General features: G+C 44.5%; 1 protein-coding gene across 3 annotated transcripts; it reads left to right on the top strand.

Annotated features, from left to right (window-relative positions):
* The first annotated feature begins 29,509 nt into the window (after nucleotides 1–29,509).
* TRAPPC8 (trafficking protein particle complex subunit 8) lies at nucleotides 29,510–118,555 on the top strand. Of its 3 annotated transcripts, none has more exons than XM_077270402.1 (30): nucleotides 29,567–29,873; nucleotides 32,795–32,989; nucleotides 51,588–51,671; nucleotides 54,144–54,233; nucleotides 55,388–55,562; nucleotides 57,626–57,779; nucleotides 58,089–58,179; nucleotides 59,411–59,655; nucleotides 59,893–60,008; nucleotides 64,187–64,337; nucleotides 65,144–65,244; nucleotides 66,193–66,298; nucleotides 67,707–67,838; nucleotides 69,924–70,145; nucleotides 76,834–76,942; nucleotides 77,280–77,474; nucleotides 81,872–82,032; nucleotides 93,459–93,533; nucleotides 93,716–93,842; nucleotides 94,589–94,746; nucleotides 96,427–96,869; nucleotides 97,023–97,170; nucleotides 98,895–98,991; nucleotides 106,838–106,909; nucleotides 107,366–107,424; nucleotides 107,572–107,745; nucleotides 111,315–111,416; nucleotides 111,897–112,042; nucleotides 116,066–116,155; nucleotides 117,703–118,555. In XM_077270402.1, the coding sequence occupies exons 1-30, from the start codon at nucleotides 29,717–29,719 to the stop codon at nucleotides 117,935–117,937; spliced, it is 4,410 nt and encodes a 1,469-aa protein (XP_077126517.1). In that variant the 5' UTR covers nucleotides 29,567–29,716; the 3' UTR covers nucleotides 117,938–118,555. The 3 variants fall into 3 exon arrangements, with proteins under 3 accessions (XP_077126518.1, XP_077126517.1, XP_077126516.1); XM_077270401.1 differs by having other exon boundaries at nucleotides 69,921–70,145; XM_077270403.1 differs by lacking the exon at nucleotides 51,588–51,671 and having other exon boundaries at nucleotides 29,510–29,873; nucleotides 69,921–70,145.
* The last annotated feature ends 25,624 nt before the right edge of the window (nucleotides 118,556–144,179 follow it).

Raw genomic sequence — 144,179 nt, 5'->3', positions numbered from 1 at the left:
TAACAGCCGCGGGTGGAATCGCAATACACCGGCTGCTGTCAACCTGTTAAATGCAGCTCTCAAACTCCAACAGCGGAATTTAACATGGCCGCACTGGAAGTGGGTCTTAGCGCCACCCATTGGCGCTCGTGTTACATGACCGCAGGTGGCCAATGGGTTGGCATAACAACCCGGGGTCTGCTATGCGCCTCCACCTCATGGCCGGCGTTCATAGTACAGTATATGAGCATTTTTGTTGCACAGAGCAAGAGTGCAGTCCTGCTCTGTGTAACACAAGCAATCAGGAGATCGCAGCTTCTAGTTTGCTAAAGAGACTATTGAAGCAAGAAATAAGTGGAAAAATAAAGTTTTTTTTTTAAATATAGCAAAAATGTAAAAAAAATATATAAAAGTTGAAATCACTCCCCTTTAGCCCCATTGAAAATAAAAGAAAAAACATACACATATTTGGTATCGCCGCATTCTAAATCGCCCAATCTATCAAAACATAAAAAAGAATTATGCAAACGGCATAAGGAGAAAAAAATCAAAACGCCAGAATTACGTTTTTTTGGTCGCTGCAACATTGCAATAACGAGTGGTCAGAACATTGTATCTATGTATGTATCTAATGGTGTCAATAAAAACGTCAGCTTAGCGTGCAAAAATTAAGTCCTCACCCAGCCCCCGAAAAATGAAGACTCTACTGGTCTCGGAAAATGACTCAATTTTTTTTTTATTTGGATTTTTTTTCACTACGTAAATAAAAAAGAACCTAGACATGTTTGGTATCTGTGAACTTGTAGTGACCTGGAGAATCATAATGGCAGGTCAGTTTTAGCATTTAGTGAACATGGTAAAAAAAAAATAATTGTGGAATTGCACATTTTTTGCAATTTCACCGCACTTAGAATTTTTTTCCCATTTTCCAGTAAACTATATGGTAAGAGCAATGATCTGGTTCAAAAGTACAACTCGTCCCACAAAAAACAAGTCCTCACATGGCCATATTGACAGGAAAATAACTAAGTTATGGTCCAAAGAAAAATAGGGAAATACCCCTGATCCTTAAGGGGTTAAAGAACAAAATATTTGACATGGAATAATCTATACAAAATTGGGACCTACAGAGGGTAAGAGAGCTGTACAATCTAAATGCTGAGGATGTGGATAGAGTTTCGCAAAGAGTGGTAGGAAATGGATGGTGGGTGAGTATTGTGTAAAGTTGTGGTCAGCAGCTTACAAAACAAGACATTTTTAGAGAAATGGATAAGGAATTGTTTGGGGTTACTTCAAACAATTACCGTATGTGGTAAAGTCAGACCAATGAAGCAAGAGGGTCTTTAGGAACGGTCGGATTAGCTACTGTGATGGAGTATATCTGGTAATCAAGGATTTGAACCTGCTGGGTTGTGTCACAGTAATGTTGTTGGAAGTTTTGAAAGGTGATATCAAAAATAGAAATTTGTCTGTATCGCTGACCCAACACATATAAATGATATTGAGAGACCATCATTTGTGGAAAAGAAAGAACAGGAAAGAGGAGTATTGCAATAGATGCAGCTAAAGTATTATGCCGGCGTCACACTAGGCGTATGAAAATACGGTCCGTTTTTTACGGCCGTAATACGCAGTAATTGTCCCAAAACACTGTTCCGTATTCAATGCGAGGATGCGATTTTTACGCACAAATTTATCCATGTGTCTTCCGTATGGCATCCGTATGGCTTCCGTACGGCGATTTTTTTTTGCGCAGGCTTGCAAAATGGACATATCATGGATCCATCGGCTCAAATATTCTTAAAAACATATATACAGTATATATATATATATATATGTCAGTGAGACACATATATATATATACATATATTTATGTTTAATACAGCGCTAGATAGCAGAAAAGCCGGTAATTCAATTGCCGGCTTTTCATTTCTACTTCACAAACCCGACAGGATATGAGACATGGTTTACATACAGTAAACCATCTCATATCCCCTTTTTTTTTTTGCATATTCCACACTACTAATGTTAGTAGTGTGTATGTGCAAAATTTGGGCGCTGTAGCTGCTAAAATAAAGGGTTAAATGGCGGAAAAAATTGGCGTGGGCTCCCGCGCAATTTTCTCCGCCAGAGTGGTAAAGCCAGTGACTGAGGGCAGATATTAATAGCCTAGAGAGGGTCCATGGTTATTGGCCCCCCCTGGCTACAAACATCTGCCCCCAGCCACCCCAGAAAAGGCACATCTGGAAGATGCGCCTATTCTGGCACTTGGCCACTCTCTTCCCACTCCCGTGTAGCGGTGGGATATGGGGTAATGAAGGGTTAATGTCGCCTTGCTATTGTAAGGTGACATTAAGCCAGATTAATAATGGAGAGGCGTCAATTATGACACCTATCCATTATTAATCCAATTGTATGAAAGGGTTAAAAAACACACACACATTATTAAAAAGTATTTTAATGAAATAAACACACAGGTTGTTTTAATATTTTAATGCTCTCTCAATCCACCTGAACCTTCAGAAAAAATGACACGTCACTTCTCATTAAATTTTGGTGCCTGAAACAGGGGTTACCAATCCCTTAACATATAATGTGAGAAAAATGTTCTGGCACTCTGCATATTTATGCTTAATCAGAAGAATTGTTTATTGAAGATACATATTCCAGAAATTCGTTGTAACGTTTCGGTCATAACATTGACCTTCGTCAGACAAGGATATGTCAAACATGCATAATCATGTGTGCAGTCTTATAGACCTCTATAGGTAGGGAAGGACCGTCCGTGTTACCATTCAGAGATGTGCATATTTCCTGGGCGAAACGCTAGGCGTGTTAGGTGAAGACCGGTGAATGGGCGCATATGAACTCGAGCGTTGGAACTTTTCCAAGGCTCCAGTTCATGAGGACATCCAGCAGAGGGCGCATCACCGCAACTCAAGGTAAGTACAGATCATCCTGCTTTCCTTTCAGTACCCGGGGTTTACAGGCATGAGCGAGTGCTTTAGCACAGCTCCTGCCTGTAAAATGATTTAACCCCTTCAGATGGATTTACTTCGTGGGACGTGACAGATCATCTGAAGGTATGTATGTTGTTGGTTTATTATTTTTCTGAGCGAGGGTCTTCAGGTGGATTGAGAGAGCAATAAAATATTAAAACAACCTGTGTGTTTATTTCATTAAAATACTTTTTAATAATGTGTGTGTGTTTTTTTAACCCTTTCATACAATTGGATTAATAATGGATAGGTGTCATAATTGACGCCTCTCCATTATTAATCTGGCTTAATGTCACCTTACAATAGCAAGGTGACATTAACCCTTCATTACCCCATATCCCACCACTACACGGGAATGGGAAGAGAGTGGCCAAGTGCCAGAATAGGCGCATCTTCCAGATGTGCCTTTTCTGGGGTGGCTGGGGGCAGATGTTTGTAGCCAGGGGGGGCCAATAACCATGGACCCTCTCTAGGCTATTAATATCTGCCCTCAGTCACTGGCTTTACCACTCTGGCGGAGAAAATTGCGCAGGAGCCCACGCCAATTCTTTCCGCCATTTAACCCTTTATTTTAGCAGCTACAGCGCCCAAATTTTGCACATACACACTACTAACATTAGTAGTGTGGAATATGCAAAAAAAAAGGGGATATGAGATGGTTTACTGTATGTAAACCATGTCTCATGTCAAGTCGGGTTTGTGAAGGAGAAATGAAAAGCCGGCAATTGAATTACCGGCTTTTCACTAACACCGCTGCGTATTTCTCACAAGTCACACTGCTGGTCCGTGTGGAATCCGTATTTTTCTCGCCCCCATAGACTTTCATTGGCAATTTTTTTTGCGCAATACGGTGACAAACGCAGCATGCTGCGATTTTCTACGGCCGTACAAGACCGTATATTACGGATGCGTAATATACAGCAGATAGGAGCTGGGCCATAGAGAATCATTGGGCCGTGTGTAATGCGTATTTTACGGACGTAGTTTATGCGCTCATACGTCCGTAAAACTCGCTAGTGTGAGGCCGGCCTTAGGGTGCATTATACTATATGTACTATATGGGAGCTGCATTATCTTCTATCAAGGACTATGTGGAGTGCATTATGCTATGTGTACTATATGGGGGATGCATTATACTCTATCGATGTTATTGGGTGTAATTTACTCTTTGGAGGACTATAGGGAGGGCATTATGCTGTATGGAGGACTATGGAGAATGCATTATACTACATGGAGGACTATGGGTTGCATCGATCTGATGATCGCTGCTATGTAGCAGAGGTGATCGAGTTGTGCCAGCTTCTAGCCTCCCATGGAGGCTATTGAAGCATGGCAAAAGTAAAAAAAAAGTTAAAAAAAGCGAAAAAAATAAAAAAATGTAAAAGTTTAAATCACCCCCCCTTTCGCCCCATTCAAAATAAATCAATAAAATAAAATCAAACCTACACATATTTGGTATCTCCGAGTTCAGAATCGCCCGATCTATCAATAAAAAAAGGATTAACCTGATCGCTAAACGGCGTAGCGAGAAAAAAAAATTGAATCGCCAGAATTACGTTTTTTTGGTCTCCACGACATTGCATTAAAATGCAATAACGGGCGATCAAAAGAACGTATCTGCACCAAAATGGTATAATTAAAAACGCCAGCTTGGCACGCAAAAAATAGGCCCTCATCTGACCCCAGATCATGAAAAATGGAGACGCTACGGGTATCGGAAAATGGCGCAATTTTTATTTTTTTTTTTTAAGCAAAGTTTGGAATTTTTTGTCACCACTTAGATAAAAGAGTGTTATGATCCTAGTGGCAAGGATCGCAAGTAGGACTAGCTAAGTAACTAAACCGACTACAAACTCTGGGGAAGTGGTAACTGAATTGACCGCAACCTGATCCTATCCGCAAACAACTATAGGCAGCCGTGGAACGTTACCTGAAAATCCTAGACGTCTCTTCACAGCCTGAGAAACTGACTATTCCTAGAGGGAACGAAAGTCCTCACTTGCCTCAGTGAAATGACCCCAAAGATATAGAATAGCCCCCCACAAATATTAACGGTGAGTTAAGGGGAAAGCACAAACGCAGAGATGAAATTAGATTTAGCAAATGAGGCCCGCGAACACTAGAAAGCAGAAAATAGAAAGGGAACTGTGCGGTCAATTAAAAACCCTATTCAAAATATCCACGCAGAGATCGCTCGAGCCCCCGCACCAACTAACGGTGCGGGGGAAGCAACTCTGTACCCCAGAGCAAACCAGCAGAAGAAATCACATATTAGCAAGCTGGACTAAACTCATCATACACAGAAATCATATTGCAGACTGATGAGCAAAAAATAATTAAACAGAACTTAGCTTCTCCTGAAGAGACTGAAACCGAAGATAATCAGGAGTAATCAGAATAGCACTGAGTACATTGACAGCCGGCAACAAGTGGAAGTGAAACAGAGCTAAATAGGAAACTCCCAAATGAATAATGAGGCAGCTGATCAGCTACAGACCCGCAGGATAACAAACAAAGCCACCAGGGGGAGCCCAAAACAAAAGTCACACAATACCACCTGTGACCACAAGAGGGAGCCTGAAAACAGAGTTCACAACAGTACCCCCCCCCCCCCCCTTGAGGAGGGGTCACCGAACCCTCATCAAAACCCCCAGGGCGAACAGGGTGAGCCACATGGAAGGCACAAACCAAATCGGCCGCATGAACATCAGAGGCGACAACCCAGGAATTATCCTCCTGACCATAGCCCTTCCATTTAACCAAATACTGAAGCCTCCGTCTAGAAATACGAGAATCCAAGATCTTCTCCACCACGTATTCCAATTCTCCCTCAACCAGCACAGGGGCAGGAGGCTCAACCAGAGGACCCACAGGCACCACATACCTCCGCAACAACGACCGATGAAACACATTATGAATAGCAAACGATGCTGGGAGGTCCAAACGAAATGACACAGGGTTAAGGACTTCCAAAATCTTATAAGGACCGATAAACCGAGGCTTGAATTTAGGAGAGGAGACCTTCATAGGAACAAAGCGAGAAGACAACCACACCAAGTCCCCAACGCGAAGTCGGGGACCCACACAGTAACGGCGGTTGGCAAAGCGCTGAGCCTTCTCTTGTGACAGCTTCAAATTGTCCACAACATGATTCCAAATCTGATGCAACCTATCCACCACAACATCCACTCCAGGACAGTCAGAAGGCTCCACCTGACCCGAGGAAAAACGAGGATGAAACCCCGAATTACAAAAAAAAGGAGAAACCAAAGTAGCAGAACTAGCCCGATTATTAAGGGCAAACTCGGCCAACGGCAAAAAAGTCACCCAGTCGTCCTGATCAGCAGAAACAAAACATCTCAAATAGGTCTCCAAGGTCTGATTAGTTCGTTCGGTTTGGCCATTCGTCTGAGGATGGAAGGCCGACGAAAAAGACAAATCAATGCCCATCTTAGCGCAAAAGGTCCGCCAAAATCTAGACACAAACTGGGATCCTCTGTCGGAAACAATATTTTCAGGGATCCCATGCAAACGAACCACATTTTGAAAAAACAGCGGAACCAACTCGGAGGAGGAAGGCAACTTAGGCAAGGGCACCAAATGGACCATCTTAGAAAAACGATCACACACCACCCAGATGACAGACATTCTCTGAGAGACAGGGAGATCTGAAATAAAATCCATGGAAATGTGCGTCCAAGGCCTCTCCGGGACAGGCAAAGGTAACAGCAAACCACTGGCACGAGAACAGCAAGGCTTAGCCCGAGCACAAATTCCACAAGACTGCACAAAGGAACGCACATCCCGCGACAAGGAAGGCCACCAAAAGGACCTGGCCACCAAATCTCTGGTACCAAATATTCCAGGATGGCCCGCCAACACCGAAGAATGAACCTCGGAAATAACTCTGCTGGTCCATCTATCCGGGACAAACAGTCTCTCCGGTGGACAACGGTCAGGTCTATCCGCCTGAAACTCCTGCAGCACTCGTCGCAAATCTGGGGAGATGGCAGACAAAATCACCCCTTCTCTGAGAATACCAGCCGGCTCTGAATCTCCAGGAGAGTCAGGCACAAAACTCCTAGAAAGAGCATCAGCCTTTACATTCTTCGAACCAGGCAGGTACGAGACCACGAAATCAAAGCGAGAGAAAAACAACGACCAACGAGCCTGTCTAGGATTCAGCCGCTTGGCCGACTCAAGATAAATCAGATTCTTGTGATCAGTCAAGACCACCACACGATGCTTAGCTCCCTCGAGCCAATGTCGCCACTCCTCAAATGCCCACTTCATAGCCAACAACTCCCGATTACCGACATCATAATTCCGCTCGGCAGGCGAAAACTTTCTTGAAAATAAAGCACATGGCTTCATCACAGAGCCATCGGCGCTTCTCTGCGACAAAACAGCCCCCGCTCCAATCTCGGAAGCATCAACCTCGACCTGGAAAGGAAGAGAGACATCTGGCTGACATAAGACCGGAGCCGAAGAAAACCGGCGCTTCAGCTCCCGAAAGGCCTCCACAGCCGCAGGAGACCAGTTAGTAACATCAGAACCTTTCTTGGTCAAATCCGTCAAAGGCTTAACAACACCAGAAAAATTAGCGATGAAGCGACGGTAAAAATTAGCAAAACCCAAGAACTTCTGAAGACTCTTAACAGATGTAGGCTGCGTCCAGTCATGAATAGCCTGAACCTTGACTGGGTCCATCTCAATAGTAGAAGGAGAAAAAATGAAACCCAAAAAAGAAACCTTCTGGACTCCAAAAAGACATTTTGAGCCCTTCACAAATAAAGCATTGGCACGCAGGACCTGAAACACCATCCTGACCTGCTTAACATGGGACTCCCAATCATCAGAAAAAAACAGAATATCATCCAGATACACAATCATAAACTTATCCAGATATTCACAGAAGATGTCATGCATAAAGGACTGAAAGACTGAAGGAGCGTTAGAAAGTCCAAAAGGCATCACCAAGTACTCAAAATGGCCTTCGGGCGTATTAAATGCAGTTTTCCATTCATCACCCTGCTTAATACGCACAAGGTTATACGCACCACGAAGATCTATCTTGGTGAACCAACTAGACCCCTTAATGCGAGCAAACAGATCAGATAACAATGGCAAAGGATACTGAAATTTGACCGTGATTTTATTTAGAAGGCGATAATCAATACAAGGTCTCAGAGAACCATCCTTCTTAGCCACAAAAAAGAACCCCGCACCAAGAGGGGAGGAGGAGGGGCGAATAAGTCCTTTCTCCAAAGACTCCTTTATATAACTCCGCATGGCAGCATGCTCCGGCACTGACAAATTGAAAAGTCGTCCCTTAGGAAACTTACTACCAGGAATCAAATTTATAGCACAATCACAATCCCTATGAGGAGGTAGAGAACTGAGTTTGGGCTCATCAAATACATCCTGGTAGTCTGACAAAAACGCAGGGACTTCAGAAGGAGTGGATGAAGCAATTGACACCACAGGAGCGTCGCCATGAATTCCCTGACAACCCCAACTTGACACAGACATTGCTTTCCAATCCAGGACTGGATTATGAGTCTGCAACCATGGCAGACCCAACACGACAACATCATGCAAATTATGCAGCACAAGAAAGCGAATCACCTCCTGATGAACAGGAGTCATGCACATGGTCACTTGTGTCCAGTACTGAGGTTTATTCGTAGCCAATGGTGTAGCATCAATTCCCCTTAGTGGAATAGGGAATTTTAAAGGCTCCAAAACAAAACCACAGCGCCTGGCAAATGACAAGTCCATCAGACTCAGGGCAGCACCTGAATCTACAAAAGCCATAACCGGGTAAGATGACAAGGAACAAATCAGGGTAACAGACAAAATGAACTTAGGCTGTAAAGTACCAATGGTGACAGATTTATCAACCTTTTTTTTGCGCTTAGAGCATGCTGAGATAACATGAGCTGAGTCACCACAGTAAAAGCACAACCCATTTTGCTGTCTATAATTTTGCCGTTCACTTCTGGTCAGAATTCTATCACATTGCATTGACTCAGGTGTCTGTTCAGAAGACACCGCCAAATAGTGCGCAGGTTTGTGCTCCCGCAAACGCCGATTAATCTGAATGGCCAGAGTCATTGACTCATTCAGACCTGCAGGCGTAGGGAACCCCAGCATGACATTCTTAATGGCCTCAGAAAGACCTTTTCTGAAATTTGCAGCCAGGGCACACTCATTCCACTGAGTAAGCACCGACCATTTCCGAAATTTCTGGCAGTACACCTCTGCTTCATCTTGCCCCTGAGAGAGGGCCAACAACGCTTTTTCAGCCTGGTTCTCAAGATTAGGTTCCTCATAGAGCAATCCAAGGGCCAGAAAAAACGCATCAACACTGAGCAATGCCGGATCCCCTGGCGCCAATGCGAAGGCCCAATCTTGAGGGTCACCACGCAAGAAAGAAATTATAATTTTAACTTGCTGAACGGAATCACCAGAGGAACGCGGTTTCAAAGAAAGAAACAATTTACAATTGTTCTTAAAATTCAGGAACCTAGATCTATCTCCAGAAAACAACTCCGGAATAGGTATTCTAGGCTCTGACATAGGACTGTGAACAACAAAATCCTGAATACTTTGTACCCTTGCAGCAAGATGATCTACACTGGAGGCCAAACTCTGAATATCCATATCAGCAGCTGAGTTCAGAGCCACACCAAGATTAAGAGGAGGAGAGAAGCTAGACACACAGCAGCTAGACACACGGCAAAAAAAAAAAAAAAAAAAATTCTCAAGGCTTCTTTTCTCCTGCTTCTGCCATGCAATTAACACTTTACCGGCCGGCTGTACTGTTATGATCCTAGTGGCAAGTATCGCAAGTAGGACTAGCTAAGTAACTAAACCGACTACAAACTCTGGGGAAGTGGTAACTGAATTGACCGCAACCTGATCCTATCCACAAACAACTATAGGCAGCCGTGGAACGTTACCTGAAAATCCTAGACGTCTCTTCACGGCCTGAGAAACTGACTATTCCTAGAGGGAACGAAAGTCCTCACTTGCCTCAGTGAAATGACCCCAAAGATATAGAATAGCCCCCCACAAATATTAACGGTGAGTTAAGGGGAAAGCACAAACGCAGAGATGAAATTAGATTTAGCAAATGAGGCCCGCTAACACTAGAAAGCAGAAAATAGAAAGGGAACTGTGCGGTCAATTAAAAACCCTATTCAAAATATCCACGCAGAGATCGCTCGAGCCCCCGCACCAACTAACGGTGCGGGGGAAGCAACTCTGTACCCCAGAGCAAACCAGCAGAAGAAATCACATATTAGCAAGCTGGACTAAACTCATCATACACAGAAATCATATTGCAGACTGATGAGCAAAAAATAATTAAACAGAACTTAGCTTCTCCTGAAGAGACTGAAACCGAAGATAATCAGGAGTAATCAGAATAGCACTGAGTACATTGACAGCCGGCAACAAGTGGAAGTGAAACAGAGCTAAATAGGAAACTCCCAAGTGAATAACGAGGCAGCTGATCAGCCACAGACCCGCAGGATAACAAACAAAGCCACCAGGGGGAGCCCAAAACAAAAGTCACACAATACCACCTGTGACCACAAGAGGGAGCCTGAAAACAGAGTTCACAACAAAAGAGAACCTAGACATGTTTGGTCTCTTTGAACTCGTAATGACTTGGAGAATCATAATGGCAGGTCCGTTTTAGCATTTAGTGAACCTATTAAAAAAGCCAACCAAAAAACAAGTGTGGGATTGCACTTTTTTTGCAATTTCACCGCACTTGGATTTTTTTTTCCCATTTTCTAGTACATGAAATGCTAAAACCAATGATGTCGTTCAAAATACAACTTGTTTAAAAAAAAATAAGCCCTCACATGGCCATATTGACGGAAAAATAAAAAAGTTATGGCTCTGGGAAGGAGGGGAGCGAAAAACTAACACGGAAAAACGGAAAATCCCAAGGTCATGAAGGGGTTAAGATCCCCGTAAAGAGAACCTGTCACCAAATTATATTTGATCAGTTTTGCTCTTACCTTATTGCTGCTGCTCCCCTGAGTATTACGATTTTGTTTTTAACCCCTTCCCGACATTTGACGTACTATCCCGTCGAGGTGGGGTGGGCCCGTATGACCGCCGACGGGATAGTACGTCATAGCCGATCGGCCGCGCTCACGGGGGGAGCGCGGCCGATCGCGGCCGGGTGTCGGCTGCATATCGCAGCTGACATCCGGCACTATGTGCCAGGAGCGGTCACGGACCGCCCCCGGCACATTAACCCCCGGCACACCGCGATCAAACATGATCGCGATGTGCCGGCGATGCAGGAAAGCATCGCGCAGGGAGGGGGCTCCCTGCGGGCTTCCCTGAGCCCCCCGCAGCAACGCGATGTGATCGCGTTGCTGCGAGGGTCTTACCTCCCTCCCTGCCTGCTCCAGACCCGGATCCAAGATGGGCGCGGATCCGGGTCCTGCAGGGAGGGAGGTGGCTTCACAGACGCCTGCTCAGAGCAGGCACTGTGAAGCAGCCTGTACTTCTCGCAGATCGGTGATCTGTCAGAGTGCTATGCAAACTGACAGATCATCGATCTGTGATGTCCCCCCCTGGGGCAAAGTAAAAAAGTAAAAAAAAAAATTTCCAAATGTGTAAAAAAAAATAAAAAAAAATATTCCAAAATAATGAAAAAAAAAAAAAAATATTATTCCCATAAATACATTTCTTTATCTAAATTAAAAAAAAAAAACAATAAAAGTACACATATTTAGTATCGCCACGTCCGTAACGACCCCACCTATAAAACTGCCCCACTAGTTAACCCCTTCAGTAAACACCGTAAGAAAAAAAAAAAAAAAAAACGAGGCAAAAAACAACGCTTTATTACCATACCGCCGAACAAAAAGTGGAATAACACGCGATCAAAAAGACTGATATAAATATCCATGGTACCGCTGAAAACGTCATCTTGTCCCGCAAAAAACAAGCCGCCATACAGCATCATCAGCAAAAAAATAAAAAAGTTATAGTCCTGAGAATAAAGCGATACCAAAATAATTATTTTTTCTATAAAATAGTTTTTATCGTATAAAAGCGCCAAAACATAAAAAAAATGATATAAATGAGATATCGCTGTAATCGTACTGACCCGAAGAATAAAACTGCTTTATCAATTTTACCAAACCCGGAACGGTATAAACGCCTCTCCCAAAAGAAATTCATGAATAGCAGGTTTTTGGTCATTCTGCCTCACAAAAATCGGAATAAAAAGCGATCAAAAACGGTCACGTGTCCGAAAATGTTACCAATAAAAACGTCAACTCGTCCCGCAAAAAACAAGACCTCACATGACTCTGTGGAGCAAATGTGGAAAAATTATAGGTCTCAAAATGTGGAGACGCAAAAACTTTTTTGCTATAAAAAGCGTCGCTGGTTTCACACTTGCGTTTTTGTCTGCAGCGTTTTTTGCACAAAAAAACGCATGCGTTTTTTCCCTATATTTAACATTGAAAACGCATGCGGTTTTTTTGTACGCGTTTGGTCGCGTTTTCAAACGCATGCGGTTTTTTTCTGCATGCGTTCATTTTCAGAAATACAACCTGCAGTATTTTCTTGCATTTTTAAGCACATGCGTTTGTTTGCGTTAAAAACGCATGCATTTTTATCGAAAAAAACAGAAAACACACTGAAAAGCCACCCACCACCATCAAGGTGATAAAGGGATCCAAACCCTAACCCTAACTCTACCCCTAACCTCACCCCTAACCGTTTAATGAACATTTTCTGACAGTCATAGTGCCACGTATTTCAGTGCCACGTATTTCAGTGCCACGTATTTCAGTGCCACGTATTTCAGTGCCATGTATTTCAGTGCCACGTATCACGTATTTCAGTGCCACGTGTTTCAGTGCCACGTATTTCAGTGCCACGTATCACGTATTTCAGTGCCACATATTTTAGTACCACGTATTTCAGTTGCACGTATTTCAGTGCCACGTATTTCAGTGCCACGTATTTCAGTGCCACGTATTTCAGTGCCACGTATTTCAGTGCCACGTATCACGTATTTCAGTGCCACGTGTTTCAGTGCCACGTATTTAAGTGCCACGTATCACATATTTCAGTGCCACGTATTTCAGTGCCACGTATTTCAGTGCCACGTATTTCAGTGCCACATATCACATATTTCAGTGCCACTTATTTCAGTGCCACTTATTTAAGTGCCACGTATTTCAGTGCCACGTATTTCAGTGCCACGTATTTCAGTGCCACGTGTTTCAGTGCCACGTATTTCAGTGCCACGTATCACGTATTTCAGTGCCACATATTTTAGTACCACGTATTTCAGTTGCACGTATTTCAGTGCCACGTATTTCAGTGCCACGTATTTCAGTGCCACGTATTTCAGTGCCACGTATCACGTATTTCAGTGCCACGTGTTTCAGTGCCACGTATTTAAGTGCCACGTATCACATATTTCAGTGCCACGTATTTCAGTGCCACGTATTTCAGTGCCACGTATTTCAGTGCCACGTATTTCAGTGCCACATATCACATATTTCAGTGCCACTTATTTCAGTGCCACTTATTTAAGTGCCACGTATTTCAGTGCCACGTATTTCAGTGCCACGTATTTCAGTGCCACGTGTTTCAGTGCCACGTATTTAAGTGCCACGTATCACGTATTTCAGTGCCACGTATTTCAGTGCCACGTATTTCAGTGCCACGTATTTCAGTGCCACGTATTTCAGTGCCACGTATTTCAGTGCCACGTATTTCAGTGCCACGTATTTATGTGAATATCACTTATTTCAGTGCCACTTATTTAAGTGCCACGTATTTCAGTGCCACGTATTTCAGTGCCACGTATTTCAGTGCCACGTGTTTCAGTGCCACGTATTTAAGTGCCACGTATCACGTATTTCAGTGCCACGTATTTCAGTGCCACGTATTTCAGTGCCACGTATTTCAGTGCCACGTATTTCAGTCACGTTTAGGGTTAGGGTTAGGGGTAGGGTTAGGGTTAGGGCTAGGGTTGGAGGTAAAGTTAGGGTTGGGGCTAAAGTTAGGGTTGGGGCTAAAGTTAGGGTTAGGGTTTGGATTACATTTACGTTTGGATTAGGGTTGGGATTAGAATTATGGGTGTGTCAGGGCTAGGGGTGTGGTTAGGGTTACCGTTGGGATTAGGGTTAGGGGTGTGTTTGGGTTAGGGTTTCAGGTAGAATTGGGGGGTTTCCACTGTCCAGGCACATCAGGGGCTCTCCAAGCGCGACATGGCGTCCAATCTCAATTCCAGCCAATTCTGCGTTGAAAAAGTAAAACAGTGCTCCTTCCCTTCCGAGCTCTCCCGTGCGCCCAAAAAGGGGTTTACCCCAACATATGTGTTATCAGCGTACTCGGGACAAATTGAACAACAACTTCTGGGGTCCAAGTTCTCTTGTTATCCTTAGGAAAATAAAAATTTGGGGGGCTAAAAATCATTTTTGTGGGAAAAAAAAGATGTTTTATTTTCACGGCTCTGCATTATAAACTGTAGTGAAACACTTGGGGGTTCAAAGTTCTCACAACACATCTAGATAAGTTCCTTGGGAGGTCTAGTTTCCAATATGGGGTCACTTGTGGGGGGTTTGTACTGTTTGGGTACATCAGGGGCTCTGCAAATGCAACGTGACGCCTGCAGACCAATCCATTTAAGGCTGCATTCCAAATGGCGCTCCTTCCCTTCCGAGCTCTGTCATACGCCCAAACAGTGGTTCCCCCCGACATATGGGGTATCAGCGTACTCAGGACAAATTGGACAACAACTTTTGGGGTCTAATTTATCCTGTTACCCTTGTGAAAATACAAAACTGGGGGCTAAAAAATCATTTTTGAGAAAAAAAAAAAAAATTATTTTCACGGCTCTGCGTTATAATCTGTAGTGAAACACTTGGGGGTTCAAAGCTCTCAAAACACATCTAGATAAGTTCCTTAGGGGGTCTACTTTCCAAAATGGTGTCATTTGTAGGGAGTTTCAATGTTTAGGCACATCAGGGGCTCTCCAAACGCAACATGGCGTCCCATCTCAATTCCAGTCAATTTTGCATTGAAAAGTCAAATGGCGCTCCTTCCCTTCCAAGCTCTGCCATGCGCCCAAACAATGGTTTACACCCACATATGGGGTATCAGCGTACTCAGGACAAATTGCACAATATTTTTTGGGGTCCAATTTCTTCTCTTACCCTTGGGAAAATAAAAAATTGGGGGCGAAAAGATCATTTTTGTGAAAAAATATGATTTTTTATTTTTACGGCTCTGCATTATAAACTTCTGTGAAGCACTTGGTGGGTCAAAGTGCTCACCACACATCTAGATAAGTTCCTTAGGGGGTCTACTTTCCAAAATGGTGTCACTTGTAGGGAGTTTCAATGTTTAGACACATCAGGGGCTCTCCAAACGCAACATGGCGTCCCATCTCAATTCCAGTCAATTTTGCATTGAAAAGTCAAATGGCGCTCCTTCCCTTCCAAGCTCTGCCATGCGCCCAAACAATGGTTTACACCCACATATGGGGTATCAGCGTACTCAGGACAAATTGCACAACATTTTTTGGGGTCCAATTTCTTCTCTTACCCTTGGGAAAATAAAAAATTGGGGGCGAAAAGATCATTTTTGTGAAAAAATATGATTTTTTATTTTTACGGCTCTGCATTATAAACTTCTGTGAAGCACTTGGTGGGTCAAAGTGCTCACCACACATCTAGATAAGTTCCTTAGGGGGTCTACTTTCCAAAATGGTGTCACTTGTAGGGAGTTTCAATGTTTAGGCACATCAGGGGCTCTCCAAACGCAACATGGCGTCCCATCTCAATTCCAGTCAATTTTGCATTGAAAAGTCAAATGGCGCTCCTTCCCTTCCAAGCTCTGCCATGCGCCCAAACAATGGTTTACACCCACATATGGGGTATCAGCGTACTCAGGACAAATTGCACAACATTTTTTGGGGTCCAATTTCTTCTCTTACCCTTGGGAAAATAAAAAATTGGGGGCGAAAAGATCATTTTTGTGAAAAAATATGATTTTTTATTTTTACGGCTCTGCATTATAAACTTCTGTGAAGCACTTGGTGGGTCAAAGTGCTCACCACACATCTAGATAAGTTCCTTAGGGGGTCTACTTTCCAAAATGGTGTCACTTGTAGGGAGTTTCAATGTTTAGGCACATCAGGGGCTCTCCAAACGCAACATGGCGTCCCATCTCAATTCCAGTCAATTTTGCATTGAAAAGTCAAATGGCGCTCCTTCCCTTCCAAGCTCTGCCATGCGCCTAAACAATGGTTTACACCCACATATGGGGTATCATCGTACTCAGGACAAATTGTACAACAACTTTGGGGGTCCATTTTCTCCTGTTACCCTTGGTAAAATAAAACAAATTGGAGCTGAAATAAATTTTGTGTGAAAAAAAGTTAAATGTTCATTTTTATTTAAACATTCCAAAAATTCCTGTGAAACACCTGAAGGGTTAATAAACTTCTTGAATGTGGTTTTGAGCACCTTGAGGGGTGCAGTTTTTAGAATGGTGTCACACTTGAGTATTTTCTATCATATAGACCCCTCAAAATGACTTCAAATGAGATGTGGTCCCTAAAAAAAAATGGTGTTGTAAAAATGAGAAATTGCTGGTCAACTTTTAACCCTTATAACTCCGTCACAAAAAAAAATTTTGGTTCCAAAATTGTACTGATGTAAAGTAGACATGTGGGAAATGTTACTTATTAAGTATTTTGCGTGACATATGTCTGTGATTTAAGGGCACAAAAATTCAAAGTTGGAAAATTGCAAAATTTTCAAAATTTTCGCCAAATTTCCATTTTTTTCACAAATAAACGCAAGTTATATCGAATAAATTTTACATTTAACATGAAGTACAATATGTCACGAGAAAACAATGTCAGAATCGCCAAGATCCGTCAAAGCGTTCCAGAGTTATAGCCTCATAAAGGGACAGTGGTCAGAATTGTAAAAATTGGCCCGGTCATTAACGTGCAAACCACCCTTGGGGGTGAAGGGGTTAAAGGGAATATCAGCAGGATTTCACACCCAAAACTATTTATTTGCTCATGTAGCTCTTTCAAATATAAGTCCAGCCATAGCATTACAGGATCAGTCCGTCCCTCCATTACTGTGAAATAAGCGTTTGAAACTATATGCAAATGAGGCTGAAGGACTATGGTGGATCTGAAGCCTTATTCACTCCAGCTCTATCACCCCGCTCAGCGCTGCCTCCTCCTGTTTGAAAGGCATGTCCCCAGAGAATCGTGTGAACAACACCCACTTGGTAAAAATTAGCACTAAACAAAAAGCAACCCATCTCTGGTATCATAAAGCGAATTTAAAAAGAGAAAGAAAACAGTATACTCGGGAGCAGCAGGAATAATATAAGAGTATGTGCACATGACGCCTGTGAGATGCTTGCGAACCCACGTAGGCTTGCAAGAGGAAAACACTTCAAGAAAATGTTGGCAGTGGCTTTCTTGGAACATCTTTTTTCATATCTTCTTTGTTGCTTTTTGCGGGAGCTTTGCCAAGTAGAAGCCGTCTCAAGAATGTTTAGGTCATTTCTTTTAACTGCTTTGCAGCTTTTGAAGCCTGAAAAGGCAGTGCATATGCTCATTCTTTTTAGCATTTTTAAGCGCTTTTTCCAGCGGGTCTTATCCACTGGAAAAAGATGTCGTGTGTATATAACCTTAGATTAAGAACTGGCCATAAAAGTGATGACAGGTGCTCGCTCTTTAATGCTGCATTATGGGGTACGCAGGTAAAAGTCTGTTAGGAAGTAGGCCAGCAGTCAGTTTCAGCAAGCACGTAGTTTGTGCCAAAAGAAAATCAAAATGACTGGTGTCTCTGAACGTTCCATTATGTGCATGGCGAGCAGTAGAGGTGTGAAATCATTTGTGGGGATCAGGACAAGATTGGTGGTAATATTTGTGTTGAACAGTGTCATGGGGTAGAGCTTGCAAACATGAAACTCTGGAAAATGTGTGCAAATAACAGTACGAGTCATGTGTGGTATGATTCCATGGAGGTGGTAACAGCCTGTCCATGAGGTTTTCGGACGTTGGGCCCCCCGATGGGAAAGCTTGATAAGGGAGTTTGATTATGTAATTCCAGATCATAAATAGGACAGTGGATGAATAGTATGATATTGGTAACGGGAAATGATCCACCACCTCAAAAACAGCGCCGTGGGGGAGAAGCTGGAAAGCCGGTTCTTGAAGTGATAGGACAATTAGAGCGGCATGGGACAATAATCTGTTTGTAATTTTCTTGCCTGGAAAAATCGAACCAGATGAGTCTTTCAAATAAAGTATAGAGTGTTTTGAATAAATATGAAAACATTATGGCACCCATTGTTGCAGCATACCCTGAAATTATTGCAAATTATCACCAGATATGAAGGTCTTCACTATCATCGATATAAGTAACAGCGTTTGGAATTTGTCTTTTGACCCAAAATGTTAGTATAGAACTGCTTTCACTGGGGATGGTACTTAATATTTTGGGGATGGTGGTCAGTATTGCCACCAGGGTACAAAGACAGAGCAATTATATTCAAATCATCATCTTTCCCCATCCCACTTAATTCTACTTCATCTATCTATCCATCACAATAAATGACATCCCACTTTCCCCTGCATTGGAAGTCCACTGCCTCGAAGTAACCTTTGACTCTGCCCTGTCCTTCAAACCACACATCCAAGCTCTTGCTACTTCCAGCTCAAAAATATTTCCAGAATCCGTCCTTTCCTCAACCCTGAACCAACTAAAATGTAAGTGTACACCCTCATCATCTCCCACCTCGACTACTGCAATATCCTCCTCTGTGGCCTTCCTGCTAAATGTCTCTTACCCCTCTAGTCCATCCTTAACTTGACTTTGCTGCCCAACTAATCCACCTCTCTCTTCGCTACTCCTCCACTTCTTTCCTATACAAATCCCTTAATTGGCTCCCAATTCCCCTGCATATCCAGTTCAAACTATTAGCATTGGACCCACAAAGCCATCCATAATCTGTCTCCTGTAGATATCTCCAAACTAATCTCCCTATATCTTCCCACATGTAATCTCTAGTCTTGACAAGACTTCCTTCCTCACCCAATTGCCTCCAAAACTCCTCTTGAGTATCCCCATTCTCTGGAATTCTGTGACCCAACATGTCAGATTATCGGCCACACTGAGATCTTCCAGAATGAACTTGAAAACCCATTTCGTCAAGAAAGCTTACAGCCTGCAATGATCCAGCTGCCACCTCACCACCACCGGAGCGGCAATCCCCAGGCCTACCGTCTTCTACCCCATCACCCTGTAGAGTGTAAGCCCACAAGGTCAGGGTCCTCTTCCTTCTCATGTACAGCAGCATGGAATCAATGGTTTTCTAAAAAATAATTAAGTTGCATTTCAAAGATGTAATCAATACGTTTTCAAACTCTGGAAGAGTCATTTCATATGTCGATGATATTCTAATTGGATCTCCATACATGAAACTTTATTTGGAATATGACGTTGTTGCAACGGGTGGTAGAAGCAGGAGTGTAAAATAATCCAATGTAGATACAGCCATCATTATCATCACTGTCCCCACTTGGACTCACAATCTAAATTCCCTATCAGTATGTCTTTGGAATGTGGGTGGAAACCGGAGAACCCAGTGGAAACCCACCCAAACATGAGGAGAACATACAAACTCCTTGCAGATGTTGTCTTGGTGGGATTTGACTCAGGACCCCAGTGCTATAAAGCACCAGTGCTAACCACTGAGTCACTGTAACCACTGAGCCACCTTGCTAAACCACTTCCCATTGAGTCCTCATGTGTGAAGCAGGCTCGGCAGCTTACCCAGTAGATGCCTGTAACAGCAGTGACCTGAGCGCTGTTCATTGATTAATGGAGGTGTGGAATCTGGACATTCAAAACCCAGCACAAAATCTGTCATACTTGCTGTTTCTGGGTCTGAAATCTGAACAAAAGCTTCATCTCTGGAAAAAAGCAGATGTTGTTAGCCCAGGACTGCCGGGGGTGGGGGTGTACATATTCTATAGTTTGTATCTATAGGTCACTCATGTTACATAACACCATGAAGTTGTAAAAAATATTTGAATTCTCCTAGATGTGATCAATATAACCTCCTGCTAAGAACAGAAGCATACTGACACGGATTTCATCTCTTCGGGGTTATGACTAATGTATTAGACATCACATAGTTATATAAAAAGACATCCACGTTCAGCCTCTCTCCATCAGTTAGGCTGCCATCACACTAGCAGGATTTGGTCAGTATTTTACCTCAGTATCTGTAAGCCAAAACCAGGAGTGGAACAATTAGAGGAAAAGTATAATAGAAACATATGCACCACTTCTGTATTTATCACCCACTCCTGGTTTTGGCTTACAAATACTGATGTAAAATACTGACCAAATACTGATAGTGTGACCGCAGCCTTATACATTCTGCTCTACCTTGTATATTTGTCGGGGTTTTGTCCTTACTGCTTTATTGTTTCTGAATATTTCGGTATCCTATGTATGTCATTTCACTTTGTATGGAAGCAGCGATTACATGTTTTTTACAACATTGATGAGTGTCACAGAATTAAATCTACAGTGTTTCGCCATGATGAAAAGTGATTTAATATGTCTTTAGTGGGACTGACAGCACGCAAATGTAACAGCTCGGAGAAGAGGCCTGCACATAGCTCCGCGTACTGCCGTCCTCCATGGCCAGACTCTCCTAGCCAATAGTGGCTTACTCAGCCGCCTGTTCAGCCCTCCGCACTGCATGTTTCTAGAGTTTCACCCAAACCCAGCAGCAGGTAAACCTCCGCCAGGCAGCTTCTTCTTCACGTCTCACATTCCAGCCTGTAGCCTCTTGCTAACCTCTCTAAGGCCTCATTCAGATGTCCATGTTGTATCACTTTTTCTTTCAAGGATACCACACGTACCCATTATAACCTATGGTGATGTTCACATGTCCGTGTTTTTCATGGATCGCGTGTCCATGCAAAACTCATGGAGACATGTCTGTTCCTTTCCAACAGCAAATATGAAGAGGGCCAATACAAGCCTATGGGTCTGTGAAAAGCACGTACAGCACACGGATGTCATCAGTGTGCAGTCCATGTGTCATCCATGTCTAACACTGCAAAGTATTGGAGAAGCATCGTCATTTATTTGTTTCTTTATAGATCCATGAAAAACACTGATGACTGATGGTAAAATCAGACACATGGATCAAACACTGTTGGTAAAATCGAACACACTGATAAACTGACGACACCGGTACCACGTATGTGTGAATTAGGCCTACAGCTAAGTCCCCACGATGAGTTTTTAATGCTGCATATTTTCACAGCTCAAACAATGCGGCGTCTTAGGCTCTCGTGTACACGTTGCAGATTTGCCTGTGGCATTTTCTGTGCGGATTCTTCCTCTCTTGGCAGTAAACGCAGTTGAAAATCCTCGCAAATTTGATGTATCTTTTGATGAGGATTTGGTGCAAATTTTCAAGCGGATTGTATGCATTTTTGAAAGCTAAATAAAGATCTACTATTTACCAAAAAACAAAATTGTGATGTCATTTCTTTGTCCAACCTCTTCTTTTACATACTACATTGAAGACCATAATATCATTACATACCATGTTCACATATAATGTTTACGCACACAAAACAAATATAAGTGAATATCTATAGATATATTGATAGATATATTTATAGATAGATATAGATCAATCTATCTATCTATAGATCTATCTATCGATATATCTATCTACCCATCTATAGCTACAGTATATCTATCATCTATCTATAGATATATATATCTATAGATAAATAGATATATAATACCAAGCCCAATGTTTAGTAATGAACATAATAAAATGGTACATAAAGAGTTAAATAAAGACACACACGCACACACAATCTGTGTTAGGCCGGGGTCAGACTTGCGAGAAACTCGCACGAGTCTTGCACCTCAGTACCCGGCACTGCCACCGGCACTCGGACCAGAGCGTTCAGCTGCATAGAAATACATGAAGCCGCACACTCCGGTCCCGAGTGCAGGCGGCAGTGCCAGGTACTGAGGAGCCAGACTCGTGCGAGTTTCTTGCAAGTTTGGCCCCGGCCTTAAATGCAATATGTTTAATTTTTTAAAATAAGGGAAAAAAATTGCGTGGGCTCCCTTGCAATTTTCAAAACCAGACAGGGAAAGCCAGCAATTGGGGGCAGATGTTTATAGCCTGGGAAGGGGGTAATACCCATGGATCTTCCCAGGCTATTAATATCAGCTCACAGCTGTATCTTTAGCCTTTACTGGCTATTGAAATAGGGGAGCCCCCCCAAAATGACGTTGGGTCCCCCTATAATTAATAACCAGAAAAGGCTATGCAGACAACTGCGGGCTGACATTAACAGCCTAGGAAGGGACCATAGAAAATGCCCCCCGGCTACAAACACCAGCTCTCAGCCGCCCCAGAAATGGTGCATCTCTAATATGCTCCAATTCTGGCACTTAGCCTCTCTCTTCCCACTTGCCCTGTAGCGGTGGAAAGTGGGGTAATACTTGTGGGGTTAATGTCACCTTTGTATTGTAAGGTGACATCAAGCCCGGCTTAGTAATGGAGAGGCGTCAATAAGACACCTATCCATTACGAATCCTATAGATGTTATAGGTTAAATAAAGACACAGCCAGAATAAAGTATTTTAATTAAATAAAACACAACACAGTTTTCCATCTTCATTATCCAAATAAGTCCTGCAACGCCCTCGATCTCCTGTAATAAAAATAAAATAATAAACCACACCACATACTCCCTGTTGCTATTAAATGAAATACATTGTGAATGTTCCATGACGATCTCCTGTGTAGAGCTGTCACATTGGAAAATGTGACCGTTCTACAGGGGCATCCGATCACACGCTGACCGGAGATAATACTCCCACAGTACAGGTCACCAGAGTTCGTGCTCACTTTACGGCACTACCGCTGCCTGAGAAGTTTCTCATGCAGCGGTGCTGTCACGCTCACGCCCTGACTGGTAGGCGTGAGCTCAGGGGGTTTGTGGCCCCACTGCGCCACAAACCAGACTACCCTGGAAGGGGCGTGACTATGACAGCTGCCTGGGTTTTCACTGGAGCCTCTGATAGTGAGGTCAGGCTTGTGCAGCAGGCAGATGCCAGGTGCTACTCCAGGGTGGTGTCTGGCTGTGGCTGCTGATCCCACTTGGAGAACAGGAACACTAGGACAGGTGCGGGCATCAGGCAGGACTGGCAGAAGAGCACGGCTGAAACTCAGACGAGTAGGCTGGCACGGCTGAGACACAGGGCTGGCAAAAATACGGCAGAGAACACAGGGCTGGTTGTTGTGGTGTATGAAGAAACAGGTAGGGACCTGTTCACACTGGAGGTGCAGGTAAAGAAACAAGCAGAAAGGAAAAAAGTATGAAGGAGCAGGTTGGGACCTGTTCACACAGGAGATGCAGGTACGGAAACAAGCCAGAAGGAAAGGAGAATGAAGGAGCGAAAAGACGCATGCACCTGCAATGTTAAAGATAGGAAATCAAGACGCATGCGGACACAACTGCAAATGTGAAGCCAGCCTAAGGCCTCTTTCACACTAGCGTCGTGCACTGCACGTCTCTAGGCGTCGTTTTGCAGAAAAAACGCATCCTGCAAAAGTGCTTGCAGGATGCGTTCTTTCTCCATAGACTTTTATTAGCGACGCAGTGCCACATGTCGCAACCGTCGTGCGTCGGACCGTCGCTACCAAAAAACGTTGCTTGTAATGTTTTTTGGTGCGTCGTCTGCAGCATTTCCGACCGCGCATGCGCGGCCGGAACTCCACCCCCACCTCCCCGCACCTCACAATCGGGCAGCGGATGCGTTGGAAAACTGCATCCGCTGCCCCCGTTGTGCGGCGCATTCACTGCTAGCGTCGGTGTGCCGCATAGCGACGTGCAGTGCACGACGCTAGTGTGAAAGTAGCCTTAGTGATGCACACAGACGATTAGTATCAGACTGCTCAGTGCACGTAGGCCACCATTGTTTACACAGGATGATGTGCTGCCGAGGACGATGATCTTTTATGACGATCTTTCCCCCAGAACGAGCGTTTTTCTTGTTCCTCCACATTTTTCTTACACTGAAATATTATTGTGAAGTGAGTTCTCCTAGTAGTCCATGAGCCGGGCCAGATATCGGTACCACCCGGAGTGACTAATTTTCTTTGGTATTTTTAGGTAGATGCATGTCTGTAGTTTATTTTTTGATATGATAGCCCTTACATATACGTAGCTTATTAACCCCTTCAGCCCTAGGCCTATTTGTACCCAAGTGCCTAAGCCAATCTGACCTGTGCCACTTCATGGGCTAATAACTTTGGAACGCTTTCACCTATCCAAGCCATTCTGAGATTGTTTTCTCGTGACATATTGTACTTCACGTCAGTGCTAAATGGGAGTCAATATATTTTACCTTTCTATATAAAAAAATGCTAAATATTCGGAAATTTTGGAAAAATCGGCAATTTTTTAACTTTGAAATTCTCTGCTTTTTACAAAAATACTGATACCCCCCATAATAGTTATTAATTTACACTCCCCACATGTTTACTTCATATTGGCATCATTTTGAAAATGAAACCTTATTGTTTTACGACGTAATAGGGCTTATAGTTTTATGCGCAATTTTTCACATTTACAGCAAAACCCACTTTTCAAAGGACCAAGTCACTTCTGAAGTCACTTTAAGGGGCTTACATAACAGAAACCACCCATAAATTACCCCATTTTGCAAACTACACCCCTCAAGCTGTTCAAAACTCATTTTTAAAAACTGTTAACCCTTTAGGTGTTCCACAGGAATTTTAGCAGAATGAAGGCGAAATTTCAAAATTTCATTTTTTTTCCAGATATTACATTGTAATCCAATTTTACCTGCAACCTAGCAAGGGTTAACGGCAAACCCAAACTTGGTTACCCTAATTCTGCAGTTTATAGAAACACCCCACATGTACTCGTAAACTAAAGTATGGGCACACAGCACAGCTCAACACGGAAGGAGCGCTATGTGGTTTTTGGGTGGCGGATTCACTGGAAGAAATCTAGGGGGCCATGTCACATTTGAAGGCTGCCTGAGGTACCCCCACAGTGGAAACCCCAAAAAGTGACCCTATTTTGGAAACTACACCCCCAAGGAATCTTTTAGGGGGTATAGTGACCACTTTGACCCAACCAGTGTTTCACAGTAGTTGGAAACACTTGGTTGAGAAAATGGAAAAAGTGCATTTTTTACATGAAGGTGTCATTTTAGGCTTCCACACAATCTGTAATCTCCTCTCTATCATAGGGAACAGATTTCAGGATGCAGGCCTTAGAGATCTGTGTGTTGAATCCGGTGTAATCGCTGAAGGATCAGTGTCTGGAGTGATGGACGGCCGGAGGTACAACAGAGCAGTGAGACTACACAAGCTGGTCTATGAAGCACTTATGAGGCTTGCATGGAAAAACTTCCTTCCATGGCTAGAAGAAAACCATGCAAGGGACCTTCACCATCTGGATGAAACACTGAAGAACATCACAAACTTTCGCATCAGTGTGTCGCAGGGATCCTTCGAAAAGCTCTTGGATAATGAATCTTGCACACTTACCCTGAAGCTCTTTCAAGTTTATCTTGAGACCCTCAGAAATGAACAACTCTCAGCATTCTGGATGTCATACTTGGACATGGTCGAGACCATGCTGGCCCTGGTTCGAGCTTCAAGAGAAGGCAACTGGATGCTTCACCTAGGAGCAATCCGACAGATGATACCATGGTGTTTTGCCTATGACAAGGTCAACTATGCCCGATACCTAACCTATTACTATGCCACAATGTCTCGGCTGCCCATAGAACACCCAGAGGTCCATGAATACTTCATGCAAGGTGGCTTTTCGGTCCAGATCGGTAGCAAGAATCCTTTTGGACGAATTCCTGTGGACCAGACCATTGAAGAGACAATCAACAAAGACACCCAGACACCAGGGGGCACAAAAGGCTTCAGCCTCAAAGTTGGAGCTGTTTCCAGGTTCTACCTGACATCAGAGTACCGCAGTATGTACTTGAGGCAGCTGAGGGCCCTGGTAGGCCAACAATATACTGACTTCAGCCATTCAGACCTACAGGTGTCTAGGATTAGAAGAGATGAAGCCGATGTCCAATCTTTCGTTCAACTGCTGGAGACAGGTTGGGTGAACCCCTTCAACAAAGAGCATAATGGTGAACTTATCAGTTTGTCAACAGCGACTGTAGCACCACCAGATGTAGCCAAAGACCTTCAAGGGGCATACAGTATAGGAGAGGATGCATATCAAACATTCAAGGATGAGCGTTTGGGTACCGATAAGCCAACTACATTGTTTCATGACAAGATGACGAAGAACAAACTTAAAACGTTCTCTAACATCCAAATGAAGACACGCAGACAAGGTCTTGGCAAGGAGGTAATTTTGAAGGCTGACAGAAACCTATTTGGCCAGATGATACTTGTAGCTGAGAACAGAAAGCTACAAATGAGTGATGTCTTGACTCATCCCCTGGGTCCATTGCCATGGGCACTTGCCAATGGTGATGGGTCTATCCGCAAGACCAACAAGGCTGCCCTCGCAAGGGAGTTGGAGAGGAATGCTCGTCCTGCAGAAGTGATCCCCGAGCCCTCTGCAACCATCATTGATGGGATGAGCCTGGTTCAGAAACTGAAGGGAAACAATGCAACATTTGGCCAGCTAGCAGGCACAGCAATGAGTCGCGCTATCCATGAGGGTGCTAAGAGCAAGCGCATTGATATTGTCTTTGACGTCTACAAGGAGACATCCATCAAAGATACAGAAAGAGTCAACAGATATGAAGGCACAGGGATCCATTTCAAGAACATTCAACATGGGCACAACATCCAGCAGTGGAAAAAGCTTCTAAGTAGTTCCTCCAACAAGGCAAGTCTCATAAAGTTTCTGGTAGAAGAATGGAAGGCGAAACACCACAGGGAGAAGCTTGAGGAGAAGGAGCTGTATGTCACATGTGAGCAGCTCTGCTTTAAGATCACCAAAGAACAGTGGGAAGAGGCTGCTGACCTTAAGTCAAATCAAGAAGAAGCAGACACACGCCTCCTTCTCCATGCTCTTCATGCAGCAGAATCTGGTTACAAGTCGGTCATCATCACTTCGGAGGATACTGATGTCATGGTCCTGTGTCTGGGCATGTGCCACAAAATCCCATCCCACCTGTTCCAGAAATGCGGTACACAGAACCGGACAAGATTCCTGGATATCACCACTCTGAGCCGAACATTGGGAGGCAGCGTATGTGATTCATTGATTGGTATGCATGCATTTACAGGCTGTGACACCGTCAGTGCATTCGCTGGCCGTGGGAAGATGACGACACTCAAGCAGTTGAAGATGAACAAGACATACCAGGATGCCTTTCAGGAAGTTGGTCGTTCATGGGAAGTGTCTACCGAACTTTTTGAGAAGTTACAGGAAATCACCTGCCACATGTACCTGCCAACTACCCAAACAACTGAGGTAAACAGGCTCCGTTATCAGCTGTTCTGTGCCAGACGTGGAGTGGTAGAGTCAAGTCAACTCCCTCCTTGCCAGGACTGCCTTTTCATGCATGCACTGCGTGCAAACTACCAGGCTGCGATCTGGAGGAGAAGTCTGCAGAGCCAGCCATGGGTTGCAAACCCAACAGACTGCGGTTGGATGATAGATAACGACGGAAAGCTTGTTGTCAAGTGGATGCAAGGGGCACCAGCACCAGAAGCTATTATACAGCTACTGTCCTGCAAGTGTGTGCGGTCATGTGAACTTCCTCAGTGTACTTGCCTCAGCAATGGCCTGAAGTGCACAGACATGTGCAGATTACAGACATGCCAGAACAAGGGTACTGAAGACGAGCCAGTAGAACAACAGTCAGATTCAGAGTCCGATGTTGAAGATATTATGGAGTAACATATATATATATATATATATATATATATATATATATATATATATATATATATATATATATGCACATGACATGTTCAGTGTGTATTTACATAACTTGGATTAAATTTTGTTACAAATACTACATCTAGTCACTCCGGGTGGTACCGATATCGTCATATTTGGTTCTTGGCTCATGCTAAAATTCCTGTGGAACACCTAAAGGGTTAACAGTTTTTAAAAATGAGTTTTGAACAGCTTGAGGGGTGTAGTTTGCAAAATGGGGTAATTTATGGGTGGTTTCTGTTATGTAAGCCCCTTAAAGTGACTTCAGAAGTGACTTGGTCCTTTGAAAAGTGGGTTTTGCTGTAAATGTGAAAAATTGCGCATAAAACTATAAGCCCTATTACGTCGTAAAACAATAAGGTTTCATTTTCAAAATGATGCCAATATGAAGTAAACATGTGGGGAGTGTAAATTAATAACTATTATGGGGGGTATCAGTATTTTTGTAAAAAGCAGAGAATTTCAAAGTTAAAAAATTGCCGATTTTTCCAAAATTTCCGAATATTTAGCATTTTTTTATATAGAAAGGTAAAATATATTGACTCCCATTTAGCACTGACGTGAAGTACAATATGTCACGAGAAAACAATCTCAGAATGGCTTGGATAGGTGAAAGCGTTCCAAAGTTATTAGCCCATGAAGTGGCACAGGTCAGATTGGCTTAGGCACTTGGGTACAAATAGGCCTAGGGCTGAAGGGGTTAATAAGCTACGTATATGTAAGGGCTATCATATCAAAAAATAAACTACAGACATGCATCTACCTAAAAATACCAAAGAGAATTAGTCACTCCGCTTGGTACCGATATCGTCAAATTTGGTTCTTGGCTCATGGACTATAGGAACAAGGGTCCAGTGTAAATGCGGCTTCACCCTCCCCTCCATTTACACACCACCAACAGAAGAATGACGAGACTTATCTCAGGTTTTATTATTTTAGAAAACATTAGAAAATAAACAATTACGTAAACGAACCAGTAAACCAATGTCCGCCATCCCCACGTGACTTCCCTGGGCACCGTGAGGGGGATCTATAATGGCCTGTACCGGCAGATCGCTGGGGTCCGTCGCCAGCCTGAGATACTCTGCAGTACCGAGCAGCGGCCACCAGGCGGTGTACAGAGCGGCGCTGCTCAGCTCCGTGCAGTGTTTATCCGGCCACTGCTGGAGTCACCGCTGATCGGTGGCAGTGCCGGTGCTGGACCCCACCGATCTCACACACTATCGCTATCACTGTGGCAGTACACACCTAAAACGAAAAGTACAACATCCGGAGTGGTCTGTGCCACGCTGGGGACATTCTGTGCGAGCACTGCAGCGGATAGTGAGGCCGTGGTGCCGGCGGAAAGGCCAGCAGCACCGGCTCCTCCTGCCCATAGGCTGCACACCGCGCAGCTCTACCGTGGGAGACACGATGACGCCATCACTGTGCGCCGCATTACAGTGACGTCACGTTCAGGACGGCCCCGCCCATCGCGGTGGCGAGACTGCGCCGCTGGATATCCCGGGAGCGCGCTCTCAACTGCCCTGGTGACAGGCGCGGAAGTCACGTGACTAGCAGGGACCGGCTGACGAGGGAGGGCGGAGAAGGTTGCGCTGTACCGGAGGCGAACGACAGCGCGTCCCAGCGCCCGGAGCAGCCGGCGCCGCGGTCCCAGTGAGAGAGTGTGGAGGCCGGGATGGCGCAGTGCCTGCTCTCCGTGCAGGAGTTCCTCCAGGACGCGTTCATCCCGCAGGTGGCGGCCCTCTGCAGCGATGAGGCCGAGAAGCTCGCCCGGAAGAACCAGTTGTCCTTCTGCGAGTTGGTCCGGCCCTTCTGCCGCCTCAGCACGGAGGGTGAGTGCGGGGTGTCCGGCAGCGTCCATCACTGACAGCCCCGGTGCGGGGTCATAGTCCGACGGCAGAGGCGCCCAGTGCTGCAGCTGTGTGCCGGGGTGTGCTGCTGGGGTGCGGGCTCTGCCCCTGAGGGGGTGCGCCTGATCACTGAGCTCTCTAGGCGCTGTGCCCCTTCTACCCCTCAGCAAGGTGGTGCGCCTGATCACTGAGCTCAGCTAGGCGCTGTGCTCCCTTCCACCCACAGCGAGGTGGTGCGCCTGATCACTGAGCTCAGCTAGGCGCTGTGCCCCTTCTACCCCACAGCGAGGTGGTGCACCTGATCACTGAGCCCAGCTAGGCGCTGTGCCCCTTCTACCCCACAGCGAGGTGGTGCACCTGATCACTGAGCTCAGCCAGGCGCTGTGCCCCTTCCACCCACAGCGTGGTGGTGCTCCTGATCACTGACCTCAGCAAGGCGCTGTGCTCCCTTCCACCCACAGCGAGGTGGTGCTCCTGATCACTGACCTCAGCAAGGCGCTGTGCTCCCTTCCACCCACAGCGAGGTGGTGCGCCTGATCACTGAGCTCAGCTAGGCGCTGTGCTCCCTTCCACCCACAGCGAGGTGGTGCGCCTGATCACTGAGCTCAGCTAGGCGCTGTGCCCCTTCTACCCCACAGCGAGGTGGTGCGCCTGATCACTGAGCTCAGCCAGGCGCTGTGCCCCTTCCACCCACAGCGTGGTGGTGCTCCTGATCACTGACCTCAGCAAGGCGCTGTGCTCCCTTCCACCCACAGCGAGGTGGTGCTCCTGATCACTGACCTCAGCAAGGCGCTGTGCTCCCTTCCACCCACAGCGAGGTGGTGCGCCTGATCACTGAGCTCAGCTAGGCGCTGTGCTCCCTTCCACCCACAGCGAGGTGGTGCGCCTGATCACTGAGCTCAGCTAGGCGCTGTGCCCCTTCTACCCCACAGCGAGGTGGTGCACCTGATCACTGAGCTCAGACTACTAGGCGCTGTGCCCCTTCTACCCCACAGCGAGGTGGTGCGCCTGATCACTGAGCTCAGACTACCAGGCACTGTGCTCCCTCTACCCCACAGCGAGGTGGTGCGCCTGATCACTGAGCTCAGACTACCAGGCACTGTGCCCCCTCTACCCCACAGCGAGGTGGTGCGCCTGATCACTGAGCTCAGCTAGGCGCTGTGCACCCTTCCACCCACAGCGAGGTGGTGCGCCTGATCACTGAGCTCAGCCAGGCGCTGTGCCCCTTCTACCCCTCAGCGAGGTGGTGCGCCTGATCACTGAGCTCAGCTAGGCGCTGTGCACCCTTCCACCCACAGCGAGGTGGTGCGCCTGATCACTGAGCTCAGCTAGGCGCTGTGCACCCTTCTACCCCACAGCGAGGTGGTGCTCCTGATCACTGACCTCAGCAAGGCGCTGTGCTCCCTTCCACCCACAGCGAGGTGGTGCGCCTGATCACTGAGCTCAGCTAGGCGCTGTGCCCCTTCCACCCACAGCGAGGTGGTGCGCCTGATCACTGAGCTTCCCCTTGGCGTCACACTGCGCCTGGTCGCCAAGCTCTTCCCCCCTCCCCCCCGCTTCCTGGCACAGCAGGACGACTGGGTGCCGTGATCCCTTCCACCCCACAGTGTGGTGCTGTGCCTGGACAATGGGCTCCCCCACCAGGTACAACTGAGTGGCGGGCTCCCTCCCACCCCTTGGCATGGCGCAGCGCCTTGGTACTGAGCTCCCCACCTTTGGCGTTGCAGGCTTCTCCCCCTCGGCGTGGCATTGTGCCTGGTTGTGGGCTCCCCCCCCCTCGGCATGGCGGTGTGCCTGGTTGCGGGCTCCCCCCCTCAGCGTGGCAGTGTGCCTGGTTGTGGGCTCCCCCCCCCTCGGCATGGCGGTGTGCCTGGTTGCGGGCTCCCCCCCTCAGCGTGGCAGTGTGCCTGGTTGCAGGCTCCTCCCTGTGGCGTGTGTTATGTATTTACCTTAGGACCTCCTCTCTCCCCCCCATTGAGCCCGTGCAGGTATGTTGGTGGTCCCCTCCTGTCTGTGTACCCCCTGCTACTGCTGATGTGCCGCTGCGCCAGTCACTGGCCTTAGTGTTAACTGCAGACTTACTTGTAGATTGTCACGTTTCATCACTGGCAATTTAACAGATAAAGCATTTCCCATCGCACAATGGCATATAAGGGGTCATCTCCTAAACAGCATTTATGACCTTGGACCCGTTTCAAAAATGCAGATCCCAAAGTTCCCTGTGCTCATTTTCTTCTGTCAAAAAAATTAGACCCAACGCACCGCTCCAAAATTAATTGAATAAGAAAAAACTAGCGCTGTTGACGTGTCTCTCATACGCTTTATTCAGGGATAGAACATGTACTAAAGGCAATGTCACAGGACTGTTTTGTTTTTGTGGACAATGTCATACGTTTTTAACATTGTAATGGATCCAGTTTCACCGTATTTATTTTTTCATATGAGAAAATCACTGATGGTAAAGACCCAAGCACTGATGAATCTCGGACCGCTTTTGCTTCCCTGAAAACTGATGTCTGAATGAAGCTTTAATTTTCCACATAGGAAAAAAACACCTGAAAATGTACCAGGTGTTGAATTGGTTAAGAATGGACGAGAAGACGATCTGTGAGCGCAGTGTGCGTGCAGCAGTAACAAGCTGCCTCTGAGAGTAAACCCAGGTTTCCATTCAATAACTGCAAGCAGAGATCTTAGAAAGTGTGCAAAATTGATACAGATAGTTCGAGAAAATAGTATAAATTTCTGACTGAATATTTGCAAATGGAAATCCTTGTTAAACAGGAAATATCTTATTGTACTTTCTTTAAATCTAGGCTATAATTCTTTTTTTCTTTCTTAAATGTTGTTGTGCTCGCCATAAAACCAATAATATTTATTATATTTGTTATGAATTCCTTCCCAAGTTCACATGCGGGACCCCAACAATCAGCTCCACGTGATAAAGAACCTGAAGATCGTTGTTAACAGCATTGTTCCACAGCCTCCACTGCAAGCAGCAGTTCGTAAACTCCTGAATGACGTGGTCGCCACCAATCAACCTGCAGAAGGATTAGTCCCAAATGTGATCACTGCCGGAGATTATGACCTGAATATCAGTGGTAAGAACACAACTCTTTTCTTCTTTTCCAGGAGAATAATCTCTGGAAGCTATTGGCCGTGTAATTGTCAAGTATTTCTTTTGTATTTTTCTATTTTAATGTGTACTAGCTGAAGAGCTCAGCGTTTCTTGGAAATAGTAAATATCTGTCGTTAGTAATAGCACCTCACTTCTCTCATTTTCCCCCTCACGCCTCTCATTTTCCCCCTCACGCCTCTCATTTTCCCCCTCACGCCTCTCATTTTCCCCCTCACGCCTCTCATTTCCCCCCCCCCACGCCTCTCATTTCCCCCCCCCACGCCTCTCATTTTCCCCCCCCACGCCTCTCATTTCCCCCCCCCACGCCTCTCATTTTCCCCCCCCCACGCCTCTCATTTCCCCCCCCCCACGCCTCTCATTTCCCCCCCCACGCCTCTCATTTTCCCCCCCTCACGCCTCTCATTTTCCCCCCCTCACGCCTCTCATTTTCCCCCCCTCACGCCTGTATATAGTACCGTATTTTTCGGACTATAAGATGCACCGGAGCATAAGACGCACCCCAAATTTGGGGTGAAAATTGCAGAAAAAAAGATTTTTTTTATAAGATGGGGGTCCGTCTTATTGTCCGAATTTACAGTATCTTACCTGAGGGCCGCGAGTGTGCAGATGGAATGCTCTGCTTCCCGGGTCTTCAGGAAAATGGCCGCGGGAGGCCGCACGTGCGCAGATGGAGATCGCGGGGGCCGTTTTCCTGAAGCCGAGATCTAAATCTGCAAACTCCGCTTCAGGAAAATGGCCACCGCGATCTCCATCTGCGCACGCGCGGCCTCCCTCGGCCATTTTCCTGAAGCCCCGGGAAGCAGAGCACTCCATCTGCGCACGCGCGGCCTCAGGAAGATGGCCGCCACCACCGATAACAACATGATTCACCCGGCTCTGCTGCTTACCGGGCTGCTGCATCCCCTCACCTGTGAAAGGGACCCCGCTCACGCCATACCGCTCACTGCCCCGCCTCCATCCCCGCACCTCGGCCGCCGCCGCACCTCTGCCGGTAAGCCTGTATTCCAACTATAAGACTCGCCCCCCATTTTCCCCCCTTTTTTTGGGGGGAAAAAGTGCGTATTATAGTTGGAAAAATACGGTATATACCTGTATGTCATCTCCTGTATATAGTATATACGTGTGTCATCTGCTCCTGTATATAGTATACACCTGTATGTCATCTCATATATAGTATATACCTGTGTCATCTCCTGTATATACCTGTATGTCATCTCCTGTATATAGTATATACCTGTGTCATCTCCTGTATATAGTATATACCTGTGTCATCTCCTGTATATAGTATATACGTGTGTCATCTGCTCCTGTATATAGTATATACCTGTATGTCATCTCCTATATATAGTATATACCTGTCATCTCCTGTATATACCTGTATGTCATCTCCTGTATATAGTATATACCTGTATGTCATCTCCTCCTGTATATAGTATATACCTGTCATCTCCTCTGTATATCGTATGTACCTGTATGTCATCTCCTGTATATAGTATATACCTGTATGTCATCTCCTCCTGTATATAGTATATATCTGTGTGTCATCTCCCCTGTATATCGTATGTACCTGTGTGTCATCTCCTCTGTATATCGTATGTACGTGTGTCATCTCCTCCTGTATATAGTATATACCTGTATGTCATCTCCTGTATATAGTGTATACCTGTATGTCATCTCCTCCTGTATATAGTATATACCTGTATGTCATCTCCTCCTGTATATAGTATATACCTGTGTGTCATCTCCTCCTGTATATAGTATATATCTGTGTCATCTCCTCCTGTATTAGACCTCGTTCACACGTTATTTGGTCAGTATTTTTACCTCAGTATTTGTAAGCTAAATTGGCAGCCTGATAAATCCCCAGCCAACAGGCAGTATATATTAGCTCACACATACACATAATAGACAGGTCATGTGACTGACAGCTGCCGTATTTCCTATATGGTACATTTGTTGCTCTTGTAGTTTGCTTATTAATCAGATTTTTGTAGCAACTTTTGTGAGACGAGTTTTGTGTGGCGACAGTGCATGCGTGTAGCAACTTTTTGTGTGTCGAGTTGCATGTGGCAGGTGTAGCAAGTTGTGTGCAGCAAGTTTTGCGCGTGGCGAGTTTTATGTGTGGTGCGTTTTGAGTACGTGCAACTTTTGTGTGAGGCAACTTTTGCATGTGGCAATTGGCAATTTTACCGCGTGTGCAAGTTTTGCGTGTGGCGAGTTTTCCATGAGGTGAGTTTTGCACGTGTGGCGAGTTTTGAGCGGTGACTTTTGTTTTTCGACCTTTATGTGGCGAGGTTGGTGTATGTGTGGTGAAATGTGCGCTGAGGGTGATATGTGTTCGAGCACGTGGTAGTGTGAGGCGCATTTTGTGTGTGTGTTCATATCCCCGTGTGTGGTGAGTAACCCATGTCGGGGCCCCACCTTAGCAACTGTACGGTATATACTCTTTGGCGCCATCGCTCTCATTCTTTAAGTCCCCCTTGTTCACATCTGGCAGCTGTCAATTTGTCTCCAACACTTTTCCTTTCACTTTTTCCCCAATATGTAGATGGGGGCTACATTGTTTGCTGAATTGGAACGCGCGGGGTTAAAATTTTGGCTTACAACAGCCTATGACGCTCTTGGTGTCCAGATATGTGACTGTGCAAAATTTTGTGGCTGTAAAATTGTTTGTAATGAAATAAGTCATGTCGGAGGCAGCTTTCCATTACCCAGTGATATGGACATGTGATCAGAGCTCTTAAAGACCTTCCTGCAATCCCATCTGGGACTGGTATCCAAAGACATAGAGAAATGTGTGACGAGAACCTGCACAGGTCTAAATTCCACATACACAAGCGGGAGCTTTGTAGTGCCCAGTGGTGAATCTGGACATGTGGGCTCATAGTGGATGTAGTGCAGGCGTGGAATGGATTCTTCCTCTAATCTTGTGATGTGGAACTGTTAAGAACCCGCTGCTCATACTACGCCTATCCATAGGGCACCAATCACCTACAGGAGGCCAACAGGGGAACTCCGTGGGGCCTCTACCGGTTAGTATACTGTAAATAATAGTATGGGATAGTGTAGCAGATTATCTGTTTGCAAACAAAATTATTATTTGTAATTGTTTTTAAATTGAAGCCTATACCCCCCTGTGTGGGATATGCCCTGAGCCTTTTCCAGCATATACATCAAATGAATAGTGAAAAATGTGTGGTGATTGAAGTCTTAGGGTATTTTATCAGTTTATTTCTGGTTTCCTTGACTATTGTGGGGTGTTTTATTGTGTCAATATTAGTGTTAGTCTCGACACGTATTAATAATTGGCTTTTTATTTTATAGATTTTTTTTAAAATCATTTATAACCCATTCCTGATATGACTTATTAATTACTTCATATGTCAGGTTCCCATCTTTGATGCAGGCTCAGGAGCTGAGCCTGCATTGTTCCTGGCATATGATGGCTGTATTAGGCTATGTGCACATGTTGCTGATTCGTGTGCATTTTTGTGCGGGTTTTGTGCGGATTTCACCTTCGGTTTTACACCTGTGGATTCCTATTGAGCAGATGTAATTCACTGCGGAATCAGCACAAAGAATTGACATGCTGCGGAATAAATAACGCAGCGTTTCCGGACGTTATTTTCCGCACCATGGGCACAGCGGATTTGGTTTTCCATAGGTTTACATGGTAGTGTAAACTCATGGAAAACTGCTGCGAATTCGCATCGGCCAATCCGCAACGTGTGCACATTCCCATACACAGACATCATTTGACTCTTGCCAATAGCGAGTAGCATTGAACTTCACTGGCTGCTGTTAACCCCTTAAATGCTGTTGTCAATCACTGATGTATTCATGGGCTGATGATGAGTTTGCGGTCGGCCTTCCTGCCTGCCCTAATGTTCCTCATGTGAAAACCAACCTATGTATTGCAATACTTAAGTGGGTATAGTATAAGCCATTGGACAATCAGTTTCAATTTAAAAAAAAGTTTTACAAATATACCAATAAATGAAAATGTAAATAATCGCCCATTTTTTCCCCGTAAAAATACATAAATTAGCATGGTATTTCTGTGTCCTTAAATGTCATATCAAGATGTAAAATTAACCCGATTATCCCACGATGAGCTTTTGGTGAGGTTTTATCGGTGCATATTTTTGCTGCATCAAAAACGCAGTGTAGTACAGTTCCAGCAAAGTGGATGGGATTTATAGAAATCTCATAGCCACCATGCGTTTATTCAGTGTAAACTGACCTGCGGTGCGATTTTCATATCCGCAATGTGTTGATTTCTCTTGTGGATACGCTGAGTTTTCTGTTTGGATTTTTCACATAGACTTGCATTAGATGTGGAAAATGTGCTGGTAAAAAAAAAAAATAGACATGAGTCTTTAGTGTTTTCTGCAGCGGAAACGCATCAAAAATGCATGTAATACGCACCCAAGTATTTCAGTGTTTTTAAAGCAAAAAAACAGGAGTATTAAAAGAAATAAGCTTTAATTAAAGCAAGACACGCCAACAAGAGACGAAACAATGCAGCAATAAAAACGCACACTTAAAGGCAAGTAAACAAATTTAAATAATAAGTGCAAAAAATCTGCAGTGTCACAAGCTTGTCGTGGGAACATGGCCCAACACAGCAAAAAATGTAACTGGAAGCAATAAAAATGCTGTATCTTAAAAATAACAATTTCTTAATCATTAATTTAACAGATACTACTTCTAGCTTACTGCATAGTCTGCATGTCAGGTGCACTAGGGGTGTGTCGTGGTTTATACCCCCCCCCAAAAAAAAAAAAAAAAAAAAACAACAAAACACTCAGGAAAACAGTGTGCTGCAGATGTTTAAGGGGAACCTGTCACTAGTTTCATGCTGCCCGAACTACGGACAGCATGACCATTCACCGGCAGCATGACCATTCACCGGCAGCATGATTGCAGCCAGGTATTTCTCTGCAACCTTGCGGCATTTCGGAGAACACATGGTATTCAGAGCCACTCTGGGACTATGGGAAGACAGCGGACTAGTCCGGCCGGCCAGCTTTTTCCTGCCTCACCCCAGATGATTGCAATGTCTCTTCCTATGTACTCACATGGCAAAGACCTGATAATCATCTAAAGCCGAGCAGGGACAGGCCAGCCGATGGTACAGTCGGGTCTCTCACTGGAATCCGATTATTCAAACTATGTTCTCTCTAAAATGCCGCCATGCTTCAGAGAGAAATACTTGGCTGCAGTTCTGCCCATGGTTTGGTCCGTGTGAATCATGTGACAAGTTCCCTTTATATCTCTAATTTGCCTATTCCACATGTAGCAAATTTTTTTTATTTTGTTATGCTAACACTGCAAAACAGCAGCGATAAAAGATCCATCCTTTCTATGTTTTTGCTGATTTGTACCCTACACCTGTGACACTAGGCATTTGTGAATCACTACTGTACCGGTGTTATCTGGCATCCAGATTTGTGCACTTAGGTCGTTTTCCCCTGCTTTTGATTATTTGACCTGACTGACGGTCCGTTTTGGTGATGCTTTATGCACCTTCATAGCTGACAGTTGCATTTGTTTCTATTTCCTTTGTGACTGTTTAATGTTTTATGATGGTGAGACCAAACTTTAACAATATGGACAGCGTTAAGTTTTTGCACCTATATTTACAGCTTTTTATTCCCTTTTCCTTTGTCGGAGGTATACATCAGTGGCCTTACCTATAGAGTTCTGTGACTTCTGCCACATATGATTCACACTGACACCCCCACACCAATACAGTATAGTGTGCAAAACTAGTGTTTTAGATTATATGGATGTATTACTACTGTATCCACCTGTATAAGCCAAGCACAGCTATTCCTGGACAGTAAGAAAATGAGTAACCTAAGAGGACATTCCCAATGAGCTTTTCACTGGGAATCTCGGGCGGCAAAACCACAGCCGTATCAGTATGTATCATATATTGTATTCAAAATTGTACATGGCAAAAGGTGAAATCTGCAGCATAAAGTGATCTCAAATCTACTATGCTGGTCACTTTACACAGGGCTGTCTCCACAGCAGGAGCTTACTGTCCTGCACAATGCTGGTACTGAAAAATGCAGGGAATATTCCTTCTGGAAATGTGCTACATTTCTGTGCTGTAAGAATACAGACAACTACCGGCCCTGCACTCCTTTGTCCTATACTGGTTGCAATGGGGACCCATTCGGCATATGTATTTTACAGACTCCTACTTTAAATGCAACATATCTAAGTAGAAGCCTTCATAACGTCTCCGGCTTCCTGCTGCACATACGTGATTGAACAGAGGACTGAACAATTTGCTTTCAGCTGCCCAGTATAGCAGAATTGTACACTAGGTCAATGTACACTAAAGTCTGTACACATACATAGCCCTCCCAAACTAGATGAAAACTACTGACTGACGTTTTGCCGGTGATCCCCTTTATAAAATAACCGTAATTCTCTTCTTGAATCATCAGCTGCTCCTAAAGTGCTGCACGTGGTGCACACTACAGCACTGTCCTCAGCCTTCACATGATCTGTGTGCATGACCGCATCGCTGCGGCTCTGGTGGGGGATTGGCAAAGTGCATTATGTTAATGTCTTCAAAGTTTTTTGAGGGCTTAGGTCACATTCACACATCTGTGTTCTATCAGGTTATATATATCTACTATATAATTGTCTAAGGTCCACTTCCGTCTTTCTGTCTGTCTGTCTTTCTTTCTGTCACGGAAATCCCAAGTCGCTGATTGGTCAAAAAGGCCACAACCAATCGGCGACGGGCACAGTCCGGCGGCAAAATGGCCGCTCCTTACTCCCCGCAGTCAGTGCCCACAGTCCATACTCCCCCCAGTCCGCACTCGCACAGGGTTAATGGCAGCGTTAACGGACCGCGTTATGCTGCGGTGTAACGCAGTCCGCTAACGCTGCTATTAACCCTGTGTGACCAACTTTTTTACTATTGATGCTGCCTATGCAGCATCAATAGTAAAAAGATCTAATGTTAAAAATAATAAAAAATATAAAAAATCATTATATACTCCCCTTCCGTGGGCCCCTGGATCCAGCCAAGGGCTTTCCCGCTCCTCGCGACGTTCCGGTGACCGGTCCATGCATTGCGGTCTCGCGAGACCGCTACGTCATCATCTCGCGAGACCGCAATGCACTCTTGGGACCAGAGCGTCGCGAGGAGCATCGGTAAACGCCTCGGCTGGATCCGGGGGCTCCGGAAGGTGAGTATATAACTATTTTTTATTTTAATTTTTTTTTTTTAACAGGGATATGGTGCCCACATTGCTATATACTACGTGGGCTGTGTTACATACTGCGTGGGCTGTGTTATATACTACATCTCTGTGCTATATACTATGTGGGCTGTGCTATATACTTCGTGGGTGGGCAATATACTACATCCCTGTGCTCTATACTATGTGGCCTGGGTTATATACTGCATGGGCAGTGTTATATACTACGTGGCTGTGCTATATACTACGTGGCTGTGCTATGTACTACGTGGCTGTAAACTACATACATATTCTAGAATACCCAATGCGTGTGTGTGTATCTCTCTATCTATCTGTTTTGTGTAATTTTTTTTTTTTTTGGTGGACAAAAAGCATCCATTATAGCCCATGGCCCTATACACAGTGGAGATACAGTATGTCTGGGTTTGTTCCATGTCACAGACCAAACTTGCACATGTTAGTAAGTGGATATCTGATGTAACTGGCAGCACACGGGTGCCATCTGCATTAATCATGATGGCTGAATACAGCCTTTGGCTGCACCCCGGCTAATATCCATTTTTGTTTGTTTTTACATGTAGTCTTTATCACCAGTACCCATACTGCGCTTAACACTTTTGTATTTTCTTTCTGCACCATTTGGATTTGGTAAGTCTTTATGTTTACAATAGTGCTTTTTCCTGAGAATTTAAGGCTAAAGCATATTAAAGGATTGTTCACTGTAGACGCTTTCGCATAACACAGCAGCCTGTGTCTCGTTAGCCACTTTTTAATGTTGCATCAATGCAAACTTAGTTTTCTGAAGAAAAGTGGTCAGTTCACTTCTTCAGGGCTTCTCAGACCTTTTCTACTGGAGTCTCGTAAGACAAACCAAGCTGATGTCTTGGCCTCACCATCTATAGTGGAGGTCAATGCCTGAATTTAAAAATGTTTTTTTTTTTTTTGTCTCCTGTTACCAGTATAAGATTAAAATTAAGTGCAGTATTGGTCAGTTATGTAAGTCTAGAGATTGCCTCAGCTAAAGAAAGTGCTGTGCAGAATATAATCCCGTCTATAAAACTGCCTCAGTGCAACACTGCATGGTAAATGCCAACCTCTGTGTATATACAGCATGTAGGGCATAATGTAGGGTGAAAGGATGCAAGAGACACAATCTTTATAAAAGGAAGAAAGAATTACTTGCCACCCTGAATTCCTTTTGTGGTCTCTGCTGGGATTAGCAGTGATCTCCTTAGTTAAATGACTGATGAATTGGCTCGGAGTCCTAGCAAACCCTTATTTCTAAAGATCCTTCAATCTAGCAAATTTTGAAAAGGTCCTGGAAAATCCCTTTTAAGATTTTTATGGATTGGTGCCCTGGAAGCAGTCGTGTGAAAGGAGTGCTTGAAACTGTTTTATGGCATCCCAACGCCTCTTACTGTTGTAAGGAGCAAGTAGAGAGCAGCCACAAATAATGTAGGTTAGGCTACTTTCACACTAGCGTCGGTACGGGGCCGTCGCCATGCGTTGGCCCGACGTACCGATGCACGTTGTGAAAATAATGAACGGGGGCAGTGGATGCAGTTTTTCAACACTTCCGCTGCCCCATTGTAATGTCCGGTGAGGAGGAGGCGGAGTTCCGGCCGCGCATGCGCGGTCGGAAATGGCGGACACGACGCACAAAAAAAGTTACATTGAACGTTTTTTTGTGCTGACGGTCTGCCAAAACACGATGCATCCGTCGCACAACGGATGCGACGTGTGGCCATACGTCGCAATGCGTTGCTAATGCAAGTCTATGGAGAAAAAAAGCATCCTGCGGGCAACTTTGCAGGATGCGGTTTTTTCTCCAAAATGACACATTGCGACGTCCGCCAGGAGACGCCAGTGTGAGAGAAGCCTTATGCAGTTAGGGGAACACTGGTGTGGTGCGGGGTATGAGAGCGTGGTGTATTACCCGGAGAACTTCCATGAGTGCTCCCATGAAAGGGACGAAAGGCTCCTCAGCGTTCTCCACTCTTCCATAGCCTTCAATGAAAAGAGCTGCATGCGTGTATTGCCAAAGTATATCGAGACTGCTAGGATACACAGCTGATAGCCAGCCCCTAATTACCTAAATGTTAAAGGTCCCGGAGCCTTTACTACACAACTTGTGTACGGTGGCATGTAAAGGTTTGGGCAACTCTGGCCAGCACATTTCCTTTGTATTTTAGGATATATATAATTTTATATTATATGTATGTATGTATGCTATTGAACCCGCTCTATGCCCGGATGGCGGGCATTTATATTGGTATATGGTCTCAATCCTGGTATGTGCTGCTTCCATCCTGCGCCCTAATCTTGTCATGTGCCGCTACCATCTTGCGCCTCCATCCTGTCATATGCTGCTCCCATCCTGCGCCCTCATCCTGTTTTGTGCACCTCCATCTTGTCATGTGCTACTCTTCCTGTGCCCTCATCATGTGTTCCCATCCTGGGCCACAATCCTGTCATGTGCCCCCATCCTGTCATGTGCTCCCATCTTGCGCCCTCATCCTGTCATGTGCTGCTCCCATCTTGCGCCCTCATCCTGTCATGTGCTGCTCCCATCTTGCGCCCTCATCCTGTCATGTGCTGCTCCCATCCTGCGCCCCATTCTGTCATGTGCTGCTCCCATCCTGCGCCCCATTCTGTCATGTGCTGCTCCCATCCTGCGCCCCCATTCTGTCATGTGCTGCTCCCATCCTGCGCCCCCATTCTGTCATGTGCTGCTCCCATCCTGCGCCCCCATTCTGTCATGTGCTGCTCCCATCCTGCGCCCCCATTCTGTCATGTGTTGCTCCCATCCTGCGCCCCCATTCTGTCATGTGCTGCTCCCATCCTGCGCCCCCATTCTGTCATGTGCTGCTCCCATCCTGCGCCCCCATTCTGTCATGTGCTGCTCCCATCCTGCGCCCCATTCTGTCATGTGCTGCTCCCATCCTGCGCCCCCATTCTGTCGTGTGCTGCTCCCATCCTGCGCCCCCATTCTGTCGTGTGCTGCTCCCATCCTGCGCCCCCATTCTGTCGTGTGCTGCTCCCATCCTGCGCCCCCATTCTGTCGTGTGCTGCTCCCATCCTGCGCCCCCATCCTGTCATGTGCTGCGTCCATCCTGTCATGTGCTGCTCCCATCCTGCGCCCCGTATGCTGCTCCATAAAGGTTGATGGCCCCCATAAGATGCTTCATAGCATAACATGCCTTGTATGCTGCTGCGATAAAAAAACCCAAAAAAACATACTCCCCTCTCGTCGCTGGGTGCCGAGTGTCGAGGACCTGAGCAGGAGTGGACACCGGCGCACTATGGGGTTCAGGTGCTGGAGTCGCCACTGGCTCAGTCCCCCCGGCACTTGCGATGTTCACCTGTCCCTGTTCCACCGCCGCGTGCCGCTGTGTCTTCAGGGTCCTCTGGCTGTGACTGTTCAGTCAGAGGGCGCGTACTAAACACGTCATCGTGCCCTCTGACCTGAACGTCACAGCCAGAGGATGCAGAAGACAGAGCCCGACGGTGGAACGAGGACAGGTGAAAATCGCATACTCCCCTCCTGGCACGTCCCTGCTTCACCTTTGGAGAATGCGGTATGCGTTCAGTGCTTACGCACACCGCAATGTCCTGGGCCACAATTCTCATCCCCCGGATGTGTCACTCTGTGGAACTTTTCAACCTTTTCCCACATATCATGCTTCAAACATAAAGATACGAAATGTAAATTTTTCTTGAAGAATCAACAAGAAGTGGAACACAATTGTGAACTTGAACGAAATTTTTGATTATTTTAAATTTTTGTGGAAATTCAAAAACTGAAAAGTGGGGTGTGCAATATTATTCGGCCCCTTTACTTTCAGTGCAGCAAACTCGCTCCAGAAGTTCATTGTGGATCTCTGAATGATCCAATGTTGTCCTAAATGCCTAATGATGATAAATATAATCCACCTGTGTGTAGTCAAGTCTCCGTATAAATGCACCCGACTGTGATAGTCTCAGGGTTCTGTTTGAAGCACACGGAGCATCATGAAGACCAAGGAACACAACAGGCAGGTCCGTGATACTGTTGTGGAGAAGTTTAAAGCCGGATTTGGATACAAAATGATTTCCAAAACTTTAAACATCCCAAGGAGCACTGTGCAAGCGATCATATTGAAATGGAAGGAGTATCATACCACTGCAAATCTACCAAGACCCAGCCGTCCCTCTAAACTTTCATCTCAAGCAAGGAGAAGACTGATCAGAGATGAAGCCAAGAGGTCCATGATCACTCTGGATGAACTGCAGAGATCTACAGCTGAGGTGGGACAGTCTGTCCATAGGACAACAATCAGTCGTACACTGCACAAATCTGGCCTTTATGGAAGAGTGGCAAGAAGAAAGCCATTTCTCAAAGATATCCATAAAAAGTGTCGAGTAAAGTTTGCAACACGCCACCTGGGAGACACACCAAACATGTGCAAGAAGGTGCACTGGTCAGATGAAACCAAAATCAAACTTTTTGGCAACAATGCCAAACGATATGTTTGGTGTAAAGGCAACAAAGGTCATCACCCTGAACACACCATCCCCACTGTCTTACATGGTGGTGTCAGCATCATGGTTTGGACCTGCTTTTCTTCAGCAGGGACAGGGAAGATGGTTAAAATTGATGGGAAGATGGATGGAGCCAAATACAGGACCATTCTTGAAGAAAACCTGTTGGAGTCTGCAAAAGACCTGAGACTGGGAAGGAGATTTGTCGTCCAACAAGACAATGATCCCAAACATAAAGCAAAATCTGCAATGGAATGGTTCACAAATAAATGTATCCAGGTGTTAGAATAGCCCAGTCAAAGTCCAGACCTCAATCCAATCGAGAATCTGTGGAAAGAGCTGAAAACTGCTGTTCACAAATGATCTCCATCAAACCTCACTGTGCTCGAGCTGTTTGCCAAGGAAGAATGGGCAAGAATTTGTCTCTCAATGTACAAGACTGATAGAGACATACCCCAAGCGACTTGCAGCTGTAATCGCAGCAAAAGGTGGAGCAACAAGTAAGTTAAAGGGGCTGAATAATATTGCACGCCCCACTTTACAGTTTTTGATTTTCCACAAAAATTTAAAATACCCACAAAATTTTAAATAACCAAAACATTTCGTTCAACTTCATAATTGTGTTCCACTTGCCGTTGATTCTTCACCAAAAATTTACATTTGGTACCTTTATGTTTGAAGCATGATATGTGGGAAAAGGTTGAAAAGTTCAAGGGAGCTGAATACTGTGTGTGTATGTGTGTATGTGTGTATGTGTGTATGTATGTATGTATGTATGTATGTATGTATATATCTCCATATTTTACATATTAAAAATTTAGAGAAGGAAAATGGGCCTATGTAAAGGAAGCCTTTTTTGACCACTGAGTTCTATTGATGGATTATTCACTAAAAGACTAGGTGTTAACATCTTTTGGCCACACATCTACATCCATTCTAAATGATGTTTTTTAGAATGGGATGCTGATCTAACACAAGTGTATGTGTGTGTGTGTATAGATAATATATATATATATGTGTGTGTGTGTGTAATAAATGTAAAACTTTAACTTGCACACTAGTATGTACTGTAAGTTGACATATCATGACGGTTGTGTTTTTTGTTTTGCTAAGTGATTTCCCAGGATTTAAAGCTTATTTTGGCATAATCTTTATTAAATTAACTTCTGGTTTATTGCCTTATAATCTGTGTCTGATAACCTTGCACATTCTCCGTAGCAAAAATGCCATCCTCAGAGCAGATACACTTAGACCGTAGTAGTATTGCATATATTATTCAGATAAAATATGTAGTCTTGTACAGTGGCCACATCACCAGAAAACCATGCTGAGTACATTTTTTTTTAGCATAGCGACCGCACCTGACAATATTCAAGTTGAACGGGTTATAGCCACTAAAAATTGTTCCTTCCATCATGCAAGGAAATTAACATCTAAAGAAGGTTACAATTTGACCTCCATATGAGCACCTTCTAACTATAAGAAGAAAAACTCTGCATGAAGTAATACTGTAATGGGTAATGAACAGCCACGAGAATACGCTGTTTCAAATCTTTAGATTATGATGAACTGTATTAGTTATGATGATGCTGTATGACCCCTGGCTCTGTGGTCAGTTCTCCTGTCTGCTGTGCTATTGCGCTTTTCTTTCCTGTCTTTATGCTGATGGTTTTTATTGGCTTTCCTCTCTGGGTGTACTCCTCTTCACGTGTTTCCCATTGTTCCATTTTGATTGCCCTATCACACATTGGGTTGGGCTATACATATTCTACCTTCACTGCACTTCCTTGCTGGCTATACTTAGTGTGGATTAGTGCTAAGGAGTTCTAGCCCTTCAGCGTAGGGATTTTTTTCTGCTGGTCAAACACAATTTGTAGTTCTGCTGTCTGCCTTCCCAGCACCTTCCCTTTCTCCTCAGTTAGGTATGTGGGAGATTATTTGCTTCATTTATTCTCCCTAGTTCTCCTTATTTCCCCTTTGTGCACATTCTTTAACCCCTTTGCGACATATGAAATAAGGAGTTTAATAAATGAAACAAGAATAATGACTATATTTGTCATATATTGTCTCCCCCTTTTGATGCGGGCTCCGGCGCTGAGCCCACATGTTTTCCTCAGGTGACCGCTGATTTGATTAGTTGTCATGTGCCATTAACAGCCACTGATGAAATCACAATCCTCTCGTGGCTATTAACATGTTAAATGCCACTGTCAGTCTTTGATAGCGGCATTTAACATGACTATGATGGACATGCGTCACTAACTGCCCATCGGCGCCCCTGTCACATGATTGCTAGGCGCAGATGGGTTGGCATGACAATCTTAGGTCTGCAGGAGACCCCTTTGTTTGTCATTGCCGAACTGCTATGAGCGCCGCCCCATGGCCGGCGTTCATAGCAGATGAGCATTTCTGCTACACATAGCAGGGCTTCAGCCATGCTATGTGTAGCACAAGCGATCAGAAGATCACAGTTTCAAGTCTGCTGAGGAGACTATTGAAACAAGTAAAAAGTGTTTTGTTTCTAAAAAATATTAAAATTAGAAAAATAGTTCACTGCCCTTTTGCCCCATTAAAATAAAACAGTAAAACAATATCTATCAAAATATAAAAAGAATTGATCTAATCGGTAGACGGCGTAATGAGTAAAAGATTAAAACCGCCAGGATTGCTTTTTTTTATTTTTTACATAACTGGTTCCCTTTAAATACGGTAAGTAAAACCATGGATTTAAAAAAAACAGGTTTTCTGTGTGCTAATAGTTGAAGGTATCAATCCGTTCATACTCGGGTCCTAGTTGAGGGAATCAATGGCCAAAATGATGGGACATGATGTTGGGGAAAACAAATCTTTAGGCTATGTGCACACCTTGCGGATTTGACGCTGCGGATCTGCAGCAGTTTTCCATGCGTTGTACAGTGCCATGTAAACGTATGGAAAACAAAATCCACAGTGCACATGCTGCGGAAAAAAAATGCACGGAAACGCAGCAGTGTTTTTTCCGCAGCATGTCAATTCTTTGTGCGGATTCCACAGCAGGTTTACACCTGCTGCTCAATAGAAATACGCAGGTGTAAAATCGCAGGTGGAATCCACACAAGAACTGCGGTAAATCCGCGGGTAATACGCAGTGCGGTTTACCTGCGGATTTTGCAAAAACAGTGCGGAAAAATCCCCACACCAATCCGCAACGTGTGAACGTAGCCTTATGGATTTTAGGTAACCCATGAAAGGCTGGAATGACGGGATGTTCTTTGAACAAACATATTTTTATTTATTTTATGGTCAGTTACCCATAGCATAGACAAACCTACCAATAGTTGCATAAGAACTCCCTTACAAGTTACAGTTGGATCCCCTGATAATGTCAGTACGTGATGTTATGATCTCAAATAAAGGACCATCCATGACTATGTACCGTGTTTTATCAAATTGACAAATTTATAAATATTTTTTTTACTGATTAACAACTTTAAAATGGGCTTAAATATCTAATCTCAATTGAGTGGATATTTTTCCTCTTGTAAATTTTTTTTTTTCTTTTAATGTTCCTATTAGAGGAGGCAAAGGAACCATTTGTGAAGAAAGGCTTTATGGATTTTAATTTGGGATATAAAATACGCTAATGGCATGACATTCAAAAATGATCATTTATTTCATAAAAATAAGTAATTTTATTATATTTTTCATGTATTTTCTATAGAGAGATTTTTTTTTTCCTGATCCAGAGTTCATTGGGGCTCTGGTTGAAGTTCGGGTATAGTTGTGGTACCCAAACTGAAGTTTGGACTAAAGCTCTGGTCATGTACCAGAATCCGAACTTCCACGGGTCCGCTCATCCCTACTACGGGCACGAACACACCAGAAACGCTTCAGCTTTTTTTTTCTACCCTATATAATTTTGTCTTTTTTAATGAATAGAAAATTAAGGAACATCATATTTTTAATCAGGTGGATTTGCCGTGCACTCTTGGTTTCCCCTAGATATTGCTTGATACAGTGGGAAGAAAATAAGTATTTGATACACTGCCGATTTTTCAACTTTTCCCACCTACGAAGATTGGAGAGGTCTGTAATTTTTATCGTAGGTACACTTCAACTGTGAGACAGAATCTAAAAATGAAAAGCAGAAAATCACATTGTATGATTTTTACATAATTCATTTGCATTTTGTTGCATTATATAAGTTTTAGATACAATAGAAGAACAGAACTTAATATTTGGTACAGAAACCTTTGTAATTACGGAGGTCAGATTTTTCCTGTAGTTCTTGACCAAGTTTGCACACACTGCAGCAGGGATTTTGTTCCACTCCGCCGTACAGATCATCTCCAGATCTTTCAGGTTTCGGGGCTTTCACTGGGCAACATTAAGTTTCAGCTCCCTCCAAAGATTTTCTATTGGGTTCAGGTCTGGAGACTGGCTAGGCCACTCCAGGACCTTAAAATGCTTCTTACAGCGCCACTCCTTAGTTGCCCTGGCTGAGTGTTTTGGTCATTGTCATGCTGGAAGACCCAGCCACGACCCATCTTCAATGCTCTTACTGCATTTTATTAAGGAACAACTTTTTTGTGTGCATGTCTGGAATGCTCCCGTGTGTTCGCATTGTGTACCTTTCATGGTTTAGTATTGCTGCCTGCTTGTTCTTTTTTAATATAAATATAATTTTTTTTTATATGGATTTGAATTATTTGTGATATGAAATCGTTGTAAGTAATTTTTTTGTACTAATAAGACATTTTGGAACTTTACAAAAATTGTCTGTGATGACTTACCCACAACCTGGACCCATTTTGTACTACATTTATTGATACGGATCGAAAAAGCTCTCTGTGGTCTTTATGTATTTCTCATTGGATTTTTGAGAGGATCCCCCTTCTTTTGTTTTGGGAATATGTATTATGCATTTCATTGGTTCTGATATGTTCTTATTGAGGGAGGTAGGTTGCTGGCCAAAACATCGTGATACATGACCCCCATCCATCCTCCCTTCAATATGGTGCAGTCATCCTGTCCCTTTTGCAGAAAAGCACCCCTAAAGTATGATGTTTCCCCCACCATGCCTCACGGTTGGGATGGTGTTCTTGGGGCTGTACTCATTCTTCTTCCTCCAAACACAGTGAGTGGAATTGATATCAAAAAGTTCTATTTTGGTCTCATCTGACCACATGACCTTCTCTCATGCCTCCTCTGGAACATCCAGTTGGTCATTGACTAACTTCAAACGGGCCTGGACATGGGATGGTTGCGAGCAGGGGGACCTTGTGTGACCTGCAGTATTTTAATCCATGACAGTATAGTGTGTTACTAACTGTAATGTTTCAGACTGTGGTCCCAGCTCTCTTCAGGTCATTGACCAGGTACTCCTGTGTAGTTCTGGGCTGATTCCTGACCTTTCTCGGAATCCTCCTTACCCAACGAGGCGAGATCTTGCATGCAGCCACAGACCGAGGAAGATTTACAGTCATCTTGTGTTTCTTCCATTTTCTAATAACTGTGCCGACAGTTGTTGCCTACTCACCAAGCTGCTTGCCTATTGTCCTGTATCCCACCCCAGCCTTGTGCAGGTCTAGAATTTTGTCCCTGGTGCCCTTTAGACAGGTTTTTGATCTTGACCATGGTGGAGAGGTTGGAGTGTGACTGTGTGCAGACTAATAAGTGCAGAGTAGGAGGGCTGCTTAAAGAAAAACTAACAAGTCTGCGAGAGGCAGAATTCTTGCTGTCTGACAGTTGGAAGTATACCTATGATAAAATTACAGACCTCTCCATTCATTGTAGGTGGGAAAACTTGCAAAATCGTCAGTGTATCAAATACTTATTTTCCTCCACTGTATGTCCAGCCATATGTAAAAACAAAATAATAAAAATCTGTTGGTACCAATTTCTGCTGCTTTTTTCTACAGAGGTCATATGCCATGTATCCACTTGACCACTGCACCCAATCTTTAGCTTCATTGATGCTTGTGCAATACCCCTGAGTCCAGGCTGCATTGGTCATGTGGCTGTACAGTATGTCGTCACAGGTGCAGGAAAATAGATTGGCAGCGACCTCTAGGACGTCGGTGCAGAAGTGCTGGTGGATTTATCTAATGAGTAGTTTTTATTTTGGATAACCCCCTCAATTATTGATGTAAAATGTGTGTTTTATCACTTCATTGCTTGCTTTTTTCACATGTGTATACTTTGCTTTTGTTTGCTTTTCCCTGTATTTATTTAAAGGAAATGTGTTATTAGGAAATGTCCTCTTTTTGTTTAAATCCGGTTCTTGCATCATTTTTTTTTTTTGCTTATATTTAATTTCAGTTTTCCATAATATTTTGTTAAAACCGAACTCTTCACACTCGCCATTGGGTCTTACACTAGTCACACTTGCAGTCCTGTGTAGAAAACGTTTCAGAAGTCTCATTATCAATTAGACAGGATTACTATGAAAGGTAGCATTTCTATACACAGAAGATAACACAGGATCCACTGCTTACAATGGGTGGTCACAGCTCACCTCCTCCCCCTCTCTGCACATGCCCCATAAATGCTTCAGTATGATTCCCTAGGGGCTGGGAATATTGGGCCCAGTGGACGGTGTAAAGATTTTATTTTTGTGACTGTGCATAGTGATATGGAAATAAAATGATAACAATACATTTAAGATTTAAAACCTGATTTAGATAATGGGACACTTTGTAATGACACATAGAGAGATATTTTTGTTTTGCCCTGTGTGCTCGTCCTTTCCTGTAAGCACTGGTCTTTCCATTGTAGATTAGATCCTGATGTATACAGTTGAGCTGAATAACACCATGTTCTTTCTATCAGATCGCTCTATTAAAGCTAGTGTCCCTTGGTACAATAATTGGAAAGAAACATTGACGGATCTCAACGAGTCCAAGTTCTATTCAGGTAGTATTGTCACCGGGACTGAAAAAAAAATTGCCCTCTACTTAATCCATGTCAAATTTTTTTCAGTCACTTTTTTCCTTTTGTCGTTGTGCTGGGACTATCTAGCAACCTCTAAGGGTACGTTCACATGTACAGATTTTCCACTGTGGAGTTTGTCATAAATCCACCACATATCCACATGTTACATGTGAATTGTTGCAGATTTTTTTTCTGCTGTTAACGACAGAGATGACATTTTATCATCTTTTCTGCTACTGTAACGTGCTGCAGATTTTAATTCTTTCAGATCTGCAGCCTGTCTGCCATGTGTGAACATACTTTTAATCCAAAATTTACCCAATGTCCAAAACGAGAATTGGTGGTGGTTAACTGCAATCTGACTTTTTATCTTAATTTACTAACAAAACCTGTGAAGAAATAAAGGAAAAAAAAATGTTTTGGCTTAAGTTATGTCTGAATGTTCTGCTTTTGGTGTGTAAAAATGTCTTTTTTTCAACATCATGACTTCAAGCATTTAAAGAGGTTTTCCAAACATTGCAGGTTATTCAACATTGATGGTAAAAAGGCTAACTTACTGATTGCTGGGAGGGGACAAAGGTAAGACCCCCTCCCCCCCAGCAATCCTGAGATTGGGGTACAAAGGTAAGACCCCCCAGCAATCCTGAGATTGGAGTACAAAGGAAAGATCCCCAATCTGATTCATAGGACATTACTTGCAATGTTGGTAAAATAATCTGGTTTAGTTGGATTGTGTCTCCATATTCCCCTCCATAACTGTGTTTCCTGGGTCTAGCATTGAATGTGACCAGTTCTGATGAGCAGCAAGAAGTATACGCTGAGCCTAAAACCAGAAACTCTGCAATCATAGTAACCAGTTCTGAGCCTCTGTATGAGTAACGACTGATGACATCCTCCAGAACAGCCATTCGTGTCACTTTATCCCATTACTGTGGATAAAATGAAGGATGGATCGTGATTGGTTGCTATGAGTCTCAATTTTTTTATTTTTATTTCATTTTTATACTAGAAGACCATTATGTGTGAAGATATTTGAAGATTTTTTTTTATTAAATGTGTCATTCTTTTTGATTGATCAAATAACATCGTGTCCGTGCAAATAGAAAAATAAGAATGGCACTCACCGTCCCATAAAATTCACTTTATTGAGGCAATTTAAAAGATCCAAGACAGGAGAGTCCCATGTGGAGTGTGAAGGACGACGGCCGTTTTAGGCAAATGCGCTTCTATGGGTCACGCAGAGGCGCATTTGCCCGAAACGGCTGTCGTACTTCACACTCCACATGGGACTCTCCTGTCTTGGATGTTTTAAATTGCCTCAATAAAGATGATTTTATGGGACGGTGAGTGCCACCCTCATTTTTCTATTTGCACGGACACATGTTTTGTTTTTCTGCTTGGGTTGGCACCTGAGAGCCCGGGCACGGATGCTTACAGCGTTTCTGACACCATAGCCGGTGTGTGAACATAGGTGCTGCAGCAGTGCGGATCATTTTTATGCTTTTTTTGTGGACTCAACATTATGGCCTGGGCCTCCCTGCGAGTGGTTGTGCCCTGGATATTTCTCTGCTCTGTATGTATAACCTCTCTATCCGGACACTGTTAGACCACATGTGCAGTGGTTACTATAAAGCTCGGTCATTTTCACAGTCTGTAGTTCTTTGCCAGGGTCCATGCATTCCAAAACTACTTTATCTGCCCTTGTAACTGTTTGCACTATGCAGAGGGGAACAAAAGGGGGTCGCTGACGAATCACCAACCAGTCATCTGATCAGCAGGGGAATGAAATGAAAATGAATGATTGGACCCTGCCATGCTGTTATTTTTTAAGTCAGTGCCTTGTGTCTTCCATATCACGGCGGAAATGCTCAGTCCCAAGATGCATGGACCTGTCAGTCAGCCTCCAAGCCCTCAACAACCTGATGTGAAGATAGTGTAGGGGGAGACCATTGTGTATAATTGTACTCCAGCACAAATTAGCTCTTGTCCAAGAAGGTCGGTTCTCTTGTGTCACCTACTTGAGGGAACCATACTATATAAGTCAATGTCAACCCTTTTTAAGGAGCCTTGCCGCATAACTTGGGATGTTGATCAAAAACAATTTTCTCCATAAAGAAAAAGCTTCCATTCCTTTTGAGTAAGAACTAGTCATATTTCGAAGCTCGTTAAAGAGTCCGCATTAGCTCATAGGGAGCCTACCTCCAATAGGTGCCACCAGGGAGACTATTCCCTACAGGCTGCTCTATTTTTGTAACCTAAGCAAGTGGGCAGATGTGAACATAGCTTTACAATTTTTCAATATGAAGTGGGTAGAAAAGGTATTTTAATTCTCTTATTCCTCACCCCACTCATATATCCATATCTTTCCTTAGTCTGTGTATTCACTGGTGTACAGCTTAGATACCGCTATATATGTGCACACTGACTTATTGATGCCTTCTGTTTATTTTACAGCTACTACACCTTGGTTTGAGTCCTACCGGGAGAGCTTTTTTCAGTCAATGCCAGCCTCAGATCATGAATTTTTAAACCACTACTTGGCTTGTATCCTATTTAATGCATCTTTATTGGTGTGGATAACTACTGTGGTATCGGATGAATATTGGGGGGAGGAAGGCACAGGCTGACCATCTGTCACGGATGTTAGGGAAAGAAGATTTGGCTTGTTGGATTTCAACATTCCCAGTCTTTTGTTCTCATGGTAGATAAGTCTCCGACAGGTGACGGGCAGTTGCTCATTTTTTTTTCCCCCCTTATTGAGAACTGCTTGTGTGAGTTGGTTGGAAGAGCTGCCAGGTATTGACAAATGAGTAAATAATTTATCCCATCAAGATCTTTGCATAAAGATATTTAGGTTTTCTGCTGAAACAACATTTCAGAGAAAACCAGAAGTGTCCCCTTGGCATCTTGTCTCCAATGTCTGTGCGCTGCAGCATCCAAATGTGAGGTCTCTCCAGATGGAGAGAAATGAAAAAGTGCCACTCTTGTCACTGTGTGACCATGACGTTCTGTAAATGTAAACTTTTTTTTTTTATTTAATTGGGTAAACTTTTATTAATTTTAAATCATTTTACAGAAAGAAAAAAAACAGGATGTCTAAATCAGAACATTTGAATGCCACCTTCCCCCAAAACAATTGACTCACCCTTTTAAGCACCAGTCGTACTTGACTGGTACCCAAATTACAGTACTCATGGAAATATAAAGTCCAAAACATCTACAGCATGTCTTTTCACACTTTGTCAGGACCAGCTAAGGCTACGTTCACATTTGCGTTGTGCGCCGCAGCGTCGGCGACGCAACGCACAACCCAAATGTGAACGCATGCACAACGCAGCGTTTTTTGACACATGCGTCCACTTTTGCATGGTTTTGGGCGCAGAAAAAACTGCAACTTGCTGCGTTCTCTGCGCCCTGACGCATACACCACAGCGACGCATGCGTCACAAAACGCAAATGCAACGCATGTCCATGCGCCCCCATGTTAAATATAGGGGTGCATGACGCATGCGGCGACGCTGCGGCGCCCGATGCTGCGGCGCCGAACGCAAATGTGAACGTAGCCTAACCAGCTGTAAATGTAATTTGAGCGTTCACTGATTATAGGTGTAAAGTGCAGTTTTCTTGACCACTTCTTGTTTTCTTGTGTCCTGCAATTCCCCCTTGTACTTTAATCATTGACTTAACAAGCTCTTTAGGCATGCTGGTTGTTTCTTCACATGAGCCTGAACCTGTGGACCAATTTTTAAAGTTATCACAAGAGCAGCATCGGATTCAGCACAGTAATGACTATTCCTATCCCAAATGGTTTACACCCAACACATTGAAGTATTATGTGCTGCTACATGATGTCAGCGGTGGAGATGAGAAAAGGTGAGTTATGAAACTGGACAAAGTGTTTTGTTGTGCAATGTGTACAAAATAAGTGTGGTGAGTGCAGAATGTGCCCTAATACTGCTCCGTCCATCCACAGCCGTGTATGCGGAGTGTAGTGGGTTTAGCACAGGGATCTGCTCCTCATTGCGTCATTCATATGAATTTTCCCATAGGACGTATTACAGGGGCATATACGGGCAGGGCGCTGGCAGGCAGACGTAGCTATCCCTGTCCGCAGTGAAGGAGCTACTGGTATTTGATATAATGACAACAACCTTATCTCAAATCCGTGATTCGTTATTTTAACAGGTTGACTATTTTGTGACCCTGATTGTTTCTTCCCCCTTTATCAAAATTCAGTGTGTGCCCTTTGCTTCCCCGCTGCAAGCGGTGTATAGTCAGTAGTATATACTATTGTCTGCGTAGTGTTCTAGGACACATCACTTCATCATTAAATTTGGGTGTTTTGTTCAGTCCCATTGCCCAAATATATAAAATCAGCCCCTTAGAAATACTCTGCTTTTACTAACATCTGTGAAGGAGGGGGTCGTTCTAAAACTCTCACGGGTTGTGTAGTAGGGTGACACTGTTGTAACAAGTCAGCTCATGTCATTTCTTCCTGCCTAAAATATTCCACAAACTGAGTGGAGCTATTGGAAAGTGGAAGCTTCTGGGGACCCCCCGCAACTCTGCCACAAAGTAGAGACCACTCAGTTTGCTGTCGCCGTGTACTGAAGTACAAAGTAGATAGAAGTCACCAGTGTTCTGCTGACTCGTGACTGCAGAGTCCAATTCTCCTCTGACTTTTCTGTCAGTGCAAAAATTATTCTTCTAGAGCTTCATGGCATGGTTTTCCATGGCCAAAAGCCTGCATGTATGTCTTACAATGAGTAAGCACAATGTCAAGCGTAGGATGGAGTAATGTAAAGCAAGTACCAAATCGCGCTCCTATATCGGGCAGTTTGATGGGTGCATGTGGGTATAATATATGCCAGGAGAACATTACCTGCCTGACTGCACTGTGCCAACTGTAAAAATTAGTGGAAGGGGCCTTAATGCTATGGGGTTGTCTTTCAGGAGTTGGCCTTCATCCGTTAGTTCCAGTAAAAGCGAAATCTAGAACCTGTGTATGCTTCCAATGTTGTGGGAACAGTTTGGGGGAAGGCCCTATCCTATTCCAGCTTGACCATGCCCTATTGCACAAAGCAAGGTCCATAAAGGCATGGCCGGGGTAGTTGACTGGCAAACTAGCGAACGTGTTCTGACTTGCATCAGTTTCGGGTGTCTGCGCCTACTGGAGATAGACACTTACATGTAGCAGACTGCTCCTGGGTGTCCGTCTCCAGTAGGCGTAGATGTCTGAAAATGATGCACGTCTGAGCACATGTCTGCTCTGTCAGCACCATTATAGTCTGTGGCCCCATTATCACATGCGCTCTAGTCTCAAACCCAGATGGGGCCAACGAACGGTTGCCTGAACGCAGTGTGAAAGCACCTAAAGCATATACTGAATTGTATATCATTGCAGCTATGTGACCAGTCACACTCCCTCCTGCATCAGGGGAATCTGATTAATGTGGTTTATGTTGAAGTATGGCCACTGGAAGTAATAGGGAAGTTCTCTGGTATCCGTAATTGTCAGTGTAAAATACTGACCGTACGTTGTACCTTAGTAAAGCAAAGTCTGGTGAGATCTGTAATTGTCATAGCTGTAAGACCCCCAGCACATGGAAATGTATGTAACTGATCGGACCATGCTAGATTCTGTATGTCAGCGTGTCACTGCCTCACAAGCTGGCACTTTCAAGGAAATTCCAATTTAGAGACCACCTACAGTACTGGTACGAGCCTTACCTGTTCATGCCGTCATGGATGATGGGTTTATGAGTGGTTCAGTATTTTGCACCTATGCTGCCTCCGTCATCGTCCATTGGGACCTGTCTGCATCCTGCAGTGATTTAGTATTTTAACATTTATCTTTCATGTCTTTATTTGGTCTTTTATTATGGGCTACAAGTATTTAATCATTAATTTTTGATATGGCATCTCTGTCTGTCAAGGGCTGATTCAGTCTATGAAGAAATGATACAACGCTACGGGACTCAGGGATGCTACTTACTCAAAATTAATTCTAGAGCATCCAGTAAAGGAGCAGATGAGCAGATACCGGACCCCTGGAGTCAGTACATCCAGAAGAACAGCATTCACAGTCAGGTGTGTACAGAAAGAATGTAAGGGGCAAAAGGTGCCCTATCAGGCCTCTATTCACCAATATTGTACAGATGTAGTAGTTCATGCTGTGCAGCACGCCGCTTGTGGTTCACATGCTGCACTGCGGCCCTAAATGAAACCAAACCCTCCCCTTTGTGCTCCTGGGCGACCATTTGCCCCCTTCCTTGGTGTTGAAGTTGCTAGTACATATAATATTCCTCAGCCATATTTGCATTACTAAAGTAGCCTAGATTATGCCAGTCAATATCAATAATGTACCTTAATGTGTGTTTTTATTTTTTTCCCTCCCAGGATTCCTATGAAGATGGTTCTAATACTGCGGTCCTAAATAAAATTACAGACCATGTTGTTCCTGTTGATGGGCTGGAAAACTATGAGAGAGGTTGGAATACGTCTAAAATGTTTGTTTTAGTGAATGATAATTCTGTAGTGCTTTATTAATGCATTGGTTAATTATTATGGCACATAAGTGAAACGAACTCAGCGTGAAAATGAAAGGTACAAAGGAGCCTCTGTCCCCGGCAGTAGTCCTCTTCCTCCACGCAGTGGTGGTGTTTTCCGTGATGTTATGTTCTGACACCTCCTTAGATTCGGACATATTTTATACTTGGGCATTAGGTGCCCGTGACATTACGTGCCGTCGCCCCATCCCTACTTGGACGCATGTTGTCAGGTATTGGGCACCTGTCCTAGTCATTAGAATAGGATATGTGCTGATACCTGCATCCCACAGGACTGTAAGGATTGTGCACTCATCCTTAAGCTGAAGTAATCCATGCCAAAAATCCTTTTGGGGACCAAGTTTCTTTCTTCATTTTTTTGGGGTTTGTTTTTTAAATCACATTGAGAAGCCCTAAAATGGAGTATACGCTGAACATGCGATTACATATGGATGAAAAATTGTTTTATTTTCTGGATGCAAAACAGGCGATTTTGCATACGTTCCAGTGAACCCTGCCTTAACGTGAGGTAGACTTTCTCGGAAGCAGATCTCAATGCAAATCTGCAACAATTCAACAGCAGAATCTACAACATAAATAACCGGCTGTATAGTTGCACCATGCTCCATATTTCTGATTTTTGCTACATCTAGAAGATATTTTCCTAACCCTGAGCACATGTATTGTTCCATAATTCGTTGATGATGTGAAGTGCATAATCTGCACCATATATGAGGATTTTGCTGCAGATTCTCTCCACAATTTTAGTGCAAATTCCATTTTGCATTTCATCATCTAAACTTTGTTTTGCTTTATTTTTAATTCTTTTTCTGTGTTCTTAGCTTGCCTATAATTGCTTATGGGTGACTTCTATTAATTGTTATAGTAGCTGAGGGAAAACCGCCCTGTGACTGTTCCTACAATCGGCTGTGCTGTATCCTTTGAGATCTGATGGCTATATTTTGACATCTTTCCTGGTGACAACGTGATCGCTGAGATCAGTGGAAGCAATAGCGGTGCTGCTTCTAATGTATAGACAATATTCATTGTCCCCTTCGAAACAAGCAACTGACTTGGCTGCAAGATAAAGCCAATGATTTTTTTTATATTCTTTTTTAAACTAATGGTTTTCTGTTATATATCACTGGATGTTTCTTCTGGCTTTTTCCTTAGAGGCTTTGTCAAATAATTTAAAAACTCACCCACTTGACCAGCTCAGTGATGCCGGTGGTAGTTTTGATGGGCTCGATAATGGAAGGCCGCCAGGTACTGAGGCAAAGAAGGCAATGAGTGGAACGCCCCATGGCAGCTGCTTGACCCTTACTGACCATGATCGCATTCGGCAGTTCATACAAGAATTCACCTTCCGAGGACTTATACCCCACGTAGAAAAGACAGTAAGACAGCTGAACGATCAGGTGAGACCTGACCTCACCTCATTCCTAAGTGTTTGCCACTTTACGTCTGCGCAGTTTTTTCTTTTTTAAGCTGTAAATTTTCGATTGAGATTTAATGAAAATGGTTATAAATGTATTAGTCATCAGCATATAACAAGACTGTACTATCTTAGTATCTGGTCGCGGTGCATAGCTTTCTGTTTTTTTTGTTTTTTATAGCATAAATCTCTCTTGGTTCTCAATACTTTTTCATTTCAGTTAATATCCAGGAAAGGACTGAGTCGGTCATTACTTTCTGCTACGAAGAAGTGGTTCACTGGTGGTAAAGTGCCAGAGAAGAGCGTTAACGAGCTGAAGAATACCTCAGGATTATTGTAAGTTTAATTGTAATTTGGTAATGATCTAGGTACTGTAGAGGACCTTTCACGGATTTAAGTAATATAATCTGTACATTTCTGCATAAAGTAGCAGGAATGGAGATTAATTTATTTTTCCCCTCCTCCGTTGTGGAGGTACAGGATGCTAAACTTTCTGGAACTAATTTTCTTATTGTTCAACTGGGAGCTTCATTTTTTTTCACACCTTCCCGTCATTTGATGTAAATTTACATCATGGCGATCATGCGTGCACAGGAGCATAGCCCGTACAATCACCGCCTGGAACTCTGCTTAAGTTACAGCCGAGACCTGTGTGTCATTGCCAGGAGTGGTGCCCGTACTGCCCTGGACCATTTATCCCCTAAATGCACATGATCAGTCGCAGCATTTAGAAGGCTTGGTGCTCCCGCTACATAATCATGAGGGCCCCATTGTTGCCATGGCAACCTGAGTTCATCACAACAACCTCCAGGTCAACCAGCTGTGGCAAGCCTTGTTGGACCTTGCCAGCAGCATGGTCTAAGAGGCTTCTGTCAGTGCAGCACTGACAGGTATAATGCATTGCAATGCATTGTACCAGCGATTGGACTAGTCTAGTAAAAATTAGAATCCCATAGAGGGATAAAAATAAAAAACACATTTGGTATCGCCGCGTCTTGAACAAGCCGCCCCATAAAACTGTCACACTATTTCACACTACCTTCAGTGAACTCCATAAAATATTAATCAAGTGGCAAAAAAACTATGCTTTCACATTGTACCGCCAAAAAAGTGGAATAAAACGCGATCAAAAAGTCAAATGTAAATAAAATGGTATCGCTGAACACATCATCTTGTCCCGCAAAAAAACAAGCAGCCATACAACTTCCGTCAGCAGAGAAATTAAAGTTATACAGTGCCTTGCGAAAGTATTCGGCCCCTGGAACTTTTCAACCTTTTCCCACATATCATGCTTCAAACATAAAGCTACCAAATGTACATTTTTGGTGAAGAATCAGCAACAAGTGGAACCCAATTGTGAAGTTTAACGAAATTTATTGCTGCTTTTAAATTTTAGGGGAAATTCAAAAACTGAAAGTGGGGCATGCAATGTTATTTGGTCCCTTTAACTTAATACTTTGTTGCGCCACCTTTTGCTGCGATTACAGCTGCAGGTTGCTTGGGGTATGTCTCTATCAGTTTTGTGCATCGAGATATTGAAATTCGTGCCCATCTTCCTTGGCAAACAGATCGAGCTCAGTGAGGTTTGATGGAGATTGTTTGTGAACAGCAGTTTTCAGCTCTTTCCACAGATTCTCGATTGGATTGAGATCTGGACTTTGACTTGGCCATTCTAACACCTGGATACGTTAATTTGTGAACCATTCCACTGTAGATTTTGCTTTGTTTGGGATCAGTGTCTTGTTGGAAGACAAATCTCCGTTGGAAGAACAAATTCTGAAGAATCACATATTTATGCACAACATAGTATGGGGGAAAAAACCATGGATAAGCCAGGTGACATGAAGCAGAATTACCATGGGTGATAAACAGTTACGTCCATAAATATTGGGCCAATATTTATGGACGTAACTGTTTATTACCCATGGTAATTCTGCTTCATGTCACCTGGCTTATCCATGGTTTTTTTCCCCTTTTTTTTTTTTTCTCTATACTATGTTGTGCATAAATATGTGATTCTTCAGAATTTGTTTTAGTCTTTGCCTGATGAAGAGACGTATGTAGTCTCGAAAGCTTGCAATTTGTTACCATCTTTTCAGTTAGCCATTAAAAGGTATCAACCACTGAGGACTCTCAATTCTAAATATTTTTCTATCAATCTGGTATCACTGTAATCGTATTGACCCAAAAAATAAAGCTGACTTATCAATTTTACCACACGTGATATTGCATAAAAACAAAAGCAAATTCCTAAATTGTTGGTTTTTGTTCATTCTGCCTCCCAAAAATTGGAATAGAATCGATCAAAAAATGTCATGCCCGAAAATGGTACCAATAAAAAAAACTCATCCTGCAAAAAAATAAGGCCTCACATGACTGTCAGCCAAAATATTGAAAAATTATCTACTATATAATTGTCTAAGGGGTACTTCCATCTGTCTGTCTGCAACGGAAATAACGCCAGGCCGCGACCAATCAGCGACGGGCACAGTCTGGCTGAGAATTAGTCCCTCCCTACTTCCATCCAGTCAGTGCCCGGCGCCCGCTCCATTCTCCCCTCCAGTCAGCGCTGACACAGGGTTAATGGCAGAGTGCCGCGGGTAACGCACTCCGTTAACGCTGCTATTAACCCTGTGTGACCAACTTTTTACTATTGATGCTGCCTATGCAGCATCAATAGTAAATAGATCTAATGTTAAAAATAAAAAAAAACAAAAAAAAAAACCTGCTATTCTCACCTTCCGTCGTCCGCCGATGCGCGACTGCCGCCAGCTTCGCTGGACACCGGCGGGTAGTATATAACGATTTTTTATTTTAATTATTTTCAGGGATATGGTGCCCGCACTGCTATATACTACGTGGGCTGTGTTATATACTGCGTGGCTGCTATATACTACGTGGCCAGTGTTATATACTATGTGGCCTGTGTTATATACTGCGGGGGCTGTGCTATATATTACGTGGGCTGTGTTTATATACTGCGTGGCTGCTATATACTACGTGGGCAGTGTTATATACTACGTGGGCAGTGTTATATACTGCGTGGGCTGTGTTATATATTACGTGGGCTGTTATATACTACGTGGCTGTGTTATAGACTGCTTGTCTGCTCTATACTACATGGCTCCTATATACTACGTGGCCTGTGCTATATACTATGTGGCTGCTATACATACATACATACATACATACATACATACATACATACATACATACATACATACATGCATACATGCATACATGCATACATACATACGCTAGAATACCCAATTCGTTAGAATCGGGCCACCATCTAGTAACTATCATAACGATCAAAATATAGGGATGCAAAAGCTTTGTTTTGCGAAAAAAGCATCTGTTTTGTGTGACAGCAGCCAAACATGTCTTCTTCCTGGAACAATATGGCAGGCGCCTGCGCAGTGCGCCCACAGAGATCTGCTGGCACCCGGCAACAATAGGAACATTTTCCTATTGGTTCATTTTGATTACTGTGATAGACCCTATCACAGTGATGAAAATAAAAAAAAAACAGTAAAGAAACCCTCCCCTTCATCACTCCCTTAGTTAGGGAAAAATAATAAAATTAAAAAAATGTATCTATTTCCATTTTTTTGGCTAGGGTTAGGGCTGGGCTAGGGCTAGGGTTAGCGCTGGGCTAGGGTTAGCGCTGGGCTAGGGTTAGGGCTGGGCTAGGGTTAGGGCTGGGCTAGGGTTAGGGCTGGGCTAGGGTTAGGGCTGGGCTAGGGTTAGGGCTGGACTAGGGTTAGGGCTGGACTAGGGTTAGGGCTGGGTTAGGGCTGGGCTAGGGTTAGGCTAGGGTTGGGGCTGGGTTGGGGCTAGGGCTAGAGCTGGGCTAGGGTTAGGGTTTTTTGGGGTGGGGTTAGGGGTGTGTTGGGGTTATGGTTATGGTTGGGGTTAGGGTTACGGTTGGGATTAGGGTTAGGGGTGTGTTGGGGTTGGAGCTAAAATTGGGGGGGGGGGGGGGTTCCACTGTTTAGGTACATCAGGGGATCTCCGAACACGGCATGGCGCCCACCATTGATTCCTGCAAATTTTGCTTTCAAAACCTCAAACGGTGCTCCCTCCCTTCTGAGCCCTGCCATGCATCCAAATGGTGGCATTTCCCCACATACGGAGTATTGGTGTACTTAGGAGAAATGTATATGATGTGTGTTTTTATTTTTTTCCTTTCTTTACTTTTATGATGTTATGTTTTTGTTAATAAACTTTCAATATTTTAATATATTTGGATTCTCATGGTTAATAAGCCAGAGAAGACTGGAGAGCATCTACAGGACATAAAACCCATTCTATTCACATAACCCATCTTGCTGGGTGTTTAATGTGACTGTAGATATTTTGAAAAACTTTCTACAATGCCATCTAGATAAAACATTTATAATGTGTTTTTTTTTATTTGACACAATGGGCCGATCGTAAATGCACCTTAGGTTTACTGACATTGTCCTTAACATCGATGTAATAATCTTTTTGAGTTTCGTCTTCTGTTTTAGGTATCCACCGGAGGCTCCTGAGCTTCAGATTAGGAAAATGGCTGACTTGTGTTTTTTGGTGCAGCATTATGACTTGGCATACAGCTGCTATCATACTGCAAAAAAGGACTTCCTGAATGACCAAGCCATGCTCTATGCTGCAGGGTCGCTGGTAGGCGTTGGATCACATGTTATAGCTAATGGTGCTGTAGTTTTATGTCTTCTATAACATTATAATCTCATTACTTCCTGTTCTTTCCCTCTTTAGTATGGATGTCCTGCATATTGTCCATAGTCTATTATGTCTGTCATGCTCGTTTTCCTGTACAAGACTTGATCTAGATGTTACTCTCTTTTTTAGGGTTCATTCAGGTGTGACCCGTTTGTTACATACATTTTTATTACTTTCCCATTTATCTGACTAAAACCTGCAGAAATACAATTATAACCACCAAAACATCCTGATTCACATGAATGGAACAGATTTTCAGCCACAGACGTTGTGCCACATGGGCATATTCTGCACTTGACTGCCACGGAATTATCCTTCGGCCTTATTGACTGGCACTGCATTTTTGGCCACTGACAAATGCCTTAAACAGAGGCCGTATGGTTGCCTATCTGCCACGGTCACCCATCGGCTACGTTATGCTGTATTTTATTCGGTATCCTTTACCAGATGCCATGATAGCCTATGGATGAGACGCCACTGTTAAACATGTGGTGAACGCATTAGTCACCCACAGACTTTTTAAGCAATAGAGCCTTAGCGACATGTTTTTTTTTGTGGATGTGGGGGTACACGCTAAATATAGGGTAAAAACCTAATATGAACTATTACTAAAATATTTATCTGGAGATTTTTCTGATGTGCGCTGGCACTAGACAAAGATGGTGCATTCTTACAGTCGTCCAGCTCTTGCATGAAGTGTCAACATCCGATTCGTCCTTTTAATTATGTATTACTTTCCTTTCAAGGAAATGGCTGCAGTAGCTGCTTTTCTGCAACCGGGTGCTCCCAGGCCGTACCCAGCTCATTACATGGACACTGCAATACAGACGTACAGGGACATATGCAAGTAAGAAACTGGTTTGCTGGTCGTATTTTGTTTGAACCAGGGCTGTGGCTTCAGTAAGCCAAACCTCCGACTCCTCAATTTCCCTGGCTCCAACTCCTCAGCCCTGCCTCACTGCTGAGCATGTGCATAAAGTGCCGCACAGATTCATCTCAACTAAAAGAGCCGAGATCCTTTAGTCAAAGATTTTAATTAATAAATGAATTTTTTTCTCAAAATGGTCACAAAGCAGGGAACTAAATAATAATACTCAGTACATGAATCATTTCTTGTGAGTCCACTGTATCTTCGGAGCTTCTCCCTTGTGTAGTTTCCGTCAGCCAGTCGCTGGCCTCCGCAGTGACATTTTCAGGATGTTGATTGTATTCGGCCTTGATATTACTGCCGGACTGTTCACAAAGACCCCCACAGCGTTGGAGAATCCACTGAGGCTGTATAAGTTGTTGTTGCACGTTTCTTGCTTTGTGACTATTTTTTGCCAAAATCTTGGAAAGGTCTCTTAATATGCTCTTGAATGCCCCGTGTTTTTCAGCGATTAGAATATTCAGTGCTATGGACACATGGAGGTAAAGGGGTTTTATGGACTCGAGAAGAGTTTCTGCTGTCACTTTATTGCCTTCCAGATTGCATTATGATGGTGTGCAGAGTGCACACTGTCACGATTCCCCTATATTCTCAGCAGCATGTGTGGGCGGTCACATCAACAAAACTATGCCATTAGCATAGTCGCCGCCACTTGCCGACTAGATTCTCATTCACTTTCTCAATAACCTTGTGTTAGGAGAATCCTGACAGTGTGTAAGGTGTAGTCACGTAAGGTGACTGCAGACACTTGTTTACAGCCAAGAAAGCCCCTTTTATTTATGTAGTGCTGTTGTGAAACAAATCCGTCTGAAAGCGCTAATTTTTCAAGCAGTGGTTTCTTCAATTTCATACTTCCTTTTACTCTAGGAATATGGTTCTGGCGGAAAGGTGTGTCTTACTGAGTGCTGAAATATTGAAAAGTCAGGGTAAATATTCAGAATCTGCCGGCCTTCTGATCCGTCTTACAAGTGAGGTGAGTACATAGAGTCGCCTGTAGTTTTGCTGAATATTATTCCTTGCTCGTATTACACAGAAGGCTGGGGTGTCTAGCTAAAAGAGGTAGCAAGAACTGTAAAAAGTACCAGGCTTTCTTCTAGATAATATCCGCACTGGCTATCCAGGATTTATTGTATCTGTGTGTATAGCAAAGCACATGAGCTACTTTCCCATGAATGGTACTTACAGTGCATTGATATTGCCAGTCCTCTCCTCTCTATTCCCAGTATTGGTGGTCTTGTAATGTCACTGTATGGAAGCGCGGGGCTGTTTCTGTATCTCCATTTATTATGGAGCATTGTAACTTAATCTTGTAAGAGGTATACTTGCTTTCAAGCCAATAAAAAGACCTCTAGAAGGTCAAATGATTTTCATTCAAATGTATCACTAAGCAGCAGATCCATGAGGCACGCAAGTAAATTGGAAGCATTTAGATTTGCAATTTGCATCCGTCTTTCAAGGAGCCGCATTCATTTGAATGGCTGGACGTGATCCAGAAACAAGAGTCAGAATGGGACCTACTCCGAGTCTCACGGACCTCACACTCCGACCCATGATTTTCACCAATGTGTGAATAGATCCATTAAACTCTATGGGTCCTTGTGCTATCCAGAAAAAAATTAATAAATCGCATTAGTGCATAGACATTTAACACAAGAATCTGATTGTAACTGAACTTGATGGACTTCTGATTGACATGTCCTTTATTTTCCCCCACACATCAGCTGCATTCAGAAGTAAAATGGAGTACAAACATTAGAGGGGATTTCCAAGCTTAGCATGAATTTCTAGAGTCACTCTGTGACTGCTGATTGCTAAATTGTCAGTGTGCAATGTGCACACTGTCAGGATTCCCCTGTATTTCCAGTTTGGACAGCCGGTCATGTGATCACAATTATGTGATTTGCATTCTGGCAGTCGCATGCCGACTAACAACCTTTTTACTGCTTCTCAATGTTCTATTGAGGGAAGCAGTTGAGCAGCTCCTCAGCATATTGAGCTTGGAAAATTCCTTTAATTGTAGTCGTCAAACTCTGGCTAACGAAGCTGAGGTGACCCCGCACTCAGCAGAGCACCACCGACCTCTGCCATGTCAGCCGTTAGTGGGTGGGTTACAGCTGTGATCTAATAGCTGGCCGTAGCAAATGCTGAGACTTGTGGGGCTGGCCTCATCTGTGGAGGAAGTCCACTTATTACGAAGATCTTCAGAAGAGTTTTTAGTTCTGCATACTGTGCCGGGTTGTTCTCACATTTTATGATGTTTTTTGTTCTAGTAGTAACATTGTTGAGTGTGATTTTTACTTAGGAAATATGGGTCTTCAGACCAAAAGCCCCGTGCTGTTCAATTATGGTAAATAATACCTTTGACTATTTCCTTACCACAGGACTCGGATCTCCGGAGTGCACTGCTTCTTGAGCAGGCAGCTCATTGCTTTATCAACATGAAGAGCCCTATGGTGCGGAAGTTTGCTTTCCATATGATTCTGGCCGGCCATCGTTTTAGTAAAGCAGGCCAGGTGGGTACATGAATGATACAACAAAACGTGTGTTAAAGAAGCACTCCCATCATAGTTTTTATATTCATATATTGCAATCATCATATTATACAGCACAGTGTACTTGCAATTGCTCATTTTGCTTTTCTACCCAGTTAATTCTTCTCTTCTCTGCTCTATGTAGAAACAGGAAGTCTTTTGTCCCTGCATTTATCATCCCCTTCTTCACATCCTTACCCAGCTGCTCCTTTTACAGTAATGATTAGAGATGGGCGGACATCATGATGTCTGGGTACCAGAATGGTACGTGAACCCGGGGCCCCAAACGTCTAGTATTTGCCCTGCTGTCATGTGCATGACAGAGCGGCAAACACCACTTCTGATCAGCGGTAAAATAATCACCGCCGGTCAGAGAACCGCGATTCCCATGCTGTTTTTTAATTATTTACAGCGCAGGCGGCTGCTGGTGAATGCTCCCATAAGCCGCTCCTGCTCCCACTGTTAGTCCCATCAGCTGGCGCCAATGACTGGAGGTAAACTTTATACCTCCGATCACAGCTGCGGGCTCATGCTGTAAATTGACAGCTTGGGAACCGCGGCTCTGAACGGCGGTGATGATTTTACCGCCGATAAGAAGCAGTGTTTGCCGCACTGTCATGCACATGACAGCATGACAAACACCTGGTATTCGGGGGGAGCCGAACCCAAACAGTAACACTGACTTCCTGTTGAAGTCTGTGTTTGATGTCCGTGCCCGAACAGTAGATGTTCGGTACGGACGCCAAACTTTACTGTTCAGCTTCGCCCATCTCTTGTAATGACTCCTGCAGGGAAAGAGACTTCCTGTTTCTACATGGAGCTTAGTAGGATTCAGTTTTTAATCACCTAATGGAAAAAGGCAAAATTATTTGGGCAGAAAGACAGAATGAGCAATTGCAAGTACTCAATTCTATATAGTATGATGATTGCAATATATTAAAAGGATAAAAATGTTGATAGGTGTGCTTCTCTACACCTGTATCAACTGGGTGATTCATAAAGACCCAATGACTTGTTTATATTGCATCTTTGATGAAGTGGTCATTCCAGTATATTCCTCAAGGGGAAAATTCCTGGCTTTAAAGTGGATAGATGTTCTCTATTACCACCTGGAGGAGACGCATACGTGCTGTCGTATTTTGTGTGAATTTTTTTTTCATGCACAGAAAATGCCCCATGAGGTTCCTAAAAGTGTGGAACCTTTAGTGTCAATCGGGCCTTCTTTCTTGTTGGGGTACCTTTTTTATTTTTTCTCTGAGATTCTGCCCTTCACATTATTATAATCCATTACTGGTGAATTCTTCATCCCTATAGACACTGTCCAGTGAAAACGGGTTACTGCCTATGCACAGAATAGATGATGTCTTATTTACCGGTGGAAGTTTCACTGCTCAGACCTTCACTGCTCTCGACTTTCCCAGCAGCTCCATAGAGAATGAATGGCATTGCGTTCAGGCATACACCCGGCTGCTCCACTATAACTGGGATTAAAGTGCCCGGGCAATGATAAAAATTCTACGTTTTGCAGATCGGTGTAGGACCCAACAGTTGGACTCCCACAAACAATAAGTTATCACTTGTGAATAAATCTTAACTTATTTTTGCCAGATCGCCTCTTTAACTTCCTGCAAATGCTTCCGATACATCCACACCTGCCCACACATCTTAACCTCCTATCCTTCTTGGCCCCCTAGTCCATGCTGGGCCCTGCATCATGGCTCTCCTCACTAGTGTCTTCTCCAGGTGCTTCTGTATTTTCTGGTGGATCATCTTGTCCCTGCTCACAGTGGCTGAAGGGAAATGCCTGCTAGTGGTCAGTCTACTGCCCACCAATCAACAGTAGATTGTGCAAATATCAAGTGGGTGCTCTAGGAGTGGCTCTTCTAGGAAACTAGATCTTATTGCGCCCTTACTGCTTTTTTTTTTCTATACATTGCAGAAACATTAGACATAGCCAAAGTTTTTCCAAATTTCTAAAATTAGGAAAAACATTACAGTTTGAATTGTTTTATTGATACCCAGTTTTCTAAAATTTCCACTTTTTTTTTTTCTTTTTGTGCCCAGAAGAAACATGCCCTTAGGTGTTATTGCCAGGCAATGCAAGTGTACAAAGGAAAAGGCTGGTCCTTAGCGGAGGACCACATAAACTTTACAATTGGCCGACAGTCGGTGACATTGCGTCAGCTGGACAATGCAGTATCTGCATTCAGGCATATTTTAATCAATGACAGCAAACAACCAGCATTGCAACAAGGAACTTTTCTCCGGGAGTATCTCTACGTCTATAAGGTAAGTCTTCATTTTGCCATGCATTCATGGTCCTGTTGGTAATAATGCATCCCATGTCCCTAGTATCTTTTTTGCAGTTATTGTGATACAACAGACTATTACGCTCAATATATGTTACAAGTATTCAAAGTATTGAGACAGCAGGAAAAGGAAATGAAAACTACATGAAACTTATCATTTTCTGTGAAAGAAACCAACTTTGCAATCTACCAAGACGGTCACTTTTTTTTTTGCTGAACCTAATATCATGTTCTCATGCTTACATTAGGTTCTTCCCAAACTAGAGAAAAAGTACGGATGGATCAATTGTAAAAACGTTTTGAAATTCTCTTGTGTATGTAATTAGATAGCGACTGTGTACAGCGCTGTGGAATATGTTGGTGCTATACAAACAGTAGGAAATACATTTGTGTAAAGTGGGATATGAAGGTGAAAATGCCATAGAAGGGATTTGTAGAACTGGACAAATCCCTTCGATCTCTTATAATTAGGATAGGCGAAGGCCAGCCATGTCAGATTGAGGGGTCTGACTCTGCTCATGGCAGGTGATGGGGCTGTGCTGCAGTATCCCGCTCAGCTTCTACTACAGATACTAAAGGCTGTCCTGCCATACTATGAAGGCAGCATGGTGTTCTCCGGACCGACATGGCCCATTCAATCACCTGATTTATAATGGTGCCACAACGTACATCCTCCCCAATCTGATATTGCTGACATAGCTTAACCCCTTTACCCCCAAGGGTGGTTTGCACGTTATGGACCGGGCGAAGTTTTACAATTCTGACCACTGTCCCTTTATGAGGTTATAACTCTGGAACGCTTCAACGGATCCCAGTGATTCTGACATTGTTTTCTCGTGACATATTGTACTTCATGATAGTGGTAAAATTTCTTGGATATTACCTGCGTTTATTTGTGAAAAAAATGGAAATTTGGCGAAAATTTTGAAAATTTCGCAATTTTCCAACTTTGAATTTTTATGCAATTAAATCACAGAGATATGTCACACAAAATACTTAATAAGTAACATTTCCCACATGTCTACTTTACATCAGCACAATTTTGGAACCAAATTTTTTTTTTGTTAGGGAGTTAAAAGGGTTAAAAGTTCACCAGCAATTTCTCATTTTTACAACACCATTTTTTGTTAGGGACCACATCTCATTTGAAGTCATTTTGAGGGGTCTATATGATAGAAAATAACCAAGTGTGACACCATTCTAAAAACTGCACCCCTCAAGGTGCTCAAAACCACATTCAAGAAGTTTATTAACCCTTCAGGTGTTTCACAGGAATTTTTGGAATGTTTAAATAAAAATGAACATTTAACTTTTTTCACAAAAAATTTCCTTCAGCTCCAATTTGTTTTATTTTACCAAGGGTAACAGGAGAAAATAGACCCCAAAATTTGTTGTACAATTTGTCCTGAGTACGCTGATACCCCATGTGCCTAAACATTGAAACCCCCCACAAGTGACACCATTTTGGAAAGTAGACCCCCTAAGGAACTTATCTAGAGGTGGGGTGAGCACTTTGACCCACCAAAGACTTCACAGAAGTTTATAATGCAGAGCCATAAAAATAAAACAAAAATTTTTTCCCCAAAAAATTATTTTTTAGCCCCCAGTTTTGTATTTTTCCGAGGGTAACAGGATAAATTGGACCCCCAAAGTTGTTGTCCAATTTGTCCTGAGTGCGCTCATACCCCATATGTGGGGGGGGGACCACCGTTTGGGTGCATGGGAGGGCTCGGAAGGGAAGGAGCGCCATTTGGAATGCAGACTTAGATGGAATGGTCTGCAGGCATCACATTGCGTTTGCAGAGCCCCTAATGTACCTAAACAGTAGAAACCCCCCACAAGTGACACCATTTTGGAAAGTAGACCCCCTAAGGAACTCATCTAGATGTGTTGAGAGCTTTGAACCCCCAAGTGTTTCACTACAGTTTATAACGCAGAGCCGTGCAAATAAAAAATGTTTTTTTTTCCACAAAAATTATTTTTTAGCCCCCAGTTTTGTATTTTTCCAAGGGTAACAGGAGAAATTGGACCCTAAATATTGTTGTCCAATTTGTCCTGAGTACGCTGATACCTGATATGTGGGGGGGAACCACCGTTTGAGCGCATGGCAGAGCTCGGAAGGGAAGGAGCATCATTTGGAATGCAGACTTAGATGGATTGGTCTGCAGGCGTCACATTGCGTTTGCAGAGCCCCTAATGTACTTAAACAGTAGAAACCCCCCACAAGTCACCCCATATTGGAAACTAGACACCCCAAGGAACTTATCTAGATGTGTTTTGAGAACTTTGAGCCCCCAAGTGTTTCACTACAGTTTATAACGCAGAGCCGTGAAAATAAAAAATATTTTTTTTCCCACAAAAATTATTTTTTAGCCCCCAGTTTTGTATTTTCCCAAGGGTAACAGAAGAACTTGGACCCCAAAAGTTGTTGTCCAATTTGTCCTGAGTACGCTGATACCCAATATGTTGGGGTAAACCCCTGTGTGGGCACACGGGAAAGCTCGGAAGGGAAGGAGCACTGTTTTACTTTTTCAACGCAGAATTGGCTGGAATTGAGATCGGACGCCATGTCGCATTTGGAGAGCCCCTGATGTGCCTAAACAGTGGAAACCCAATTATAACTGAAACCCTAATGCAAACACACCCCTAACCCTAATCCCAACGGTAACCCTAACCACACCTCTAACCCAGACACACCCCTAACCCTAATCCCAACCCTATTCCCAACCGTAAATGTAATCCAAACCCTAACCCTAACTTAAGCCCCAACCCTAACTTTAGCCCCAACCCTAACTGTAGCCTTAACCCTAGCCCTAACCCTAATCCTAACCCTAGCCCCAACCCTAGCCCCAACCCTAACCCTAGCCCTAACCCTAACCCTAGCCCTAATGGGAAAATGGAAATAAATACTTTTTTTTTTAATTTTTTAATTTTTCCCTAACTAAGGGGGTGATGAAGGGGGGGTTTGATTTACTTTTATAGCAGGTTTTTAAGCGGATTTTTATGATTGGCAGCCGTCACACACTGAAAGACGCTTTTTATTGCAAAATATATTTTTTGCGTTACCACATTTTGAGAGCTGTAATTTTTCCATATTTGAGACCACAGAGTCATGTGAGGTCTTGTTTTTTGCGGGACGAGTTGACGTTTTTATAGGTAACATTTTCGGGCACGTGACATTTTTTGATCGCTTTTTATTCCGATTTTTGTGAGGCAGAATGACCAAAAACCAGCTATTCATGAATTTCTTTTGGGGGAGGCGTTTATACCGTTCCGCGTTTGGTAAAATGGATAAAGCAGTTTTATTCTTTGGGTCAGTACGATTACAGCGATACCTCATTTATATAATTTTTTTATGTTTTGGCGCTTTTATACGATAAAAACTATTTTATAGAAAAAATAATTATTTTGGCATCGCTTTATTCTGAGGACTATAACTTTTTTATTTTTTTGCTGATGATGCTGTATGGCGGCTCTTTTTTTGCGGGACAAAATGATGCTTTCAGTGGTACCATGGTTATTTATATCTGTCTTTTTGATCGCGTTTTATTCCACTTTTTATTCGGCGGTATGATAATAAAGCGTTGTTTTTTGGCTCGTTTTTTTTTTTTTCCTTACGGTGTTTACTGAAGTGGTTAACTAGTGGGACAGTTTTATAGGTTGGGTCGTTACGGACGCGGCGATACTAAATATGTGTACTTTTATTTTTATTTTTTTTATTTAGATAAAGAAATGTATTTATGGGAATAATATATATATATATTTTTTCTTTATTTAGGAATTTTTTTTTTTTTTTTTTTACACATGTGGACATTTTTTTAAAAAACTTTTTTACTTTGTCCCAGGAGGGGACATCACAGATCGGTGATCTGACAGTTTGCACAGCACTCTGTCAGATCACCGATCTGACTTAGAGCACTGCAGGCTTACCAAGCGCCTGCTCTGAGCAGGCACTCGGTAAGCCACCTCCCTCCCTGCAGGACCCGGATGCCGCGGCCATCTTGGATCCGGGACCTGCATCGAGGAAGGAGGTAGGAGACCCTCGGAGCAACGCGATCACATCGCGTTGCTCCGGGGGTCTCAGGGAAGCCCGCAGGGAGCCCCCTCCCTGCGCGATGCTTCCCTATACCGCTGGCACACCGCGATCATGTTTGATCGCGGTGTGCCGGGGGTTAATGTGCCGGGGGCGGTCCGTGACCGCTCCTGGCACATAGCGCCGGATGTCAGCTGCGATAGGCAGCTGACACCCGGCCGCGATCGGCCGCGCTCCCCCCGTGAGCGCGGCCGATCGCGCTGGACGTACTATTCCGTCCTTGGGAAGTAGGGTCCACCTCACATGGATGGAATAGTACGTCCAATGGCAGAAAGGGGTTAAAGATAGACCACGACTCATGGAGAATTGTCCTCCTTTGAACATTTCAATCCATCAACTCTAGAAGGAGGCAGCTATCATTGAGAAGTATTGTAGACTAGTGGTCTGCAAGGCACTTGTCATTGGGATGCCATTTATTGTTCTTGGGTTTAAAAAGATTATCTGATCGTATATTTATGGCGTATACTTGGAATGGGCAATTGATTTCAGATGGTTGGGGGTCTTACACCCAGCACCCCCACTGATGAGCTCTTATTAGCTCCAGCACTGGCCGCATGTAAACAGTGAATGGAGCTGTACAGCAGCAAGAGGACTGTTCAGACCCTTTCAGTGTTCACATCTGGCCCTGCCGGAGCTAAAGAGTCGGTCAGTTCGGATGTCGGACCTCCACCGATCTAATGAGAATAGGGCAGCAATATCATGTGACCGGACATCCTGTTGAGTCCTTTTCTGCATCTGTTGCACACACACACACAGAACTAGGTTTTGCCATCACTAGTGTTGAGCATTCCGATACCGCAAGTATCGGGTATCGGCCGATATTTGCTGTATCGGAATTCCGATACCGAGATCCGATACTTTTGTGGTATCGGGTATCTGTATCGAAACAACATTAATGTGTAAAAGAAAGAAAGAATTAAAATAAAAAATATTGCTATACTCACCTCTCCGACGCAGCCTGGACCTCACCGAGGGAACCGGCAGTGTTCTTTGCTTAAAATGCGCGCGTGTCCAGCCTCCCGTGACGTCACGGCTTGTGATTGGTCGCGTCGCCCATGTGACCGCGACGCGACCAATCACAAGCCAGAACGTAATTTTAAAATTCTGAAGGACCTGAAATTACGTCACGGCTTGCTGTGATTGGTTGCGTCGCGGCCACATGGGCGACCCGACCAATCACAAGCCGGGACGTCACGGGAGGCAGGACACGCGCGCATTTTAAAATGCGCGCGTGTCCAGCCTCCCGTGACGTCACGGCTTCTGATTGGTCGCGTCGCCCATGTGACCGCGACGCGACCAATCACAAGCCAGAACGTAATTTTAAAATCCTGAAGGACCTGAAATTACGTCACGGCTTGCTGTGATTGGTCGCATCGCGGCCACATGGGCGGCACGCGACCAATCACAAGCCGGGACTTCACGTAAGGAAGTAAACGCGCAAATTTTAAGCAAAGAACGCTGCCGGTTCCCTCGGTGAGGTGAGTATAGCAATATTTTTTATTTTAATTCTTTCTTTTACACATTAATATGGATCCCAGGGCCTGAAGGAGAGTTTCCTCTCCTTCAGACCCTGGGAACCATCAGGGATACCGTCCGATACTTGAGTCCCATTGACTTGTATTGGTATCGGTATCGGATTGGATCCGATACTTTGCCGGTATCGGCCGATACTTTCCGATACCGATACTTTCAAGTATCGGACGGTATCGCTCAACACTAGCCATCACTAACTAATCAGTGAGATGCAATGCTGGGACCCCATCATGAGTTTCAAGGGAACCTGTCACCCCCAAAATCGAAGGTGAGCTAAGCCCACCGCATCAGGGGCTTATCTACAGCATTCTGTAATGCTGTAGATAAGCCCCCGATGTATCCTAAAAGATGTGAAAAGGAGATTAGATTATACTCACCTGGGCGGGCGGGCGGGCGGTCCGATCCGATGGGCGTCGCGGTCCGGGGCCTCCCATCTTCTTACGATGATGTCCTCTTCTTGTCTTCACTCTGCGGCTCCGGCGCAGGCGTACTTTATCTCCCTGTTGAGGGCAGAGCAAAGTACTGCAGTGCGCAGGCGCTGGTAAAGGTCAGAGAGGCCCCAGCGCCTGCGCACTGCAGTACTTTGCTCTGCCCTCAACAGAGCAAACAAAGTACGCCTGCGCCAGAGCTGCAGCGTGAAGACAAGAAGAGGACGTCATCCTATGAAGATAGGAGGCCCCGGACCGCGACACCCATCGGACCGGACCGCAGCGGGACCGCCCCTGAGTGAGTATAAGCTAACCTCTTTTTCTCATCTTTCAGGTTACATAGGGGGCTTATCTACAGCATTCCAGAATGCTGTACATAAGCCCCTGATGCCGGTGGGCTTAACTCGGCTTCGATTTTGGGGGTGACAGGTTCCCTTTAAAGGGGTCACAGCTGCTTTAGTGATGTTGCCCCTTCAGATTTTCAGCAGCCAGGCCTCCATTATTCAGGACGTTATGGCATATTCTATCAATTCCTTTTTTAATACGAATAACCATTTCAGCTGTTGATTGATGAGAGCTTCCTGACTATAATTATGTGCTTTGTTTTGCTCCAGAATGTGTGTCACCAGGCTCCGGATAGCCCCTTACCTCAGCTCCCATTACCATATATCAATAGTTCGGAGACTCGCGTCTTCTTCGGCCATGATAGACGGCCAGCTGAAGGTCAGTGTCCATAGTATTGACATCTCCACTAGTTATATTGGATGACTCCTAAAATGGTAGCACATTTCCTGCATTGGTTATTCTGTAAGCTTAGATTTTTATAACACCTGGTTCATGAAAATGTTTTCCATGCTGGAGTGCCAATAAAAAATAATCTAGATATCTTGCTAGTTTTTTCTTGCAGCATTTGTTATTCTTTTTAAAATGTTTTTGTTTAGTCATTTGACAAAGGAAAGTTTTTTGTTTTTTTTGTTTTGTTTTTTTCCCTTTTAGTATTATTATTTTTTATTTTACTTGAATATAACCTTTATAAGACTATTGTTCTTTGTGGATAAAGGTGAGAAGCAAGCGGCTACCCATATCAGTCTTGACCAGGAGTATGATGGTGATTCTTCTCAGCAGTGGAAGGAGCTGGAAGAACAAGTGGTCGCAGTAGTTAACAGAGGAGTCCTTCCCCTCAACTTTCAGCCAACGCAGTATTGTTTAAGCAGCAATTCAGATAACTCCAAGTTTCCTCTTGCTGTTGTACAAGGTAATGTAGAAACTACAAATACAGGATGAAAAGCAAAATAAAGAGACATTTTAAGGGGAATGCATTTGATGATGCCTTGTGAACATGGAAAATGGTTAGTGAACCTCTCTAAGGGGTTGTCTACTACTTGGACAACCCCTTCTCTGTCACAATCACCCCCACCTTATAAATTAATAATGGCTATGCTCGCCTCCAATGCCGGTGCTGTTCCATTGGTTCTGGCACTGGCTCTCCTGAGGCTCATGAGACCTAACAATCAGCAGCCGATTCACTTTCACCCTCCCGTGAACAAATCGAACTTGTGGAGGAGGAGAATGCAGCTGCATCTCTTGCGTCCTCTAGATGTCAGTTACATCTGAAGGTGGGGAGTGAAGCTGCTGCTTATTGGCTGCAGGGCTTGCGTGACATAACAATGACATAACAATGACACAGAAGCCCTGGGAGAGCCAGTGTCGACACCGCTGTAACGCCGGAGGGGAGTATAGCTGTTATTTTGCAAGGAGTGGACATGGTGATTGAGAAGGGGTTGTCATTTAGTGGACAGCCCTACCCATATTACATGAGTATGTTAAGAAAGACCTTGGGGAAAAAAAATTGCAAATTCAAAATTCCCCTAATTCTCCCAATATCGTTTCTCCTTATTGTTTACTGCTTTCTTCCTAAGGCAGTGTTCCTCAATTCCAGTCCTCAAGCCCCACCAATACATCATGTTTATGGATTTCCTTAGTATAATTCCAACACCTGTGTATTATTAATTACGAAATCCTGTAAACCTGATCTGTTGGTGGGCTTTGAGGACTGGAGTTAAGAAGTACTGTCCTGAGTACTGGCTACTGTTCCAAGACTGCAGCGCTGTCTGGTTTTCTAGGCAATATGGCGAATTCAGACCAGCTTGTGTATACAGAGGCCGCTGTGATCGCAGGAGCATATTTTTGCTCGTACTCCTGGCCACCACTCTACATTTGCACTGATTGGGCATGCATAGTCCTCCAGGATCCGTTCTACTGGGCTGCTCACCTCCTCCCCTGCCCGCTGCAAGTGCTGCGTTTAGGTGCGCAGTATAACAATGTTGCTGCCCTGACCTGTCCCTGTAGCGCCCGCCCTTAAAAAGTCTGGCTGGCTGTGGAGCAGCACATTGCTGAAATGCGATGATATGTAGAATCCTTCTAGGCACTTTTACACTGGCTGATCACTTGCAAACAAACGTTCATAAGAAAAGGTTATTCCTAATCATTGGTGTAAATAAGTCGCCAAATGAGCAGAATACTTGTGGGTCATTCCATATCAAGTGATCCTAATATGAATATTTTTTTTACCTGACGTCTTTAGATTTTTTTTATTTTTTGTTTTTATGAAGTACAACTTTAGTTAATTACAAATTAAAAGTTTAGAATTTTTTTCTTCATCAGTTAATTTTTTACAGATTTTTAAAGTTTTAAAAAAGCGCAGATTTTGGCCTGGTATGGCTTTACATTTTTTATCATATCTCGGGGTAGAATTAAGATATAGAGGTGGGAGAGGCATCATTTTTCTCAGAATGGTACCGGATTTCATTTGATATGTCACAAGACTATGTTTCTTTATATTTTGTTTTGGTGAAATCAAATTAAACATTTTGATGCGCAATTCTGAAAAAAACGTATGTTTTAAAATTGTGAAAACATGCATGTGTGTTACTTGTGTCCTTGTTTATATTTGTACAGGGATTCAACTTGGGACCATTCAAATTTGTATTTTTTTTAAGCCTTGAATCATCTGATTTTATGTTTGTGTGAGTTTCTTCCCTTTTTCTTTTCAAATTACAACTTATTGCATTCAACATTTATATGTAACAATAAAGAAACGCAAAAAACAAATACCAAAGTGCCAGAATAAATACATCTTAATCATCATAACACAACTTTCTAAATACAGTCTGATCCTAATTATATGTTAAAAACAAGATTAAAAGAACAAATATTTTTACCACCTATTTATACATGGAACAATTTTTTTTCTACTATATCACTAAACATGTCAATTCTGAAGTGTTTAAGAAGAATAGTACAGTAGCTAAATCCTCGTACTATAAAATATGAACTAATCAAACAATTACTAGTAGGTTTTTACTCTGGCCTGTTATCATCTAGTGGGAGAAATGTCATCTTGTCTATATTACTAGCAATGGCCGTCTCCTTTTGTGTCAGAGTATGTGCGGCTGTCATGGTGCTCGGCTCCACCTGAGTTATATCTGTTTTTTGTAACTTTTATGGTATGTGTCCACGTTCAGGAAACGCTGCGTTTTTGACGCAGCATTGAGCAGCATGCATAAAAAACGCAGCGTCCAGATGTTACAGCATAGTGGAGGGGATTTCATGAATTCCTGTCTCCACTATGCAGTAAAAGACGCATGCGGCATAGCTGAGAAAACGCACATGCGGCGCGTCTTTTCAGAACGCAGCATGTCCTTACGTTGCAGAAAAAACTCAAGGACAACACAGGTGACCTGCCAGTGCCCTCAGGTGCAGATTTGGTCAGGATTTTACCTGCATAAAATCCTGACCAAATCCTGAAGCAATCCTGAACGTGGACACATACCCTCACAATGTCTGGTTTTCTTGGATACACAAAGGACGGCGCTGGACCAGAAGGTGCAGAAAAGTCACTTCTACGTCTTCATTTTCACAATCTTTGGAGAGTCCAGTAGCCGCCAGCGCTGATCATATTCACAGGTCACACAGCCAGTTGTGTCATCCATTGCCGATCTTGTGCCGCCTTCTAACACTTCATAGACGTCACTGTCTTTATTTCCACTACATGGGATGACAGTCCGGTATTGCTGAGTCCCTGTGATGGGTTCTGCTTCCTGTAACCGATGTTATAACAAACTCTCCTCCTCTTCGTAGTCCTGGTTCATACAATACATGAACTGGATGTTCAGAATATTTTTCTCCCTCCATTTGAGGAGTTTCCTGGGTGATAAGATTTGGTGTGAATACGGTCTGTGGAGGCCCGAGCTGCCGGCCTGTCATCTGCTCTGTAGTCACCGTCTACCCCTGCTCATCCTCAGCCGTAGCAAAGCTTCTCCTCTGTCCTCTCCTGCTTCTAAGCTCTAACATAATAAAATAATACAGGAATATCTAACAATCATGGATTATTTGGTAAATATGGACCCCACACTTCTACACCACAGGCTGAACAGACCTGAAATCAAGATTTTTGAATGGACACTGTAATAGTTTTATTTTTTAAAATATGATCCCATCACGATCCCAGCTTGTATTTTGGTGCAGAAGTGGCTAGGAGCATAACGGGCACATGTGCAGTTTTTGAAATTTTTAAATTAAACGTGCTTTTTAAAGTTTTGCGCTTGCGTTCGCATAGGTAAAATATTATTAAAGATACTCTTGTGACATATCTGGTGAAAGCCTGTACAGTTCTGAGTAGAATGGTGTTTATTTTATTTCTCTATCTCTTTTCTAGCCTGAGTTATGGGGAGAAATGTAAAGGCTGGCAACACCGAAATTCGCACTTTTTCCGAACTTTGAAAATCAATAAAAAAAATTTAACATTTTGCATTCTCTGACACGCTATTACCAAATAACAAAATCTCAAAAGAATTAAAAATATAGTGGTAAAAATCATTGGTTCACTTGACATGGAATGACCCTTGTTCTTATGCTGATTGGATCGTTCTTGTTGGCCTTGCTGTCATCATTACTGTCATCACATCGCTGCGTGTAGCATGGGGATGTCCCAATTACAATGTGCACTGCGTGAGATCAGAATATATTGAGGATTGTTCTGTGCCCATACAGCTTGCTTTGACCCTGCGTGAGCTGGCAATAACCCAATGACAACTGACTTGTATATAGTCGATCAGTGCTTGTTTATGTGAAGAAATAGGCGCTTCCTTGTAATTTAGCCTTTTAAGGCTCTGTACACATTACTGTCGTATTAGCGGCACTGAAGGCTTCGGGTTTATGTGTATGGGGCTTTAGAAAATGCTTTAATAATATTTAAAGGTGGTTCCTGGTTCATGCAGCAGCCTACCAGTGACACTCGCCTGTCAGATCACCCCCTGCTAATATTATGAACATTTTATGTAATGGGTATAAAAAGCTCACTCTACTACATAGGTCCATTCTGGCTGCCTCTGACATAGATCCACCATCTGTTCACAGGAAGGACTGTGGACTGCGCTACTGAGCATGAGTGAGCACCAGCACAGGACACATTAGGTGGACGTTCTGCATGGGGCGCCATAACAAGTATATAACAGCAATATCTACATATAGGAGCACTTTTTAATCTGATTTTTATTCACAAATGTTACATATTGTGTGTGCTGAGTTAATAATTTGTGCCTTATTATATAATGCATCAAGTATAATTGGTTTCTTTCCTTTTGTTAACAGAGCCAATAACAGTAGAGGTGTCATTCAAAAACCCATTGAAGGTCCCACTTTTATTGACGGACCTATCCCTCCTGTGGAAATTTCAAGCAAAAGATTTTAGCCAAAAGGAAAATGAAGAACTACAGGAACCGATCAGCAATGAAAGAGATCTGCTCTCCAAGGTGGCGTGAGATTGTGTTACCTTACCTGTCTTGTGTTACATTTAGTGAGTTCATGAGGATTACACAGTGGAAAGAGCATTCTCCCTATTTTTTTTTTTTTTTTTTTTTCTTGCCATGCTTTCACTGTGACCTGACCTATATACTACAGTAGATATAAAGTTTATAAACCCCTGTTAAAATGCCAAGTTTTTGACATGTAGTAAAAAAAAATTATACATAGAAGAATTTCAGAACTTTTTCCGATTTTAATGTTCCCCATAATCTGCACAGTTCAATTGAAAAATAAGCTTTAATTCTTTTTGGTAAAAAAAAAAAACAACACTAAAATTGTTGTTGCATGTACATATACACACCCTTAACCCCTTAGTGACGGAGCCAAATTTTTTAAATCTGACCAGTGTCACTTTATTTGGTAATAACTCTGGAGCACTTCAACAAATCCTAGTGATTTTGAGATTGTTTTTTTGTGACACATTATACTTTATGATAATAGTAAGTTTAGGTCGATATGTTTTGTTCTTATTTAAAAAAAAAAAAAATCCAAATTTGAGAAAAATGTTAAAAAATTAGCAATTTTCAAACTTTGAATGATTATCCCTTTAAGCTAGATAGTTATACCACAGCAAAGCATTAATAAATAACATTTCCCACATGCCTGCTTTACATCAGCACCATTTGTAAAATGTTCTTTTATTTTGTTAGCATTTTAGGAGGTTTAAAAATGTAGCAGTAATTTTTATTTTTTTCTAGGAAATTTACAAAATTTATTTTTTAGGGACCTATCCATGTTTGAAGTGCCTTTAGGGGTCCCACATATTGGTAAACCCCCAAAAGTTATACCATTTTAAAAACCGCACCCCCTGACATATTGAAAACTGCCGCCAGGTAGTTTATTAACCTTTCAGGTGATTTTCAGGAATTAATGCAAAGTGGTATGACAGAAATAAAAATGTGTATTTAAACCGCCTAAATGTTGCTAACTTCTGAACAGGTTACAACATCAGGCAGACTCTGAGGCCGCTATTTGGTCATGAATTGCCATGAAAAACATCAGGACCACACAATCATGATCTGAGGGCACCAATTGGGATAAAGAGGAAGCCCCCACACTCTGTTTACCATTTACATGATATAGTCACTATTGGCAGCAGCATCTAAGGGGTTAAAAATATTTGGAAGGTGCAAGCACTGATCATGGCTGATGCAGCAAGTTGTCAGCTATAGTGGACAGCCGACAGCTGCTGGATTGTCACCTGTATGGGGAGACTATTCTCTTATATCTCAGGTCAGTTAAAAGACGTATTGGCGGTCATTAAGGGGTTAAATTAATACTTTGTTGAAGTATCCATTTAATTTGACAGAATTCACTGGTTTTGGGTAGGAGTCTATATCAGTATGGCAGATCTAGAATTGGCAATCTTAGCCTAAGGAAGAGTGGGCAATGTTTAGACATTGCTTTTTGCTTTTTTCTGCAGCCAAAATCTGATCTCTTGGCAGCAAAAAAGCTGCAAACTGCAAGTTTTATTATTCCCATAGTCCTAATTTAAAGGGACAAAGGACACTTCAATAGTGCATGATGTACATAATCTATGGTGGCATGGTGCCACATAGATAAGAGAGAAAGTAAAAAAAATATAAATAAAAAGATACTTTATTAAATGACAATTTTAAAATTAGAGATACAAGTTAAAAAGACAAGGCAGAAAGGAGCCTTCAAAAAGAGGTGGGGGGGAGAGTGACCAGCTATAAATGACAAGACGGTAGTAGTGTGCACTGTGAAATATGAAAAATGCACCCTAAGCAAGCTGAATCTGACAGAAAAAACCTCCTGAAAAGAAAAAGCGCAAATGTGCATAGGGTTAATAAATCTCTTAATTTAAATATATATTTCTTAACAGCGGCAATAAGAATATCTGCCCAAGACATAAGAGGACAAGTCAGTATTCACACTTATAAAAAGGCATGAAGTAGTGCATGTAGATATGTCATTTGTATGGGTAAATTCCCATAGGCCATCACTGCCAGTATAGTCTCAAGAAACACCTGTTTCTTCGGAGTATCAAGAAGGAGTCATCAAATGTAATCCTTTACTTTGGAGTAGGGCTGATACCCAGGGTTTGGTAGTGGAAAAGGCTGTGCACAGCGGGATCTGCTGGTGACAATCTCCTCGCCCGACAAGCGCCGCTTCGCAGTGTTGTTTCTTCTGGGGCGTGATGTATGTGAAGGTGTTGAGGGGGTATGAAAAGAGGGTGCTAGTTGTTGATAGGGTGGTCCGGTGTGAGATAAATGGTCCACAGTGTTTGTTAGAGCGTGTGCTAGACGAGGATCCGCTCTCTAGGCCAAGGGGACTTCTGGAATTGTGCTCCGTGACACGCGGTGGAATGCACAGCGGTCACATGATGGAGCACTTCCGGAAGTCAGAGGGGAATCACAGACCTCGCGCGTGCGCATTAAACCACCGGGGAGCGATCAAGAAATAAGAAAACTGGACTTTACTCCAAGACGGATGGGGAAGAAAAATCATTGATTTGACTAAACAAGTATACACACCAAAAGAAAATGCTAAACGGCACTAATAATTATAATATCAACTTTATTAAGGAACAGGTAAAACCAAATACATAAAAAATGAGACACCACAGAGAACAGACACAGCTGGCAGGGATGGCTGGAAACTAAGTGGCTAACATAGAACAACTACCTCCCAATATGATATTAAGGCAGATAGTAATAGCATTCAACCAGTACCAGAGTATAGCTATCGATATGGTGACTGACAAAAAAGTGCAAAAGTGCGAATCATACAATAGTAACAATTAATAAATATTCACAAATGTGATGTAGTACCAAGTGGTATACTATATACTATAAAAGTATGTAAAAGGCATCAGTCAACATATCGGAAAGCATAACATACATCCATTAGTAAATACCAGGAGGAACATATTTACCTAGTAGGTGCCACTAGCCAGGGACCCGACCACACCCGACGCACGTTTCGCTAAGGAAAGCTTCGTCCAGGGGTGGTGGGTAGCTGAGAAAGAGGCTTATTTATATCAGTCATTGGCCAATGACAGGAAGGCAAATTGCCTCCCCTTAAAAAACACAAAAATTTAATGATCATGACATAATAACCGTCACATATTATAAATTAACGGCGGAGACAAATATCATATTGAAAAAACACAATCAAAGAAGGGTAACCATAGTAATTACTATGGTTACCCTTCTTTGATTGTGACCCGGAAGTTTAACCTAGACATTCAGGAAGTGATTCTGTTAGTGGTCGCTGAAAACAGTTTATATAATGTTTTTTCAATATGATATTTGTGTCCGCCGTTAATTTATAATATGTGACGGTTATTATGTCATGATCATTAAATTTTTGTGTGTTTTTTAAGGGGAGGCAATTTGCCTTCCTGTCATTGGCCAATGACTGATATAAATAAGCCTCTTTCTCAGCTACCCACCACCCCTGGACGAAGCTTTCCTTAGCGAAACGTGCATCGGGTGTGGTCGGGTCCCTGGCTGGTGGCACCTACTAGGTAAATATGTTCCTCCTGGTATTTATTAATGGATGTATGTTATGCTTTCCGATATGTTGACTGATGCCTTTTACATACTTTTATAGTATATAGTATACCACTTGGTACTACATCACATTTGTGAATATTTATTAATTGTTACTATTGTATGATTCGCACTTTTGCACTTTTTTGTCAGTCACCATATCGGTAGCTATACTCTGGTACTGGTTGAATGCTATTACTATCTGCCTTAATATCATATTGGGAGGTGGTTGTTCTATGTTAGCCACTTAGTTTCCAGCCATCCCTGCCAGCTGTGTCTGTTCTCTGTGGTGTCTCATTTTTTATGTATTTGGTTTTACCTGTTCCTTAATAAAGTTGATATTATAATTATTAGTGCCGTTTAGCATTTTCTTTTGGTGTGTATAATTACTACTGCTTGGCTTAATTAATTTTGCTACTTATAGGTGTTTATTTTGATTAAACAAGTGTCAAAATAACGAAAAAATAGAGTGAAGGGATCAATGTGATGGTAGGAATTGTAGATATGAATATCTAGTTATAGCAATAATAAATGTGCCAATCTTACATTACAGCACTAAGGAATGGATGTAAAGGGAAAAAAGGAATGAAGGGACACTGGGACAAAGAAGGGGGTGGTGGGGGGGTGTGTGTGTGTGAAAGAGGAGTTGTTTTGATAACAAATGCAACAAGAAGAATAATAAATACGTCACTCACATTTTAAAGAAATATATTTAAAATATGGGGATGAGATGTACTGAGGCATGGAGAGAGTAAAATAGAAGGTATGTTTGCTGCATTTTTCATGGTTCCAAATGTCAGCTTTGCCTCCACCATCCAAGCATGAACAATGCAAGGTGTTAGACCATCAAAGCAAGACCTAAAGGTGCTTCTCACAAAATTAGAATATCATCAAAAAGTTAGTTTATTTCAGTTCTTCAATGCAAGAAGTGAAACTAATACATGATATAGTCATTGCAAACAGAGTGATTTATTTCAAGTGTTTATTTCTGTTAATGTTACTGATTATGGCTTAGAGCCAATGAAAACCCAAAAGTCATTATCTCAGTAAATAAGAATAATTAGCAGAAAACACCTGCAAAGGCTTCTTAAGCGTTTAAAAAGGTCCCTTAGTCTGTTTCAGTAGGCTCCACAATCATGGGGAAGACTGCTGACTTGACAAATGTCCAGAAAGCAGTCATTGACACACTCCGCAAGGAGGGTAAGCCACAAAAGGTCATTGAAAGGATTAAGAAAAGGCCATTCAGAAATTTTGGGGAGAGTCACAAGAAGTGGACTGCTGCTGGAGTCATTGCTTCAAAAGCCCCACACAGACATATCCAGGACATGGGCTACAAGTGTCGTATTCCTTGTGTCGAGCCACTCATGACCAATAGACAACGCCAGAAGCGTCTTACCTGGGCCAAGGAGAAAAAGAACTGGACTGTTGCTCAGTGGTCCAAGGTGTTGTTTTCAGATGAATGTAAATTTTGCATTTCATTTGGAAATCAAGGTCCCAGAGTCTGGAGGAAGAGTGGAGAGGCCACAATCCAAGCTTCATGAGGTCTAGTGTGAAGTTTCCACAATCAGTGATGGTTTGGGGAGCCATGTCATCTGCTGGTGTAGGTCCACTGTGCTTTATCAAGACCGAACTAAGCGAAGCTGTCTACCAGGAAATTTTAGAGCACTTCATGCTTCCCTCTGCCAACAAGCTTTTTGGTGATGGAAATTTCATTCTCCAGCAGGACTTGGCTCCTGTCCACACTGCCAAAAGTACCAATACCTGGTTTATAAACAACTATCACTGTGCTTGATTGGCTGGCAAACTCGCCTGACCTTAACCCCATAGAGAATCTATTGGGAATTGTCAAGAGGAAGATGAGACACCAGACCCCACAATGCAGACGAGCTGAAGGCTGCTATCAAAGCAACCTGGGCTTCCATAACACCTCAGCAGTGCCACAGGCTGATCGCCTCCATGCCACGCTGCATTGATGCAGTAATTGATGCAAAAGGAGCCCCGACCAGGTATTGAGTGCATTTACTGAACATTCATTTCAGTAGGCTAACATTTCAGATTTTAAAATCATTTTTCAAGCTGGTGTTATAAAGTATTTTAATTTACTGAGATAATAACTGTTGGGTTTTCATTTGCATAATCATCAACATTAACAGAAATAAACACTTGAAATAGATCCCTCCATAATGACTCTATATAATGAGTTTCACTTTTTGTATTGAAGAACTGAAATTTTACTTTTTAATGATATTCTAAGTTTGTGAGAAGCACTTGTATGTGAAACCATTAAAACATTTTTGTAAAAAAAAAAAAATGGCTATTTGATCAAATTATTTATTGGGAAAACATTTTTATGTCTGAAAAAATTGACTATACTGAACAAAAAAGTTCATGAAAAATAAGGAATTGCAAGTGTAAAAACAGCGGGGATAGTTGATTTGGTTGGGAATTGTTTATCTAACATATTTGCAGAGCATCTTGTAGGTTGGGCACTGTTTACTTTCACACATTGGTGGGCCCTTGAGTTGGTCAGGTATTGTTCAGTTTCACACATTGGTCTGGCATTGAGATTCTCCGGATTTACGTTAAGGTACCTTCACACTAAGCGACGCTGCAGCGATACAGACAACGATGCCGATCGCTGCAGCGTCGCTGTTTGGTCGCTGGAGAGCTGTCACACAGACAGCTCTCCAGCGACCAACGATGCCGAGGTCCCTGGGTAACCAGGGTAAACATCGGGTTGCTAAGCGCAGGGCCGCACTTAGTAACCTGATGTTTACCCTGGTTACCAGTGTAAAATGTAAAAAAACAAACACTACATACTTACATTAGCGTCCCCCGGTGTCCGCTTCCTGCACTGACTGAGTGCCGGCCCTAACAGCAGAGCGGTGACGTCACCGCTGTGCTGTGCTTTCACTTTACGGCCAGCGCTCAGTCAGTGCAGAAAGCGGACGGCGGGGGACGCGAAGGTGAGTATGTACTGTTTGGTTTTTTTACATTTTACACTGGTAACCAGGGTAAACATCGGGTTACTAAGCGCGGCCCTGCGCTTAGTAACCCGATATTTACCCTGGTTACCATTGTAAAACATCGCTGGTATCGTTGCTTTTGCTGTCAAACACAACGATACAAGGCGATCTGACGACCAAATAAAGTTCTGAACTTTAATCAACGACCAGTGATATCACAGCAGGATCCTGATCGCTGCTGCGTGTCAAACACAACGATATCGGTAGCCAGGACGCTGCAACGTCACGGATCGCTAGCGATATCGTTTAGTGTGAAGGTACCTTTACACATATCACTAATGTAATTAAACTGTACTAATCCTAACTGCTATTCTTAGGTGAGGAGTCAGACATTTTGGGTTAAACTTGAGAAAATCACAAAAATGGGCTTCACATCCTGCTGTACTTGCTTTTTTGACTAAAAATGCAGCAAATACTGGCAACTTTTTTGCTGCGTTTTTGCACTTACCCATTGCTTTCCATGGGTGACAAAATGCTGCAGAAACACTGAAAGTGACATGCTGCAATTTTCAAAAAAGCAGCAGTTTTCCTATTCATTCAGGGAAAAAACTGTGTGCATGATATTTCTGAAATCTCATAGCTTTTGCTTTTACTGTAAAAAGCAGCTTTTAATTTGCGCAAAAACACCCTGCAAAAACGCAATGTATGAACATAGCCTTACAGTAGTGCTCCAGATCTGTCAGATTGTTATGGCATCTCCTGTGTACAACGCCCTCTTCAGGTCAACTCACAATTTTCAATTGGATTCTTGCCTCTGCTTTGATCATCTTCTGGAGAATTAATTCTCTTGTTGATTTGGAGATATGCTTAGCATTGTCATGCTGAAAGGTGACATTCATCTTCAGATGTTTAGCAGAGGCCTGAAATTTTGTATAAAAAATTGACCAATATTTGTAATTGGAACCATTTTCTACATGCTTTATTCAGTCATTTGGATATAATGAAAAGGTCTGCCGGTTGATTACAACAGACTGGAGTGATTCTGGTGGACGGAGCCCATCCAGGCCAGCATGTAATACTATATGCAACAACTGACTGAGGATATGGCTGCTTCACCTTTTTTAAGAAGGTGGATCCACATCCATTAGCTAATTGTCAGGACAGCATTGATAAAGAAAACTAGGATTCTTAATACTGATTTACTTAATAGACTCATAAAGAGAGTAGGAAAGGTCCGTTGTCTGGATGTTCTAAAGGACATCAATGTCCCAAGAAGGACTGGAGATTTTGCTAAATGAAATTCTCAATCATTAACAATCCTGTAAAGAATGAAGAATTTGAAGCATTTAAAGAGACCAGGATGGATGGACACAGAACTTAATCACTTGTTAAAAAGGAAAAAAAGAAATGTATATTAAATGGTAAGAGGGGGCATATCTAAAGAAGAATATAATCTGTATGCAGGGCAAAAGCAAGAAGAGCTAAAGCCAGTAATGAAGTGAGGCTTGCAAGGGAGATAAAAAAGCAATAAAAAGGATTTTGGGGGTATGTAAAAAGCAAAAGAAAAGTCAAAGATGCGATAAGATTTTTACAGGATGAAAATGTGAAGTGGTCAAAAATGATGTTGAGAAGGCCGAATTTTTATATATATTGCATCTGTGTTCTCCCCAATGTAATGCAGCGGTAGGACCTTACGCAGTGAAACGGCAATGACCCAAGCAAGTTCAAACAAAACCTTCCTTTATTGTGTTACTTCACACAGTCGATTAGCAATACACAGTAAACGGCTTCTTCATCCAGGCCAAAGGAAAATACACAGTACACAACTTCACACATTCCATCAGAAATACACAGTAACCGGCTTTAATTTGCAGTCCCCACACAGGCCAGACATCCCTCTTTCCAGTTTCCCTGAGAGGACTGCCCACCGATACTAAGTCTTTTTACTCACGCTGTGCACCTCACGCTATCCTCCGGATTTTAGCCCGGGACGCAGGGTGTCAGTCTCTCTGGTTCCTTCTGCCCCTGTGTTGCTCCACACAGAAAGAGCTCTGCAGACAACTACTGTCTGCCTCCAAACCAACACTGACCCCTCCCCCTCTACTGTAGGGCTTTTAATCAGTCACTGCTTCACCATTCTAAATACAGCCACACCTGTGTCTGCAGTACGTCCTCATGGCCTCACTACGCCTCCGTGCGCATTCTGGAGAGCATAAACAGCGCCCCCTAGCTGTAACAGGGGTCACTGCCTCACACCAAGAACGCAAATATAACCACTGATCTTCACGGTGCCATCGAATGAATAAAAGAATCCACACTATCCATACATAAACAGATGATGAGGGAACACTTAGCTAAATTAAATAAATTTAAATCTCCTGGTCCAGATGAATTACATCCTAGGCTCCTGAAAGAGTTAGCAGAGGAAATTGCAAAACCACTAGCCAGAATCTTTGAAAAATCTTGGAGAACAGGAGAAGTCCCAGAAGATTGGAGAAGGGCAAATGTTGTCCCTATGTTCAAAAAGGGAGCCAGGAAATTACAGGCCAGTGAGCCTTACTTCTATACCAGGAAAGATCTTTGAACAAATTATTAAACATCTTGTACTTGGATATAAATAGAGTAATTAACGAGAGCCATTATGGGTTTGTAGCAAACAGGTCATGCCAGACTAATCTACCGTATATACTCGAGTATAAGCCGAGATTTTCAGCCCAAATTTTTGGGCTGAAAGTGCCCCTCTCGGCTTATACTCAAGTCATGATCGGCGGTGGGGTCGGTGGGTGAGGGGGAGAGAGGACTGACGCATACTCACCTAGTCCTGGCGCTCCCCCTGCCCGTCCCAAGGTCTTCGGTGCCGCAGCTCTTCGCCTGTTCAGCGGTCACGTGGGACCGCTCATTAAAGTTATGAATATGGACTCCACTCCCATAGGGGTGGAGCCGCATTTTCATTTCTCTAATGAGCGGTAACGGTGACCGCTGACAGAGGAAGAGGCTGCGGCACCCGGAGACCAGCTGTCCGGGATAAGGATCCAGGGACGCCGGGAGCAGGTAAGTATGTCATAGTTACCTGTCCGCGTTCCACACGCCGGGCGCCGCTCTGTCTTCCCGTCCTCTTGCTCTGACTGTTCAGGTCAGAGGGCGCGATGACGTACTAGTGTGCGCGCCGCCCTCTGCCTGAACAGTCAGTGCGGAGAGACGCCGAAACGGGACGCTGAGGAGCTGCGGGCAGCAAGAGAGGTGAGTATGTCATTTTTTTTTTTTTATTGCAGCAGCATTATATATTGCACAGCTTTATATGGAGCATCTATGGGGCATAATGAACGGTGCAGAGCATTATATATGGCACAGCTTTTTATGGAGCATCTATGGGGCCATACTGAACGGTGCAGAGCATTATATATGGCACAGCTTTCTGTGGAGCATCTATGGGGCCATACTGAACGGTGCAGAGCATTATATATGGCACAGCTTTATAAGGAGCATCTATGGGGCCATACTGAACGGTGCAGAGCATTACATATGGCACAGCTTTATGTGGAGCATCTACGGGGTCATAATGAACGGTGCAGAGCATTATATATGGCATAGCTTTATGTGGAGCATCTATGGGGCCATAATGAACGATATGGAGCATCTGTTTTTGAAATTCACCGGTAGCTGCTGCATTTTCCACACTAGGCTTATACTAGAGTCAATAAGTTTTCCCAGTTTTTTGTGGCAAAATTAGGGGGGTCGGCTTATACTCGGGTCGGCTTATACTCGGGTCGGCTTATACTCGAGTATATACGGTAATTTCCCCCTATGATGGAATCACTGACTGGGTGGAGCAGGGAAATGTGTTATAGATTCAGAATGATTTAGATAAGCTTGAACAATGGGCCACGACTAATAGAATGGTATTTAACAGGGAGAAAAGCAAGATTCTACATCTGGGCAAGAAATACGAAAATTACATCTACAGATTGGGAGGAATAAAACTAAGCAACAGTACGTGTAAAAAAGACTTGGGTATACTAATTAATCAGACTGCACATTAATCAACAGTGTGATGCAGCCTCAAAAAAGGTGAAACACAGTTCAAGGATATTTTAAGAGAAGCATATAGTCTAGATCACATGAAGTCATTATCCCAGTCTACTCCTATTTAATCAGGCCTCATCTGGTATACTGTGTCCAGTTCTGGGCACCACATTTTTAAAAAAAGACATTAAAAAACCTGGAGCGAGTTCAGAGAAGAGCTACCAGGATGGTGAGCAGACTGCAAAGTATGTCCTACGAGGAACAGTTAAAGTATCTGGGAATGTTTAGCAAAAACAGAAGGCTAAGAGGAGACTTAATAGCCGTCTACAAATAAATGAATGGATGTCAGTGTAGATGGATCATCATTATTCTAATTTGCACATGGAAACACAAGAAGCAGTGGAATTAAGCTGAAATGGAGAAGATACAGATAAGATATTAGAAAAAACTTGAGTGAGGGTCATCAATGAGTGTAACAGGCTGCCATGAGAGGTGGAGTTCTTTCAATTGAAGTCTTGAAACAGAGGCTGGACAGACGTCTGTCTGAGATGGTTTAGTGAATCCTGCATTGAGCGGGGGTGGGGGGGGGGGGTTTGTACACAACTCTTGAGGTCCCTTCTAACTCTAACATTCCATGAATCCATGATTAAATCAGGAGGTCTGCTATGGGGCGAAACAAACAATGACCAATTGCCGCACAATTTTGTTTCATGGTCAGACAGCCGTTGGCCTGGCGAAGGTGGGCGAAGGATTGCCCGTGTGGCATCTGCCATAATTATAGGTGATATCAAGCATAATATCTGAAATACTTTTAGGTAATACAAACGTAATAAAATAAGTCTTAAACTACTATCTTTATATCCTCAGGGGAGAAGTTTTAGCGATGTAATTGGCACAGAAGAGATCGCAGAGTTTGTAATCAACAATGAGGAAACCAAAATTGTAAGTTATTAATCATGAAAAGCAGAATGTGGTTTGAAAAGATGGTCTATTAATGGGATGATTACATACTTACTTATTTGTGTGCAAATAAAGTGCTGACCTCTGATAATTGCAATGTGAAGGGGGTAAGTTAATTAGTTGGTAATGTAACATGCCTCCCTACTACTTTTTTAATCTTCCAGGCAAGATTGAAGTTATTTCCAAAGGAACCTGGGGAGCTGCACATCCTCGGTATAGTCTATAATCTCAGCACAATTCAGGGTGCGAACAGCCTCGATGGAGTCATGCCACCCAACAATGTACCAACAGGTAAGACCTTCGTAAGTTTCAGTTCTGTCTTATGATTTGCACAGTTTCCCTCAAATTGTGACATTGTCATACTGCGTGCAAGGTTGTACGAATGTCACAGGAACAAAATATGCAATGTTTTTCTCATAAAACTTTGTTCCTATTGCTATAAACAGAACAGTAGTTTTAAAGGTTTTATCTCTCAAGGTTGCCTGGACATATCAAAAATCACCTTAGAGCTCATTAGTAACTCTGCGAACAAGATCTTTAAAGGGGTTGTCCACTACTAGGACCACCTCTTCTTCTCGTTCTCAATGTTTAGCACCAATAAAATAAAAACACTTCTACGCTCCTCTCATGCCGGGGTCTTTCTAGTGGTGTCGGCAAGGTTGACACATGAGCCATGTGCCCAATCAGCGCTGGTGTCACTGTCCCAGCCTTCAGATATATTCAACATCGAGGAAGTGACAAAGCGGCCACAGCCCCGGGCACCTGTTAATGTTCAATCCGTATGAAGGCAGGGACAGTGACGCCAGCAGTGATTGGGCATAACAACCACACGTGAGCCCAGAGAACATGAGTGAGTTCCGACACCGCTGGAAAGGCACTGGCATGATAAGTGAGTAGTAGTGGTTTTAGTTTATCGGCAGCAAACATTTAATAGTACACATTATAATAATACACTTTTGGTAGTACACATTTAAGAGCATACTGCTTCATTGTTTTTCTGTTTCATGTTACTACAATGTCTTTCGTATTTTCTTTAGGGAAGTTCATATCTAATGGGATGTCAGTCCGAGGACGGCAGGACTTAGAAATACAGGGCCCTCGACTTAATAGTACAAAAGAAGAAAAAACATCCATTCAGTATGGACCTGACCGCCGGCTGGACCCGATTATCACACCACAGATGCCTTTATTGGAGGTAAATTTTGCTCCCTGTTCTTAAAAATAATCATTAGGAGGAAACAATTTTTTAATGTCTCTTCTGTAACTCCTTGGGCACACAGCCATTTTTCATTTTTTCCTTTCGCCTTCCAGCTATGTGTGTATATATTAGTCCACTTTATGGGGTTTGTACAATTGAATATTGTAAAATTGGCAGTCTCCTGTGAAGCCCACCCTTATTTGGAGTAATATTATGGCATATTCTGGATGATCTGACAATACCATCAGTACCCATAACTGAGCTGGGTCACAGAAAAGGGCACAAATCTCCACCACCCTCAAATCCTACGGCTTAGGCTTCTTTCACACTTCCGTTTTTACAATCTGCACAGGATCCGTCAAAATGTTGAAATGGCGGATCCTGTGCAGATTGAAAAAAATGTGTGCATTGGGCCTGTTATCTGACGGACCCGTCGAGGCTATGTGCACCTGTTGTGTATGCGTCTTCGCAGCGGAAAACCGCATACACAACAAAACCCAGGTTAAAAATAATAATAATAAAAAATCGCATTATTCTCACCTTCCGGCGTCCCGCGCAGCGTTACCGATGCTCCCAGCAGCTGGCGTTCCCAGTAATTCCTTGCGTGCAATGACCTCTGATGACGTGCGGACTCGCGAGACCGCGACGTCATCGGGTTAATTCGCAATGCATCCATGGGAACACTAGCTGCCGGGAGCATCGCGAGGATCGGTAACGCTGCGTTGGACGCCGGAAGGTGACAATATTGCCATTTTTTTTTTTTTTTTTTACATTATATCTTGTAATAGTAAAAAGAGAGCGAGAGAGAATTTCCCTGACAGGAAATTCTTCCGCGCATGCTCAGTTTCAAAAGACTGCATCTGTCGCTGGATTCCTGTTTTTGACGGTCAGCGACGGATCCTGCGTCCATAGGCTTCCATTATAGCCAACGACGGGCAGCATCGGACCCGTCACTGGCCGATTTTCCGACGTGCAGAAAAAATGTTCCTCTGAACGTTTTCTCCGCCCGACGGACAGCGATTTTCCGACGGATCTAGTGCACGACGGATGAAACGGATGGCCATCTGTCACAATCCATCGCTAATGCAAGTCTATGGGAAAAAACAGGATCCTGCAGAATATTTTGCTGGATCCTGTTTTTTAAAAAATCAACGGATTTCGACGGGAGCTCAAAGACGGAAGTGTGAAAGAGGCCTTACATGCTGCTGTCAGATATTTTTTTTAGTGTATCCTGCTTTAAAAGGTTATCTATGTTTCGTTTTTTCCCATAAAAATATTGTGAATATATTTACACCAGTCTATGGCGTAGCGGCACGACTGACTCATTTTTCTGGCTATCTCAATGCCCTGCTTGGTTATATAGACGAATGGTAAGATATTTTGAGGTATTTTCTAAAAAAAAAAAAAAAAAAAAAAAAAAAAAAGTTGGAATTGACTGTGATAAATGATGAGTCCCAGAAGGAGATGGAGAAGCCGTGGTTTACGGTGAACTTCAGGGACTTGAGATTGGCATTCCATTTGTTTTCTACAGCGTGAAATCTAAACCTACTGAAACCCTTTAAATATTATGGGCGAGTAGATTAAACTACCGGATTGATGAAATGATGCGAGTGCGCGATGTTGTTGCTCCCATATTAATTCTCTCTTAATCATTTAATGGATTTCTTACACTGACAGGTGTTCTTCATAAACTTTCCCACCGGACTATTATGTGGCGAAATCCGAAAAGCTCATGTTGAATTTGTGAATGTAAGCAAAAGCCCGCTGACAGGGCTCAAAGTCGTGTCCAAGAGACCGGAGTTCTTTACATTTGGCAGCAATACGGCAGCACTGACACCACTGAGTCCCGCAGCGTCGGAGAACTGCAGTGCCTATAAAACGGTTATTACGGATTCTACCTCTGGGTGCTCGGTGCTGACCTCATCTGTTACCCCAGTAGACTTTGGTTTTGGTGGTGGAAAACAACCGGAAGTTGTAGATATTCCCCTTACGGACTCTGTTCTAGCTCCTGGTGCGTCAGTACAGCTTCCACTATGGCTACGAGGACCTGATGAAGAAGGAGTTCACGAGATAAACTTTTTGTTTTATTATGAAAGCACAGAAAAACAGTCACGGATGCGGTAAGTTTCTCTTCTGGGGTTCATCAGAGGTGGCGTTAAATGCCGTATGGTGGATATATTGTACGTATAGCACGGTGGACTTGCACATATGATAAATCACTAGCTAGTTACTAAGAGTAAAGTATTATTGTATGATGTATTTTTATTCCTTAGGCACAGAGTGTTGAGACACACTGCAGTCATATGCACCAGCAAGTCGCTGAATGTTCGGGCTACTGTCTGTAGAAGCAATGCACTAGAAGATGAGGAGAGCAAAGGAGAGAACATGCTCGTCTTTGTGGATGTGGAAAACATGAACACTGTAAGTTACTAAGGATGTAGGTGCACGCTTACAGAAGGGCAACGGGAGTCCAGCTTACAGTGTTGTATGTGTGTAGACTTGCTCTTTAGTTTACTGTGTAGCAGGCAGATAGTCATGCTGTGAATAGACAGTAGATTGCTTGTCCCAGACACAGTGTGAGGCCGACAAGTAGCTGTGCAAGGAATAATCCACCATTACACCACCTTTTCCTAGAAGTCAGAATCCTTTTGTACAGATTATGTGCACACGTCGTCTTTTTGAGGCAGACGCCACCTGCAATGCGCCTTAAAAAGTGTCGCACAACCTCCGCTAGACATGAACAAAATTCACAGCACTGTAAAAACAATGTTGCTGTGCACAAGCTTATGTCCCTTCTTTTAACCACTTCTTCAGAGTTCAGGAACTGTGAAGCAGTTTACAGCAGTAATGTGTTAATTATTCGGCCTGGCTAGTAGGAAGCCACTCGCCACTATAGTGTAAAATGGAGAGGAGCGAAGCCGCCAGTGTTGCGGCTTCACCTTGAAAAGTTTGGCCAACCCGCTGCTGGAAAGCTTGTCCTGGACACATACCCTTACTGAAGTTAAATATTAGCAGACCCTTTTATATTAGTGCACGCCTTACTCTTAATGGCCTGGAAGACAGCCCATTACAATGGCTATGTATGCCTGAATATGTTCAGTAATTGCAGACTTATAGGGGTGGATTAATTAAGAATAGCGATTTGCATGCCAGCCTTAATGAAGGTGTATGGTGTAGTGGAATGTGCCCTAGTCATTAAGAGAGGCACATGCCACTTAATGAATTCGGGTCATCTTCCGTGGTGTGCACCTCCACACGCTTCTCCAGAAATGTTACTCCAGTCAGGGACTTGAGTAACCTTTGTCAGAAGCGACGGTGAAATCTTGGATGAATTTAAATTTCTCCTGGGTCCTTTGATTTATATTATTGTGCTACGAACCTAAAAAGGAAGGATAGTTGGGCATTATCCCTCTGATTTGGCTATGGCAGACTTTTTTGTTTTCTTCCAAAACAGCAAAAATTGTAAGGGAAATAAATGGTACTGTCTATGACTGATTAGACAAGGTGAGAATTAAAACTGGTCACAATTAAGTGATTTTTTTTACATCCGTATTATGAACAATAAACAAGAGTAACTGATCAATTACAAAAAATAGTTTTTTTTTTTATTTTTTTTATAATTTGCTTGCAGATTGGATAATGCCCAAGTCCTGAAACCCCCAGTTTTTGCTCAAGACCCCTGTAGTGCACAGCTCCATAGCTCACAGTCTATGCTTCTATTGACACTGTACTCCACTCTCTCCACCTCTCAGGGGTCTTTTGAGTTACTGATGGGTGTCTCAGAACAAAGACCTCCATGATCTGCAGGCAGGCAAAGGGACAAAAAAAATCTAAATGGAGTAAAATGTCAGATTGAGAGTTGGGAATCCCCCATACACATTACATTGTCAGCCGAAATGTGAGGGTTCAGACATTTTTTAATGTGCATGCGGGCCTGTACTACCTGTTCCCCTCTCTCCATTCGGAATATTCCCCGGAGGCAAGCGTCCTACAGACATCTATCCAAGTGTATGGCCAGCCATGGAATGCAGTCCTGTTTTTTTAGATTTGTGATCATGGTTAGTATGAATGTATAGTATAGTGTTGCTGTTATTTAGTAATTATTGTAACACAATTAGTTTTTGTATATAATTTTTGGATTCCAGAGTGAAGCCGGTATTAAGGAATTTCATATAGTACAAGTGTCCAGCAGTAGTAGAAACTGGAAGCTGCAGAAGTCAGTCAACCCCACAGCGGATAAAGGTATAATATTCTGTGACCATAACAATTTACATAGATTTCTGTATAAAGAGCTGGGAAACCATTGTTACATTCAGCCTCCGATACTGCCCCTAAGTCTAAGGAGCCAGAACTGTGCTAGCTGTGAAAAGGGGGTAGTTGGCAGGCAGCGGAGGAAAACTCTTGTTGGACTTCAGAGAGAGGTTTTTTTTTTAGCCAGAGCCGGGAGGATATCTAGCAGAAAGAAGTAATAATCCTTCCTTTTATATTTGCCATTCTTTTTATAGCCACTTTTGCTTTTGACTTTGAAAAAAACACATCAAGACCTGCATGTGTTATTCCAGCATTAAAGGGACTGTCTGTCCGTGGGGTCCAAGTCTGCAGTCATTCTATGCGCACTGCGAGTTGAGTGTTTTCTGATGCCAGGAATGGTGGGTGTGTGGCAGCAAACATGTGATTTACATATATGCAGTCACATGCCAACTAGACATTGAACGAAGCCGGTCGCTTCTTGTCAGAATGTATCTGGAAACATGTAAATCGCATACTTGCAGTCACATTACCGACCACTCCCAGCATCTGAGATTCCTTAGTGTGAAGTGCATGCGCTGTGATGATTTTCACGTCTGCAGTGACGTAGAGTAACTGCTGACTTGTACTCCGAGACCGCACAGCCTCTTTAAGCATGTGACCAATGCGATCTATGCAGTGATTACTTCCCCACTGAATGCCCCTAGGCAGTGATTTAGATATGGTCCTGCCAAAGCAACATGGGAAGACCCAAGCCAAATCAATATATTTTTTAATTTTCAAAAATGGAGGTCCCTGTGCTCACAAATGTGTGTCCTGCTCCCTAATGCTGAGCCACACAGCGTCCCTGTACTGTATGGCAGGCTGTGATGGTTGTAGTGCTTATAGGGTGAAAAAAGTTACCTATAGCATGCAGAGAGGACATTTTTTGCTAACCGATGCATACAAAGATGCAGAAGAGGCCCCATACCCTTGAATAGGAGCCTTACTGTCCTCTACAAAATGGAGCTGCAGTACGGAAGTGTGCAGGGAACCTGTCCTAAATAGTAAGGCTACTTTCACACTAGCGTTTTTTTGTATATGTCGCAATGCGTCGTTTTGGCGAAAAAACGCATCCTGCAAAGTTGTCTGCAGGATGTGTTTTTTCCCCATAGATTTACATTGGCGACGCATTCCGACGTATGCACACACGTTGCAACCGTCGTGCGTCGTGGCCGGAACTCCACCCCCACCTCCCCGCACCTCACAATGGGGCAGCGGATGCGTGGAAAAACAGCATCCGCTGCCCCCTTTGTGCGGCGCATTCACTGCTAGCGTCGGTACGTGGGCCCGACGCACTGCGACGGGCCGAGTACGACGCTAGTGTGAAAGTAGCCTAAGTTTTTTTTTTAACTTGCAACCACAGTGATATTTTGCAGGTAAATATTGTTTTAAATATACCGTATGGGGCCGTCTGTGGAGGTTCTGCTGCAGTGAGAAAATGAGGCTTTATTCTCCCTGCAGCCGCTTTATTTCTGTCCTCTGGGCAGTACTGGGTGCACGGTGGGCATTACTGGGGGCACGGTGGGCAGTCACTGCTCAGTACACAGTGATCGTGTTGTAATCACACCCTCTTCTCCATGACTGACAGCCATCTCCGCAGCATGGGAGTAGAGCAAGATTGTGTCACTGCACAGAGAATACAACTCCCATTTTCTTGTGCAGATGGCCAACAGGTTTTAAAATAGTATTTCTCCTACGCCTCATTGGGGGACACAGACCGTGGGTGTTATGCTGCTTGCCACTAGGAGGCTGACACTAAGGCTACGTTCACATTAGCGTTAAGCTAATGTGCGTCGGGTTTGCGTCGGCGACGCATGCGTCATGCGCCCCTATACTTAACATGGGGGACGCATGCGTTTTTTTTTGTTGCGTTGTGCGACACATGCGTCTTTTTTGCCGCAAGCGTCGGGCCAAGAAAACGCAACAAGTTGCATTTTTCTTGCGTCCGATTTTCGGCAAAAACCGACGCATGCGTCGCAAAACGCAGCGTTTTTGCGTGCGTTTTGACGCGTTTTTGCGTGCGTTGTGCGTTGCGTCGCCGACGCAGCGGCGCACAACGCTAGTGTGAACGTAGCCTTAGTGATACAAAGAAAGTTAGCTCCTCCCCTGCAGTATACACCCTCCTGCTGGCCCTCAGCTAACCAGTTCTTGCTTAGTGTCTGTAGGAGGCACTTGGGTCTGTTTTCAGACCCCAACTTTCTTATTTTAATTTAAATTTTTATTTTTCTGTAAATTTTTATTTTTTATTCAACGGAGTGAAGGGGGCGACGGATCCTTTTTTATAGGACCCGCTCTCCCCCGAACCAGCAACAGGCGAGCACGGCGAGTATACCTCCCCGTCCCTCTCCTGCGACGCTGGAGCACGCCAATTTTTACTGGGGCGACGGGTTTCCATCTTTGGTCCCGATCTCCCTTCCCCCTGCAAGACGGCGAGCACATAGAGCCTGCTCTAATGTTCCTCTCAGGTGGCCCGACATACAAGGCCCACATTACATGGCGTTGCATACTTGCGGCAGAGCCCAAAGGGATTACAGAAGAGATGAGGATGGAGCGTGCAGGGACAGGGGGACCTGCATTACCGGACTGTGAGTACATCAGGAGTTCCCCTCCTGCGCTCCGGATCGCTTTGCGGCCGCGCCACCGCACACCGCCGGGCAGGCCGGAAATTTAGTCCCCGGCTTTTCAGCCGAAGTAGGCCGCAGTGGCCTCTATGGGGTAGGCGCCGGCGGTACTTGCAGCAGAGCCCCTGGGGAGAGGCGCCGGCGGTCGGGAACTGCGGCGGTTAGCGTCGCTCCGTTGCAGCCGCCGCGCATCACCAGGCAGGCTGGAAACTTAGTCCCCGGCTTTTCAGCGGGAGTAGGCCGCAGTGGGCAGATCCCTCCCACGGCCGTAACCCCGCCCCCTATATCGGCGCTTCTCGTCTGGGACGAGAGGCGCCCTGCAGATCTCAGGGGCCATTCTTCCTCACGCTGCCTGCGTGGAAGATGCGGTCCTGTGGGTGCCACTGGCCGGTACACCAGCGGCAATCATTCGGCGCGCGGCCCGCCGACGCGCTCCACCGGCAGGCTCCATAAATTTAGTCCCCGGCTTTTTCAGCCGGACTAGGCCGCAGTTGAAATCCCCTTCAGGGGCGAAGGTGCCTTCACGGTCCCGATGGGCTGAACTTCGTGGATGTACAGAAGCCCCTCTCCATGGTCCGGGCAGCCCCCACTGTCCCACCACTGTGAAAGCGGATGGCACAAGGAGGCGGATGGTTCCTCTCCACCTCCCTAACAAAAGGGATGATGGATTGAGGTTTATTCCTCTATCCCTGCACCGTCCACGTTGCAATACCCGACATCCGCGGCGGCTCCATGCCGGGATGCGCACCGTTGGTGAGTGGATCCTGCCAGCGATGGGCTTCTGCAGCGGGATATTCACAGGCAGTCTCAGGCTTCCCTGTGGCCCACCTCCCTGAGGTAACGCTCCAGCTGGCTACAAAATTTAGCTCCTGGCTTCGGCCGATGTGTAGGCCGCACCACCAGAAGCGCACTGTGGCGCCTTAAGGCGGCTCTGCATTTTTTCCTGGCGTTTTTCGCCTGGCACGGAAGCGCTCGATTTTCTCGAGCAACGGGTGACCACCCCTAATTTCTACGCTGGCGCCGGCTGCAGAAATTTACGCCCCGGCTTGGGCCTATTCATGGAAGTCTCGAGGCTCCGCCCACGTCGTGCCTGTGGCTCCGCCCCCTGAATTGGCGCTTCTCGCTCGCTGCGAGATTTTACTAAACCCGCACGACCAGTATTCCTGGTCTTAAAGTCACACGACCAGTATTCTCTGGTCTTAAAGGCACGTGACCAGTATTCTCTGGTCTTAAAGGCACGTGACCAGTATTCCCTGGTCTTAAAGGCACGTGACCAGTATTCCCTGGTCTTAAAGGCACGTGACCAGTATTCCCTGGTCTTAAGGGCACGTGACCAGTATTCCCTGGTCTTAAAGGCACATGACCAGTATTCCCTGGTCTTAAAGGCACGTGACCAGTATTCCCTGGTCTTAAAGGCGCGTGACCAGTATTCCCTGGTCTTAAAGGCGCGTGACCAAAATTCCAGGGTCTTAAAGACACGTGACCAGTAAGTATCCCCTGGTCTTAAACGCACACAGTATTCCCTGGTCTTAAAGGCACACGACCAGTATTCCCTGGTCTTAGAGGCACTCGACCAGGATTCCCTGGTCTTAAAGGCACTCGACCAGTATTCCCTGGTCTTAAAGGCACTCGACCAGTATTCCCTGGTCTTAAAGGCACTCGACCAGTATTCCCTGGTCTTAAAGGCACTCGACCAGTATTCCCTGGTCTTAAAGGCACACGACCAGTATTCCCTGGTCTTAAAGGCACACGACCAGTATTCCCTGGTCTTAAAGGCACACGACCAGTATTCCCTGGTCTTAAAGGCACACGACCAGTATTCCCTGGTCTTAAAGGCACATGACCAATCCGAAACTGGTCATAAATGAGGAGCCCTCTTCCGCTGAAGTTTATCCCAGTGTAACTAGTTCCCTCAGTCTAAACTCCCTCGTAGAGCTTTTGCCATCCAGTCCGGATATGCGATTCACTGGATAGAAGCCTCTACGTGGGACGCTATGCCTGGTCTGATTTTTAAGGGCGACATATTTAGCTGTCAGGGTTTCACCTCAAGTGAGTGGGAACTTCACCTGGAAGTCTTCCATCAGACCCGCCTTCACTGGAGCTCTACAGTTGTAGTTCGGATGGCGTCCTGACTGATCGCCTGTGCACTCGAGTTTGTTGTTCGGCCTCGAGATCCAAGAGCCATCGCACTGCATGCTCTGGTTATTCCGTGGTACCAGTTTCCACTTCCGAGAGTTTTTCAGAAGCAGAAAGGGCCCCAGTGATCCTCAAAAATCCGCACTGACCACGTCAGTTCGCTTGCGGAGCTGATAGCTTTCTGTCTTTCTGCAACAAAACTGCAAGTAGGGACCACCTCGCAGGATGTTTTCACATGTAGTTCTTCCCTATTGCATACCGTTAGATCATTGGGATCTATTCTATTAGGGAAGGTCGCCCCCCCTTTTTTCTCGGCGATATCCTCATCCTGACGAGTCTTCGGTGCTAACGGGTCTTTTCAGACCTTTTTTCCCTTATTACCTTCAAGGCAAGGTTGTCCTCAGGCCTTCCCCCGTCCCTAGTTACCAAGGTGGTATTGTATCACTACTGTCATGAGGGCATAGTTCTTCCCTCATCTCTTTTGGCACCAGTCCACAAAATGGAATGAGTTCCCCATATTCCGAACGAAGCGAGTGCTTTGAGTAGGTACGTCTTGAGGACGGCGTCCCTCCCAAGGTTGGACACTGTATCTTGGGTTTCCTAACGGTAAGAGGAAGACTTCCTGACGTTTACAGGAAGGGTTTGGCCGTCTTCATCGGCCATTTAGCCTGGTGTATTCCTTTCTCCATCCAGGAGTCCTTCCGTGTTAGATGACAGCCTATCTCCCTGTCTATCGTGGGTTCTAGGCACCAGGCGTCGACAAGACACGCCTGCAAGCTTGCGGATTCGTCCAGTCCGCATGCATTCTTGAAGCATTATAATTCCCAGACTTCCACAGATGTGGCTCTGGGCAGGCGGACTCTGCAGGCCGCGGTGGCGCACTTGTAAGTAGCAGTTACACAGGGCCTGATCTGACGTTGTCCCCACCCAGGGACTGCTTTGGTACGTCCCACGGTCTGTGTCCCCCAATGAAGCGTAGGAGAAAGAGGGATTTTTGTGTACTCACCGTAAAATCCTTTTCTCCGAGCCAATCATTGGGGGACACAGCTCCCACCCTGGTATTGGCTTATGCTTGTTTTTTTATAATCCGATATGCTATACTCTCATATATAATATGACATGCTGTAAGCTAATATGTTGTTACTGATCTCCTACTGCTTTTTACACCGAACTGGTTAGCTGAGGGCCAGCAGGAGGGTGTATACTGCAGGGGAGGAGCTAACTTTCTTGTATCACTTAGTGTCCTCCTAGTGGCAAGCAGCATAACACCCACGGTCTGTGTCCCCCAATGATTGGCTCGGAGAAAAGGATTTTACGGTGAGTACACAAAAATCCCTCTTTACTTGGAGATTACCACTATGGCTGCAGGTAAATACCATTTTTTTTTTTATGACAAGCTCCCTTTTGAAGGGGTTGTCAACACAAAGCAAGTACTGGTGATTTTTGTCTTGAGTAGTGTGGTAATCACACCAGGCACTGTAATCTGCACTGTAAGGGCTTGTTCACATATTGAAATTTGTCACGCAAAGTGGCCGCAGAATCTGCATTAACATTGATGACTATCCACCTCCTATAATATATCGTGAAGCAGGTTACCTTTTTTCACATGGAAGTGATCAACAGTCTCCTGATTAAAATATGCTAATCCTGGTGTGAATCTGTTGGACATTGTCAGCAAAATCAGCCTAAAGGTACCGTCACATTAAGCGACGCTGCAGCGATCTAGACAACGATGCCGATCGCTGCAGCGTCGCTGTGTGGTCGCTGGAGAGCTGTCACACAGACCGCTCTCCAGCGACCAACGATGCCGGTCCCCGGGTAACCAGGGTAAACATCGGGTTACTAAGCGCAGGGCCGCGCTTAGTAACCCGATATTTACCCTGGTTACCATTGTAAATGTAAAAAAAAAACAGTACATACTCACCTTCTGATGTCCGTCAGGTCCCTGGCCGTCTGCTTCCTGCACTGACTGTGAGCGCCGGCGCTCACAGTCAGTGCGGGAAGCAGACGGCCAGGGACTTGACGGACATCAGAAGGTGAGTATGTACTGTTTTTTTTTTACATTTACAATGGTAACCAGGGTAAATATCGGGTTACTAAGCGCGGCCCTGCGCTTAGTAACCCGATGTTTACCCTGGTTACCTTTGTAAAACATCGCTGGCATCGTTGCTTTTGCTGTCAAACACGACGATACACGCCGATCTGACGACCAAATAAAGTTCTGGACTTTCAGCAACGACCAGCGATATCACAGCAGGATCCAGATCGCTGCTGCGTGTCAAACACAACAACATCGCTATCCAGGACGCTGCAACGTCACGGATCGCTATCTTTATCGTTGCAAAGTCGTTTAGTGTGACGGTACCTTTAGCCTCAAATTTCTTCCTCTCAGCTCGAAGTAAAAAAAACTGTCAGATATACAGGCAAAAATTAAGAGACCGCTGCAAAATATACAATTTGTCTGATTTTTCTCTTTATAGGTATATTTTTGAGTAAAATGTAAATTGTTCTTTTATTCTATAAACTTCTGACAACATGTCTCCGAAGTTCCAAGCAATAAATTTTTTAATTTTTTTCTGAAAAGGAGAAATAATCAAAATAAAAAAAGTGCTTTCAGACCTCATATAATAAGAAATAAGAAAACAAGTTCATAATCATTTAGAAACAACAATACTAATGTTTTAAATCAGGAAGAGTTCAGAAATCAATATTTTGTGGAATAACCATGATTTTTAATCACAGCTTTCATGCGCCTTGGCATGCTTTCCACCAACCTTTCACACTGCTTCTGGTGCAAAAATGTAAGCAGTTCTTCTTTTGTTTGATGGCTTGCGACTATCCATCATCCATGATTACATTCCAGAGGTGTTCAGTGGGGTTCAGGTCTGGAGATTGGGCTGCCCATGACAGGGTTTTGATGTGGTGGTCTCTTAATTTTTGCCAGAGCTGTATAGTATCCAATTCAGACCTTTCTGTAGTGGCCCTGAGAGCTCAGCAAAGATTTTACTGATATTTTCTTTTTTTCTTTGGTTCCATAACAGATACTAAACTGACCAGCAGAGAGAGGGCTAAAATGTGCTTCAAAGTGGTCCGGTGCAAACAATCCTCTTTAGGTAAGGAACACTAGTATAAGATATTCTCAATTTACATTAGACACCTTTATTTTAGGTTTCTACTGTTACTGGATGGGCATTAAACGTGGGAAGGCACGCAAATAAAAAAAAGAGAGACCCATTGGTCAGATCAAAGCCAAGGAATATACAAACACCGCATCACTCAAAGGGGTTGTCAATGGACAGATCCCACTGCACCAGTAGTAAGCTGTATGGAGTCTGAACAGTACAGCCCGTGTAATGAAAGTTTTTGAGTGCTGTAGCACAGCTCTTATTGAAGTGAATGGGAGTGGTAGATTTCTAGCTGTACCCAAACCTGCAACAGCTGATTGATGGGGGTGCCGCGGGCCAGAACCCACTGATCTGACTTATTTTCCCACTCCTGGATAAGCCATTTTATAATTGGTAGACTAATGATGTATGTGTTGTTCTGAACATCACTGTTTATACATTTAGGTGCTGAACAGTCTTCAGACAGATACACCTTCAGCGACATAGTTTTTGGAGGAGAACAGGTATGCCCTTCTAGCTGTATACATAACCTGGATGGGGGTTATTCGCTGGGATTATAGCAGCTGAGAGGGAATGTTTCCTGATATTTATACGGTCTGCTCTGCATTTATCTTTACAGCGGCTCATTACAATGTGTTTTTATTTTGCAGATAATAAGCTCAACCACTCCCTGTGCAGATTTTTTTTTCCGAAATTGCTTATTAAAATTTCAGAAAAAACAGCTTATTCATACAAATGGAGCAGCAAAATCCTCACCTGATGAAGCGGTTCGGTTAATACAGAAGTGCAGTGAAGTTAACCTTAATATAATTGTATTATGGAAGGTGAGTCTTCAGAACGGCCCATTGCATGTAATAGCGTTATCTAGGATTATATGGTTAGATCATTCTATGAAAAGTCAGAAATCACCAGCTCAAGTTCATGAGATCTATTTTATTTCAGATGGAAAGAGGGAAGGGAGCTCGGATAAAAGGAGAGGAGACACATTCCCTAATATACCTAAAAGGAATGTTTCCTCTTCTCCCTAGAGACACTAACTGGGCCTAATTTTGATTTAAAAAGAACAGGAGAACGGATGTCTTGAAAATGATGTGATCTGAGCTGAAGGAACACAGCTGCTGGATCCCTTTATATAGTATTTATAGTCTGCCACCGCACTCCTACTCAGGCCTGCGTTCCTTAGTTGTAGATGGGCTGGAGCAATGAATATGGTCACATGACACCACATAGCTTTTAGGCTGAAATCACACCAGCATATATCTAGGGAATGTCTTCACTATGATTGGTGGAAGTCTGTCTTTTGGAAACCCCGCCAATCCTGTTGTTTTCCTGCACAGCAGTGCTCCCGATCACCCAGCTGTACAGGAACATATTGGTTTTGTAGCAAACAGGTCATGCCAGACTAATCTAATTTCCTTCTATGATTGAATCACTGACTGGGTAAACCAGGGAAATGAGGTAGATATAGTATATCTCGACTTCAGCAAAGAATTTGATAAAGTATCTGATACTAACCCTATTGAAAAAATGTCCAAGTATGGGGATTTACAAGGCTACGATTAGATGGATTCATAACTGGCTCAGTGATCATACTCAGAGTGGTAATAAATGGTTGCACATCCAATTGGAAGAGTGTGTGTTTCAAGTGGAGTACCACAAGGCTCTGTCCTGGCCCCAGTGTTGTTCAACATTTTTATAAATAATCTACACAAGGGAACTGAAGGTAAACTAAACTAATCAAATTTGCAGATGATGCAAAGCTAGGAGGGATGGCGAACACTAGAGAAGAAAGAGAAAAGATTCAGAAAGAAAAAAACTAGATAAGCTTGAACAATGGGCCACGACTAATAGAATGGTATTTAACAGGAAGAAAAGCAAGATTGTACATCCGGGCAAGAAAAACGAAAATTACATCTACGGAATGGGAGGAATAGAACTAAGTAACAGCACGTGTGAAAAATATTCCGGTATACTAATAGATTACAGACTGCACATGAGTTAACAGTGTGATGAAGCAGCAAAAAAAGGCAAACAGTTCAAGGACGTATTAAGAGAAGCATAGCATCTAGATCTCATGAAGTAATTATGTCTATACTCCTCCTTGGTCAGGCCTCATCTGGAATACTGTGTCCGGTTCTGGGCACCACATTTTAAAAAAGACATTGAACAAGTGGAACAAGCTCATAGAAGAGCTACCAGGATGGTGAGCGGACTGCAAAGTACAGGTGCTTCTCACAAAATTAGAATATCATCAAAAAGTTAGTTTATTTCAGTTCTTCAATACAAAAAGTGAAAAATGATTTTAAAATCCGAAATGTTGGCCTACTGAAATTTATGTTCAGTTAATGCTATCAATACTTGGTCGGGCTCCTTTTGCATCAATTAGTGCATCAATGCGGCGTGGCATGGAGGCGATCAGCCTGTGGCACTGCTGAGGTGTTATGGAAGCCCAGGTTGCTTTGATAGCAGCCTTCAGCTTGTCTGCATTGTTGGGTCTGGTGTCTCTCATCTTCCTCTTGACAATATCCCATAGATTCTCTATGGGGTTACGGTCAGGCGAGTTTGCTGGCCAATCAAGCACAGTGAAACTGTTGTTTTTAAACCAGGTATTGGTACTTTTGGCAGTGTGGACAGGAGCCAAGTCCTGCTGGAGAATGAAATTTCCATCTCCAACAAGCTTGTCTGCTGAGGAAAGCATGAAGTGCTCTAAAATTTCCTGTTAGTCGGCTGCGCTGACTTTTGTCTTGATCAAACACAGTGGACCTACACCAGCAGATGACATGGCTCCCCAAACCATCACTGATTGTGGAAACTTCATACTAGACCTCTATTAACTTGGATTGTGTGCATCTCCACTCTTCCTCCAGACTCTGGGACCTTGATTTTCCAACTGAAATGCAAAATATACTTTCATCTGAAAAAAATATCTTGGACCACTGAGCAACAGTCCAGTTCTTTTTCTCCTTGGCCCAGGTAAGACGCTTCTGGCATCTGTTGGTCATGAGTGGCTTGACACAAGGAATGCGACACTTGTAGCCCGTGTCCTGGATACGTCGGTGTGTGGTGGCTCTTGAAGCAATGACTCCAGCAGCAGTCCTCTCCTTGTGAATCTCCCCCAATTTTTTTGAATGGCCTTTTCTTAACAATCCTCTCAAGGCTGCGGTTATCGTGGTTGCTTGTGCATCTTTTTCTACCACACTTTTTTCTTCCACTCAACCTTCCATTAATACGCTTGGATACAGCATTCTGCGAATAGACAACTTCTTTAGCAATGACCATTTGTGGCTTACCCTCCTTGTGGACATCTGTCAAATTGGCAGTCTTCTCCATGATTGTGAAGCCTACTGAAAGACTAAGGGACCTTTTTAAATGCTTAGGAAGCCTTTGCAGGTGTTTTTGTTAATTATTCTAATTTATTGAGATAATGACTTCAGGGTTTTCATTGGCTGTAAGCCATAATCATCAAAGTTAATAGAAATAAACACTTGAAATTGATCACTCTGTTTGTAATGATTCTATATAGTCTATGAGATTCAATTTTTATATTGAAGAACTGAAATAAATTAACTTTTTGATGATATTCTAATTTTGTGAGAAGCACCTGTATGTCCTACGAGGAACGGTTAAAGGATCTGGGAATGTTTACCCTTCAGAAAGCTAAAAGGAGACTTCATATCTGTCTACAAATATCTGAACGGATGTCACAGTGTAGAGGGATCATCCTTGTTCTCTTTTGCACATGGAAACATGAGAAACAATGGAATGAAACTGAAAGGGAGAAGATACTGATTAGATATTAAAAATAACTTTTTGACAGTGAGGGTGATCAATGAGTGGAACAGGCTGTTACGAGAGGTGGTGAGTTCTCCTTCAATGGAAGTCTTCAAACAGAAGTTGGGCAGACATCTGTCTGAGATGGTTTAGTGAATCCTGCATTGAGCGGGGGGTTGGAGACTATGACCCTTGAGGTCCCTTCCAACTCTAACATTCTATGATTCTATGAAACTGCTGTTGCCCTGTTCCCTTACATTGGGTTCTGTTGCCATTCCGTGTTCTGTGACTGGATACATCTGTGAAGACGCTGTAATAAATTAGTGGTGTGACCTCTCTATTGTAATGATCAGTATGATTGGTCCCCACCATGGACCGTAAAACAGTGGCTTATGTTAGTGACTTGACCTGTCAGAAATTATATCACTTAAAGTTAAGCTACATAAGAAAAAACAACATATTAACCTCACTGAAGCCATGTTAATCTTTAAGTAGCTGAATGATTGTCAATAACTTGGGACAGAATTTTCTACCTTGCCCCAGTTCTTCTTGAACAATAAGTAATGGCAGTGATGTCATCGGTGCTATGAGGTGATTAACGTCTCGACTGTTCTCGTTTCAGGCGTATGTAATAGAAGATAACAAGCAACTAATCTTGGAAGGCCAGCATCACGTGGTGCTCAACACGATTGGGGGAGAGGCCTTGTCTTTTCCACAGAAGCAGGTGATCCACAGTCTGCTGACCACAATAGTGTTTTCTGACACATCCAGCCCGTCGCTCAGCCTCATGCCTAATATTTCTGTTACCTATTGGCCTGTGTAACACCATCCACCTATATGGGACAACTAATAGACAAATCATAATCTGCTGGCGGACCTCAATTGACCACAATTTATCTCCTGCTGACATGAAGCATGTGGGGCATTTTGAACTGCCATTTGCCCAATCTTTGTCTCCCCCAATGACCTTTTTGGCCTGTCTGATGTCTTGTGTGTCATCTAGGTGCATCATTGTATTCTGCTATGTATTGTGCACACTTTCCAATAGAAGTAATTACTGTATCCTCTGGAGTAGTTCTGGTTTCCAAGATGCCAGTGAATGGTATTTGGGGGTCTGGGATAGAGCTTAGTTTTCTTGTACAATGTTTGGTAGTAGGTCGCTAAGCATTGTTACATTTCATTATTTCTCATTTTATCCAATTAGGAGCAGCCAGATATGACTCTACTAAGATTCAGCAGAGCCGAGCATACGACTGTAGCTGTGAGACCATCGACAGAACAGCTTTCCAATCTGATAAAAACAAGCCTTCACTACCCAGAATCGTACAATCATCCGTTCCATCAGAAGAGGTAATCTGAAGAGGTTTATTAATTCCCACACTTCCAGGTTGTGGCCACACACTGGTGAATATCTGCATGTATGTATGCTGCACTCTACATGCTATAAGCTACGTTCAGACATTGACCGCGTGAGTTTGGAATAGGATTAGTGCTATATAGGCTATACTTACAAATTTGAGGTTAGAAAGATGGACACACATCATTTGGCATCGCCCTGTCACGACAGATTAAAAATCAGTTTATCACTTATTTTCATCATGAACACCTATCATACGAAATTATACCATCACTTCTTGATGGTCAGATTTTTTGCACCAACACCAGTCTTGAGAATGAAGGTGACGCAGTATTGGTAATCGTTCACAGCACAACGCCATTCTTTACCACCAAGTTATGCAGGTATTTGCTGCCACTCCCATTCAGGTAAATGACTCCCGCTGATCAGTAAGTGATTGCTTTGCAATCTTTCAAGCCCTGACGGAGACCTGACTATAACATGTCGGGCACTTTGCACTACGTAATAGTCTACTGCCTCTTGTGGACATTTATAGATACTATGCTCTTACACGTGTCAGCTCTGTGTTTGATACCTCACGCTGGCATCATCATTATTATTGTATATTTATACTTTATTTTTGCCATTTACTTCATATGATTAGCACAGCGCAGTTTTTTTTTTTTTTTTTAACTTAGTTTATTGAAAATATACATAGGAACAAACACATTTCCCATGTCCATAAACAGGAGTACACTTTGTTATTACACTGGTTTCAAAATTAAAAGCAACAATGTATGAATTAGTACGTGTTCATTCCCATGTCTGGTCATTAACCGTCCAGCAATGTTACACTGTGGTTATATTTTTCACATACATCTAACCACACGTTATAACTAGTGATGGGCGAGTATACTGGTTACTCGAGATTTCTTGAGCACGCTCGGGGGTCCTCCGAGTATTTTTTAGTGCTCGGAGATATAGTTTTTCTTGCCGCAGCTGAATGATTTACATCTGTTAGCCAGCTTGATTACATGTGGGGATTCCCTAGCAACCAGGCAACCCCCACATGTACTTATGCTGGCTAACAGATGTAAAACATTCAGCTGCGGCAAGAAAAACGAAATCTCCGAGCACTAAATAATACTCGGAGGACCCCCGAGCGTGCTCGAGAAATCTCGAGTAAGGAGTATATTTGCTCATCACTAGTTATAGCTTATCTCCGTATCCATTTACTGGATCACATACAACGTCGACCTTGAAACTTGAAGATCGATACCCAATAACTATTTACATAACAATAACTAACTAAAACTAACATTTCTGCTGGAAAGACCGACACACCTGTAAATGTGGTTTGGGCACATTTCCCCCACGTCCATATTCTTAGGCACTTGTTAGATAGTGATGGGTGTTGATTCCAGAAGTCCCATATTTTATAGAATTTCCCAGGGCACCCTCTATTTTGATTAGACTGTGTTTTCATATGGAATCACAGAATTGACAAGTTCTACCCAGGATCTCAGTGTTGGGTGTGAGCTACCCATGCATCTCAGAGCAAATAATTTCCTGGCCAAAAATAGTCTCTTGGAGAACTATTTTAATATAATGGTCCCAATTATCTTCTTCCCCAAACCCAAACAGGCACACCAAGGGATCCAGGGGAATTGGTATTGCTGTTAGGGATGACAAGAAAGTGGTAACCTCCTGCCAGAATGTATGTATTACTGGACACCTCACTTCATGTGTATGAAGTCAGCCTCCAACTTATGACACCTCGGGCATTCTGAGGTCTGAGGATGACCCATTTTTGCTAATTTAGCTGGTGTAAGATTGATGGATTAAATATAATTGGGTCATTTTGTTGTTAGCTGCCAGGGAAACCTTGATTGAGGACTCCAGCGTCTCCTCCCAGTCCTCCTCCTGAATGTTAGGAATCAAGAGCTGCCATTTTCCCTTAAAGGGAACCTGTCACCCCCAAAATCGAGGGTAAAGTAAGCCCACCAGCATCAGGGGCTTATCTACAGCATTCTGTAATGCTGTAGATAAGCCCCCGATGCATCCTAAAAGATGAGAAAAAGAGGTTAGATTATACTCACCCAGGGGCGGTCCCGCTGCTGGTCCGGTCCGATGGGCGTCTCGGTTCGGTCCAGGGCCTCCTATCTTCATACGATAACGTCCTCTTCTTGTCTTCACGCTGCGGCTCCGGCGCAGGCGTACCTTGTCTGCCCTGTTGAGGGCAGAGCAAAGTACTGCAGTGTGCAGGCGCCGGGTAAGGTCAGAGAGGCCCAGCACCTGCACACTGCAGTACTTTGCTCTGCCCTCAACAGGGCAGAGAATTACACCTGCCCAGGAGCCGCAGCATGAAGACCAGAAGAGGACGACATCTTATGAAGATGGGAGGCGCCGGACCGAACCTCGACGCCCATCGGATCGGACCACCCGCCCAGGTGAGTATAATCTAACCTCTTTTTCTCATCTTTCAGGATACATCTGGGGCTATCACAGTACATTTGCATTCTGCCCATTAGTTGTTTGTCTGGCAATATGATCACGCACTTCATATATTGCCATTTGTTTGAACCAGGGGTCATTGTTTTGTCCATCATGAGCAGTGAGACTATGGAACTCTCTGCCGTATGATGTTGTAATGAGTGATTCACTGCTAAAATTTAAGGGGGGACTGGATACCTTTCTTGAAAAGTATAATGTTACAGGTTATATATACTAGTTTCCTTGATAGGGCGTTGATCCAGGGAACTAGTCTGATTGCCATATGTGGAGTCGGGAAGGAATTTTTTTCCCCATGGTGGAGCTTACTCTTTGCCACATGGGTTTTTTTTTGCCTTCCTCTGGATCACCATGTTAGGGCATGTTAGGTTAGGCTATGGGTTGAACTAGATGGACTTAAAGTCTTCCTTCAACCTTATTAACTATGTAATTATCATTAACTGTAGTCTTCCTCCGTTGATGTCGTTCTTTTCCCCATCATGTATCTTTTTTTTAATCATTTTATCATGTTGATTTTTATATACATACGATAAAGATTGTTTATTTTGTACTTAAATGGGTATTCCTATCTTCAAGATCCTATCCCCATATGTAGTATGTGTAATAATATTAGCAAATACCTCCAATTAGAAATGTAGTATAGTATTTCTGATTCGCTTTGTCTCTTTCCTCAGTGTGCAGGCATTGGAGGACCTCAGGTATCCATGGTTACGACCACTAACAACTAGCTGTCACTAAATCAGTGGTTGGCCTGCAATGCCTGCACTTGAGGAAAGAGACATGGTTAATCTGAAGAACTATACTATGTTTCTAATTGGCGGTATTTGCTAATATCAGAACACCTACTACATATTGGAATAGGAGCGTGGAGTTGGGAATACCCCTTTTAATGATTACTTTAGCTAGTATCATATCTTTTTGTTAATTTGTGCTTGGTAGAGACCTTGCTGATGCAGAATAGCCTGTGGTTGTTCTCAGTCTTGCCATGGTGACGAGTGACTTAAAGCTTTCTTCCACAACCTCACCTTTCTAGCAGAGTTTGGCTTTTTATCACCCAGAATCATGCCTCCAACACAGCTGTTTATTTCAGATAATGACCGCTTTTCAACCTACATATGAAGTGTGATATTTCTCACCTGTTTGTAGGTGTATGAGTAACCAATTATACCAAAGTCCTGGACTCTGTGCAAGTAAACCTAGAAGAATTGAGGCTAATTTGAAGGCACATGGCGGTCCCACCAAATATTGTCTTGATTTGGATTTCTCTTTTTGTTCATTCCCTTTTTCATTTTAATTGATATAAATAAACCCTTAATTAACACTTCTATGTTTAAAAGCATTCCTACATTAGAGCATTTAAATTCCACACCTGCCCAAAACTTTTGCACAACTGAAAATATAATTAAAAAATGTAATTTTTTTAATTAACAAGTCACGTTTCCTAGCATTGGTTTGCTTTGTGTATCGCATCATCATCCATGTCACATATGTCCAAGGTGTAAATAATTTTCCTTTTTCTCTTGCAGCCTCTGTGTAGTTCCGGTTACCCTTGTGCTGTCCAATAGTTCTCAGGCTGATGTTGAAGTAATAACTGATCTAAGACATAAGACAACAGGGTACGTATGTATAGATCCACTGCTCTCACCTCCGTTCTTTGTAGTGTAGACTGAGCATGGCTATTTATTGATACCAGTGCACTATATGAGCAAAACCTTGTGCACCAGACTCCACATTGGGCCTCATTCAGACGTTCTTGGAAGTATATACTCTAGCCATCTTTATCCCGAACACAACACATAACCATTATAATGTATGGGCCTGTTCACATGTTGTTGTTTTTTTTGTTTCCTGGCTGCATGCATGTAAAGAACCAATACATGTCTATGGGTTCATTATTACTATTATTATTTAGTTATATAGCACCATTAATTCCATGGTGCTGTACATGATAAAGGGGATACATACAGAGTTATAGATATTGTTTACAGTAAACAAATTTACAATGACAGACTGGTACAGAGGGGAGAGGACCCTGTCCTTGCGGACTTACATTCTACGGGATAATGGGGAAGAGACAGAAGGTCGGGGGTGCGGCAGCTCTGGTGGTGGTGAGGCGGCAGCTCTGGTGGTGGTGAGGCGGCAGAATGGGTATTGCAAGCTGTAGGCTTTCCTGAAGAGATGGGTTTTCAGGTTCCGTCAGTTAAAACAGAGGAAGAGGAGTACATGGGGTTCTGGGGTGCGGTGGGTATTCTTGATTAAGAGATTGTTCAGACTGTTTCTGTTCATGAAAAACATGTACAGCACACGGGTGACATCCATGTGCCATCTGTGTTCTTTGTTTTTTATATTGCAAAGTATAGGAGAAGCTTTGTAATTTACTTACCCGTCCGTGAAAAACACTGATGGTAAAAACTGACACACAGACCGTACACTGATGACGCCAGTTCCATTTTTGTCACGGACATGTGAATGAGGCCTTATGCGTTGCTTTCCAAGCCCTTTCTAAGAAGCCCTGCTTCATGTGTGGGTATCTCCACAAGTATGGACATGATGCGTTGATACTTTGTAACTTACAGTAATGCAGAACTCTTTCTAAAGAGCAGCTGCAACAAAAATGGAGGAAGTACTAAAATCTTCTTTAGCTATATTGGGGCACAGAATCAATCAGTATATGTTATTACAGCTCACACAATCCTCTTCACTTGGTTTTCTGAGACTCAAGATTCTTAGAGGGCCTGGCCCTGGCCAATATCTTCTTAAATGCTAAAGTATCCCAGATAAAATAAAAAATGCCTCTCAGACTAGTGTCATTCAAGCAATTTCAGCATTGTCTCTCGGCGGTGACCACTGCAGCTAGTCAGTTGCCGCTGATCGATTGCAGTCTTCACACTTCCATCAGATGAAACGGAGTACTTAAGTGTTCTCCTGACACACAAAAGTCATGTATTCGCCAGGAGGCACAGTGCCAACATCGCTGGAATAGCACTGGTCCAGCAGGTGAATGTGTTTTTGCCATTTTCACTGGGGTGCTTCAGGTGTTTTAAGAAGGTAGTGTCAGGTAGGGAACAACCCCCTCTTATCTCCATCCTCTAGTTTACATCTTCTGCTTTATAAAACAGTACCGCCTCTGGGAAGTCACTTTTTTTTTCTTTTACCTTTGCAGTCCTGAAGCTTTAGAAATCCATGGTTCTTTTACTTGGCTGGGACAGACTCAGTACAAACTCCAGCTCAAAAGCCACGAAGTATTTAGCCTGAAACTAAACGCTTGTTTTGTCCACACCGGAATCTATAACCTCGGGACTCCAAGAGTGTTTGCTAAGCTGGCCAACCAAGTCACGCTGTTCGAAACCAATCAGCAGAGCTCCATGCCGGCACTGATCGTCATCAATAACGTGTGACATCCAACCCAATGGATGAAATGACCATGAAGACTCCCACGTTCCCAGATGTCTGGAGTGTAAAACACCTTCCTCCTCATATAATGCTGTGAGATTCCAGTAGGAAACACTTAGGCTATTGACTTTTAATATTCCCTTATGCAAGACATTTGGAACTGACCGATCACCTACCTGCTCTGTATATAAAACTCATTTAATTTTACCAGGGGGAAAGAAAAATATTTTCTCATAGTCCGTTTAAAAGTGTTTCTGAAGAATAACGATCGTCTATAGGCCCATTCATGTGAGGTGTTGCTGTCAATTTTTGCACTTTTGGTCTTCATGGCTGTTAATTTCCCAAAACGTAGCTAGATTTGTTTGAGGGTGTTTTACGATTCGATGTAGACGAAAGCAAAATGCTAATGACAATTTTGCTTAAAGTCTGTAACAACTTGATTCATCTCAGTACAGAATGCACTATTTTACACAACCATAACCTTCAAGTCAAGCGATTCACTCTATTGTGTAACTTTACCGATTAAAATCGCCTCCGTATGATGAAAAGTACACTTTTGAATAGAGGATGATGTATTATATTTATAACAAATGTATTGTATATAGAATAAAACATATGCCATATTTGCTGTTTTAAAGCCTTTCCTTGCATATAATAGGCTGTCCAAAGGGCCATAATATATACTACTTGTTGCTTAATTCTGTTAACAGTATATAATGTACATACTACATTAAAAGTTTTAACAAGTACGTGAGTAAACAAATTTATTTTTATTTTCACACTTTTGCCTTTTTATGGTGTATTTTTTTCCTATAACTGATTCTTTGATTTAGTGTAAAGCTGTTCGTAGATGTCAAATTTGGAAAAAAAAGTTGGACAATTGGAAATCTTTTATCTAAGAATGGAGACATTTGAACATAGTTCCCATAGACGTTTTTTTCTCTATCGGCTCATTGGGGGACACAGGAACCATGGGTGTATGCTGCTGCCACTAGGAGGCTGACACTATGCACAAAAAAAAGTTAGCTCCTCCTCTGCAGTGTACACCCCACCAACTGGCAATCCGAACCTCAGTGTAGCTTAAGGTACCTTCACATTAAGCGACGCTGCAGCGATAGCGACAACGATGCCGATCGCTGCAGCGTCGCTGTTTGATCGCTGGAGAGCTGTCACACAGATCGCTCTCCAGCGACCAACAATGCCGAGGTCCCCGGGTAACCAGGGTAAACATCGGGTTACTAAGCGCAGGGCCGCGCTTAGTAACCCGATGTTTACCCTGGTTACCAGTGTAAAATGTAAAAAAAACAAACAGTACATACTTACATTCGCGTCCGCTTCCTGCACTGACTGAGCGCCGGCCCTAACAGCAGAGCGGTGACGTCACCGCTGTGCTGTACTTTCACTTTCACTTTACGACGCTCAGTGTGGGAAGCGGACGCCGGGGGACGCGAAGGTGAGTATGTACTGTTTGGTTTTTTTACATTTTACACTGGTAACCAGGGTAAACATCGGGTTACTAAGCGCGGCCCTGCGCTTAGTAACCCGATGTTTACCCTGGTTACCAGTGTAAGACATCGCTGGTATCGTTGCTTTTGGTGTCAAACACGACGATACACGCCGGTCTGATGACCAAATAAAGTTCTGAACTTTGTTCAACGACCAGCGATATCACAGCAGGATCCTGATCGCTGCTGTGTGTTAAACTAAACTATATCGCTAGCCAGGACGCTGCAACGTCACGGATCGCTAGCGATATCGTTTAGTGTGAAGGTACCTTTTAGGTGCGTCGTTTTTCTCCCAGGTTTTCTGTAGGGATACAGTGTGAACAGTCACAACTGTAATCCCACAATACAGACTATGAGTACGGCGTGTACTGCCACCCCGTATCCTCATAGATCCGACAGCAGGACCAAGACCCTAGCACACAAGCGTGCTTAGATCGGTCCTAGCTCTGTCCCCCACCCACTCGCCAACCAGAGCCTGCCGGTTTCAGAGATGAGGATGTCCATCACCAGCTCCCTGGACGTCTGATACCTTCCCCGGTTTGAGGTTAGTAACGGACGGCGTGGGATGCTTTAGGTGAGTATTTCATCTACCCCTACCCTCAGGTACCTTTTAGTCCCTCCTCAAATCCGGGGCATTCAATGGGGGGTCCCTTGTGATTCCTGTTTCTCGGGTGCGCAAAATTTATTTTTTTCTTCCAGGCTGCCCTTTGGCCTGGTCAGCGTTTTTCCATCCTTTTTGACCGCAGGCAGGAGTGCGGTCTACAGACAATCGGCGGACACATGGGGAGAGGGTCATCGCTCAATTCGCGCGGCGGCCTTTGTGGCTTTTCCTGCGGCCGCACTGTTTCTGGCGCGGCGGCCCTGCAGTCAGCCGCGCCGCTTTTCCCAGCGGCCGCACACTTTCCGGCGCCGCGGCCCTGTCAGGCGGTCGCCGGCTTCTAATTTAAGCCCCGGCTTCTGCTGGGGCCTGCTTCCGGCGCCGCCACTCAGCCCACTTCCTTATCCCTTGGGCGGGTTTTCCTCCCGCCCGACTATCTCCTCCTCGGCGAGCTCCACCCACTGGCGCCATATTGGTGCTCCTGCCTGGCGGTTAGCTCCGCCCATCTCCTGTGCCGCTGTAGGATTTCTTTTCAGCTCCAGGAACGCCTTGCTCCCCCCCTCCAAGAGCGCAAATCCTGGCGTCTTCATCCCTTCTGGTCGCCATCTCCTCCCTGCTTCTGTCAGGCCTGCAGTAAGCTCCGGACTGCAGTGTCCCAGAAGTCTTCCCTGACTGCCTGTACCCCTGCCTGAAGGACCCTCGTTTCTGAAGAGCACCTTCAAAACCGTGCAGTCCTCCATCTGGACAACGCTTCGCCTGCCGTGAGTAGCTCTGCACTGCAGACTGACTCTCCCCTGCCTTCCTGTCCCCCCAACCTTCTGGCATTCCTCAGGGACTCGTTCGTCATGTCTAATTCTAAGGCAGGTCACTCTCGTCCTCCTACTTCTTCCTCTGCTTTAGTCAAACACTTTGTGTGTTCGTCTTGTAACTGCAAGCTTCCCTCAGGTCAGTCCTCTCCCCTCTGTCAGGCCTGCAGCAACCCCATTATGCCCACTGCCCAGGTTCCCCCTGCTGCTCCTCTTGAGAGCGAAGCCTCCACCCCAGGCTGGGCTTCCTCTCTCACAATCGGTAGCGGATCTAACACGGGTTTCCCAGACCCTTGTGTCCATGATCGACCGGCAGTGGGTCGCAGGAGGCTCCGTCCGAGACTTCCAATGTAAGCCGCAAAAGATTCAGACAGGAACACCAGTCTGAGTCCTCTTCCCGTTCCATCTCGCCCCACGGTCCTTCTCTGCGGTCGGCTTCCGCCCGTCCTCCTCCCCTGAGTCAGGTGAGGCGCCCTCTGATGTGCCTTCGGAGTATAATTTGGAGCTGGACTCTGAACCGTATCTCTCATGCTAGTGATTTGGTTTGAGTCTCATTGGAGCGGTCAACCAGACCTGTGGCATCAAAGATTCCTCTACGGAACCCGCAGATCAGGTGGTTTCGTTTAGACGATCCAAACCACTCCCCAAGGTTTTCGCTCCTCATCCTGAATTTGATGAGCTTCTGGCCAGAGAAAGAGAGAATCCGACCAGACGCTTTCAAAGAGGAAAGCGCCTTGGCGTCTTAAACCTTTTTTCTCTGGATCTCATTGCCAACTGGACTTCCTCTCCCTCTGTGGACCCACCAGTTTCTAGACTATCCACCAACACAGTTCTCTCGTTGTCTGGCGGAGCATCTCTGAAAGATTCCAACGATAGAATCCTTTGCAAAGTCAGCCTTTGAAGCAGCCACGTCTACCCTATGTCCGACCTTTGCTTCATCCTGGGTTGCGAAGTCTATATCCGAATGGGCCAAACAACTCCGTCTGGGCATCCTGGCCGGAGCTCAACCAGAACAGCTGGTGGAACTCGCCACCCAAATTTCTCACGCTGGGGAATATTTGGTTTTCGCTTCCTTGGACGCCGCGTCTTGTGCTGCTCAGGCGTTCAGTAATGTTGCCATCCGCCGCACCGTTTGGCTCAAGGCCTGGCAGGCGGATCTATCTTCAAAAAGGTCCCTTACCAGCCTGCAGGCAAGTCAAGAGAAGAAGGTGGTATCCTTCAGACCCACCCCTTCCTGGCATTCCCGCTTCCCCCAAGGTAGATCCTCCAGGTCTAGGTCTGGAAGATCCACCTCGGCATGACTCTCGTCTAGGCCCCAGCCCACTTCCCAGGCTGGGCGGCCGTCTCCTCTTCAGGGACGTCTGGATCTCCACAGTAGAGGACACATGGGTCAGGGAAGTTGTATCCTCAGGATACAAAATAGAGTTCATTTCATGGCCCGAGATCGTTTCTTTGAATCCTGACCTCCAAGAGATCCCACTCTAGTTCCAGGTTTCTTTGCAGCCATCGGTTCCCTCAAATCCGGGGTAATCGATCCCGTCCCAGAAAAAGAACAGTTCCCTGGTTTCTATTCGAATCTTTTTGTGGTGCCGAAAAAGGACGGCAAGGTTCGTCCCATTCTGGATCTAAAATTGCTGACCAAGAGTGTTCGTCTGAGACACTCCAGGATGGAATCCCTTCGTTCAGTAATTGCTTCCATGGAGGCTAAGGAATTCCTGTGCTCCATAGACATCCAGGACGCCTACCTCCATGTCCCAATCTTCCCGGGACATCAGATTCCTGCGTTTTACAGTACATCAGGAGCATTTTCAGTTTGTCGCCCTGCCGTTCTGTCTCGCAACCGCCCCCAGGGTTTTCACGAAGATCATGGCAGCGCTGATAGCCATCTTGGGGGTCAGAGGCCTGGTTCTTTCTCCGTACCTCGATGACATCCTCATCAAGGCTCCGTCCTTTTCTCAGGCTCACGAAAGTCTGTCCATTGTCCTTGACACCCTAGCCCGTTTCAGGTGGCTTGTCAACCGGAAGAAGTCCTGCCTTATTCCTTCTCAGCGCCTCGTTTTTCTGGGCATGCTGTTCGACACTCGTCAGACCAGATTCTTCCTTCCCGAAGACAAGAGATCCATCTTTCGTCGGGAAGTTCGCTTGTTCCAGGGCTCTCGACTTCCCTCCTTCCGATCGGCCATGAAGGTTCTGGGAAGGATGGTTGCTACATTGGAAGCAATTCCCTTCGCCCAATTTCACTCAAGACCACTTCAACAGGCTATTCTCACAGTGGGACAGGTCTGTCCTTTCTCTGGATCGCCCGATTCTGCTTTCGCCCAGGATCAAACCGTCCCTCAACTGGTGGCTGATGTCACCTCTCATCTCCCAGGGCAGGTCCTTCCTTCGAGTTCACTGGCAGGTGGTGATGACAGACGCCAGCCTGCTCGGCTGGGGTGCTGTTTCGCAACCTGACTGTTCAGGGTCGTTGGTTGGCACAGGAGTCAGCTCTGCCGATCAATGTCCTCGAGATTCGGGCCATCATTCTGTCCCTTCTTCGCTGGGAAAGGATTCTCGGGTCTGCCAATTCGAATCCAGACGGACAATGCCACAGCAGTGGCATATGTCAACCACCAGGGGGGGACTCGGAGTTCTCTGGCCTTGGCCGAAGTATCCAAGATCCTCCTTTGGGCAGAGGCAACGGTTCCGGTGATATCCGCGGTGCATATCCCTGGCGTGGACAATTGGGCCGCCGACTTCCTCAGCCGCGAGGGCCTCGCGGCAGGGGAATGGTCCATGCATCATGAGGTCTTCCATCAGATTTGTCTTCGATGGGGGACTCCGCATGTGGACCTCACGGTGTCCCGAATGAGCAGGAAGGTCCCTCGGTTCGTCTCCAGGTCTCGCGATCCGCTCGCAGTGGGCGTCGACGCTCTGGTCATTCCTTGGTCGCAGTTCGTGCTCCCCTATCTGTTTTTTCCCCCTACCCTTGCTTCCCAAGCTGTTGGAAAAGATCAAGGCGGAAGGGGTGCCCGGTCATTCTGATCGCTCCGGATTGGCCCAGGAGATCTTGATTTGCGGAGATTGTCAACCTTCTCGCGGATGCCCCCTGGCGACTTCCAGACTCAGATCTGCCACCCGAGTTCTCAGTCGCTCAGTTTGACGGCGTGGCTGTTGAGACCGCAGTTCTAAGAGCATCCGGCCTTTCAGATCAGGTGATTCACACTATGATCCAGGCTAGGAAGCCTTCGTCTTCCAGGATCTACTATCGTACCTGGAAGGCTTACTTCCGTTGGTGCGAGTCCAACCGCGTTCCACCTATGTCCTTTTCTCTTCCTTCCATTTTGGCCTTCCTTCAGGCAGGACTACATGTGGGCCTTGCCCTTAGTTTTCTAAAGGGCCTGGTTTCTGCACTCGCCATTCTCTTCCAGAAGACGTTATCTTCTTGGCCACAGGTCAAGACCTTCCTTCAAGGAGTGGCCCATGCTGTCCCTCCCTACAGGGCTCCTGTGGATTCTTGGGATCTTAATCTTGTGCTGGAGGTTCTGAGAGGTTCCCCCTTTGAGCCTCTCAGGGAGGTCTCCCTGTCAGTTATATCCTGGAAGGTGGCTTTTCTTGTGGCCATCACCTCTAGCCGGCGTGTTTCCGAGTTGGCGGCCCTTTCTTGCCGTCCTCCTTTCCTGGTTATCCACCAGGACAAGGTGGTCCTGAGGCCTCTTCCTTCCTTCCTAAGGTGGTTTCCACCTCCAATGAGGACATCCTTCTACCTTCCTTTTATCCAGCTCCGACATCCTCTGGAGCGATCGTTGAACAAGCTGGACCTCATCAGGGCGGTGAGGATCTACCTGGCTAGAACGGCCTCTTTCCGGGCTGCCGGCTTCCAAGGCGACTATTGCTCTCTGGATTAAAACGGCAATTTTGGATGCTTACCGGTTCAAGAACAGAGTGCCCCCTCCCGGGATTAAGGCTCACTCTACCCGGGCAGTCGGCGCCTCCTGGGCGGTGCACCCAAGGGCTTCCGCTCTACAGCTTTGCAAAGCGGCAACCTGGTCTTCCAGCCACACGTTCGCCAAATTTTACATGGTCCATACCTACGCTTCGGCTGACGCCAGCTTAGGCAGAAGGATCTTGCACGCAGCAGTGGTGAGTCCTCTGACCTGATGGAAGTCTGTTTTCCCACCCCAGGGACTGCTTTGGTACGTCCCATGGTTCCCGTGTCCCCAAATGAGGCGATAGAGAAAACAGGATTTTTGGTTGCTTACCGTAAAATCTGTTACTCGGAGCCTTCATTGGGGGACACAGCACCCTCCCATGATTGTTCAGTTTCTGTTGTTCTGTGTTCTATGACTGTTCTCATGCTTACAGTTTTTATAGTTGTGGTTATGTTCTTTCAACCTTATCGTTTTTCTCCTACTGCTTTCTCACTAACTGAGGTTCGGATTGCCAGTTGGTGGGGTGTACACTGCAGAGGAGGAGCTAACTTTTTTTGTGCATAGTGTCAGCAACATACACCCATGGTTCCTGTGCCCCCCAATGAAGGCTCCGAGAAAGAGGGATTTTTGGTTCTTACCGTAAAATCTCTTTCTTGGAGCCTTCATTGGGGGACACAGGTAACCATGGGTGTATGCTGCTGTCACTAGGAGGCTGACACTATGCAAATAAAGAAGAAGTAACTCCTCCCCGGCAGTATACACCCTCCGACAGGCACCAGGCAACTCAGTTGGTGCAAAAGCAGTAGTAGGAACAGGTAATATAAAACTCAACCTATGTACCAACCCACAACAACGGCACGTTAGCCAACACGGTACAACTTCAAGGGAGGGTGCTGTGTCCCCCAATGAAGGCTCCAAGAAAGAGATTTTACGGTAAGAACCAAAAATCCCTCTTTCTTTCTCGCTTCATTGGGGGACACAGGTAACCATGGGACGTCCAAAAGCAGTCCCTAGGGCAGGTATTCTGCAGAAAAAGAGGAGTCAGGTTGGCCGGTGAGAAACCGCCGCCTGTAGTATCCTCCTACCCAGGCTCGCGTCCGCGGAAGCCTGAGTATGCACCCCGTAGAATTTGACAAAGGTGTGCATGGAAGACCACGTAGCGGCCTTGCAAACCTGCGAGGCCGAAGCTTGGTGACGAACTGCCCAGGAAGCTCCCACTGCCCGGGTACAGTGAGCCTTCACCCCCGAAGGAGGCTGTTTGTCTTGGACGCGGTATGCCTCCAAAACCGCTGAACGGATCCAACGAGCAATCGTGGACTTGGAGGCAGGAAGACCCTTTCGACGCCCATCCGAGACGACGAACAGAGGATCGGCCTGACGAAAAGAGGCAGTTCTGGCGATGTAAATCCGGATAGCCCTGACCACATCCAGCTTGTGAAGGGATTTCTCCAATGGATGAACCGGGGAAGGGCAAAAGGACGGGAGGACAATGTCCTCGTTGATATGAAAAGATGAAACAACTTTCGGTAAGAAGGAAGGAACTGGACGAAGAACCACCTTGTCTTGATGCAGGACCAGAAAGGGAGAACGACAGGATAAAGCCGCCAGCTCTGAAACCCTTCTAATGGAGGTGATGGCGATCAAAAAGGCTACCTTCCAGGATAGAAGCGAGAAGGAAACATCCTGAAGCGGTTCAAAGGGCGGCCGCTGCAGGGCATCTAAGACGAGGTTGAGATCCCAAGGCTCAACAGGAGACCGGTAAGGGGGAGCTATATGAGCGACCCCCTGGATGAAGGTCCTCACCTGAGGCAGGGAAGCCAGGTCTCTTTGAAAAAAGAATTGATAGAGCGGAGATCTGACCCTTCAAGGTGCTAAGGGAAAGACCCGAATCTAAGCCCGTTTGAAGAAAGCTGAGGAAGGAAGGGAAAAAGGCCATAGGAAACAGATTGTTATCCTGACACCACCGGAAAAAGGCCTTCCAACATCTGTGGTAGACACGCGATGAGGCCGGTTTTCTCGCTCTTATCATAGTCTGGATGACGCTATGAGAAAAAAACGCGTTCTTCAGGACCGCGGCCTCAACGGCCATACCGTTAAATTCAGCGACCGAGAATTTGGGTGGGAGAGAGGCCCCTGTGAAAGAAGGTCCGGAAGATCCGGAAGTCTCCACGGAACATCCGATAACATGTTTATCAGCTCTGCGTACCAGGCTCTGCGAGGCCAATTTGGAGCTACCAAGAGTATGGGGACCCCTTCCGACTTGATCTTCTTTACGACCCTTGGGATCAGAGGGAGAGGCGGGAACAGATAGGGCATCCGGAACTGGGCCCAAGAGATCACGAGAGCGTCGCATCCGACGGCCATCGGGTCCCGAGACCTGGCGACGTACTGGGGAACTTTGTGGTTTGCCCGGGAAGCCATCAAGTCGACGTCCGGAACGCCCCACCGCTGGCAAATCTGGCTGAAGATTGCTGGAAGAAGAGACCACTCGCCCGCCACGATGCCCTGGCGACTTAGAAAGTCGGCCTCCCAATTGTCCACCCCTGGGATGTGGACGGCTGACAGAGAGGGAACATGACCCTCCGCCCAGCAGAAAATTTTTGCTACTTCCGCCATGACTTGACTGCTGTGAGTCCCCCCTTGGTGATTTATGTATGCCACAGCCGTGGCGTTGTCCGACTGAATGCGGACCGGCTTTCCCGAAAGGAGAGACTCCCAGCGGATGAGGGCTAGAAAGATGGCTCGGATTTCCAAGAGGTTGATCGAGAGGCATGCCTCTTGAGCAGTCCAGCGGCCCTGGGCTGTGAGGTGGAGAAAGACCGCTCCCCAACCTTGGAGACTGGCGTCGGTGGTAATCACCTGCCAGTGGGGGGGTAAAAATGACCTCCCGCGCAGAATGGAGGTGGACAGCGTCCACCAAGAGAGAGACTGTCTCGCCCTGGGGAGAGGCGAAACGGACGGTCCAGGGAAAGTGGGTTCCTGTCCCAGGCAGACAGAAGAGCCAGCTGGAGGGGACGAGAGTGGAACTGAGCATAGGGGACCGCTTCCATAGAAGCGACCATTCTCCCCAGAACACTCATGGCTAGACGAAGGGACAGAGGACTCGGACCCTTTAGCGCTCTGACACCCCGACGAAGAGAAAGAAACTTCTCCTTGGGAAGGAAGACCTGAGCCCGAAAGGTATCGAATTCCATGCCTAGGAACTCCAGCCGTTGGGTTGGAATCAAGGAAGACTTCTGGTAGTTGATCAACCAGCCTAGGCGAACTAAGGTGTCCAGAGTAAGATGGAGGCTCTGGCTGCAATCCCCCTGGGATGAGCCCTTGATCAATAGGTCGTCGAGGTATGGGATTACCAGAATCCCTTTTGAACGCAGGATGGCCATGACAGCTGCCATGACCTTCGTAAAGACCCTGGGAGCAGATGCCAGCCCGAAGGGGAGGGCAGTGAACTGGTAATGATGCTCCCTGATCGCGAATCGGAGGAACCTCTGATGCTGCACGCAAATAGGAATGTGAAGGTACGCATCCCGAATGTCCACTGAGCACAGAAACTCTCCCGGCTCCATGGACGCGATCACCGAGCGCAGAGATTCCGTTTTGAAGTGTTGAATCCGAAGGTGGCGGTTCAATCGTTTGAGATCCAGAAACGGACGGAGAGAGCCGTCCTTTTTTGGAACCACGAACAGGTTTGAATAAAACCCGGAAAACCGCTGACGAAAAGGCACCGGCACTACGACTCCCGAGGCGAGGAGCGAATCGACGGCTTGGAGAAGCCCTGGGAGATGAGAGGGCTTTTTGGGAGGACGAGAGAGCATGAAACGTCTTCCTGGGGGCGAAGAAAATTCTATTTTGTAGCCTGACGTGACGATCTCCCTGACCCAGGCGTCGTCGACTACTGAAAGCCAAACCTCTGAGAATAGAAGAAGGCGGCCTCCCACCCTGGAAGGAGTTCCAGGTGGGGGCGACCCGTCATTTATTAGAAAACCTGCGGCCCCGAGATCCCGATGGTTTTGCGGGGTGGCTCTTGGCTCTCCAGCGTGGCGGAGGCCTGAAAGAAGGTTTTCTTCGGTCCCCTTGTGAGGAGGAACGGTCCAAGACGGGGTTTCCCGAAGAGGCAAAAGACCGAAAGGGACGAAAGGACTGGGGACCCCTCCTGTTGAAGGGACGTTTAGGCTTGGACTGGGGTAAGGAGGTACTCTTACCGCCAGTAGCGTCCGAGATCATTTGATCTAGCTGCGAGCCGAAGAGTCTGGAGCCCTGGAAGGGCAGACCCGTGAGCGATTTCTTAGATGCGGGGTCAGCGTTCCACGCCTTTAACCAAAGAATCCGGCGAATGGCGACAATGTTGCCATTAGCCCTGGTAGAGCAGGCCGCTGCATCAAGGGAGGCATTCATCAGGTATTTTCCTGCCAGTGAAATCTGATCTGCTAATTCAGACAGTTCTTCAGCAGGAGCAGAGGCCGAAATGCCCCTGCGCAGGGTCTTGGCTCAGGCTGATACAGCCTTAGCTACCCATGATGAGGCGAAAATAGGGCAAAGGGAGGCTCCGGAGGCCTCAAATGCTGATTTTGCTAGCGCCTCGATTTGTCTGTCCGAGGGGTCCTTAAGGGAAGCCGCGTCCGGAAAAGACAGAACTGTCTGTGAGGATAGCCTGGACACAGGCGGGTCGACCTTAGGAGACTCGGACCACTTGGAGACCAGGTCGGAGTGAAAAGGGTATAACACATCAAGCAGTTTCCTGCCTGGGAAACGCTTGCCAGGGTTTTTCCAGTGAGTGGCGGTAGTGTTGTCAAACTCCTTGTGATTAGGGAAAACCCTAGAGGGACGTTTAATCCATTTAAAAGCAACGGAGACGTCCTGAGAGCTTGCCTCATCTCCTTAAGATCAAGTGTCTGAACGATAGCTGAAATAAGGCTATCAACCATGTCTTGTGTTCCGGAAGTCTGATCTGCATCCGAGTCAGATTCCGACTGAGAAGTTACGTCAGACCCGAGGTCCGCCTGTGAGGAAGGGGAACGGGCAGATAGGTGAATCCCGATGTGGTCCGGTGAACTGGAGAAGGATCTAGAATAAGGTCCGTTTTCTGTCTCTTTTGTCCGGTCTGCCTCTGTGAGAGTCTAGGACAGGTGCGGGCGAATCGCCGTGAGAGGCGTTCGTGGCACTGGTGGCATTAGAGAGAAGCGGGATGCGTTCAAGTGCCTGGACCAGGGACTGAGAAACCTTAGTCAGGTCGGACACAGATTGAGACATAGCAACAACCCACTCCGGGGGAGGGGGGGTGCACTCATCCCGGGACCTATAAGCTTCCAGGGGAGCTGACAGGACGGGCAGAAAGGAGATGGCTGACCTGAAACCCACTTTTTCTTACAGTGAGCGCAGGCGTAATGGATGGCCGTAGGGGCAAAGGCCGGGGTGGGGTCGGACATAGGTGGATATTACCTTGTCCCCAGAGAATACTGCCAGGTGGAGTAGGAGGTAGCGCTGAGCCTGGTGAAAGACAGCGGTAACCGCAGGTGCCTGTGTTCCCCCGAGAAATCCTGTGTCCCACGCGATGAGCAGACGCTGACATGCTGACAGGGAGCAGGAAGCAGGAGAAAAGAGCGCGGAGAAAGTGCGACGCTGTGGGCGTGCACAGGACCGAAGGGGGGAAAGAAAGGAACGCCCCCTGTAAAACTGAAAGCAATCCGGCCGCTATACCGTCGACCGCCACAAGAGGGCGCTCAAGCGGCAAGAAAGGGAAAAGCAGGGAGACGCTGCACATCCCGGCCGCACTAATTCCGGCCACCACCAGAGGGCGCTCAAGCGCTAAGAAAGGAATAAACAGTGAGGCAGAGAGAAATGGCGGGCGAACGAGCCTGCAAGTTTGAATAAGGAGGGAAAAGATGCCAGCTTTCCTGCTCCCATTCCTACTGGTCTCAACGCCCGAATATGCAGCCCACTTCCCTGTCAGATGCTCCCCTATGGTAAGAGGAGATCGCTGCTGGGCAGGGTATTGGTGGGGGTGGGGGGGGTTTGTTGATTGAAGATTCCCTACCTGCAGATGAGGAATCATCAGGATCCCTGGTAGATAGAGGGTCCTGGAAGTAGTCCTCCTTCCCGCGCCACGACTCTCCGGCGCAGAAGACGGCGTCGACCCCTGAACAGGGGGAGAGGGTCACTGGATGTGACCGCCGTCTTCCTCTCAGCCCGCTCCGAGGAGAGGGATGAGGAGGGGAAACGGGCAGGACTGGCCACCGAAGAAAGGGTCACCCTGAACACCCGAATGGGTGACAGGGGACAAAGTCCTGCCCAGCGGGTCCGAGAGGGTGCGATGTGGGTGATACCACACTGCTCTCTCGGTCGCTCAAAGTGGGGAAGACAGGGTGAGAAAACTGCACCCTGTTACCCTGAAGAAAGAGTCTGAAAAAGAAAGGGGAAATGATTAAAAACACACAACAAATCCCTGTAAAAGAAATGCGGATCTGGTGTTAGATCCAGGTCCGCCTCCTACAGACACTAAGCAAAAACTGAGTTGCCTGGTGCCTGTCGGAGGGTGTATACTGCCGGGGAGGAGTTACTACTTCTTTATTTGCATAGTGTCAGCCTCCTAGTGACAGCAGCATACACCCATGGTTACCTGTGTCCCCCAATGAAGCGAGAAAGAAACAGATTTTACAGTAAGCAATCAAAAATCCTGTTATTGTCAACGATCATAAAATATCTACCTGCACCTTTTAGAGCAAGTGTCTACTTAAAAAAATATATATATATATATATAATAATGCCTTTGAGGGGATTTGGACTCAATAGGCAAGGTGTCCCCCCCTACTCAGCCCCTTCACCAGCCACAGCTGGCACGTCCATACATTACATGTAGTGCCTATTGATTTCAGTAGGGACTATGGCATGCCGAATTTTATGAATTGGTACATCACAGAGGTAGTGAACACTAGCTGTGAGTTATTAAAAGTGGGAAACCTTTTCTATATATATATTTAAATGTACGGTATACATTTTGGGCTTAAGATAATTTTTTCAGTTAGTTTTCATTAAAAATGTTGTAATGTTTGGGCTGAGAGGAGAGGAGTGAACACTCTCATCAGACTATTAGAACGAGGTCAAAGACCACTTCTCAGATATCTCGTCCTGCAGCCACCTATAGACCATGTAACATAGAACTACAAAAGATAAAACGTGCAAAACTTTTAATGAAAACAAATTGAAGAATGATTCTTACCCTAAGCTTTGTTTGTCTTTTTTCTGTAAATTTTAGGTTTTTTTAGGGGGATTTTCTAGTGAAGTATGATGCATGTAGCTAAAAAGTGAACATAATGCACTCTTGGCATGATTAAATATTTTCCTTTCATCTACTCTCTAGCGTTGCTCTCGCAAAGAGATGGAAAACGAGTAGAAAGAGAGGAGCACTGGACTGCTCAGCCACTCCATGGGTGCACTTGTGCTTGCTTTGAACAGTCTTTTTTGCTGACTGACTCCTTACTGATGTTCGACATACCGGTGCAATAGAATATCTGCTCCCTGTGTTTGATGTTGGCTCATGAACCGAGCCTACATATTTGCTAGCAGAAGATGGCTGTGTTATTTAGCCATCATCTGCTGCTAGTGGACGGAACGCTGTCTGCGTCTGTACATGTGTTAAATGTCATTGTCAATCTCTTTCCTGGAGGGAATGTTGTTCAAACCACCCATTGGTGGCTGCACAATTCAATAGTGGGGTGCTGATTGGTTACCATGATCCCCTGGTTGTCTGTGTAAGACCTCCGTGCTTGACCTGATGCACACCTATTAAAGCAAGCCTATTACTGGCCTTCATACGAGACTATGATTTTTGCTATACACACACCAATAATTTAATCATTTGTACTATACACAGCAATACTAGTCGATCGCATCTGGAATATTGGGAGGGAAAAATGAAAATGGATAATTGCCTGGTTGGGAAGGGGTTAAATCATGGTAATGTAGGTGCTGATTATTTTCTCTTGGGTCAAGTAGTGTAAGAATTCCAGAAAATGTTTAACAACCATGAAGTCCTGCAGAGGTTCCAGCACACCGAGAAGGGCACTGAATGTGGTGGAAGCAGATATTGCTTGTAATGAAGGTATATTGGGTACAGAATTACTGTTGCATGCACTTTTCATAACTTAGTTTAAAGTGTCAAGGAAATGCACTTATATCCTGAAGCTCCTAAACTGATATTTTTCCCCATCTTCACCAGCAGCTATGAAATGCAGTTTATATTCCTGATTAGTCCTTGACAATTATCATAAAAGACATAATGGAGATTTCATGAAATAATGTGCTTGGCAACATACACAGCATGACTAATGTAAAGGAAGGAAAGAGTTTGTGTGTTTTCCTACTTTAATGAGACCATTTGTTAACAAATGCTTATAATGAAGCTTTGTTGTATGAGTTTGCAGGAGCATGGGTGATGTTGTACTGTCGTATAATTCCATGTATCCAATCAATTATGCTGTCGGGTTTCTGCCCTGGCAGAGCTTCCACCTGTGCTGATACTCTTATAGGAAAAGTCAGCTAGATCACTGTTGGTTTACCCACCACATAAAGTGGACTTCAGCTGTAGAACCTGAATACTGCTTCATCTGTCCGGCTACAGTTACGTGAGATAAGACTTGTGTTACAACATGCGGCTTCTTCGCTTAAATACACAACTCTACAATGCAAACGTACAAAAAGGCAAGGTAGCTTCAGACTTCATATGTAAATAATTTCAGAATAAAGTCTTAATAAATTGTATTCTAAGGCAATGATAATGTATTGCTTTTCATTATATGGCCCAGAGTTACACGTGTGTAATGCGAGAAACTCGTGCCAATTCCTGGCACTGCCGCTGTCAGTTTGGACCATAGAAATACATGCAGCTGCACACTCCATCCCGAGTGCCGGCAATTGATGAGACTCTTGCATTACACACGCAAGAGTGACCCCTGTCCTATAGGAGTCTATCTAGGTTGTATTCAAGTCAGGAGAAGGCCTCTTGTCCACACTGGAGATAGCACAGGCTTTTTGATTGTGTCTTTGAAAATTTAAGCCCCTTCAGCCTAAAGAACATTTGTGAGGTCGTACAATGAAATTTGGGGTTTGGTTGAGACTGGAATACCAGTCGGCCACCTTTTAGATTGTTTGGAATATCTGGAAGAGTGATTATCTGGAGAAAAATGGGTGACCACTACCATGAATCTTGTGTCACGCCAACATTAAAGCAGCCAGAGACTACTCGTGCCTGGTTACTTTTCATCCAAGGGGAGTAGGCTTACTCACAATTTTGCTATAAGACCACTGCCATGAGTTAATATTGGGACCTTCTCCAAGAGTAACTTTTCCCAAGGATCCAGGAGCTATTTTGTGAGGAACAATGCTTTGTCAAGCATGATGGCGACAATGTCACAAGACAAAAGTGATAGCCAAGTTGCTTGTTGAAACAAAACCTTGACATTTGGAACCATGGCAGGAAACTCCTCAAATCTTAAGCCTATAGCGAACCTGAGGCGAATACTCAAAAACAGAATGAACAAATAAAAAAACGGAAATTGTGATCAACTCCAAGCACTAACTAGGCAAGAATGGGTGGCTATAAGTCAGACTTGGGCTCAGAATGTAATATTCAGCATGATAGCGAGAAGGGCAAAAGTCTTAAAAAAAATAATAACACAGGTCAACAAAAAAAAATTTTTTTTCTGGTGTCCAAAATATTTTAATGAATTTGGGGTATTTTTGGGGTGCTGATTCTGAATATGCTATCAGTTTTGCCAGATTGGCTCAAGTTTTTGACATTTTTGGTATCTTATTTATAGCACTTGTTGGTAAATGCGACGCATCATCTCATTAATTTCTTTGGATTAGTACTTGAACTGAGCAGTTCTCAATATAGTTTTGTGTTAATTAGTGTTCTAAAAGTTTGTTCATAGCTTGATTTTTGCACTAACTTTATGTTGTTGTCTGTTTTCCAGTGAAAAGCATGAACTCATCAAGAAGAAGTTGTCTTAACGATCCAGACTCATTCTGTTACATTTGTGGTGAATACACACTGCCAAAACATAGAAGAAACATAACAGACTTCGTAAAAAAAGTGTATTTTGCCTATTTTGGGGTTATGCTTGGGGACCAAGACAAGTTTTGGGCACCACACATAGTGTGCAAAGCATGTATCGAATTATTACGAAAATGGAGCAAAGGACAAAGAAAAAGCTTCAAATTTGGTGTTCCAATGGTGTGGAGAGAGCCAAAAAATCATCATGATGACTGTTATTTCTGTGCAGTGCAAGTGCAAGGATTCAATAAGCATAAGAAACGAAAATGGGAGTAACATGGAATCTGCAAGAAGGCCTGTCCCTCATTGTGAAGATGTGCCTGTACCTGTGTTTACCATAAATAACAGTCATCATGATGATTTTGTGGCTCTCTCCACACCATTGGAACACCAAATTTGAAGCTTTTTCTTTGTCCTTTGCTCCATTTTCGTAATAATTCGATACATGCTTTGCACACTATGTGTGGTGCCCAAAACTTGTCTTGGTCCCCAAGCATAACCCCAAAATAGGCAAAATACACTTTTTTTACGAAGTCTGTTATGTTTCTTTTATGTTTTGGCAGTGTGTATTCACCACAAATGTAACAGAATGAGTCTGGATCGTTAAGACAACTTCTTCTTGATGAGTTCATGCTTTTCACTGGAAAACAGACAACAACATAAAGTTAGTGCAAAAATCAAGCTATGAACAAACTTTTAGAACACTAATTAACACAAAACTATATTGAGAACTGCTCAGTTCAAGTACTAATCCAAAGAAATTAATGAGATGATGCGTCGCATTTACCAACAAGTGCTATAAATAAGATACCAAAAATCTCAAAAACTTGAGCCAATCTGGCAAAACTGATGACATATTCAAAATCAGCACCCCAAAAATACCCTAAATTCGATGAAATATCTTTGGCACCAAAAATGCTGTTGACCAGTGTAATAATAATGGAAAATACAAATTATTGAGTCTTTACATACACTTTATGTATTTTCAAAAAAAAAAGTAAAAAAATGTATGAGGTGCTGATAATTGTACACCAGTAACTATATTTATATATATATATATATATATATATATATATATATATATATACACACACTAGATTGTGGCCCGATTCTAATGCATCGGGTATTCTAGAATATGCATGTCCCCGTAGTATATGGACAATGATGATTCCGACTGTGCCCGTCGCTGATTGGTCGAGGCAACCTTTATGACATCATCGCCATGGCAACCATTATGACATCTACGTCAATACTGTGCCCGTTGCAGATTGGTCGAGGCCTGGCGGCCTCGACCAATCAGACGCGGGATTTCCATTATGACATCATCGTCGCCATGCTGTGCCCGTCGCTGATTGGTCGAGGCCTGGCGGCCTCGACCAATCAGCGAATGAATAGACGGGACAGACAGACAGAAAAACCCTTAGACAATTATATATATATCCATATACTATGGGGACATGCATATTCTAGAATACCCGATGCATTAGAATCGGGCCTGTTGCCTTTACCAATCAGCGACGGGCACAGTCTGCCGCGAATTCTGGAATTATCATTGTCCATATACTACAGGGACATGCATATTCTAGAATACCCGATGCGTTAGAATCTACACTCACCGGCCACTTTATTAGGTACACCATGCTAGTAACGGGTTGGACCCCCTTTTGCCTTCAGAACTGCCTCAATTCTTCGTGGCATAGATTCAACAAGGTGCTGGAAGCATTCCTCAGAGATTTTGGTCCATATTGACATGATGGCATCACACAGTTGCCGCAGATTTGTCGGCTGCACATCCCAAAGATGCTCCATACAAGGCAGGATGGATCCATGCTTTCATGTTGTTTACGCCAAATTCTGACCCTACCATCCGAATGTCGCAGCAGAAATCGAGACTCATCAGACCAAGCAACATTTTTCCAATCTTCTACTGTCCAATTTCGATGAGCTTGTACAAATTGTAGCCTCAGTTTCCTGTTCTTAGCTGAAAGGAGTGGTACCCGGTGTGGTCTTCTGCTGCTGTAGCCCATCTGTCTCAAAGTTCGACGCACTGTGCGTTCAGAGATGCTCTTAGGCCTACCTTGGTTGTAACGGGTGGCGATTTGAGTCACTGTTGCCTTTCTATCAGCTCGAACCAGTCTGCCCATTCTCCTCTGACCTCTGGCATCAACAAGGCATTTCCGCCCACAGAACTGCCGCTCACTGGATTTTTTTTCTTTTTCGGACCATTCTCTGTAAACCCTAGAGATGGTTGTGCGTGAAAATCCCAGTAGATCAGCAGTTTCTGAAATACTCAGACCAGCCCTTCTGGCACCAACAACCATGCCACGTTCAAAGGCACTCAAATCACCTTCCTTTCTTCCCCATACTGATGCTCGGTTTGAACTGCAGGAGATTGTCTTGACCATGTCTACATGCCTAAATGCACTGAGTTGCCGCCATGTGATTGGCTGATTAGAAATTAAGTGTTAACAAGAAGTTGGACAGGTGTACCTAATAAAGTGGCCGGTGAGTGTATATATATAATTGTCTAAGGGTTTTTCTGTCTGTCCTGGAAATCCCGCATCTCTGATTGGTCGAGGCCGCCTGGGCCTTGACCAATCAGCGACGGGCACAGTCTGCCGCAAATTCTGGAATCATCATTGTCCATATACTACGGGGACATGCATATTCTAGAATACCCGATGCGTTAGAATCGGGCCACAATCTAGTATATATATATATACCGTATATATACATACACAGTATATAAAAATGAGTTTATGTGTGTGTGTCAGCCACGCCCACTCCACATAGCCTGACCCAATCACTAAGCATCTTTTATTTCACCAGAGCTGTTTAAAAAGAAGCTGAGCTGTGAATGGTTGCTATGAACAACAGTTTTCCCACTCCACAACACCTCAGCAGACACTGACTAGGTGGGAGAAATCTAGCATCCCCGGGAACATAAGCTCCCAGCCACTGTGTGCCCCCCAGACATGACAGGAATGAATCACCCCTCCTCTATTACTGCCGCACTCTATTGTTACCGGCTTAGAAAATTGCATCATCAGCAGCTGCACTGCCAGGTTACATAACGGCACATCTCCAGGAACTCCCTGCTCAGCGCCACCCAGCTCGGGACTATGGGATGGAGGATGAGTGATGGGTATATGGGCACAAGACTATGGGATGGAGGATGTGTATGATGGGTATGTGGGCAATGGACTATGGGATGGAGGATGTGTATGATGGGTATGTGGGCAAGTGACTATGGGATGGAGGATGAGTGATGGGTATATGGGCACAGGACTATGGGATGGAGGATGTGTGATGGTATATGGGCACTGGACTATGGGATGGAGAATATGTACGATAGGTATATGGACACTGGACTATGGGATGGAGGATGTGTATAATGGGTATATGGGCACTGGACTATGGGATGGTGGATGTGTGATGGGTATATGGACTATGGGATGGAGGATGGGTATATGGGCACGGGCAAATGGGATGGAGGATGGGTATATGGGCACGGGAAAATGGGATGGAGGATGGGTATATGAGCACTGGACTATGGGATGGAGAATGGGTATATGGGCTCGGGACTATGGAATGGAGGATGTGTGATGGGTATATGGGCACAGGACTATAGGATGGAGGATATGTATGATGGTATATGGGCATGGGACTATGGGATGGAGGCTGGGTATATGGACACTGGACTATGGGATGGAGGATGAGTATATGGGCACGGGACAATGGGATGGAGGATGGGTATATGGGCACTGGACTATGGGATGGAGGATATGTATGATGGGTATTTGGGCTCTGGACTATGGGATGGAGGATGTGTGAAGGGTATATGGGTAAGGGACTATGCGATGGAGTGTGTGTGATGGGTATATGGACACTGGACTATGGGATGAAGGATGTGTATGATGGGTATATGGGCTCGGGACTATGGGATGGGGGATGTGTGATGGGTATATGGGCACAGGGCTATGGAATGGAGGGTGTGTGATGTGTATATGGGCACGGGACTATGGGATGGAGGATATATATCAGTAGCGTAGCTACTGGGGGGGCAGAGGGGGCCATCGCCCCGGGCCCTGTCACATGAAGGGGCCCACCGAGAGCCCCTGCCACTTTTTGATGAGACAGAACACCCCACAGGAGGAGAGCAGGGAAATGCCTGCTCCCCTGCCTGCCGGAGACTCTGCAGCAGCTGGCAGCACAGTGGAGTTTCTCTTCTGCGACTGCAGTGTACAGTGCTGGCTTCTTCCGGGTTGCAGCTTGGTGCACGCTGGGATTGGCTCAGGGACGCTGGGTCCTAGTGCCCACGTGCATTTCTCTCTCACACACTTCCTAGTCCTGCAGTCTCACTGCCTGCTAACTTGGTAAGTGGCATGTCATGGTCACTGGGGCACAGGGGGTGAATGTTAGAGGATGGCGTATTGTGAGGGAGGGGGAACAGGGCACTGTGGGGTGAATGTTTTCATGATTTGGTACGTTCCTGGTGCTAGGACCGCAGCATTGTACATTTCTTGTTCATTCTTAAGGTTCTGGACTCTGATGTGCCATACATCATTTTCTAACTTCCCTGTGAAATGCCATTGTAAAAAAATCTGTAACAACAACCTGACATAAATATATATATATATATATATATATATATATATCAGAAAAGTGATCACCCCAATGTAATTGCATCGGAATATAAGTAGAATCTATAAGACCCCGAAGGATCAACTTGTGTACAGCCCTGAGGGAGCATTATGGGGACCAGGTTGTGGTCACAGCTCCCAGTATTGCCAGAGGGTTTCCATCTGACAATGGGGTGCCCCAAAAGCTGCTCCCGAACTGTGGGGTAGCTTGGTGTGAGGCACTCACTGCCTGCTCTCCCGGAGGACTGTGGCCAGGATGCTCCACCACCCTTGTTCTGCAGAATACAGGTCGCCATTACTGTGGTGATGGGACCAGCGCGGAGACACTCTAGTCAGCTCATTGCTATGATGTAAAGCAAGCTGAATGCAGCAGTAACTATATATCGTAAATAATAATAAAAAATATTTATGTAAAAATAAAAACAAATAATATATGATATGTAGTGGCTAAATGGACGAATGGGAGACCATTCACGATTAAAGAGAAACCAAAAATAAACCAACCCGAACTAATGGTCTAAAAAAGTACAAATGCGATTTTTATCAAAATAAAATACCTTTATTAGACAACAGTGGTAAACGATAGCACTAAAGCAAAGATGTGCCCATTCATAACCACAGTAATAAAAAATATTCCATACAAAAAAATATAAATAAAATTGCAGTGGACCCAAAGTAATATGGGATACAGGTGATAGAAATGTTACACTAGTCCTACCTGTCGGCCTGATATCAATTGTCTTGTTGCTGAGAAATGTTATATTCTGCCTTTATGTTAATGATTTCTTCCAGGCTCTGGGGCGTACGGTGCTGGAAGAAATCCCTGCCCTCATTACAATACTACCCCCCTCCCATGTATCTCAGTGCTGGCCCCGGAATCTTGCGCCTGCGCCCTGCACTCCCTAAGGGTATGTGTCCACGTTCAGGATTGCATCAGGATTTGGTCAGGATTTTTCATCAGTTTTTGTAAGCCAAAACCAGGAGTGGAACAATTAGAGGAAAAGTATAATAGAAACATATGCTCCACTTCTGCATTTATCACCCACTCCTGGTTTTGGCTTACAAATACTGATGAAAAATCCTGACCAAATCCTGATGCAATCCTGAACGTGGACACATACCCTTAGAGATACATACCTCATCCTCCCTTCTGTGGGTGATGCATTCAGGGATCTTCTGCGCAGGCGCCGTCGACTTCCGCTCCAGTGATCTCCAGTGTGCGCGCTGATAAGGTGCTCTCCCCACTTCTTACCTGCATAGTCATTGCTATGTATACATGGTTCCTAGTGATCACTGTGCAGGGAGGAAGTGGGGAGAGCATCTTACCAGCGCGCCCACTGGAGATCACTGGAGCGGAAGTCGACGGCGCCTGCGCAAAAGATCCCTGAATGCATCACCCACAGAAGGTAGGAAGAGGTACAGATTGTTGTGTCTCGCAGGATTCCAACGCCATAACTGACACACATGGGAGGAAGTAGTATGACAATGAAGACGGGAGGCATGGATTTCTTACAGCACCGCACACCCCAGAACCTAGAACAAAATCATTAGCATAAGGAAAGAATATAACATTTCTCAGCAACAAGACCATTAATATGAGGCAGACAGGTAGGACCAGTGTAACATTTCTATTACCTGTATGCCCATATTAATAGGTCTTATACGTCCCGGGGGGGACAAATTCACTTTAAACCACCACTCCAGCATTTTTTTATTTCACTGCTTGAGTGGCACCTTAAAATCAAGACCTCTACCTACTCTATGATACTCAGATTCTGGCATTTTCATCTGTTTTCACCTCCGCTCGGCTCCATATTCTGCAGTTTGTGACCTGTCCACTACTCCAGCGTTTCATGGAGCGACGCACAGGTCTCTAATCAATGTGAGTCTATGAGAGCCTCTTTCTGGCCTCGTTCTCACCTCGTTCTGGCCTGTTTCTCACCTCTGTCTTTCATAGACTTAAATTGAGTACTTGTGACGTAGCTTCCAACTTCTGGCCAATCAGAATCTGTGCTCACAAGATTGAGTTGCGGGACTGGAGCTGTGCAAAAAAAATGGTGAATACGCCGGAGGATGAGTATATGACCGGGGAAAGGGACTTGCGGTGATTTAAAAAAAACCTTCTAGAGTGGTGCATTAATAATAATCAATTTGTTATTATAAATTTAATTACGGCTTGGAATAAATGTCTGCAGTCACTTTATGTGACTGCAGATGCCAAATCATGACATGGAGCGCCTGCTGCATGAGCCCCCAATATCACTGGTGTTATCGGGCGGACATGGACCCAATGTTTGCTACGTGCATGTGTCGACTAGAAAGGTTTGGTTTCTCTCAATAGAAGAGAACTGAGAGAAATAGTAGTCACATGACCGCCTGCTGACATCAGTGATACTGGGGCCATTGTTACTGTACATGGGGGGATTCAGGGGGCACTTAGGCATTATTGTTATAGGGGCACTCAGAGTATTATGACCATCAAAGTGGCATATGGGGTATTATTACTTTTTAGAGACAAAATGTGGAGGGCACTAGCACAGGGCATTAATATATTTTAGGGGGGAATTTTACTATCCAGAGAGGCACAGTGGTGGCAATACCATGTGCGGCGGTAAGAGGAGCTGTTATTGTACCACACAGCAGGTGCTGTAGGACATGTGGCAGCAGCGGCTCAGTATTGGAATCAGCAGGATGAATAGTTTGCACTGGTTGGGCATAGATATGGACGATGCTGGAAATGTGTGAAGTCAGATATGTCTTTGTTGTATTCTCTGCAGCCGTGTCCTGGCTGAGGAAGTCGTCATGTCGGTCTGGGCCAGATGGAAAAGACCAGGAATTGTGAATGGCTCCATGAGAAGGAACATCAGCTGTTAAAGGGAACCTGTCACCCTCAAAATCGAAGGTGAGCTAAGCCCACCGGCATCAGGGGCTTATCTACAACATTCTGTAATGCTGTAGATAAGCCCCCGATGTATCCTGAAAGATGAGAAAAAGAGGTTAGATTATACTCACCCAGGGGCAGTCCTGCTGCGGTCCGGTCCGGGGCCTCCCATCTTCTTACGATGACTTCCTCTTCTGGTATTCACGCTGCGGCTCCGGTGCAGGCGTACTTTGTCCTGTTGAGGGCAGAGCAAAGTACTGCAGTGCACAGGCGCTGGACCTCTCTGACCTTTCCCGTCCCCTGCGCACTGCAGTACTTTGCTCTGCCCTCAACAGGACAAAGTACGCCTGCGAAGAAGCCGCAGAGTGAAGACCAGAAGAGGACGTCATCGTAAGAAGATGGGAGGCCCCGGACCGCGACGCCCATTGTACCAGAACCGCCCCCCCAGGTGAGTATAATCTAACCTCTTTTTAGATGTAGATTAGCCCCTGATGCTGGTGGGCTTAGCTCACCTTCGATTTTGGGGGCGACAGGTTCCCTTTAAGTCACTATCTGTAACTGTGCTGTGATCTCTTATATGGTCTGCAGGACTGGTCTCCATATAGTAATATCAGTTTTCATTTTGTATGTAGATTTATTTTTAATCACAGCACATCATCTGCTGATGTTCCCCTATACTTACAATTAGGGTGCACCTCGTAGCTGTAGTCAGGATTACCTGGTCAGGGGCCCACTCAGATTTTTCGCCCCCCCCCCCCCCCTAAGCTGAAACCCTAGCTACGCCTCTGATGTATATGATGATTATATGGGCATGGGACTATGGGATGGAGGATATTTATGATCGGTATATGGGGACGGGACTGGGATGTGTGATGGGTATATGGGCACTGGACTATGGGATGGAGGATGTTTGATGGGTATATGGGCACGACTGGGATTGAGGATGTGTATGATGGGTATATGGGCATGGCACTATGGGATGGAGGATGTGCATGATGGGTATGTGGGCATGGGACTATGGGATGGAGGATATATATGATGATTATATGGGCATGGGACTATGGGATGGAGGATATTTATGATCGTATATGGGGACGGGACTGGGATGTGTGATGGGTATATGGGCACTGGACTATGGGATGGAGGATGTTTGATGGGTATATGGGCACGACTGGGATGGAGGATGTGTATGATGGGTATATGGGCATGGCACTATGGGATGGAGGATGTGCATGATGGGTATGTGGGCAATGGACTATGGGATGGAGGATGTGTATGATGGGTATGTGGGCAATGGACTATGGGATGGAGGATGTGTATGATGGGTATGTGGGCAATGGACTATGGGATGGAGGATGTGTATGATGGGTATGTGGGTAATGGACTATGGGATGGAGGATGTGTATGATGGGTATGTGGGTAATGGACTATGGGATGGAGGATGTGTATGATGGGTATGTGGGTAATGGACTATGAGAGGATGTGTATGATGGGTATGTGGGCAATGGACTATGGGATGGAGGATGTGTATGATGGGTATGTGGGTAATGGACTATGAGAGGATGTGTATGATGGGTATGTGGGCAATGGACTATGGGATGGAGGATGTGTATGATGGGTATGTGGGCAATGGACTATGGGATGGAGGATGTGTATGATGGGTGTGGGTAATGGACTATGGGATGGAGGATGTGTATGATGGGTATATGGGCATGGGACTATGGGATGGAGGATGTGCATAATGGGTATGTGGGCAATGGACTATGGGATGGAGGATGTGTATGATGGGTATGTGGGCAAGGGACTATGGGATGGAGGATGTGTATGATGGGTATATGGGCATGGGACTATG

This window comes from Ranitomeya variabilis, chromosome 6, assembly GCF_051348905.1.
Source record: "Ranitomeya variabilis isolate aRanVar5 chromosome 6, aRanVar5.hap1, whole genome shotgun sequence".
NCBI classification, from domain to species: Eukaryota; Metazoa; Chordata; class Amphibia; order Anura; family Dendrobatidae; genus Ranitomeya; species Ranitomeya variabilis.
Note: the sequence above shows the minus strand (reverse complement) of the source record. Positions and strands in the feature narration are given on the sequence as shown.

What these genes read in the sequence shown, in the direction of transcription:
- TRAPPC8 (XM_077270401.1), top strand. Translation starts at nt 29,717, where the DNA reads ATGGCGCAGTGCCTGCTCTCCGTGCAGGAGTTCCTCCAGGACGCGTTC. An exon ending in TCTATGCTGCAGGGTCGCTG is followed by an intron (nt 64,338 to 65,143) that starts GTAGGCGTTGGA and finishes TTTCCTTTCAAG; the next exon opens with GAAATGGCTGCAGTAGCTGC. An exon ending in ACGTACAGGGACATATGCAA is followed by an intron (nt 65,245 to 66,192) that starts GTAAGAAACTGG and finishes CTTTTACTCTAG; the next exon opens with GAATATGGTTCTGGCGGAAA.